Source organism: Giraffa tippelskirchi, chromosome 4 (assembly GCF_054371585.1).
Source record: "Giraffa tippelskirchi isolate mGirTip1 chromosome 4, T2T-mGirTip1v1.2.pri, whole genome shotgun sequence".
Classification (NCBI taxonomy): Eukaryota; Metazoa; Chordata; class Mammalia; order Artiodactyla; family Giraffidae; genus Giraffa; species Giraffa tippelskirchi.
The window spans coordinates 202,396,793-202,534,019 of NC_137278.1; the positions used below are offsets into that span (position 1 = coordinate 202,396,793).

The 137,227-nt window shown below is 50.4% G+C and overlaps 8 protein-coding genes, 1 long non-coding RNA gene and 1 other non-coding gene across 46 annotated transcripts in view; 7 read left to right on the forward strand and 3 right to left on the reverse strand.

The window, feature by feature from the left end:
- The first annotated feature begins 12,211 nt into the window (after nucleotides 1–12,211).
- Nucleotides 12,212–14,354, forward strand: H1-0 (H1.0 linker histone). Its single transcript, XM_081590011.1, has one exon. It carries the CDS (start codon nucleotides 12,486–12,488, stop codon nucleotides 13,068–13,070), a length of 585 nt encoding a protein of 194 aa, XP_081446137.1. The 5' UTR covers nucleotides 12,212–12,485; the 3' UTR covers nucleotides 13,071–14,354.
- Nucleotides 14,355–14,881: 527 nt separating this feature from the next.
- Nucleotides 14,882–21,597, forward strand: GCAT (glycine C-acetyltransferase). The gene is made up of 9 exons (XM_081590008.1): nucleotides 14,882–15,126; nucleotides 16,588–16,718; nucleotides 18,247–18,348; nucleotides 18,820–18,966; nucleotides 19,564–19,718; nucleotides 19,855–19,937; nucleotides 20,113–20,284; nucleotides 20,875–20,996; nucleotides 21,278–21,597. Exons 1-9 carry the CDS (start codon nucleotides 14,931–14,933, stop codon nucleotides 21,427–21,429), a joined length of 1,260 nt encoding a protein of 419 aa, XP_081446134.1. The 5' UTR covers nucleotides 14,882–14,930; the 3' UTR covers nucleotides 21,430–21,597.
- A 4,365-nt stretch (nucleotides 21,598–25,962) lies between these two features.
- GALR3 (galanin receptor 3) lies at nucleotides 25,963–27,943 on the forward strand. Its single transcript, XM_081590010.1, has 2 exons — nucleotides 25,963–26,539; nucleotides 27,144–27,943. Exons 1-2 carry the CDS (start codon nucleotides 26,181–26,183, stop codon nucleotides 27,922–27,924), a joined length of 1,140 nt encoding a protein of 379 aa, XP_081446136.1. The 5' UTR covers nucleotides 25,963–26,180; the 3' UTR covers nucleotides 27,925–27,943.
- Nucleotides 27,944–31,366: 3,423 nt separating this feature from the next.
- On the forward strand, nucleotides 31,367–34,270 carry LOC145545470 (uncharacterized). Its single transcript, XR_014082101.1, has 3 exons — nucleotides 31,367–32,586; nucleotides 33,608–33,705; nucleotides 33,887–34,270. It is a non-coding gene; the product is annotated as an uncharacterized LOC145545470 (long non-coding RNA).
- On the reverse strand, nucleotides 32,296–46,066 carry ANKRD54 (ankyrin repeat domain 54). Of its 6 annotated transcripts, none has more exons than XM_081590020.1 (11): nucleotides 45,647–46,066; nucleotides 43,754–43,801; nucleotides 39,064–39,157; nucleotides 38,323–38,394; nucleotides 37,795–37,842; nucleotides 37,598–37,722; nucleotides 37,337–37,444; nucleotides 36,953–37,023; nucleotides 35,237–35,349; nucleotides 33,870–34,056; nucleotides 32,296–32,594 (listed from the first exon to the last, which is right to left on the reverse strand). In XM_081590020.1, the coding sequence occupies exons 2-11, from the start codon at nucleotides 43,772–43,774 to the stop codon at nucleotides 32,582–32,584; spliced, it is 852 nt and encodes a 283-aa protein (XP_081446146.1). In that variant the 5' UTR covers nucleotides 43,775–43,801; nucleotides 45,647–46,066; the 3' UTR covers nucleotides 32,296–32,581. The 6 variants fall into 6 exon arrangements, with proteins under 6 accessions (XP_081446146.1, XP_081446141.1, XP_081446142.1 ...); XM_081590015.1 differs by having other exon boundaries at nucleotides 39,064–39,162; XM_081590016.1 differs by lacking the exon at nucleotides 35,237–35,349 and having other exon boundaries at nucleotides 39,064–39,162.
- Nucleotides 46,067–53,086: 7,020 nt separating this feature from the next.
- On the forward strand, nucleotides 53,087–73,699 carry EIF3L (eukaryotic translation initiation factor 3 subunit L). Of its 3 annotated transcripts, XM_081590012.1 has the most exons (13): nucleotides 53,087–53,195; nucleotides 55,381–55,429; nucleotides 56,108–56,318; nucleotides 57,539–57,618; nucleotides 59,047–59,108; nucleotides 60,245–60,314; nucleotides 60,512–60,585; nucleotides 63,217–63,388; nucleotides 64,909–65,063; nucleotides 65,791–65,961; nucleotides 67,047–67,544; nucleotides 72,552–72,632; nucleotides 73,484–73,699. In XM_081590012.1, exons 1-13 carry the CDS (start codon nucleotides 53,163–53,165, stop codon nucleotides 73,520–73,522), a joined length of 1,695 nt encoding a protein of 564 aa, XP_081446138.1. In that variant the 5' UTR covers nucleotides 53,087–53,162; the 3' UTR covers nucleotides 73,523–73,699. The 3 variants fall into 3 exon arrangements, with proteins under 3 accessions (XP_081446138.1, XP_081446140.1, XP_081446139.1); XM_081590014.1 differs by lacking the exon at nucleotides 57,539–57,618; XM_081590013.1 differs by lacking the exons at nucleotides 60,245–60,314; nucleotides 60,512–60,585.
- A 9,520-nt stretch (nucleotides 73,700–83,219) lies between these two features.
- On the reverse strand, nucleotides 83,220–83,291 carry TRNAC-GCA (transfer RNA cysteine (anticodon GCA)). Its single transcript has one exon. It is a non-coding gene; the product is annotated as a tRNA-Cys (tRNA).
- A 13,749-nt stretch (nucleotides 83,292–97,040) lies between these two features.
- MICALL1 (MICAL like 1) lies at nucleotides 97,041–124,471 on the forward strand. 22 transcript variants are annotated; one of them, XR_014082102.1, is made up of 17 exons: nucleotides 97,041–97,495; nucleotides 101,719–101,767; nucleotides 102,212–102,353; nucleotides 106,696–106,784; nucleotides 107,868–108,010; nucleotides 109,324–109,769; nucleotides 111,881–111,938; nucleotides 112,613–112,974; nucleotides 114,374–114,789; nucleotides 117,857–117,991; nucleotides 118,543–118,669; nucleotides 118,812–118,902; nucleotides 119,058–119,111; nucleotides 121,296–121,410; nucleotides 121,581–121,627; nucleotides 122,674–122,732; nucleotides 123,754–123,980. XR_014082102.1 is itself a non-coding variant. In XM_081590041.1 (17 exons), exons 5-17 carry the CDS (start codon nucleotides 107,950–107,952, stop codon nucleotides 123,036–123,038), a joined length of 2,082 nt encoding a protein of 693 aa, XP_081446167.1. In that variant the 5' UTR covers nucleotides 97,041–97,495; nucleotides 101,719–101,767; nucleotides 102,212–102,353; nucleotides 106,693–106,784; nucleotides 107,868–107,949; the 3' UTR covers nucleotides 123,039–124,471. The 22 variants fall into 22 exon arrangements, 21 of the variants coding, with proteins under 21 accessions (XP_081446167.1, XP_081446148.1, XP_081446149.1 ...); XM_081590041.1 differs by having other exon boundaries at nucleotides 106,693–106,784; nucleotides 107,868–108,018; nucleotides 109,331–109,769; nucleotides 119,058–119,131; nucleotides 122,949–124,471; XM_081590022.1 differs by having other exon boundaries at nucleotides 106,693–106,784; nucleotides 119,058–119,131; nucleotides 122,674–122,769; nucleotides 122,949–124,471.
- Nucleotides 124,472–125,418: 947 nt separating this feature from the next.
- On the reverse strand, nucleotides 125,419–133,081 carry C4H22orf23 (chromosome 4 C22orf23 homolog). 8 transcript variants are annotated; one of them, XM_081590051.1, is made up of 7 exons: nucleotides 133,014–133,081; nucleotides 132,470–132,581; nucleotides 131,495–131,557; nucleotides 127,989–128,171; nucleotides 126,557–126,688; nucleotides 126,235–126,335; nucleotides 125,419–126,086 (listed from the first exon to the last, which is right to left on the reverse strand). In XM_081590051.1, exons 2-7 carry the CDS (start codon nucleotides 132,570–132,572, stop codon nucleotides 126,015–126,017), a joined length of 654 nt encoding a protein of 217 aa, XP_081446177.1. In that variant the 5' UTR covers nucleotides 132,573–132,581; nucleotides 133,014–133,081; the 3' UTR covers nucleotides 125,419–126,014. The 8 variants fall into 8 exon arrangements, with proteins under 8 accessions (XP_081446177.1, XP_081446175.1, XP_081446176.1 ...); XM_081590049.1 differs by having other exon boundaries at nucleotides 126,235–126,386; XM_081590050.1 differs by having other exon boundaries at nucleotides 132,883–133,018.
- Nucleotides 133,082–133,140: 59 nt separating this feature from the next.
- Nucleotides 133,141–137,227, forward strand: part of POLR2F (RNA polymerase II, I and III subunit F) — an 11,668-nt gene continuing 7,581 nt past the window's right edge. For both annotated transcript variants that reach the window (XM_081590056.1, XM_081590055.1), the window contains exons 1-3: nucleotides 133,141–133,256; nucleotides 133,754–133,823; nucleotides 136,598–136,728. In XM_081590056.1, coding sequence (XP_081446182.1) covers nucleotides 133,237–133,256; nucleotides 133,754–133,823; nucleotides 136,598–136,728 — 221 coding nt within the window. In that variant the 5' untranslated portion in view covers nucleotides 133,141–133,236. The remainder of the gene's footprint in view (nucleotides 133,257–133,753; nucleotides 133,824–136,597; nucleotides 136,729–137,227) is intronic.

Consider the following 137,227-nt stretch of genomic DNA (forward strand, 5'->3'; position numbering starts at 1 on the left):
TACATTAAAGAAAAAATTAAGGAAAGCCATATGGAACTGCCAGTCAGAGCTTTGGATCAGCAGGAGCAAATCCACTGTTTCCACACTGAACTGACACACATCTCAGCCAAAAGTAAAGACACTTAATGCGTCTGTGAGTCCCTGCTGCCTTACTGTAGGTAAACACATCATTTCCGTCCAGGTGATGAAATACCAACAATGATGATAACAGCTAATGCTTAAAGTGTGCTGAGTATGTGTCAGGCACTCTTCTAAGTGATATGGATATAATCATATCATATTATAATATAATAATATTATAGATGTTAGGTAAAATTACATATAATTTACTATAAACATATTACATATGCACATATGCGTGCATGCTCAGTTGCTAAGTCTTGTCTAACTCTTTGCAACACCATGGACTATAGTCCACCAGGCTTCTCTGTCCATGGGATTCTCCAGGCAAGAATACTTGAGTGGGTTACAATTTCTTTCTCCAGGGTATCTTCCCGACCCAGGGATGGAACTGGAGTCTTCTGCATTGGCAGATGGATTCTTTACCACTGAGCTACCTGGGAAGCCCACATACACATATATACACATTCAGTCTTCCTGAAAACTCTATCAGGGAGGTGCCACTATTGTCCTCAGTTTACAGGGGGAGGAAATCGAGACACAGAAGCGTCAGCTTGCCCAGACCTCATACCTGTAAGTGGTAAAGCTGGGATCTGAACCCAGACAACGTGAATCTATGGTGCTTGGACCTCATCATCAGGCTAGACTTTGTGGACTTCTAGTGGGTCAGTGAGGCCTTCCCAATGCTGATTTTATAGGAGAGAGCACATAGGCCCAGAGAGGGTTAGCACACTATTTTAGGTCACACAGCAGATTCGAGTGTTTCTCCCACCCATGTTGCCTCCTCAGGTCTGTTTAAACACTTATAGTGCCCATGGGGAAAGGCCCTGAACCTTTGCAGAGATGCCACAGAGACCTGGAGTTTTTGCCCACCCCCTCCTGGGAGCAGCATTTTGCTCTCCAGCCCAGCCAGCACCAAAGCATGTTTTGAACACTTGCAGGGAGTGATGCCAGCTATGTGCGGGCTCCAGTTGGGCATGGCTCTCACCAGAGAGCAGCTAGACCCAGTATGCAGGACTCCTCACCATCCTGGGCGTCCCAGCCTTGCTTCCAGGTTCCTTTAGCCACTGGAGCTGGTCAGAGTACCAGTTAGGGTATCTGAGAGTATGGTGCATGGAGTAGAAAAACTGTATTCGCCCATCTGTCTAATCACTTTCCAGCTATAACAGGTTGGTGTTTTTTTGTTGTTGGTTTTGTTTTTTGTTTTGTTTTCCATGTGGCACTTGGGGTCTTAGTTCTCCGACCAGGGATCGAACCCCTGCCATGCAAGCGTAGAGTCTTAACCACTGGACGGGCAGGGGAGTCCAGCTATAAGAGATTGTGAATCCAATATTTAAGAATTCTAACATAAGTGAGAATTCTAATATGAGGACCAAATTCTTGGCTTCCATAATTTCTCTGAATTCTTTGATTCTAGAATCTTTGCCCTTCACTCCCAAAAGCTAGGGCCAAGGAAGGCCAATGGTCCTTCCTCTGGGCAGTCAGGGAGTGGCTGCCTGGAAAACATCAAAGTGTTGACAGGCAGCTGGTTTCGGTCTCTCAGAGGGAAAGGGCCACGACCTGCGTACTCTGCCATCTTTTCCTGGAAACTCTGGTTTTGTTTGTGTTGTGTGTTGTTCGCAAGACGCCCTGGTTCCCCTGCCCCAGCCAGGGAACCCACTTTATTTCCTCATCCAGGCGGGCTCTTACTGGAAGGGCCCCAAGGTCCAGCTCAGCTGACCACTTCAATAGCAGAGCATGTGCCCTGAGGTTAAGGAGAACAACTGCTGCTAACGTTGGGTGTTGCTTGTTTTTGAAAAAATAAAATCAAACAGACCCTCTACATGCCCTGGGCTTCCACAGGGCCTGCACTGGGGTGGCAGAAGCAGGGCCTCAGATTTGGGATGGGCTGCTCCCAGCTTCTCCCAGGAGACCCCCGCCTCTGGGGGCTTCCATGACCTTCCAGGCTGCGGCTGCCCATGCAGCACTTGCCGGAAAAGACACAAGCCCCCAGTGTTAGGGCGGATGGACAGGCAAGTTCAGTGAGGAAGTGGTCCCAGAGCGGCGCGCAGGGGTAGATGAGGGCAAAAGATCACAGGCAGAGGGAGAGCTGAGATTAAGGTCTCAGTTTGGTCTCATCCTGGCTGTGGGATGAGGGGTTGAGGAGAAAGGACTGGCTCAGGGGTCTGAAGGGAAACCAGAGCGCAGTAGCAGCACGTGGCATGAACCCCCTAGACAGGTCTGCAAAGGGTTTCCAGCCTGGAAGTGCTGAGGGCTGGGACCTGAAGGACAGGGGAGAACAGGAGCAGGCTGGGGGGTGCTGGGACCAGAGCCACAGTCAGCCCCACCAGGCTGCACATCCTGCCTGTCACTCAGAAGCTGAGTTGAGAATGGGCTGTGGCGCTGGACTCACTGGACCTTGAACATTTTTCCTCCAACTTGTTCTGTGCATTTTCAAACCTACAGACAAGCTGCAAGAAAAGTTCAATAGGGAGACTTTTCTGGGGTATCCAGTGGTTAAGACTTCGCTTTCCAATGCAGGGGATGTGGGTTCGATCCCTGGTCAGGGAACTAAGATCCCCATATGAAAGCTAAAATCCTTGCTGGGACTTCCCTAGTGGTCCAGTGGTTAAGCCTCTGTGCTTCCAATGCAGAGAGCACGAATTCGATCCCTAGTCAGAGCACTGAGATCCCACATGCCACGGGGCATGGCCAAAAAGTAAACAAACAAACAAACAAAAACTAAGATTCTTGTGAGCCATGCTGCGCAGCCAAAAATAAATACATAAAATTTTACCAAAAAGATAGCCCAACTAAACTCCCATGTATCCTTTGCTGAGACTCACCAACTGTCGAGATTCTGCCTCCCTTGCTTTCTCTCTTGTGTTCTCTGTTATAGATGTCAAATCTATAAACCATATCTTTGTCTAAATGCTCAGTGATCTGGGTTGCAGACATCATAACACTCTCTCAGCCCTTCAGCATCCATCTCTTAAGTAAAAAGACATTCACTCACAAGACCACAGTCCAATGATCATATTTAGGAAATGGAACACAGGTGCAATGCTATCTAGAGCCCACATTCAAACTTCCTCAACTGTTTCAATAATGTCTGTTAGAACTTGTTCTCTTTCAGATCCAAGGTCCATCCAGAAGCACGTATGGCATTTAGTTGGGTCTCTCTTGTCTTCTGTAATCTGGGACTTGTCTCTGACTTCGTAGTTTTTCAGGACTTCAATGTTTTTGGAGGATCCAGGCCAGTCATTTTGTAAATGTTCCTTGGTTTGTGTTTGTCTGGTTCTCTTCTCATGATTAGATTCTTGAACAATTCAAGGTCCTTGAGTCCTAGAAGCAAATTGTTATCCAAACATGTTGATCTAATGTCCTCTCCCAAGAGCAAGGGAAGGGTGTGCCTGACTCACTCCCAGCCCCGTTACCATTTGTTAAAGTCTTAAGGAATTCCTTCATGGTTAACACTATGTTTTCACTTCCAAGGCCCTGGGTTCAATCCTTGGTCAGGGAACTAAGGGGACCTAAGATCCTGCAAGCTGTGGAGCCAAAAAAAAAAATCCTAGTTAACCTGAAAGGTGGAAAATCTGACATTGCTACTGTTTAATGCTGCACATCTTATCTTATATATGAGATCAAATGAGCTATTGGTACTTACTTGTCTATAATTTATCTGTTTATAAACTATCTCCCACTGTGGCATGACCGTTTTTCTCCCAAGGACTTGTAACATTATTCTATATGCTTTGGACATTTAATGTTCATCATATTTATTCTGAAGCAGTTTTTTAATACTATTTTTTGCCTTTTCTTCATATGTTTCTGACATTATGAGGGTTCTTTATTACAAAAGTAACGCATGCTTATTGTTTCAAAAATTAAAACAAAATGGAAGTTTAAAAGTAAAAAATAAAGCCTGCCATGACCTAATTCTACTCCTCAGAGAAAACTGGCAATAATAACATGGATGTACACACACATATCCACAGCCCACTTGTCCAGCCTGGAGAATCACCTACTGGTCACAGCTCAGTATGTCTTTTTTTTTTTTAAGTCTTTATTAAATTTGTTACAATACTGCTTCTATTTTATGTTCATTTTGGCCACAAGGCATTTGGGATCTTAGCCCCCCAACCAGGGATTGAACCCACACTCCTTGCATTGGAAGGTGAAGTCTTAACCACTGGGATGCCAGGGAAGACCTGTGGTTGTTTTTTTTAAACCATCTGTCAACCAACCGCATGAATTTATTGGTAAAGAGGCCCAGCGTCTCCCTCTTGAGGTCTCTTCCAGTATAGCCTGAGATTCCCAGAGCTCACTGGATTCTAAGGCCAGTCCCACTTCCATAGCTCCCAAGGTTGCTGGTCCCAAGGTTCATACCAGGAGCTCAGTTCTTGATCCCTGAAATGGGAATGATGCCAGAAGGTAGGGGTGCGGTTTGGGGAGAGCATAGCTTCCCACCCAAGCCACATGTGGTGTCTGCCTTCCCACAGAGTGACTTCCCTCTTCGGGGGCATAGGTGTCTTCTTTGCCAGATGGCCTTAGTCAGGACTGTTTCAATGGGTCAGATGGCCGCTAATCTCAATAACCCGTATAAGAGAGGGCTTGGTGCCCGGAGCACTTTCCTCCAGGGGATCCCAGGGACAGCCACAAATTTGCCCTTCTACTCCCCAGATTGAGAGGGAAAGTTTGTTTTTTTTTTTTTAATATGCATTTGTTTTTACTTATTCATTTCTTTGGCTGTGTCAGGTCCTAGTAGCGGCATGCAGGATCTTTTCAGTTGCAGCATGCAGGATCTTCTACTTGTGGCACCCGAACTCTTATTGGAGCGGGATCTAGTTCCTCAACCAGGGATCAAACCTGGGGCCCCCTGCATTGGGAGCACAGGGTCTTAGCCACTGGACCACCGGGGAAGTCCAAGGGAGGGGAAGCTTTGAGAGCTGGTCAGAGCATGGAGTCAGACCCCTTTGGACAGGTTCCTTCCCCATCTGTCAGAGCAAGTGACAATAACAGAAAAAGGTCCAAATGCACTGTTGTCGTTGTTCAGTCACTAAGTTGTGTCCGACCCTTTGTGACCCCATGGACTGTAGCATGCCCAGGCTTCCCTGTCCTTCACTATCTCCCAGAGTTTCCTCAAACTCATGTCCATTGAGTGAGTGATGCCATCCAACCATCTCACCCTCTGTCACATTACTATCTATCAACAGAGCAGATAGCCCTCAGCACAATGCTGGGCACACAGTAATAGCTCTATAAATGTGAACTATTACTATATACCTGGATGAAGTGCCCTATTTTATAAAAATTAGATCCCCACACATATTTTTCTCAGTCTGCTTTCCTGAATTGGTGTACTACAGACACCTCCCAAGTCTGCACGTACAGCGTCTTCTCCTGTGGAAGAGTCACATGGGTTCCCAAAGGATGGTGCCCATACAGGAGATTAAACTGTTTCTAAGAATCAAAACCCTCAGTCTTTGCCTTGGTGATGTCTTTGTTGCTTTAAATCTTAGGAAATTAGTTAAAGTTTAGTTCAGCTAGATCAGTTAAAGTTTAACAGTGAAGCTATCACCTGCATTTTCATTCCTTTGTCCTGGGAGTGTGTGTTTATCTTTCTGTCCATCATTTGGCTCTCAATTCACATGGGATTTCGGTTATTTTCCTAATTTGGGAGAAGTGGGTGAGAGGTCAGCTTTCAAGGCATGAGGCTGTGAAGGATGAGAAGGGACTAAGAGAGCCACCAGCAAGGGCGGGAATGGGGATGCCCTTGAGGAAGGGTCCTGGTATCAGACTTCCAGCCATCAGCATCTCTGGTTCCACCACCATCCTTGCTTCTGCTCCAGAACTTGGTACTCTTTCTGGTTGCTCCCTCACCTCCAACAGGGAACCCTTTAGGGAGTTCTGTGGACTTGTCCTCCTTAATATTTCTCACATTTGCTAGAAAGTCAACAGCAACGTTATCTGAGAAGTAAGAGACTGGAAACAACCTAAATATCCAACCCAAACAGTAGCATACTAATTTCCTAAGGCTGCTGAAACAAATTGTCTCAAATTTGGTGGCTTGAAACAACAAAAATTTATTACCTTACAGTTTTAGAGGTCAGAAGTCCAAATAGGGTCTCACTGAGCTAAAAGCAAGCTGTCAGCAGGTGTGTGTTCTTTCTGGAGGCTGTAGGGGAAGACCTAGATTCTGCCTTTTCCACCTTCAAGAGGCAGCCCGCATTCCTTGGCTTGTGGGCTCTTTCCATCTTAAAAGCCCACAGTGGTCAGTTCTTTCATGATGCCATCTCTCTGGTTCTTACTCTTCAGCCTCCCTCTTCCTCCACTTAAGGACCTTTGTGATTATACTGGAATCCCCCTGGATAATCCAGGGTAATTTTCCACCTCAAGGTTGGCAAACTTTACTCCATCTGCAAACTTGCCATGTGACAGAACACATGCACAGGTTCCAGGGAAGAGGATGTGGACAGGTCTGGGAGCCATTTATCACAAGTAGCAGGAAGCGAAACTGCAGCTTCTTCCTACAGTGGAACATACCACTTTCTGGGATGGATTCACTGTGAAGCTGCCTCAATGAAAGTTCTCTGCCTTGCCCAAGCCCCTTGTACAGCTGTGAGAGGGATCCTAGCAATGTGGGTCAAACAGTGCATCAGAAAAAATGTATTTCTGGATTTTATGATCTTTGTGATATTTACCAGGTTTTTTAAAAAAAATCTAGGATTTGTTGGGAGTTCTTTTCTCACTCTAATTATAAATTCACTTGTTACCTAATATTCTATTACAATTTTGAATTTTTTTAAAAGGACTCTAAAAATTGTATAAATGGCAGGTCCTACACAACCAGTATGTGCTCTGACCGCTGAGCTACATCTGCTTGCACCCATGGGACGACTCTCAAATATACACTGAGTAAAAGAAACAAGTCACAGAAAAAAATACTCATGATATGATTCCATTTGTCTATGGTCCAAAAACAGGCAAAACTAAGTTGTACAGTAGTGTATGGGGTTAAGTACACATGTGAGGAAACCATAAAGAGAGAAGCATAAGAGAATTACTTACAGAATTCCAGGATAAAAGTCATGGAGACATGATCAAGGAGAGCAATAAACAGGGTTTCCAATGGACTGATGATGTTTCTTATGTTAACTTGAGCAAAAGAAACAGTTGTCTCCATATTGGTTTTAGAACTGAATATACGTTGCATACTCTCTTGCATGGGTGATGTATGTCATGATTTAAATTTTTTATTTTAAAATAACTGGGCTAATTATTTTAAGAAACAAAATTTTAAGCTTAAAATTCTGCAACAGCTTCTGACTGCACTCAGAGCAAAATCTACACCCGTTGCCGTGGCTTAAAGCCCCACGTGCTCCAGCCGGCTCTTGAACCTGAGGACATCTCCCATCACACTCCCCATCCTGCCCCCATCTAACCACACAGCCTCCCCTGGTGCTTGATCTACAAAAGCCCACCTATGACCTCCTTCCCAGGTCCTGGTTCTCAGCCTTATCTGCGCTTGACACAATCACAGTTTGCAATGATATGAGTGCTGCCTCCCCAGTGGCCTCTGAGCCCAGTATGACCAAACCAGGTCTGTTTTGTTCCCACTTGGCCAAAGTAGAAGATCTTTAAATGGGAGAAAAGGAAGGTAGAAGATCTCTTTCCCTGAACTCCAGACTCAGGTTCTTCTATTTACCTGCCTTCTCAGCATTTCTACTCACATCTGGGAGGCATTTCAAACCTAACCCAGCCAGAACTCTGAAACCCTCAGTCTTGCCTGCCTCACTTAATGACAACTCCATCTTTGTTTGTTCAAGCCAAAATCCGCAGTGCCCTCCTGGGACCTGACCACTTTCCGTCCCCTCCATTGCTGCCCTATGGGCCAAATTGCCATGATCTCTCACCTAGATTACTGCAACAGCCTCCCTACCCTGCTTCTGTCCTTGCCCTCTGCAGCCTCTCCACACAGCTGCCACAGGTGACTGATTGGCTACTGCCTGGGTCCCATCATGTCCCTCCTCTGCTCAAAACTCTCCAGTGGTTCCCATCTCCCTCGGAGTAAAAGCCAAAGTCCCTACAATGGTGTCCCAAACTATACGACCTGTGCCTCCTTTGTTTCCCAGACCTTCTTTTTAAAAAACCTCATCTCTCCTTACTGTCCTCCTTAATTCAGCCACCCTGTACACTCCTGCCACAGGGCCTTTGCACTGGCTATTCCCTCTGCTTGAAAGATTCTTCCTCCAAGAATAAAAATGTCTCCCTTTCTCACCTCCTTTGAATCTCCTCACATGTCCGCTTCTTAATGAGTCCTTCTCTGACCACCCTATTTAAAATTGCAAACATTCTTCTCTCAGCACTATTAGCTCCCCCTTACCCTGGTCTATTTTTTTTTTTTATTACTGCACTGGGTCTTTGTTGTGGCACATGGTCTTCTCACATAGTGCAAGGGCTTCTCTTGTTGTGGAGCACCTGCTCTAGTGGCCCCGGGATCAATAGTTTCTGCACCTGGGCTTTGCTGCCCCACAGCATGTGGGACCTTAGTACCCCAACCAGGGAGAGATTGAACTTGTTTCACCCAGATTGGAAGGTGAATTGTTAACCACTGGACCACCTGGGGAGTCCCTCCGCTCTAATTTTTGTCTTTGCAATCATGGCTTTCCGACATACCATACAATGGACTTCTTTGCTTACCTAGCTTCTCCACTAGGAAGCGGTTCCACAAGAGCAGAGATCTCTTGTTCACAGTCCTGTCCCAGAGCCTGGCACATATCAAATGAATACCTTAGTTTTCCAAAGACCAGAATGAGTTCACATCTGGAGTGGGAAAGTCATCGGCTTGAGAGTCTGTCACCCGTCACACTCCTGGTTGACCCAACTTGGACAAATGATTTAGCCATCACAGACCTCCTCTCTGAAAAATGGAGATGTTATGTACAACTTGAATGTACTCAGTAAATTTACGGGCTCATTCACCCAGGCATATTAGTAAAAATAAGACCCCCCACATTCTAGCTCGATTTACCCTTTTCCATACAGGATTTCATTTCACCTTCACACCAACCCCAGAGGTAGGTAGAGCCCCTTTTTGATAAGTGAAAACACCAAGGGCCTTTTTTGACAACTGAAAAACTGCAGGGAGGTCTGGGCCCCTCCCTAAATGAATGGACAGGGGAGGTATGATCCCCTCCCCATGCTTGGGGAGGCCCCGCAGTAACGAGGCTCGGGAGGTCCCGGGGGCGGTTACAGTGCGAGGGTGCCACCAGGGGACTACATTTCCCAGGAGGAATTGCCCGCAGCTCTGCGGCTCCGGAGTTTTTAAAGGGCTCGCGTTAAATGAGGCGGAGGGAGTTCCGCCTTCTGCCGGCCAGTAAAAGACTCGAAGCTTGGTGGAGACCCGAGAGTACCCTGCCAGGGCAGTCTGGCGGGGCCGGGTCGCGGTCTAGAAAACCCCCAGACTCTGCAGTGTCTGCGAGGCGAGGTGAGCCCAAGCCAATCTGGAGGCAGCCTGTTCTCTTCGTGCCCACCTCGGTCTCGGACTCTATGCCCAACTCCGGGGAAACCCCTGCCACCCCCTCCCCCCTTCCTATCCAGTTCTCCCTTACAGGGGGAGGGGCAGAGAATCTTGGCGCCTGCAGGGAGAAAGGCTATTCGCCGGCGGTAAAGCCCCCGAGACCCCGAGGTGACACCTCCCTCCATTTCTGGCTTCAGGACCGGGAGAAAATTTACCGGTTGCTGGGATGGGCGGGGATTCGAGATATGAGAACTACAAAATGAAGTGAAGGCCTGGGGGCGTGGGGAGCTGAGCCTCACAGTGCGCCTCCACGTCCATCCTTCCTAGTCCCGTGACCTTCACCGTAAAATGGGAGTGATGGGGGGAGTGATCGCTTTACCTGCCTCCCCAGGCAGGAGGCGCGAAGGATCAAGAAACGGGTGGAGAGCGCTGTGCAAATAAAATTATTTCATCATGGTGCCATTGAATTCATTCAGGCCTTATTTTTAGACACGCGGGAACCTGGGATGGGGGGATGACATGTCTCTAGGATCGCTGGGTAAAACAACATCTCGGACCTGTGGCTGTCACGTGGATGCCTATTTTCCCATCCAGATCTTAGTGGGAACCGGAAGAACTGTCTTTGACAATAACCAAAGCAAACCCATCAGAATGTTGTGTTTTAAAGCCAGGAGACTTCGGGGTAATTGACAGTATCCAAATAAGAAGGTTGAGCTTTTGAACTAACCTGGCCCTTCCTAGTTTCTCTTCCTCATCTGTGCCACCAAGATAAGCCCCGGAGAAGGTATCCCATACTGATACCGAGTCTCGGGACTCCCCCTCCCCGTTCCCAATCATTTGGATTAATCCAACCCTTGGTGTGTGTGTGTGAGGAGGGGAACCATTAATTTCCCTGTTCTCAGAGACGCCCAAGTCCAGTAGGAGCCTCCCCCCACCCCAATTGCGACCAGTTTCCCCCCTCTTCCCCCATCTAAACTCTCCAACTCTTCCCCGTCTACAACCGGTGTCTGCAAACAGCTCCCGGACCTTACTACCCAGACCTTACTTCATCATTTTGACTAGCTATAAACCTCCACCACCAGGGTATTGTTTAAGCTAAGAGTGACGGCTTCTTCGCTTGGAGAATAAAAGCGGGTTGTTGCAGGAGGGGGCTCAGAGAGGGAGTATTACAGAATCTCAACCTAGGACCCCTGCCAAGAGGGACCCTGGAGGACCCTGCATGTGAGTACAGGACGTCTGTGGCAGACGAGGGGTCCCAGAAACACTGGGACTCTGACCCCTACAGCCCCTCTGAGCTCCCAAGGCTCCCCACAGACGGTGGTGCCCTTGTTTTCCTTACCTGTACCTGCCAAGCAGCAAGGGAAAAGATGCACACATTTTAACAAAGACATCGCATCTTCTCAGCAAAATGGAGGTGGTCCCGGCCGGGGGTCCCTGAACAACTCACACTTTCTAAAGATCACTCAGGACTCAAGCAATATGACCCTCTCCTCGACCTCCCCGCCAGAGCCCCGTTTTCCCAAACTCCCAAAGCTCTCAGGGCTTCTCCTCATCCTAGGGGTCTCCAAGACAGTCTTTAATTAGAGCCTTCCAAGCAGCGCCTTCATTGTGGACCTCCCCGCTCATTGTCTTCAAGGAGCCCTGGGAGGGGGACTAGACCCCCAGGCTGGGTCCTAGGAGTTGGGGCAGCAAGCTCTGTCTCTGACACCCCAAAACTCCTAGGCTGAGGAAGGACTATAAATGAACTCCCAGTTAGATACATGGAGGATGGGGGGGGGCGGCGTGGGGTTGTCTTTGAGGAGAGGAGGAGACCCGGGAGACCCCTCTTCATTCCCTCAGGGACCCAGGCAGCATTCGGGGGTTCGACCTAAGGAGAGAACCTCGATGCAGATGTCGGGGGCGCGCTGGGGGAGCGAACACAAGAGGAGGGGGAAGGGACAAAGTTTGAAAGTGCCCTTCCAACTCTTCCAGGGAAAGTTTACTGAGGGGTCCCAAGGACTGAGAGATGGTAGAGGTGCGGGGGGCCCAGTGGCAGGATGACCCCCGAGAGGTGACCGGACCCCGGGGGAGCGACCCCTCCCCCCTGTCCCAGCTCGGCCCGGCTGGGAGTCGCCCGTCTCGGGGCCGCGTGTGTTAGTTGGGGCCGCTTTCGGGCCGCTCTGCTGGGCTGGGGGGTCCCGCCGCGGGCCGGGAGTGGGGTCTCCGGTAGCCCCAGGGGGGAGCTTTCCTACGGGGGTTTTCAAGCAGCGGGACTCCCAGGCCCCGCAGAGCCAGCCCCCCGCAAAGGGGAAATGTGCCGGCGCGCCAGCGGTCCGCAGCGCTGTTTGGGGCGCGTGGCGGGCGCGGGGGGCGGCGGCCGAGGCAGCTGGACGCTTGGCGGAGGAGCTCAGAGACCCAGGCAGCGGCCCGGAGCGGCGGCGGGGAGCAGGAAGGCCCGGGCCGGGGGGAAAGGTCGGATTTGCTCGGCGGAAGAAACACAGATGGCGGCGGCGCGGCGCCATTCCGGGCCGGGAGCAGGCAGCCAGCAGCCCTGTCCTCACCGCGGTCCGCCCGCCGCCGCTAAATACCCGGATGCGCCGCCCGAGCGCCAGACGCGGAGCTGGGAAAAGGGAGGCAGAAGAGAAGGAGGCGGAGGCAGAGCCGGGCGCCGAAACCGACCGACAGACCGGCGGGGCTGGGCCACGCAGACACGGCCCAGTGAACCCTCCCCGCGACCCGAGCCTGGTCCCCGAGAGCCGGCCTCTGGACTGGCCTGGGAGCCAGAGGCTCCAGAGCAGATCCCGAATCAGGCTTTTCTCGGCTTCCGACGAGGGCTGGCCCTTTGGAAGGTGCCTTCTTCAACAGCAGGACCAGGCAGGCCACCATGACCGAGAACTCCACGTCCACCCCTGCTGCCAAGCCCAAGCGGGCCAAGGCCTCCAAGAAGTCCACAGACCACCCCAAATATTCAGACATGATCGTGGCTGCCATCCAGGCAGAGAAGAACCGCGCTGGTTCCTCGCGCCAGTCCATCCAGAAGTACATCAAGAGCCACTACAAGGTGGGTGAGAACGCGGACTCCCAGATCAAGTTGTCCATCAAGCGCTTGGTCACCACTGGAGTCCTCAAGCAGACCAAAGGGGTGGGTGCCTCGGGATCTTTCCGCCTGGCCAAGAGCGACGAGCCCAAAAGGTCCGTGGCCTTCAAGAAGACGAAGAAGGAAGTCAAGAAGGTGGCCACACCAAAGAAGGCAGCCAAGCCCAAGAAGGCTGCCTCCAAAGCCCCAAGCAAGAAGCCCAAAGCCACCCCAGTCAAGAAGGCCAAGAAGAAGCCGGCTGCCACGCCCAAGAAAACCAAAAAACCGAAGACTGTCAAAGCCAAGCCAGTCAAGGCATCCAAGCCTAAGAAGGCCAAACCAGTGAAGCCCAAAGCCAAGTCCAGTGCCAAGAGGACCGGCAAGAAGAAGTGACAATGAGGCTTTTCTTGTGGACACTCCTGCCTGTCTATTTTCTGTAAATACTTTCTCCTTCTCTTTTGGTCTCATCTGCCATCCTTTGCCCCTTTCCCTTCTGACTTTGTAAAGAGAATTTGTATTCCTCAGAAATTAGGGAATAATTCATTTTTCCTTAACCAACCATGCAAGGACAGCAACAACAAATATCTCTGTAATGATGAGAACGTACTTATATTTTGTTTTATTTGTTACTAATCTGCTTGTGGGTTTGGGAATTTGGGTGGGTTTGTGTGTTTTCTTTAGTTGGGTGGTTGGTTCACTCTGAAGGTAAAAGTTGGTGGGGCTGGGGGGAGGAATGGGTAAGGTAGTTTGTTGGGGCTAGGTGACAGGGAGCCCAGGAACTGTAAGGTTTGTAGGAGCTCCTCTGAGACCATCAAGCTTTAACTTGAGCACTCGTTGTGAGTTTCAGAACCTTGGTGGGGAGGAGAGCGGGATGGCAGCAGCTGGACAGCAAAGGAGGTAGATGGAGGGGGGGGAGACCCTCTCTTGGCTGACTGCCACCTTCCCGTGGTGAGAGTGGGAAGTCCAAACCCAGTTTCCTTCTCACTTCTGTTGGTCTGTCCCTGTGGCCTCTCTATTGTCCTAGGGAACATGAGGGAAGGTTAAAGTGACAGCTGGTCCTAGAAACTGTAGTTTCTTTCAGTCAGCTAGAAACTAGCCACTGTGGAGGTTTCTGTGGATTCAGAAAGTCTCCTGTTAAATGGGAGTAGAAACTTTAGGGAAAGGGTGAGGAGTCAGTCAGCCAAGTGCCTCAGTGTGCCCCTGTTGAAACTTGGGTTTTTCCACTCAATTGTATTGTTTCCTAGGAGGACCTCTTTCCTTTTCCCGCTGATTTTTGGTTTCTCTTGTACAAGAGGTGGCTTTGCAGTCTAGTGGGGCTTCAGCCCTACCACCCACCACTTAAAAACCTCCCGACCTTTTTACTTTTTTTATATGTAGTGGGAGACGGGGGAGGGGGAGGGGGGAGGGGGGAAGGGGGAGGGCGGGGAGTGGACAGTAAGACATACTGCAGTCGACTTTGAATTGCTAAGTAGTTTTACAGAGCTAGGTCTGGTGTGTGTGTGTGTGTGTATGTATGTATATATACATATCTAGGGCTAGTACTTAACGTTTCACACCCGGGAGCTGGGAGAAAAAACCCTGTACAGTCTTTCCTTTTTTTTTAAATAGGTGCGCTTGCGCTCTTCCCACCCCCTTCGCCCCTTTTTATTTTTGAATAAATGTTACTTGTGCCTGGAAGAAGTTGCTGTCTTTGTAATTTTCAAACTTTAAAATAAAATTAAAAAAAAAAGGAAACAATCTGAGCGGTGTGTTTTTCCATACTTCTAAAACTGAAGGAGAATGCGGAGCAATATGGTGGGCGAAACCTGGGAGCGTTTGCACCCAAGAAATGGGGAGAGTTCCAAGAGCTCGACAGAAACCAGGAAACCTTAGGGCCGGAGCGTATGGAACGTGCCCCTGCCTGCTTCTAGGCGCCCACCTCCCGCGTCCAGAAGGCGTCCCTACCTTCCAGGAGATTGATGTGTAGGCAGGGCGTGAGAATGTGGTGGGGGTCTGGTGGGTGCCTTCCAACCCCCGTCGCCTCCTCTCCCCCAACAGGGACAGCTCCAGTCTCAACTTAAAAGTCACTCCACTTTCGTCCTCTGCTGATCCGCCAGGTCCCGCCCTCCTATCCCTGTGTCCGCCTCCCCTGCCCTAGAGCAGAGCCCTTCTCGCTCTGATTGGCTGCTGGGGCCCAGCCCCCGCACGTATCACGCCGCGGCCTCAGGACACAGGGACCTGAGCGGGCAGTCTAGCTCGAACGAGGTGGGCAAAATGTGGTCTGGCCGCGTCCTACATGGTGCGCTCTCCCGGGTCCCCCGCGGCTGCCGGGCGCAGTCGGCGCTGGCTCAGCTGCGTGGCATCCTGGAAGAGGAGCTGGAAAGCATCCGCGGAGCTGGCACCTGGAAGAGCGAGCGTGTCATCACGTCCAGTCAGGGGCCGCACGTCCACGTGGACGGCGCCCCGGGAGGTAACTCTTCCCTTCTGGGAATCGCCAGACCTGGCCCGGGTGTTCGAGGGGCCGTCCTGAGGGTTTCGCTGAAATGGAGATCCTGGATGCAGTGGGCGGGCCGGACACAGGCACACGTAGCCGCTGCTGGACCCTTTCCCATCTGCAAGGCCGACTTGCCTTTTCCCACAGTTAACTGAAACCTAATTAGACCCGTTCCCCTGGAGGAAGATAATTTTCCCTTTGAGCACCTTTTTGATTTAGAGGCCAGGGCTCGATCCGAGATCCAGCCTGTGAGAACGTAAGGAAGAAACAGAGACAGCCAGTTGGCTCCCACCATATGGATTCAAGAAAGGGTGATGGGAAGGCAGCAGCAAGAAATCCCGCGTTTCTAGAGCTGCTACTTTGTTCAGATTTCTGCTAACTGCTGCGCCTGCACTCCTGCAAATCTCAAAACATGGGCATGACTGGTCCCATTTACAAATGAAGAAGCTGATGCTCATAGATTTGTAGTGTCTGCCTAAAAACCCCCAGCTAGCTGCAGGAAGAGCTGGGCTTTTAGTATAGGTCTTCTGGTATATTGGAGCTGGAAGGTCACCTAACTGTCCATAGAGACCAACTTTCTGGCCAAAATCACTGTAAGCAAGAGGCTTGAGGGCTGCTCCACAAGTCATACTGTGAACTGGCCCACCAGGCCTCCCTGGTTTCTATCTCATCTGTGGTCACTGCTCATCTTGTCTGTACCAGGCCCCAGGTGGGTGCTGGTTACCAATAGGCCTCCAAACCTGCCTTCTGCCCATGAAATAGGCCTGGAATACTTGGTGCTGTTGTGCTTATTTGTAAAACAGAGGTGTCTATCCTCCTCCAGGGAACCTTGGAGCAGATCAAACAGTGGGAAATTAGGAGACCCAGGTTCCCATCCTGTTTTGCCTCTCCCAAACTAAGTAAACCTTGCCCTCTTGGAGCCTTAGTTTCCTCCCTGGGTCAGCTGTGTCCACTTTGGGCTTTAAAATGCAAGGGTCAAGGTCTCAGGCCACCCTGCTGGACATACAGTTCTGTACCAGGCAGCAAAGTCAACTGTGTGGAGTTTGGAGACCATCGCAGGGCTCTGTGATGCCTTCTTCTTTTACCTAGGAAAGAGCCAAGGGCCAGATGAGGGGTTACTGGTTGTCTTCAGAGATAGGAGAAGCCAGAGAGGAAGGGCTGTGGGTGAATGTGATCCAAACCTTCTCATTCTCCAAAGTGCTGCTCTGGGAGTCCATTTCTGCCCCTCCCTCTCCTGTAGCTGTTGAATTCGGTGTCTCCTAGGGGCTCCCCGCTCCCCAACCTGGCCTCTGCCCCAGAACAGATAGTACTGTGTGGTTGTTGCCTCTTCAAGGGTGACTCCAGGTTCATTTCCTCTCTTGAGTCCCCAGGGCCTGGCACCTTTACAGGCCCTGATTATCTTGAGCTCCTGTGTTCATCCCCTGTCCTCCATCTCAGGAATCATCAACTTCTGTGCCAACAACTACCTGGGCCTGAGCAGCCACCCTGAGGTCATCCAGGCAGGTCTGCAGACCCTAAAGGAGTTTGGAGCTGGCGTTGCCTCTTCCCGCTTCATCTGTGGCACCCAGGTACACCGAGGGTGTGGCCCGGGCTGGGGCGAGGGAGGATGGGGTGGTCCCCAGTGTTGGGCACTGACCTCAGATGTCTGCTTCTGCAGTCAGCAGGGCTGGTTTAGGCAACTCAGCTCATCCCAGAGCTCTGGGCCCATGCTTAGCCCCAGTGCTGTTCGCTGGAAAAACTGAGTTCAAACTTCTGTTTTGCTGTGAAGCCTTGAGCAAGAAATGTAACCTCTCAGAGCATCCATTTCCCTACCCACAGAACAGAGCTTCTTACCTGTTCCTCTTCAAGAAAGGAAGAATAGAAGGCAGGGATTGAGATAGAGGTTTCTGGAGCTATTCTGCCTGAGTTTGGTTTCTAGTACTACCATTTATTGGTTCTGTTATCATGGGCAAGTGTCTTAACTTGTCTGAGCATCAATGCCTTCATTGGTAAAGTGGGAATAATAACGCTTAATATGATTACCCCAAATTAAAAAAAAAAAGATTACCCCAAATTAAACAGTTAATGGTGGGTTGGCAAAAAAGTTAGTTCAAGTTTTTCCATAACATCTTACAGAAAACCCTGAACGAACTTTCTGGCCAACCCAATACATGTAAAAATGCTTAGAACAAGGCCTGGCACACAGCAGTGCTCAATAAATGTTGCTTATTAATTTTATTTTATAAATGTTAACAAAATGAACTCTTTATACATGAAACTTATAGTGCTTACTATGTATCATGTGCTATTTTAAGAACATTGCAAATTACTCCTTAACGCAGATAATAATCACAAGTTCTAAGTGCTATTCTTGCCCCTGTTCTAGAGATGAGGACACTGAGGCCCCGACAAGTTCATTGACTTGCCCAGAGCACACAGCCTGTTGTGGTGGAACTTGAACCCTTATGGCCTTGCTCAAGAGTCAGTGCTTCTGAGTCCTTGTGATTATTATTACTTGTCCTCTCAGAAAGGTGAAGGTGAAATGAATGGAACTTTTGACTTCCAACCAGAGCAGATTAGACTGGACAGCTTCCAAATCTAACAATTGGAGGCCCAAATGAACCTAGAGTTACTTATGTAATCCTCCTTTTTGCCAACAACAGAAAAAGGGACTTAGGGACTTCTGTCATGATCCAGTGGTTAAGACTCTGTGCTTCCATTGGAGGGGGCACAGATTTGATCTTTGATCCCCATTCAGGGAACTAAGATCCTGCATGCTATGTGGTGTGGCCAAAAAATAAATAAATAAAAGGAAAATAAAGAAAAAACAAAATAGAAAAAAAAAAGGGTACTCAGTTTGATAGAGAAAATATTTTCCTTTGCCATTAGCATCCATAATTCTACCATCAGACCCCCATTGTCAAATGAAAACCCAACCAGGAAGAGGGGCACCTAGTGGGCCCCTAATGCTTCAGATTCCTGTGTTAGCTCTGGGTGAACCCTTGTGGTGCAAAAAGAAGGGGGAGGATCTGTTTGTGGCCCTCTAAGCCTCTGTCCCCAGGACTTGTCCCATGTGGCCCCAAAGGCATTAATATGTGTTTCACTCCCTTACTTCAGAGCATCCACAAGGATCTAGAAGAAAAGATAGCCCGCTTCCACCAACGGGAGGATGCCATCCTCTATCCCAGCTGTTTTGATGCCAACACCGGCCTCTTTGAGGTGTGTGATGCCACGGGTGGGAGTTGGTGAGTCCTGCCAGGCTGTGCAGGGCTTGGGAGTGTGCAGTCTGGAGAACTTGACAGGATGCCAAGGCCATGTCTACAGGCTCCAGTGCCCATTCCTTTGGAGGTCAAGGTTGGGCCAGCATGTCTTCAGGAGGAATCCTGGGGCTTACAAGGAGGCCAGCTTCCAGGGCATTTGGGAGGTGACCTACATCAGCTGGAAGGCTGAGGGTATTAGGGGCCAGGCATTCACCAAACATGTTCTCACCTGCTTTTGCTAGAGCAGGGCTCCTGATTCAGCCCAGTCCTGGAACCCCTGGGGATCAAGATAGAGGCAGAGGGCTCCTTGCCTCCCTGCCCAGAAGAATGCCCTGGTTGGCAGTGAAATATTGATTCAGAGGGAGTCATGAGGGAGGGAGAACCCCTTGGTGGTTGGGTGATGGCTCTACTTCTGACTGCCTTCCACCAGGCCCTGCTGACCCTGGAGGACGCAGTCCTGTCGGACGAGCTGAACCATGCCTCTATCATTGACGGCATCCGTCTGTGCAAGGCCCACAAATACCGCTACCGCCACCTGGATATGGCTGATCTGGAGGCCAAGCTGCAGGAGGCCCAGGTGCGGCAGGGCCTCACACCTCCAGGGCCAACGGCTGGTCTAATCTTCAGCCTCCCCCGCAAACCGCCCCCTACCCCAGTGAAGGAAAAGAGGCTTGCAGAAGCCGTCTCCTCATTCACAGGCAAATAGCCTGAAAGTTTGAAACAGCCAAGACCTGAACCCAGATCCTCAGACCCAACACAACTTAGCAACTAAACAACAACAATCTCAGACCCAAAACTTTATCCCATGGCACAATGCTGTTTTGAGTTCGAGGAAGCACCTTATGTGTGGCAGGCCCCTGCCCAGCATCAGAGTGGGATAAGCTTATGGACAGAACTGACCCCACCCCACTCTGCCCTCTGGAGAGGAGACTGGGAGCATTCTCACTGCCCAGTGCTAAGCATGTCTCCAGACTGCCCTGGAAGAGATGGGGAAGGCCCAGAGAGGCCCAGAGGAGGGAGAGGATGTGCTAACCTCAGCACGAGGGTACATGTGTGCTCACCTTTGTGCTGGGCACTGGGCAGAGTGAGCCTTTAGAGCGCCAGGCAGCACAGAAAGGGAGTGACTTGGTCCAACTCGTGATACCAGCCACTGCCTTTCGTATCTTCCCTGCAGAAGCATCGGCTGCGCCTGGTGGCCACTGATGGGGCCTTTTCCATGGATGGTGACATCGCACCCCTGCAGGAGATCTGCCGCCTTGCCTCTCAATACGGTGCCTTGGTCTTTGTGGACGAAAGCCACGCCACTGGCTTCCTGGGGGCTACAGGACGGTGGGAGCACATGGGCCCTGAGGCCTTGGGTTGGACTCATCAGGGTGGGTGGGAAATCACAAGGCCAGTCCCCACGCCCAACCCATGAGCCTGGGTGCTCAGGTGGCCATGGTGGTAGTGGCAGCTTCCCTTGCAGGGGCACAGATGAGCTGCTGGGCGTGATGGACCAAGTCACCATCATCAACTCCACACTGGGGAAGGCCCTGGGCGGAGCATCAGGTGCCTGCAGGCTTGGGCCCCTGGGTTCCCTTTATCTGCTCACATGGCCATGGAGGGGTCTTGGGGGAGGTGGGAAGGGGTGACCTGGGGCTGCAGGGAAGAAGACAGCATGGACCGTCCTCTCAGGAGGGCCATGGGGTAAGCTCTGGCTCCTTGTTCTCACCCTTGTTCTCAGGGGGCTACACGACTGGGCCTGGGGCCCTGGTGTCCCTGCTACGGCAGCGTGCCCGGCCCTACATCTTCTCCAACAGCCTGCCACCTGCTGCTGTTGGCTGTGCCTCCAAGGCCCTGGACCTGCTCATGGAGAGCAACGCCATCGTCCAGTCTATGGCGGCCAAGACCCTGCGGTGCGGTCCTGGGCAGGGTGGGGGCAGCTGGGGCGAGGGAGCTGGTGAGGGCCTGCCCTGTGTGTCTGCACAGGCCCCAAACTCCCTGCCTTTGCATCCTGCCTCTGCCCACCTCTGTGTCCCCAGTGGGTTGCACTGGGACTTGGCTCTCTTAACCAGGGGCTACCTGCTTGCCCCCTCCCTCTTCTGTCTGTCTGTCTTTTCCTTCCATTTCTTGGTGCATTTCATGTATTTTTATTTTTTGGCCCTACTGCCTGTGGGATCTTAGTTCCCCAACCAAGGATCGAACCCACGCCCCCTGCATTGGAACTATGGAGTATTAATCACTGGACTCCCAGGGAAGTCTCCCTGGTGCATTTCTTTGCAAATGATCCTGCATTCCCTCTTCTTGTACAGTCCTGTCTTTCCGCCTCCCTAATTGGTCTTCCTGTTCCTCTGCCTCTTTCCCCATCTGCCTCTCTGGGTCTGTCTTTGTTGGTCCCTCCTGCAGACTTGGCCACAAGCCTTGGGTCATGTCCGTGCCCATCAGGAGTGGGTGTGATTGCTCCACAGTCCCCCAACTCCCAGTGACACCCAGCTAATGCCCACAGATTCCGCAGTCAGATGGAGGCTGCTGGCTTCACCATCTCAGGAGCCAATCACCCCATCTGCCCTGTGATGCTGGGTGACACTCGGCTGGCCTTAAACATGGCAGATGACATGCTTAAGAGAGGTAAGGAGGTGGGGCTTGAGATGTGGCTGTGGGTCCTAAAAGAAAAGGAGGGAACTCTTAGACTGTGAATATCCCCTATTCCCCCAACCCTACTAACCCTTCTTAGATCAGATGTCTGTCCAAGCTTGAAAACACTAGGCCGTGAGGCAGTCCCAGGTTTGAGAGACCTTTGGCAGCTCCCTTTTCCTCTGTAGCCCCCAGAAAAGTAGGAGCTATCTGTCATGCCCCCAGAACCTGCCTGGCTCTGGAGAGCCCCAGCTTGACCCTCTCTACCCTCGCAGGCATCTTTGTCATCGGATTCAATTACCCTGTGGTCCCCAAGGGCAAGGCCCGGATCCGAGTCCAGATCTCAGCAGTGCACAGCGAGGAGGACATTGACCGCTGCGTGGAGGCCTTCGTGGAGGTGGGGCGACTGCACGGGGCACTGCCTTGAGTTCTGGGTAGTGACAAGCAGAGCCGAGGTCCCCCTCCCAACAGAGTGAAAAGGGGAGTCTTTGACCAGCCCAGGCCAGAGGCTCTGAGCTCTGTCAGTCCTGGCACCAGGCTGGGATGAGGCCTGTGCTTGTGGGTGTGAGGTTAAAGCAACAGTGTGGAAATCGGCTGTGACGTGTTAGTCTGCTTTATTCTCTCGGAGCAGCCCCAGTCCTGCAGCTGGTTGAAGGATCGGGCAGGAGCTGGGGCTTTGAGGGCTGTGATAGCTCTCAGAGTTGACCACCTCTCCCAAATTAAGATGGGACCCAGGCAGGTGGGATGACAGAGGCCGGGGCCACCATTTGGCTCAGTTGGATGCTTTCCTGACGTAGAGAGAAGCTGAGCACCAGCCCTACAGGCCCCTTCCCATGCCACTCGCCACCCTACTCCGCAGCCTCCAGAGTCTAGCCCTGGTGAACCCCTTGTCCTCTGCTCCCCACCCCAAGGATGGCCTACAGCTGCCCAGATAAGAGGCTGGACACCCAAGCCCATGTTTGGGAGAAGCAGAAGATTGCACCCCAGAGGAAAGAATGTCTGTCACTATTGGAGAGGCCGCGAGAGTCTGGAACCCCATATTCTAGCCCCACTTTGTCCCTGCCTTTGTGGCCTTAGGCAGCCCCTTTCCCCATGTGTGCCTCGGTCTTCCCTGCTGTACCAAGACTGACTGTTACACTGGTATCTGGGGGCCTTCCATCTCCATATTCCCAGGGCTCACTGGCCTGGTCAGAGGAACCGCCAGGGGTCGCAGTGAGCTCGGGTTCTGGCTGCTATTTTCCGGCCCCCTCTAGACTTTAGGCCTTGGACAGGCTGTTTTCGCAGCCCCACAGGCAAGGCCCCATCCCCCCTTGCCCCCTGACAATGGCTCACTGCTCCCCTGCTGGAGATGACAGTCCCCTTCCCACAGTCGCAGCCCTTCTCTCTCCATAGCCCTCCCCACTCAGCCTTACGGGCACCTGGTAGGGTAAAGGATGGGTCTGAGTCACACAGCTCCTGCCTCAGCATGGTGTGGCCTTGGGAGCTGACAGTTTGCTGGCGAGAGGGCAGGGAGGATGAAAAAGCCCTTTTTCATTAAACGTGGGGACCACGGCTCTGGTGCCCCACACCCCCAGGCCTCCCTTCAGCCTGGATGTCTAGAGATGGACAGCCTGGGTGAGCTCTGGGTCTTAACACTGGGATTCTAAGAATCCTAGCCTGTGATCCTGGGCAGCTTGAAGCTGGGGGTCCAGGAGTTTGGGGTACCGAGGGATGCAGCCCCAGGGAAGGAGGCTGCTATGGCCACGTCAGGGGCACAAACATGGGACAGGGCATCTAGCACCAGGTGCACCTCAGCAGCAAGTGCCCATCGCCTGGTGCCCAGCCCCTGGCCAGGCCAGCAGCTTTCTGTGTGTGGTCTGCTCTGGCTGGCAGGTCACGGCAGGTAGCCGTGAGCAGTCATGGGATGATGGGTCACAGTTGGTGATGCCAAGATAAGATGGCCGTAGGTGAGGTCCACCCACCAATGGTACAGAGTGCAGGCTTCTTCCACCTACAGTTTCCTGGCACCACCAGCTGCTGACATTGTGTGCCTGGGCACAGCCCAGCACTGTGATGCTGTGGGCCAGCTTGTTGCAGTAGGGCACCAAGTTTTCAGCCAGCTCATGGCTCAGCATGTGACCTGTACTGGCCCAGGTCCACCATGGCACAGGTCTTCTGCAACTGTCCCGAGGGGTCAGAGGAGGTGCCAGCAGGCACAGGGTACACATGCTTGGGCTCAGCACATACTGGTCATTGCCAGAGGCCAAGACAGGCTATAGGGCTGAGGGCCAGCCACAAAGTTGCACTTTTGCAGGGCCCAGATCTCCAGGGACTGCTCTCAAGCGCACCATCTGTCCTCTACATTGGGCGCAGGGTTCAAGGCCACAGCTGCCAGAAGCAGCAGTTGGAACAAGGGGAGGTATGGGTGTCCGGGGCCCGCTGGCACTCAGGCCGTGGCGAGGCACCCGTCCTGCCTGCCTCATAGGTGGTCCCACTCTGGTTGCCGCCATCTTCCTCCCCTCTGCTGTCATATCACAGCTCAGCCTTGCTGCTCCTGGGAGCTCTTTGCCCTAGAACTGCTCTAACCCATCCAGAGCCCAGACTCTGGCAAGGAGGGGCATAGCTGGCTTGGGGCTCCCAAGGGGAGGGAGGGCAGTGTGTCAGGGGCTTTCAGGGGCCAGGCCTGCCACATTTGTGAGTCCAGACTTCTGGGCGTCTCACAGCGCATTCCTTCCATACAAGATGGTTGTGGACCCCCAAGTTCTCAAATCCCACCACTCTAAGTCTAGATCCTACAGTTCTGCTCTTCAGAGATCACAAGATTCTACAATTCTAACTCCTTAATGCAGTTTTTATAGCTCTGAATTCAGGTTTGCAGAATCTAGGGATGATCCCTAATATCTTCAATTCAATGAGTTTCTGCTTCTAAAAGTTGGGGGATGTTCCACATCTGGGATGGGTGGCATCAGGCTTTAGAGGAGCCTGAGCACTGGTGAACATCCCAGGGCCTCAGGAAGCCAGTTCTGAAGAGTCTCTTCCCAGCTCCTCGGACCTTGGTTGCAAGTCCTGGCTTCATCAGCATCCTCTCAGACTGTTTTCTTTCCCCTTGCACAGACTTCTTGACATTCACCCCACCCTCCCAGCTTCTAGAAAGACTACACAACCGCTACCGCCTCTCCTCCCCATTCACTGCAGACTGCCTTCTGTCCCCACTACACTTGTCTAGTACCAACAACCACCTTGTTGTTAACTCCAATGCATCTTGTCCCACTGGCCTCTAACCCTCTGGAAGATGTGGCCATGTGGTCCACTCCTCCTCCAAGAGGAGGTCCAGACCAGAACCCCATGACTGAATCACAAGTCATTCACCAAGACCTGGTAAGCTCTTTGCCTGGAGGAGAGGCTCTTAATGGGTCACTCACTAAATCACTCTCCCTCTAGCCATTCTTTTAACCCCAGGCCATAATAAGCTAATTACAAAATAAATGAGCAGGTCACGTCCCTACTCTAGAATCTTCTGTAGTTCCCCACTGCCCTAAGACTAAAAGTCAGACTCTGGACATGCACATAGACCCTCCAGTCTTCAGGCAGAAGGAAGCCCTGGAATCAGCTTAGGGAAGCTGATGGGTCTTGAAATTCTCAGGGCCAGGAGGAATCCTAGTCTGCAGAAAAAGGGGCTTTTATCTGGTTTCCTAGCATTGGACACTCCATTCAAGACTAGAAGTCCTGGGACTTCCTTGACAGTTCAGTGGTCAAGACTCCACACTTCCAATGCAGGGGGCTCTGGTCGATCCCTGGTTGGGGAACTAAGATCCCACATGCCATGTGGAAAAAAAAAAAAAAAGACTAGGAGTCCTTTCTGAACTTGGGTTGGAGCCCTTCTTGGAGCAGGGAGCAGAGAGGATGTGGAGTGGAGTGAGCAGGCAGGACCACAGGAGGTGAGAGGGCCAGGAATGGACTGGGCCCTGGGCACAGAGGGGTTAACCACAAAGCGAGGAGCGAGATCAATGGGTTACTCGCTGCAGAAAGGCAGAAGCAACGCAGAGAGGCGGAAGAGAGGAGAGCCAGGCAGAAGAGCATGCCACCAGAGGAAAATCAGGGGCTGAGGAGGAGGTGGCTACTTCTTCGGAGGGAGAGGAGAGGCCTTAAAGGAGAAGAGGGAGCAGTGGGAGGCAGAGCTGTACCTGCAGGTAGGCACCAAGGGGCAGCCACTGAGCCAGGAGGCAGCTTCAGCCTGGTCAGTTCACCCAGGGAGAGCAGGAGCCCAGTGCCCTGGTTTGAGGTCTGTGTCACCCATCTGGGCTTGGCGGGGGGGTGGGCTCCTGCATGCTGGGATGGGGGTCTCAAAGATACCACCTTTCTTTCCTCCTCCCTGCTTGGCCCCCTTGCCCGTCATTCGTCCAGCCACCCCAGAGATCCAAGCATGCAGGGAGACCCACAGGTAGCAGCCGTTGGGGGCCATGGGGTGTGACGGGTCAGGTGATCACAGCTCACATAGATGTAACACACACACACACAAACATGCACACATGCAGGTTGTCAGGGGCACCGCCTATTACAGCTCTCAGATGAGTGCTCCAGCCTGGGAGTCGGTACCAGGGTGGCAACAACCTCAGATCTACCACTCAGAGTGTGATACTAGCTTCCCAAGTCCCCTCTCTGAGCCTCAATTTCCTCATGTGCAAAGAGGAGCAGTGACCTATATGGTGCTCCCAGCTGTGCCATGTGGTGCTCTCACTAAGCTGGACTATCCAGTGACTCAGAGATGTCACCCAAGTTTGGTTGAATTTGACTAATATCCAAAATCTTCCCTGTATTTCAGATCCCCATTGAAAAGTGAGGAAAACACACCAGATCCTGGGGTTGGAACTGCCCCTCCCCGCACCCCACATTGCATGTGTCTTTACCTGCATCATTGGTTGAAGGTGTCTATCAACTACCTAATCAGTCCTTCACGCCCTGGGATGTTTCCTAGGAAACTGAGAAACCCACCTTAGACACCAATGAGACTGCCAGGAGCTTGCACAGTGGGTCTCAGGGATAACTTTTGCCTCTGTCTGCCCAACACCCCTATCCCTCACAAGCTTCCATCCCAGGAGACTTGGCCAGGCCTATGGTGGGGGAACTAGACCCCCTGAATTGAGTGATGAGAGCTGAGGAGTCCAGCTTTTGTTCCTCAGGTGCCCTTCTGTTGGGAAGATGGCTGATATCCAGAACATTTCGCTAGACAGCCCGGGGAGTATGGGGGCTGTGGCAGTGCCCGTGGTCTTTGCCCTCATCTTCCTGCTGGGCACGGTGGGCAACGGGCTGGTGCTGGCAGTGCTGCTGCAGCCTGGCCCAAGTGCCTGGCAGGAGCCGGGCAGCACGACGGATCTATTCATCCTCAACCTGGCGGCGGCTGACCTCTGCTTCATCCTGTGCTGCGTGCCTTTCCAAGCCGCCATCTACATGCTGGACGACTGGCTCTTCGGGGCCCTGGTTTGTAAGGCTGTGCACCTGCTCATCTACCTCACCATGTACGCCAGCAGCTTCACCCTGGCGGCTGTCTCAGTGGACAGGTGCGCTGGGCTGGGAAAGCGGCCCAGTCCGGGGGAGGGGAAGGAGGGAATGGGGGACCAAAAAGGGAGGGGGAGGGAGGAAAAGAACAGCTGTCTGGCCCCCACCAACCAGTCTCGGGGCACCTGCAGGGCATACTTGAGGGGGTCATCCTGCCCTCACCCCATCTTCACTGGGAGAATCCAGAGAACACCTCTGTGTTCCAAGTGTCAGCACAGGGCCTTTCACTTAGTCCGTGCTCGGTAAGCATGAAATGAATGGCAAAAGGAACACACGAATGAAATTCATCAGCTATTTTGTTACCGCCCACATCTGGCCCGAGTTGTGGTCAGACCGGGTTTCAGGGCTTGAAACTTGGAGTCAAACTCAGGCTCACTCACTAGTTGACTCGTTGATAATCTTGGGCCGATTGGTCACTTCTCGCTGAGCTCCGACCCAGCCTCGCTAGGTGCCGGGCGCTGCTCCAAGCGCTTTGAGCGCTAACTCCCTTCATTCCCACAACCTCCCTGCGAGCGAGGCCCGGCGCGTGGTCACCGCGGCGGTTCAGACCTGGGCGGTATCCAGGCCGCCCGCCCGCCGCCGCGCTGACGCCGCACCCGCCCGCAGGTACCTGGCCGTGCGGCACCCGCTGCGCTCGCGGGCCCTGCGCACGCCGCGCAACGCCCGCGCCGCCGTGGGCCTGGTCTGGCTGATGGCGGCGCTTTTCTCGGCGCCCTACCTCAGCTACTACGGCACGGTGCGCTACGGCGCGCTCGAGCTCTGCGTGCCCGCCTGGGAGGACGCGCGCCGCCGCGCCCTCGACGTGGCCACCTTCGCCGCCGGCTACCTGCTGCCCGTGGCCGTGGTGAGCCTGGCCTACGGGCGCACGCTGCACTTCCTGTGGGCCGCCGTGGGCCCCGCGGGCGCGGCGGCGGCCGAGGCCCGGCGCAGAGCCACGGGCCGCGCGGGGCGCGTCATGCTGGCGGTGGCGGCGCTCTACGCCCTCTGCTGGGGCCCTCACCACGCGCTCATCCTCTGCTTCTGGTACGGCCGCTTCGCCTTCAGCCCGGCCACCTACGCCTGCCGCCTGGCCTCGCACTGCCTCGCCTACGCCAACTCCTGCCTCAACCCGCTCGTCTACGCGCTCGCCTCCCGCCACTTCCGCGCGCGCCTCCGCCGCCTGTGGCCCTGCGGCCGCCGCCGCCCCCGCGCCCGCTGCCCCCTGGGTGGTGCCCGCCGCGCCCTCCGTCGCGTCCGCCCGGCGTCCCCGGGCCCCGCCGGCTGCTCCGGGAACGCCCGGCCTCGCGGGAGGCTGCCGGCGGGAGGTGACTGGGGCGGGGAGCGGGGTCCGGAGCCTGCAGGTGGCGGAGAGGCGTGCAGGGCCCAACCTGCCAGAGGACCAGAATAAACCTTGTCTGCCTCCGCTCTGCCGGGTGTTGGGTGTCCGTCTGTCTGTCCTTCCTCTTCCCCCAGGGCCAGACCGTACTAGGGGATGGGGCCAAAGCCAGGAGCCCTCTGAGGAGAAGTGGACATTCAGTTCACGGAGTGACACCCCTGGACGGTGAAAATGGTTCCACGAAGCCAAGCGCAGGCCCTCAGGCCAGGCAGCCCCCAGACTGTGTCCATAGCAAGTCTGGCAGGAAGGAGGGTTGTCCCTCTGCCCATTCCTCCAACTCTGTTAGCATCTTGAAAGCCCTGCTTCCTCTACCAAGCCCCTTCTCCTTTCGAAGCTCTGTCCTGAGTAACTTAATAGTGTAGTGGTAGTGTTGATCGCTCAGTCATGTCCCATTCTTTGCAAACCCAAGGACTGTAGTCCAGTCAGGCCTCTCAGCCCTTGGGATTTCCCAAACAAGAATACTGGAGTGGATTGCCCTCCCCTTCTCCAGGGGATCTTCCCAACCCAGGGATTGAAGCTGGGTCTCCTGCATTGCAGGCAGATTCTTTACCATCTGAGCCATCAGGGAAGTCAGAGTAACTTAATACTAACAGATACAAAATAAATATAGCAAATATTTATTAAGCACTTCATATGTATCCCATGGGGCTGCCCCAGTGGCTCAGCTGGTAAAGAATCCTCCTGCAATGTGGGAGACCTGGGTTGTTTCCTTGGTTGGGAAGATCCCCCGGAGAAGGGAACAGCTACTGCGGTGTTACATTCTTCAATCTAATTACAGCTTTGCAAGGTAGATATCATTCGTTCCTCTTTAAAGATGTAGACATCAGGAATCAGAGGAGTTTAGCGATTTGCCACACAGCTAGTGTTTAGGAGAGGCTGGATTCAAACCTACTGCTGTTTATAGCAGAACCGACTTCTCCACCTCTGGGACCTCTGTTCTCAGATTCCATGGTTTCCAGTGTTTTTCTTGGTTCTTCCTGATTCTGCATCAGCTCTCTTCCCCAAACCTATAGCTCCCCATACTCAACTGGCTGCCCTGGAAACCGCAGAGGGCCGCCACCCCCCTGCTATAGCAGAATTCTGTTTAGGTACTCAGGACAGGGGTCCTGATGGGCGTGCCCCAGCCGTCAAGTCCTAGGTCCATTGCCTGACCCCAACCCCTGGGATTATTCCTTCAGCCACTTGAGGCTCCTGGCTCGGGGGAGACATTGAGCTGCACTCAGACCCCAGATGGCCTTCCAGCAGCCCTGATTACCCTGTGGCCCCCTCCCTACCTGGCCCTACACACAGCTGCCATAGTCTGTGGCTGTGGAAACCTCCTAATTAACCAATAGATCAGTCTCGATGGTTGTGGAGCTGCCCACTTCCTCCTTCACCGTAAGCCAATATTGTTTATTAACTTCTGGCTGAGACCTTCCAATTCTCTGTCTCCCTGGCACACACACCCCAGCTGCTGGGCACCCTGGAAAGGCCCTCCTTGACACCGGGCAGCTGCTGAGACCTCCTCACTGCCTGCTACCTGCCACAGACCCAGGGATCAGAGTGGCAGTCAGCGTTGTCAGGGGGAGGCTGAGAGCCGGGTGGGAAGCCAGTGCTGCCAGGGCCCAGCACCAGGGCTGACACCTGGTCCCGGGCTCCCTCTCCCCGGTCTCTGCCAAGATGTCCCCGACTGACTCAGGCTGCAGCAGTGGGAGAGTTTCCTGGAGGGCAGGGGGTGTGATGCTGCTGCTTCTGCAGCCCCCAGAGTGGCCTCTGTCTCCCCATGGCCATCACTCACACCTCCCCTGCCTCATCTGTGCCTCGCACCAACAGGCAAGGGATGTGACCTCCATTTGCAGAAGTGAAAACTGAGGCTTGAGATGAGGTACTTGATCATAGCCAAGTGGCAAAATTGAGGAAGAGCCAGGATCCTAACTGGGCGAGAGGAATGGCTCTCGGGGCAGCCTGGGAAGTATTGGAAAAACATCTAAGAGCATCTGACAAGATTGCTACACACAACAATGGTGAGTGCCTGCAAAGTCGAACTTCGGAACAAAATCCCCCAGGGCGGCTTATGCCGTGGTTGGTCCGGCCACCCAGGTGGGCTGGTGCTCCTCCACAGTCACCTCTGTGGGCACGGACAGGTGACCGACTGGAAACAGGATGGGCAGGAGACAAGCGCCCAGCCAGGGAGTGACAGAGCCAGAGCCTGAACTTGCATGAAACTCCAGGCCTGGGGGAGGGGTCCATCGGTGAAAGCCCTGCATAGTGGCCTGGCAGAGGGACACTCGTACAGCCCAGGCCCTGGCTGGACCCCAAGGCCTCCTGCTTCTGACTCCTGCTTCTGAATGGGTCTCCCTGGCCCATCGGAGCCAGATAAAGAAGCCCAGACACCCCGACTAATGGAGGGCCATACAGCCTGGCCCAGAGTAGGCACATGGCTGACATATGATACATGAAGACAGAAGTGCCAGGGAAGGCAAGGCGTGACCCTTTCTTCCTTCTTTATCCCTCAAACATTTGAGTGACTGCCTTAATCTAGCCCTCGAGAGGAAGTCAGAGATGACGTGAATTTGGCCTGGCCCCTGTCTTCTGGGAGCTCTTAGTCTAGCTGGAGAGCCAAAAACCAAAAGAAGAAAGGATAGCACTGTGTCATGGGCCATAACAGAAAAGTACACAGGGCCCAGAGGAGGAAACGCCTGCCTTCCTTGGCCAGTCCAAGCAGGATACCCAGAGGAGATGACATTTAATATGCATTTTCCTGGGAAAAGGTGGGACAGGCCTGCCAGGCGGAGCAACGGCCAGGGCAGGTACAGGTGGGAGCAGTATGTGGGTTTGTATAGCTGAAGCAGGGTTGGATAGGGTGGGGTGGGGTCTGGGGAGGCGGGGAGGGGGGTGCGGTGAGGTCACATATGCCTCCTAGGTCAGCTGGGGGGCAGGAACTCCATCCTTTCAGGCAGGCAGTGATGCCACTGAAGGTTTTCAGGAAGGGAGAGGCTCAGGGTTGCTGTGTAGAGGCTGGGTTGGAGGTGCCAGGCTGGCAGCAAGGATCCAACCCAGAGGCTGCTCTGTGAGCCCTGGGCCAGGAAAGCTACCACCAAGGGCCTGGCCTGGGGCTGGGAGATTATTTTTGCAAAGATTTGGCAGGAAGATTGATGGCCTGATGCTGGGCTTAGGCTCAGCCCCTGAGGCTCCTGGGTCTGCTTCAGGAGGCTAATGAAATGCGTGAAGAGCAGATGGTTGTAATACTTTGGTGGAGAGAACTGAGTCCTGTAGGACCACAGGCAGGCAATCGGGCTGTCCCAGAGGCTGAATGAGCCCCGGCCTCTGCCCCTAGGGCTCAGGAAAATCCACCTGACCTGAGCCTCCAAGGAGGTCTCGGGCCAGCCTGGGGGTCAGGATGGAGCTCCTCTTATTTGGAAGGAGATTTGAATTATGTATCCCTCTCACCCTCCCGTTTGTACCGATCTCTTAGGGATGATCCTGCAGCATTCAAGTCTGAACACCTACTCAGTAGAGTTCTCCTGCAGAAAAGCAAGACAGAAGCATGGGGGATTGTGGGAGCCCAGAGGAGGGTTCTACCCAGCTTGGAGAGGCAGAGAAGATTTCCGGGAGGAGCTGATGCCCAAGCCAAGCCCTGAAGGGCAAGTCAGGGCAGATGTGGAAGGGAGAGATGGGAGAACTTGTGCACAGGCCACCTGGAGTCCTCCGCCTGGACTCAGGCACAGCACAATAAGCCTAGGGCCTGGGACAGGGTACACGTGAGCCCCAGCAGGAGGTGAGGTGGGTGGGACAGGTCAGGGGAGGCAGCCGCAAAGGATTCTCTAAGTCCTATCTGTAACCAAGACTGTACTTTGTCTTGAGGGCAGGGGGAGCCATGGAAAGGTTTTGAACAAAAGAGTGACCGGATCTGATGCACTCTTGAGGGAACTCTTTCCGGCTGCAAGGCAGACTACATCTGGGGAGGGAGAGCAGAATGAGGCTGAGGGCAGGCAGATCAGTTAGGAGGCTGATGTGAGAACCCAGAGAGATGAAGGCATCCAAGTTGTGGCAGTGCGTAGAGAGACGTGGACGGATGGGACAACCACATACGAGGTACAATTGTTGGGGCTAAATAATGATTAAATGTTATGGGCTGGGGGAGAGCAGTGTCCCAGATAACACCCAGGCTTCTGGCTTAGGCTACTGGGGGTGGCAGTGGGGGGATGTTGAGCTCGGCGGGAACACATTGAGATGAGGGGCCTGGGGGACATGGTGAAGGGTGTTCGTGAGGCAGTAGTGAACCGGGCACCTGCTGTATTTCAGACCTTGTACTTGGCCCTGGAAGGTGTGTCTCATCTGCTTTAGAGTTTGAATTTGGAGAAACGGAGGCTCAGGGAGATTAAGTCACTTGCCCAAGAGCACAGAGGTAGTCCCAGACAGAGCTGGGGTCTAATTCAAGTTGGTCTGATTTCAGTTTCATGGTCTTTAGGGAACAGAAGAGGCAGGTAGGAGTTTTGTTTTTTTTAAGGGGAGGGAAGAATTCGAATGTGCAATGGTGACCCCCACCGCCAGCCCGCCCCATGTAGCAAATGTAGCCAAGGTGAAACTCAGCCCAGGGGAGGGTGGGTGAGGTGAGGAACTTGGCACAACCGTGTAACCAGTCTCTCTCCCTGCCTCCAGCTGACAGGAACATTATCATCTATCAACTTCAAGGTGTGTACCTGGGGACATAAATACCAATTAACCACCCCGAGTTTCCCTATGAATGAACATTAGTCCTCAGCCTGGATGCAGGGCTCATTTGAAAGTTGCTGGCTGGATCCAAGATGGCATGAGGCCAGAGGGACCGGCTGTGGGGGTGGAATTGTCTCTGGCTTAAGAGGACAAGACTGATTTATTGAGGCATCTGCTTGGTGCCACCTTGCTTTAGCAGCTTGGGCTCTGCGTAGGGGTGTGACTGAAGCAGGGGGAAAGGCTGTGAGGAGGGGTTGAGGGGCAAAGGGGTGCCAGCCGGGAGTTCCTGGGGGTGCTCTGGATGGCTGTGGTTCTGAGGAGGGTGCTGGACTGGGCATCTGGTAGGCCCGCCAGGTCAACTCAGAGAGGTGGCGCAGTGCAGGGGTCAAGGCACGGACTGTGAGCCACATCACTGGGTTTGAATCCTGGCTCCTGTACTTTGCAGCTGACCTCTTAGGACTGTGGAACTGAGCTGCCTGAGCTAGGCTGCGATGCAGCAACACCACCACAGGCTGCTTCCTGGCTGCTGCCACCCATATGAGAGGTTTCCAGGGCTCTCCTGGACAGATCCTTGCCTCCATCAAAACCCTAAAACCCCTCACAATCTGAGACTTCCCTGGCAGTCTAGAGGTTAAGATTCCGAGTTTCCATTGCGGGGGCCGAGGTTCAATCCCTGGTTGGGGAACTAAGATCCCATAAGCTGCATGGTGTGGCCAAAAAAAAAAAAGAAAACAAAACCCCAAGAACCTTCACAATCCAACTGAGGAGGCTCGATTCACCTGCCTCTGCCCCCTCTGGGCATGCTGACGGCCAAGGGCATATAATAAACGTGCCATCCTCCCCAGCTTCCAAAGTGGGAGAACGTCACTAGGCTGGCATGGGCCAGTCACAGAGACAAGGGACCATTCTGGGCCCTGGTCTGGGGCTTTGGGCAAGACTCCTTTGCTTCCCTGAGTTTGTTTCCTTAACTGTCAAGTGAACTGATCATATCTCCCTGCAGGTACCGAGGCCTCAGTGTTCACTGGAGAGCCAGCATCAGGGGCTTTGGGCTCATTCCCTACAGCTGGGGGGAGCTGGGGACTTCGTTGGATTATCCAGGTATCTATCAGTCCAGCGTCCTGTCCTCCTGACCCCGGCTTGGGCTCAGCATCTGAAGCAGTTTGGGGATCCGGGGGGAGGGGGTCTCTTCCCCGGAGCTCATGCTGATTGCTCTAGGTAAGGACACATATGACCTTCCGGGTGGAGGTAACAGCCTGCCTCACCTGCTTTCTGTCACCAGGGCAAATCTTCTGACCTCAAGATCTCTGCGGCCTGGTCTCACCTCCCTCTCTGGCCAGCCTCTCACGCTCCTGGGCCCCAGGTTTTCCAGGCTGTCTCCTGGTCCTACAGCCAGCTTGTGTCTGTCCATCTGCCATGCCTGGCTCATGCTGCTCCCAGCTCTCAGAAGGCCTATAATAGTTTGGGCAGCCACCAAAGATCGTCAAAGACCACTCCAGACCCAGCTCAGTCCCAAGACTCCGCCCTCTCTCTTCCCTCAGTGACCAGGTGCAGGCCTTGTACACCAGGCACACTGTGCCATGTGCTCAGCGAGGAAAGGGCCCCCCACTCCCCACATGGGGAAGAGATAATTACTTGGTAAATATATTTACCCAGTAAAGGTCCATGGGTGTCTACTGTGTCTTACAAACACTGGGGACATCAGCACTTTGGGAACCTTGCCAGAGATTCCTGGCTGGGCTGGGTCACATGCTGCTATCTGACCTCAAGCAAGTTACTCTCTCTCTGAGCCTCATTCTTGTGCATCTATAAAATAGTGAGCAAGGGAACTGGCTACCCTTTGACTGCAAACACTAAATCAAAGGGCTTGTGTAATGGGCCTGCTGGCACATAGCAGGAGCTCAATAAATGTTGTGGCCCTCAGTTTTAGGAAACTGCTTCTGAGAAGGCTCTGACTTCAGGCGCGGTGGAAGCATGAGCTTTGGGGATGAGTCCAGGTTCCAGCTAGCTGCCCAGTTGGGTCACTCTGGCAAACCTGCCTTTTCTCACCCATCCAAAGTAGCAGGAAGGCCAGCTATCTCACAGGATGGTTGTGAGGAGAACTCGTGAATATCCTTCTCCAAGCACCACTGTCTGTGTGGCAGGGATTTTGTGTTTTCTTTCCCCATTGTGTTCCCACCTGGAACACTGGTGAGTGTAAAGCGAGTGCCATAGAGGTATTTCCAGTGTGAATGAAATGAGAGGTGTAGAGAAAAGGACCCTACCCAGAAGGTGAAATCAACAGATGTGGACTTTTTTCTTCCTGCCACCACTGCCTTCCCCACTGCTTCCCCCACAAACTTGGTTAATTCCCAGAGCAGCTAGTAAGAGGACTGACTCCTATGTGGGCAACCTGTCAGATTCTCCATCTTACCCCGCCCAGCCCACTCAGGGCCCACTTGTGTGTTTTCTCATCTTTTTAAAAATATTCACTTATTTATTTGGCCATGGCATGTGGGATCACTACTGTGTTATCTGCCTTCCTCTCTCCCCAGTCTCAGGGAGGGTACCTTCCCCAACCCTGGCAACCCGATGGGGCTTGCAGCTTCCCTTCTCCCAGGGCCCAGGAGGCAGCCCCCGGCCTGAATCTCACCTCTCTGCCTCCCCCGAGGTCCTTTCTTCTTTAGGGTCTGGGGAACAGCTAGATCCCATGAGTTCAATTCAGATCTGATCAAGCTGGGATTTGGGAGACAAACTCCCCTCCTCCTGAAAAGCACCCAGGACTTGAGTCTGGCAAGAGGGAAAGTGGGGCAGAGCCAGAGCAGAACGGGGACTGACAATTTGGGGAAAGTCTGTCTTAACTCCTTAGTCAAATGTTTCCTGGGAGACAGCTGGGTCTGGCAGGCCTTCCCTTCAGGCTTCCCTGCTGTGGCAGATCCCTGCCAAGAGGGGGCGCTTACTTTTGCATCTCTGAGCCCCAAGGGGAATGTCGGATTCTGCCAGGGTAGAAGTTGCCTGGTTTGCATTGAGTTTTTGAGCCTTCACTAGCATATTAGTTTCCCTTCACTACTGCAACAAATTACCACAAATCTAGTAGCTTAAAACAACACAAATTTATTCTCTCACAGTTATGGCAGTCAGAATTTGAAACCTGTCTCTCTGAGCCAAAATCAAAGTGTCAGCAGGTTGGTTCCTTCTGGAAGTTCTACAGGAAGAATTCATTTCCTTGCCTTATTATTTTAATTTATGTTTTGGCTGCACTGGGTCTTCACTGCTTCACTGCTATGCTCAGGCTTCAGTAGTTGCAGCACGAAGGCTTAGTTGCCTGGAGGCATGTGGGATTTTCCCAGACCAGGGATCAAACCTGTGTCCCTTGCGTTGGCAGGCGGATTCTTAACCACTGGCCCACCAGGGAAGCTCTCCTTGTCTTTTCCAGCTACTGGAGGCCGCCTGCATTCCTTGCTTTGTGACCCCTGCCTCGCGTTCCTCGTTTCTTGATTTGGTCACCATGTCCCCTACTTCCTCTCTGAGCTCCTGCTTCCTTCTAATAAGGATCCGTGTGATTACATCAGGCTTGCCTGGATAATCCAGGATAATCACCCTGTCTAAAGACCTTAGCTTAATGACATCTGCAAAGTCCCTTTTGTCATATAAGGTGATGTTCACTGGTTCCTGGGATTAGAACGTAGCCATCTTGAGGGCCACTCCTCACCTACTACAACTAGGCTGCAGAAAGGCTACACCCTCCTGGTGTTTCAGTGAACGGGAAAAAAGGGCTGGGGATTTTCTGCTTTGGGTTCAGCTAGGTCCTCCCTAACCTTGTATTTCTAAGGTCTAGGCTTCACCAACCCCCCTGACCCCTTCCAACCAAAGAAACTAGCTGCCATGTCTCTTTGCAAGTCCGGTGACAAGCCTGATCTAAGTGCTGGTGAGAGGTGCAGGGCCAGCCAAGAAGCCCCCTAGGCCAGAGGGTGCCTGCCCTAAGCCTACCTGGCTGGCTGCAACAAGCCCACGGCCGGGAGGGGACTCAGAGGAGGGTCTGGGGCCTGCCGAGGGCACCAGGAAGGCTGTGGGACAAGCAAAGCCTGTGAGGAGAGTGCATGTCAAGTCAGCCAGGGCTGAGGCGTGGCTGTGGGGCCACGGGAGCCAAAGGAAGAAGCTGGGGGCTGTGGTCTCGGCCCAAGGACACGACAGAGACCCCGGCTGGGAGCGGCGCTGAGGTCAGTGAGAGAATGCCCCTGCCTCCCAGCAGCTGGGACGAGGCCTCAGCAGACGGTCCCAGGCACCAGGCCTTTTCTTTGTAACGAGAGGGCAGCGGGCGGGGAGGGGCAGGCAGCAGAGTAGGATGGCGGGGAGCCTCTCTCGCTACCTCTTCTCCATGTTCTGCATCTGCAAGCTGAGGGAGGTGAAGCTGGCCAGCAGGTCAGTCACTTCATCCACCTGCAGAAGGAAACAAAGGCTCTGCGATGGGGTGCCCTGGGTCTCCCCCCACAGCACCACAGGCGTGGAGGCAGGCACTGTCTCTCCTCCCAGGGCCTCTGAGGGCTTCATCCTGGACTATGGAGCAGCTGTCCAAGGGTGAATCCTCGCTGCCCAGAGAGGACAACCCAGGCTGCTTCCAAGGAGGTGGATAGAGGCTCTGAGGCCCACAGAGGACAACCAGCAGCCATGCCTCTCTCTCCAGCCTCAGAGCGGGGACCGGCTGGCCCTGAGGCTCCTGCCAGGCCGGGGTCTGGACCGCGGCTGCACTCACCTGCTCACGGGTGCTCGTCATCTGGAGGCGGGTGCAGAGGTCGTCCAGCCGCTCCCGCTGCTCGTGCCGACCCAGGCGCTCCAGGTACTCCCTCAGCATCTGGATGATCTGAAACCAGAGGGTAGGCTGAGGGTGTGCCGGCAGGCACAGAGCAGCCTGAGGCTGCTGCCCAGGGGCGCGCTGGACCAGGTGTCAGCTAGGGTCCATGTGAACTGTGAAGTCACCTGCTCGGTGCTGCAGGCTCAGGAGTGGGGCGCTCACCTGCTTCACCTCCAGCCGCACGGCCTCCAGGCACTGAGAGTGGCCTTCCTGCAGGATGTTGAGCTTGGACTTAGCCAGGTGCAGGGGTGTGCGGCCTGCTCGGTCCAGGGCATCCACCCGGGCCCCTAGGGGGACAGGCAGCGGTGAGCATGCTGAGTGGGGGGAGGAGGAGGGAGGACGGGAAGGGGAGCACTCACCTCCTCGCAGCAGCGTGGTGATGACGGGGACATGGTTGGTGCAGGCCGCTGAGGAAGGAGAACAGGGACTGAGAGTTCAGGACCACGGGGGGCTTGGCCCTGAGTGCCCGCGGGAGGGAGCAGGACTGTGTCTCTGAGGGTTCGGGTGCCAGATCACGTCCCGAGAGGCATCACTGAGGCAGCAACTGGGGGGATTCAGCAATCAAACCCAACTCCCTCCCTACACAGCTCGGGAAACTGAGGCTGAGAGGCGGGACCCACCTCGCCACAAGCCAAGGGGAGAGCTGGCCGCAGGGCGGGAACCTCCCCTGGCAGAGCTGCTGCTGAGCCAGTTCAGGTTGTGAAATCAGCTCTGCTTGGGGCACAGCCAACCAGTAGTGGACGGGGTCAGTCATGGACACAGCCCAAGGGGAGTGTGGCCCCGGGAACTCGGGCTCTCCCCAGGGGACAGGAGAGCCTGCTGGGGGCCTGCAGGACCCCAGGCTCTCCATCAAAGGAGCCTGTCTTGGCAGCTTGCCAGGCGCTTACCCAGATGCAGTGGCGTGTTCCCCAGCCCATCTCGCTGGTTGGGGTCGGCTCCGTGGTCCAGAAGCAGCTGCACTGGAAACAGGAAAGCCCCAGAGGAGGCGTTGGGGGCTTCTACTGGCAGCATCCTAACCTCCACCCCTACACGGAACACTGAAAGCCAGTTTATCGCCCTGTGCGGTTTCACGCCCTTGCTCACTCATGAGGCTTGTGTGCAGGATGCTGAATGCCATGAACTAAGGCTTCTGGGAGGGTCCTTGAGCCTGTGCGGGTATTACGGAACTGAGATTCTAGGGTGAAAGACAGTTCTCCCAACAGCTGTAGCTGCTACTGAAAGCTCTTAAGGGGCATGAGACAGGATGCCGGGTGCTGAAAAGAGTCTATATTTTAATCCAGGAGGTAGAAACAGCAGTGTATGGACACAGAGACTTCACTGTTTGTAAGTTATACCACATCCTAAAAAGACTTCTGGAAAAAAAAAATTGGGTTTGGGGGTGGGCTGTTCCCCTGCCGACCTTAGCACTGAGTAAATGTTGCCTGAAAGTCTGGAAGGTCCGGTCTGACCTTGGAGTCCATCTCATTCTTTCCCCAGGTGGGCCCCGCCTTAGTCTGGCAGGGCCAGTTCCACGGGCCAGAGGCATGGGAGGGTCCGGCCTTCCCACCTCCAGCACCACCCCACCCCCCCAGCACCTCTGAAGGGAGAATGCTCACCCGGCCCCCCTCCCCCGCCTCCCCAGGACTCACCAATCTGGTCGTTGCCATTGCACGAGGCAAAGTGCAGGGCAGTGCGGCCCTTGTCGTCAGCTGCACAGGGGTCCGCGCCATCCTCCAGGAGCTGCTGCACTGGCACCGCCAAGACAGAGGGGGCGAGCGGGGAGAGTGGCGGCGTTAGCCAAGCTGCTGCCCCGGGGGTGGGCAAGGGTGCTCAGGGCCCCTTCCAGCAAGGTGCCCATAATGAGTGGGAGAGCTGGCCCCTCTGGGATGCGGTCCCCTCGAGGACTGCCAGGATGAGGGACTTGTTCTCCTGAGGGCACAAATGAGCACCACGGGTGCTGGTGCTCAAGTACGTATCTCGGGACAGAACATCACAGAAGGATCTCGGCCCTCAGGGTCAGGAATTCTGGAGTCATGGAAATCCCCAGTATCGATTTTGGTCCTGCCCCTCTACCTGAGTCTAGCTACACATCCATCCAGCTGGGACACAGCTGTGGGCTGACACTTACTTAGCTCCCAGGAGGCGGCCCTTTAGAGTGGACGGAGCCTGGGCTCTGCCGTGCAGACCAAGTCCCAGACTGAAATGAGCAAAAAGGAAAGGAGTTCATTGCCAATAGCATGCAGCAGTGGGAAGAGCTGGGCTGGGAACAGGAGGGCCGAGATTTGTGCCCCTATTCACCAGCAAATGGGAGTAATCTCTGCCCAGCCAACCTCTAGAGCTGACATGATGAGACTAATGGATATGAAAGTACTTTTCTAAAAAGTCTGGACCCACTATAAAATGTGAGGCATTATGTACTGTGTGCCCATGTCCAAACTGAAATGCAGAAATTGCTGCCAAACATCATTTTAGAGCAAGCAGTGAAATGCCCTAGCAATCCCCCAGCGAACCTCTCAAGGACCCAAGTCCTTCCAGACGAAGCCCAGATCATTTCTTGCTCCATGAATCTCTTCCGTCTCCTTAAGGTGAATGAGCCCCTCTGACCCCAGCTCTCTGTAGTGCCCTGTTCATCCTGCTACTCACATTAACATGCTGAGCTCTTTCAGAGTAACTGCCTGTACACCAAGCACCAGCCAGGCATCAGGTGCCTGACTGCCAAGACCCTCAACTACTCAGCATGGTACCATGTCCATGCTACAGACTAGGAGACAGACTCCAACCCAAGCCAACAGGAGGGCTGGGATAGGAACCCAGGTTTCTCCTGCTCAAGAAGTTATACCTCTCCAACTAAACACATGACTTCCCTTTCTTTGGGTTTTTTGTTTGTTTTTAGAAATGGTGTCACTTTATACTCTTCTTCTCCAGCTATACTGTAAGTTTTTGTTTTGTTTCTTAATATCCTGGACTGAGATATGACTTGTCCTGTTACACAAATATGGCCGACTGACTGCATAAATGAATGAATGGTTTGGGAGTGAATGAATGAGAAAAGTTTATAAGAGTGGAGAAGAAGGAAGAGCTTCAGGTCACCTCGGTGTTCATCAGTGCAGTCACCAAAAGAGAGCCAGCATCCCCGAGATAAAGCAAATGGTTCTATTTTTGTGATCTGTACAGCTAACAGTCTTTATGGAAAGCACTTTAGCAACACCTATCAGAAGCCATCAAGATACACGTATCCTTTGATGTAGAAACCCCATTCCTAGGAAATTATCTTAATAGTGAAAAACCAGTGTGCAAACATGTGACTAACTGAATAACTCTTGCTTTGTCTCTTTGAAGGCATCGTGTGCATGCATTACAAACTGTGGTTATAGCTGGGGAATGGAATTACAAGGTAATTTCTGCTCTTTACAAGCTTTACAAAAATTGTACAGGTATGTATTCATTCTATAAATAGGAAAAATGACACTTCTGTTTTGAAAAAAACAAATGGTTATGAAGACTATGGGAAATGTTTATGATACATAAAACATTAAGCAGCCTGTAAAATTGTGTATACAGCACAGTCTGCAAGCTCATCAAGAAAATTCCTCTGCACAGGAAAAAGGACAAGAAGGCTATTCACCAAAATAATAACAAAGATTAGTTCCTTTGCTGACATTAAAAATGTTTTTCTTGCATAGTTTTCTAATTTTTAAAACATTTTAAATGCATATATTATTTTCACATTTAAAATCTTTTCAATGGGCCTTCCATGGCAGTTCAGTGGCTAAGACTTTGAGCTCCCAACATAGGGTACCCAGGTTCGATCCCTGGTCAGGGAACTAGATTTCACATGCTGCAACCAAGAGTTAACATGCTACAACTAAAAGATCCTGCAGCTAAAGATCCCCCATGCTGCAACTAAGACCTGTTTCAGCCAAAAAAAAAAAATCTTTTAAATGATTATGAATTCACAGAAAGGTACTTATAATGATAGCAGGGTAGAAATTTTACATCCATTATAATTGCTAACCTACACCAAAAGACCCAACAAACGTGGAGCAAGAAAACAAAATGCTAACCATACAGTAAAAAGGAGTGAAAAGGCTAAACTATAGCCAGTTTCTCTATCAGAGTCCTGCAAGAGCCTGGTAAATCTAAGAGCCATGAACCACTTAGATTTGAAGATGGGTGTGTCACAGACGCTGAATGGAAAATTACAGCATTTCCACCAAAATAATGAAACCACCATGTGGAAACCTGATTCAAGATAAGTTAGACACTGGCTAATGATTGTGAAAGCTGATAAACATCTTTTACTGTTGTGAAAAGAAAGATAAGCTAGGCATAAACTCACAGGCATAGAGAACAAACCAGTGGTTACCACTGGGAAGAGGGGGGGCAATATAGGGCTGGGGGAGTAACTATTAGGGGCAAACTATTAGGTATAAGGAGAAGGCATTGGCGCCCCACTCCAGTACTCTTGCCTGGAAAATCCCATGGACGGAGGAGCCTGGTAGGCTGCAGTCCATGGGGTCGCTACAAGTCGGACACAACTGAGCGACTTCACTTTCATTTTTCACTTTCATGCACTGGAGAAGGAAATGGCAACCCACTCCAGTATTCTTGCCTGGAGAATCCCAGGGACGGGGGAGCCTGGTGGGCTGCCGTCTATGGGGTCGCACAGAGTCAGACACGACTGAGGTGACTTAGCAGCAGTAGCAGCAGCATTAGGTATAAAACAAGCTACAAGGATATATTATACAACAGGGGGAATATAGCCAATATTTTGTAACAACTATAAATGAAGTATAACCTGTAAAAATTGTGAATCACTATACTGTACACTTGTAACTTATGTAATATTGTACATCAACTACGATTTAAAAGAGAAAGTAAACCTATTACAAAAAAAGATAAACTAGACTTTCTATGGAAGGGAAGTATAATTAAAATATTCTCTGGCCACACACTAGAGGTATTAAAAAGAGAATACATTATTTTTCCTTAAAAAGCCACATAGGTTACTACCCAAATACTCCACAATATTAAAATTCATGGAAAAGAGATGCAATTGGAGAGTGCTGAAAAGCCCTCCAGCTAGGCCTACACACTATGCTCTACCAGGGATAAGGGACCCACTCAAGGCCCAGCTCCCTGAGGGGAACAACCTCCTTTCCATGCCTGCTCTCCTAGCCCACGGCCCTTTATCCACACTTAGATTTTATCTGTTGACCACAGCATCCCACTCTCAAAATAGAATGATGGCCACTTGAGGTAGGCGGAATCACGACACCCAAAGATGCCCATGGCCAAATAGCCATAATTTATGGATAGGCTACCTTACATGGCAAAAGGGACCTTGCAGACAGGATTAAGGTTAGCAACCTCTAGCTAGATTATCCTGGATTTTGCAGGCCCAATCTAACACATGAGTCTTAACATCAGAGAACCTTTTCCCATTGGTAGAACCAGTGTGCAGACTCAGTCTACTATTGCTGACTCTGAAGGTGAAGGGAGAGGACTACAAGCCAAGGAACGTGGGCAGCCTCAGGAGCTGGGAAAGGCAGGGAAACAGATTCTTCCCGGAGCCTCCGGCAAGAAATACAGCCCCGCCGACACTCTTGATTTCAGCCTGGTGAGACCTGAGCTGGACTTCTGATCTTCATAGCTGTATAATGACACACTGGTGCTGTTCTACACAACTATATCTGTGGTAATTTGTTACAGCAGTTACAGAAAACCAATATACCACTTTTCCCTGATTCATAGAATGAATTAAGTCAGTGGATAAAATTAAATCTTTTTTTTCCTACAACTTGTCTTGTACCTTTGATGCTGCTGCTGCCCTGTCAGCTAGTACAGGATGAAAAGCAACAACAACAGAAACAGAGCGGTGGCCTGCTGGGCGCCCCACCCCCGCCTTCCAGATGTTCTGTAACTTAAGTTCGAGAACCGTGAATCCCACTACCCCCAAGCCTCAGGGAGCAGCTGAAGGGCTCTGCAGATGGTGGCTCTCCTGGCGGTTCAACTTGACTATTCATTCCTTTTAGCCAGAAGTTCCCGAAAATTCCTACTCTGTGGCTGGGTGCCAGGGATACAAAAGCTCCCGCCGTGAGGGAGCTCACAGGGTAATAAACACTCTGACACCAGGAAGGACAGGGTGGCAGGGAAGCGTGGGAAGAGTAAGCATCTGAACCAGACTTGGCATCAGTAAGATGACAGCAGTTATACAATAGATACAGTGGTCCCAGGGGTGAGCTGGCAGAATTCAAGCACTGTCTTCCCAGGTACTGGTTACGTCGACCTTTCCTTCCCTGACCAGACCATGGAGCCGGACTCACTCTGCACACTCACCTGTTTCCACATCGTTGGCATTGGCTGAGTCCCTCAGCCTTTTCAGAGCTGTGAAGAGAATAAGAGTGCCAGTTAAAAAAACAAACAAAGAAACCCAGCAATGGCCATGATGAAGCAGAAAGTGATGGCTTCCTGGGAGCTTCCTGGCAGTCCAGTGGTTAAGGACCCATGCACTTCCACTGCTGGGGCATGAGTCTGATCCCTGATTGGGGAACTAAGATCCTGTGTGTCGCACAGCACTGCCAAGTGGAAAAAAAAAAAGAAAACATCTAAAGGGAAAGAGAAGTGCCAGGATACAACCAGGAGAAACCTGAAATGTGACACAGCTCGTGCAAAAACCACATTTTGTAGCAAATCCTCCAAGGCCTTTGCAGCCAGATCTTGGCTCTGCCACTTGCTGACCTTGAACAAGTTAGTTAAGCCCCTGGGCTTCAGGTCTACCATGTACAAAACAAGGTTGAGCTCTGTCCTGACAGTCCTGAGTTGTTGCAAAAATCAAATGAGATGATTTACACAAAGCTCTTTGTGAGCTGGTTACACATCTAATCTTATATTCTCCTTCAAAACAGGCCGCTCCCAAATGACATATTTAAATTTGATAATTCCCACACAGAAACTTTTTTCTCCACAATGACACTACCTCTATATTAGAGGCTAACAGAAAGCAATACTTTTATCATCAGAGAAATGGACAAAAATTACAATTCAGATATATAATGATTCCTTACATTCATACAGCACTTTCAAATTCTCATTTAATCCTCATAACACCACTAAGACATGAGTAGGTCCTAGAGGGAATCTAAAAGTCCCCAGTTTTAAATCTTTCAGGGTGTTGGTTTCCATGGCATCCATAAAATGTAAAAGACAATATGGAAGAAGTGTCAGAGCAGGAGTTCTAAAACCACCACAACCAATTTCTACTGATGTGACTTAGAGCAAGACAATTTCTCCAAGCCTCAGTTTCATCTTCAGTAAAGTGGGAACAGTATCTGGATCTTGATGAGTTATTATGAGGATCAAAAACCATCACAGGGCTTCCCTGGTGGTCTAGTGGTTAAGAATCTGCCTGCCAATACAGGGGACACAGGTTTGATCCCTGGTCCAGGAAGTTCCCACATGCCTCTGAGCAACTAAGCCCATGTGACATAACTACTGAACCTGAGTTCTAGAGCCCAGAAGCCACAACTGCTGAAGCCCATGTGCCTAGAGCCCATGCTCTGTAACAAGAGAAGCCACCCCATGAGAACCCTGTGCACCGCAATAAGGAGTAGCCCCCACTCACTATAACTAGAGAAAGCCTGTGCTCAGCAAAGACGGCCCAGCAGAGCCAAAAATAAATAAATAAATCTTAAAAAGAAAAGAAAATGACCACATTATCACGCAACAGTGTCTGGCACACGTTGAAGGCCGAATATTGACTATATATTACCTACTTTACCTAACTCTTGTCAACATTCCTGTAAAGCATACCATTCCCATTCTACAGGTAAGAAAACTACAACTGAAAGGTTCTGTAGTTTGCCTAAGGCCACCATGAGCTAGAAAAGTCCAACCCAGGTCTGTGCATTTAAAGAAGCTGGTACGACTTGGCTCTGATACGAAAATATTCTCCACTATCCCATGTATTATCTACACCTGGGGCTAAGAATCCGTTTCTACTCAGGAACTATCAAATGTGAAAAGCCTCCGGGACTGTTTCTGAGCAGGAAGGCTACCTTTTTTTTTTTTTTTTTACACTCATGATTCTTAGCAGTCATACGACTACTATTCCTACTGGAAGGGGACTCAAGGGTCACTCCAGGTCCGTAGCGCAGACGTCGGAGGACTCCATCCTGAGCGGGCTGGGGAGATCAGCCGAGGGCCAGCCCCGCCTCCCGCCGCGCTCCTCACCGTGCACCTCCTTGCCAGTGGGCCCCAGTCTGCGGTGGGGCCTGGCTGCGCGCCTCAGCCTGCCCGCGGGGATCTTACAACGCAGCTCATCGCGGGGCTCCGCGTCCTGCTGCCACAGGACGTGCAGGTAGCGCAGCGGGGACTGGGCCCCGCTCGACGCCCGGCCCTGGAGGCCCGCGCCGCCGCCCAGCGCAGACCCAAAGTCGGCGAAGGAGAAGAGGCCCTCGGGACCCGTCAGCGGCTCGGGCGCCACCGCGCACTCCCCGTCGGAGCTCGAGCGGCCGGAGCGCGACTCTTCGTCCGCGCCCCCGGCGGCGGCTGCCATGGCAACGGCTCCGCGCGGGCCTGGCCGCCCGAGGAGCCTCGTGCCTGACGGACCAACGGACCCGCTTCCCTCCGCCCTAAAGGCTCGCTGTCAGCGGACTAGCTGGCGGGCCGGGCCTGCAACCACGGCAACCGGGTGGGGGGGCGGTCTCGGGGAGGGGCGGGGTCGCGAGCGGGCCGTTCAGGACCAATGAAAACCCTTCCAGCCACAATAGACTTGGTTTCCGGCAGCATGACTGATAGATATAAGAACCAATCACAAATTTGAGCTGCCCAATCCCCTCGCCCTACCGGAGCCAATAAAATAGCTGAGTTTAAGACACTTTTTTTCTTATTTCTCCCATCGGATCATGGGAAAGATAACGGGCAGATGCCCTAGCCAATCACATTAAGATGATTTGCAGCCAATCACAAAGGAAAGTGAAGAAGCTGGAGGAAAAGGAGAGGAAGAAAATGTTTAAATCAATGAACGTAAGAAAAAAAAAAACTTCCTGCAAATATACAGTGTTAAGTAGGAAATGAGAATATGTTAAAATGTGGGGCTAGCAACACGAACCATGGAGTAATAGTTTCTAAAGGCGATAGATTCCGTTCTTTCTCTCCGTAACCCTTGAGTTGATCACTAATTTACAAAGAAACGAATTCTGTAATTCAAGCACTTTCCTGTGGCTCAGACGTTAAAGAATATGCCTGCTATGTAGGAGACCCGGGTTCGATCCCTGGATCGGGAAGATCCCCTGGAGAAGGAAATGGCAACCCACTCCAATATTCTTGCCTGGAAAACCCCATGGACAGAGTCTGGCGGGTTCCAGTTCACAGGGTTACGAAGAGTCGGACACGACGGAGCGACTAACACTATTAACGTCATTACACGAGAGTGATCAACATTTGAGTCCGACAGCCAATTACTGAACCAGCAAATTCTCTGTGCAAAGTCCTGGACACAGAATCAGACTGAGTACCCTCACAGAGGCTCACGTCGGATGGGAGATGTCAGAGCCGGAAACAAGGAAGTGTTCCGCAAACAGCTAACGGTGAGCTTAGCAACCCCTCCCAGGTACCCTGCTTTGTAAGAATTTTCACAACCCTGAATTCCACATACACTTCTGTAAAGCGAGCAAGGAGGACCACCGCTACTTCATAGACGAGGGGCTGAAGCCAGAGAGATAACGGACTTATTTACGGCTGCCCAGATCTCTTGAGAGGAAGACTGTCCTGGCAAAAGTTGTTCCTTGTTATTCAGCGCAGTGAAAATGTAATCTTTTTCTGACAGTTGAAAAGCACTTTCAGATTTTGCAGTGTTCTCAGAACACCACTATGAAGTTTGTAATTGTAACATACGGAGAAAAATGTTTATTATTATTATTCTCCTCCTCTGCCCCATGCAGGAGAAGGGCATATGCCAACTTCATTTGTATCTAGAAAGAAACATTGAATGGGTACCATTTACCAAGTGCTTGATATATATAATACCATTTAGTTCTCCTTCACAAGATTATTAGCAGGTAGATATTATTGGAGAAGGCAATGGCACCCCACTCCAGTACTCTTGCCTGGAAAATTCCATGGACGGAGGAGGCTGGTAGGCTACAGTCCATGGGGTCGCTAAGAGTCGGACGCGACTGAGCGACTTCACTTTCACTTTTCCCTTTCATGCATTGGAGAAGGAAATGGCAACCCACTCCAGTATTCTTGCCTGGAGAATCCCAGGGAGGGCGGAGCCTGGTGGGCTGCCGTCTATGGGGTCGCACAGAGTCGGACACGACTGAAGCGACTTAGCAGCAGCAGCAGCAGCAAATATTATTATACTGACTTAGCATATTAGGAAACCGTAGTCTCGAAATGTCATATGAATCAACCAGGGGCACGAGACTAGAAAGTTGGAGAACTGGGATTTGAACACAGAAAATCCTCTCTTTCCATCACACTGCTCTCTTTAATGAAGAGCCTACTGGAAGCCTGCCTCCAGAGAATATAAGTGACTTCTGGGTGTTTATACCTCACTTCTGCCCAGTGTACCCTGAAATAACTTTATTACTCATTCCTCAACTTTTTCCATGTAATAACCTTCAGAATAATCTTCATCCCTCCAGTCTCTCTTTGAAGAATCAAGGTGTACTTGTTGTTTAAAGCACAATTCTCTTCATCTCCTACTAGTGGGTCTGGTCTTCAAGCTATCTGGTCTCCTAAGATGTTTGCATTGTCAGAAATCTTTTAGTTTAAACAGGATCCCTAAACATCTAGAGGTTGCTGTTACTTCTAAATGTTAAGTCAGCTTTGTTGAAGTACATAGCCCAACCCTTTGTGTGTTGCAAGAACCACTTGTTACTTGGGATTGGAAGAATGGGATGTGGGTTGGATGTGGACCCAGTTAGCCTAACCAGCTGGGTTTTAGAGTAGAACTTGGGACTATGAAGTTGTATTCCCTCATAATGCCTGGCTCAGCAACTGGAGCCAGCATATTGTAACTATTTGACTCACTGACTGGTTGAATGAATGTATGCATGAGTAAAGACACTATGTCCCAGTGATTTAAGACCATCAGCTTTGGACCATAAATATGTAGTTTATGGCTCTGAGCAAGTGACTTTCCTTTTCCTATCATCAATTTCCTTAGCCACAAAATAAAAGTAAGCATAGTCCCTATATCATGTGTGTTCATGTTCAGTCACTCAGTCATGTCCAACTCTTTGGGACCCCATGTACTGTAGCCCACCAGGCTCCTCTGCCCGTGAAATTTTCCAGGCAAGAATACTGGAGTGGGTTGCCATTTCCTGTTTCAGTGATCTTTCCAAACCAGTGATCAAAACCAGTAATTATAGAACCTAGTACAAAGTGTGGTACAGTTATTGCTCAAAATATGATGGTTGTTGTTCTTATAAAGAAGCTTAGGATGCAGGCTAGGGCCCGTGCAGGTCAGTTCAGTTCAGCTGCTCAGCTATGTCTGGCTCTTTGTGACCCCATGGACTGTAGCACGCCAGATTTCCCTGTCCACACCAACTTCCAGAGCCTGCTCAAACTCGTGTCCGTTGACTCGGTGATGCCAGTGCAAATCCTATGCAATTGTGGGCATATCACACTGGCATGAACTTGATCTAAGGGTGCTGCAAGCATTCATACGCAAGTCATTATGTTTGGTCAGTTAGCAAATAGAACATGAAGCACTTAATGGGAGACAAAGAAAGTACCTCTAATGTTGCCTTGTGGGAAAAGCTTCTGCTTGGGAATCCAGGGGCTTGTGTTCTAAGACCTACTCTGCCATGACTCACTTCATAATTTGGGGACGAGTGTTTCCTTTCTTTGGGCTTCAGTCTTCACGTCAGAAGTATTGTTCTAGGTCAGATATTGACACTGGCTCAGGCTGGCTTGGCTTTCCCTTGATTCATTCCTTCACCCTGTTGACCTACACAGTGTTTTAGAGCAATCTGAACTGCTTGTCAACATTTAAAAGTTTAGATCTTTCCCATAAAACTTTTTATTTCCAGATTCTTTAAAAAATAAGACAGTATGGCAATATGCGACCAGCTCTCCCACATGGCAATGGTTGGCTGGAGCTGCATAGCAAGTTTCCCCTTTAGATGGGGCATGGTATTCTGGTTTGCCGCAGTCCCCACCACTCCCTGTTACCTCCATGTGAGGCCTAAAGGCAGTTGCCATTTGTCCTCATACCTGTGATGTTGTTTTTCTTAAATGGAGCTAACAGGAAATTAAAATATCACTTGTCTCCATCAAATGTGGAATAATGAAAACTAGTGTGGAGGAAAATTATTTAGTATGTAAAAGCATGACATACAGTGATTATGTGACTTATTAATGCCATTCTAGAGAATTTCTAATAAACCTACATAAGGGACATCTGACTCTGGAGAAATTTAACTTTGACTAACAATTGACTAGGACTCAGTGATTTTTTTTATAACTCTGTAAAGTTAGAGGTTAGCTTGTAGGAAACTGATAAGGCACAGTGATTTTTGTACATCCAGTAAAGAACGTAACACCAGAGTTATGGGTTTGTTACTCTGGAGGGCAAGACACAGATTTAGATCTAATTTAGCAATCATATACTTCTTTCTTTCTATTTTTTGGCTGCACAGGATATTCGTTGTGGCATGCAAGTTTCTCTAGTTGCAGATGTGGGATCTTAGTTCCCTGACCAGGGATTGAACCCATGTCCTCTGCATTGGAAGGTGGATTGTTAACCACTGGACCACCAAGGAAGTCCCTAAGCAATCAAATTTCAGCATTTCTTTGCCCATTCTAGTGCATGTGTGCTCAGTTGTGTCCGACACTTTCTTTGCCCATTAACTATTCTCAAATTCTTTTCAGGCCACGTCTGTCATACTGTTGTTTCCTTCATTAACAAATAAATAAGCTCACTCTTTATTGACATGTGGATTATGTTTTAAATCTCTTAGTGGTATTAATCTTCTATCTATTGTGGAAGTTCCAAAGATTTTTCATTAGTCGTTTGTTGTTAATTTTACTTATAATTTTTAAATGAAATTTACTGAGGTTTAAAGTATATACAAGAAAATTCCCACATTTTAACACAAGGCCAGTGATTTCTGATAAATGTATACACTCAGGTGACTATCACCTCAATCAAGATATGTAGCATGACAAAGAAATATATATATGAGCATGACAATTATATTTTTAACAATTTTAGAATTGCTATTTTAGATTGTAGAAAGAGGGCCACTCCCTTTTCAGAAATGTAGGTAAATATTTATTTGCAGGCAAGAACAATAGTCTTCAATATTCTCCATCAAAGAAGGCTACAATTTAACATACATCGGAAACAGCCTGCTACTTTGTTTTTTTTTTCTACCTAGCAGACTCCTGTACTAGATGATCCCTAAAGATACTTCTACTTCTGATTTATGAAGACTCAGCTACTTGTCTCTCAAGGCCTACATACTACTGCCCCAAAGGGCGGTGAGCAGAGGCTTCTGAGATCATTTCAGGAGAGTGAAAACGAACAAGATAATACATCCAATACAAACAAACTCAAGATTCTTGGGAAGTAGGGCTTGACATGAACAGAACTAAAGAGCCCAGGATGACTATTAAATATAACTAATGGTTTTTCTGCATCAGAATTTCCTGCCTCAAATCCCAAGCAAAAGAAGATCAAGAGAAACAGGCTAGCTTTTCAACTGCTAATCCTCTCAGTTACTCTCTCAGGTAAAATTGTTGCAGGAGCTTTGGTCTGCCCACAGTTTCTTTCCCTTTGAAGTACTGGTTTTCCATTAACAAGGGAGCCTTGCAAAATCAAACACTCTGTGATCAGACATTTCATAGTCTGCAATGGGGGCCCAGCTACTCTCAGGTCAAAGTTGGATTTTTTTTCTAAAAAAATTGTCTTCCTTGGGTCTTAATTGTGGCATGTGTGATCTTCGTTTGGGTGCGTGGATTCTAGTTTAGGGGGCACCTGGGCTCCATAAGTTGTGGCATGTGGGATCTTAGTTCCCATCAGGGATGGAACTCATGTTCCCTGCATTACAAGGCAGATTCTTCACTTTACACGAAGAACAAAGAACAGAAAATAACAAACCAAAAACGAGAGAGGAAAGAGATTTATTTATTTAGAACGAAGGATCACAGCGAAAATTGTGGGAGAAATCTTGCAATTACAATTTGCAATTTGTAATTTTAAAAAGCTAACACAAACATCATGAAATCCAGAAATGAAGCCCTAATTTTCTTAAACACCTCTATTTTTTCTTTTTAAAGGTTTAATTGACTTTGATCACTTCTTTATATAACAATTTTGTATCATTTTCCACAATTTTAATGGAAAGACAATTTAGTTTTTCCTCCAACATGTCAAACCAAAATTTTTTTATTATAATTTAGAAAAGTTCCTTCAGACTTCGCAATTCTTTCTCAGTAATGTCATGAACATTTTGAGAGTTGTCAAAGTTGAGAGCTGTATCAAATTTTTGTCATATACTTACTAAGATTTGGGGAAATTTGAAGTTTTCTAGTTGCCCTGATTACCCTTAAATACTTATTTCACTGAGGACCCGCAGTGATCACAGCGGGTGGTAGGTATACGTTACACACGGAGGGTCAACAGTAACTATTCACAGAAGAGTATCACATAAACATATCCTACTAAGCTCAAACGTTCCCAACAGGATTTCCTCTAGCTGACTCCCAAACGCCACTAGACACAAGGGGAAATGTGATGGGAGGAGAAATCGGAATAGAAAGAGGTTCTAACCGACTGCAATAAAAACATTACTCTTAAAAAATTTTCAAAACCATATGACTATGTGAGCGTGGTGCTGGGTACCCTCCTTAAGAGTCTCGGGGACTCAACGGGCCCTTAAGCTTAAGCACAGTTCCAGATGGTATCACCTTTTGGTAACCGACGACGCAAAGCAAGAACGCGGCACAAGGAGTTGGGGCGAGGAACTGCCGCTGTAATGGCTAAACTAAGGCCCTTCACCCACACGCCGGTTTGCGCTGGTTTGTTTTATAACCCTTTCCCTAACGCTAGGGTTCCACAGGATTCGAACTCATTCATTCAAACGCCCGGTTGTGAACACCCCTCACAGCGTGCAGAGCTGTAGGCGAGAGTGGGTCCTAGGACTTCCTCCTCCCCCGACAGCTGGCTTCATCTTTGCCTGCTCCAACATTAATGTCCAAAGTAGGGGCGCCGGGGGTGGGGGCGCCTTTTCTCAATACCTTCGCGTTGCATTGTACTAAACCTCCATTTTTACCGTCGGTAAGTTTAGACTTTGGAGAGCAGAACATTTGAAGACCTTTTTTTCGCCTCAGGCAAACCTCTAGCACCTAAATCCATATTCGGGCCCTCCATAGCCAAATGACCCATCTCGCGAGAGGAAGGCCGAGGAAGCTGCCAACCATCCTTTGAGAGGTATTACTTCCGGTTTCTCTTACTTTGCCTATTCTTTATTACCCTGAAATACTTCACGTTATTATTTATAAAATTTTGCAAGTACTGTAGAATCGCCTTCCTTGTAGAGCCTCTATCTGAAGAAGGAAGACTAATGGTGTTCACTTGCGCCCTTCCAAACATGACTACCTCAGCTTGCCGGCGGTCCCCGAAAAGCTTCCGGTTTCCCGGCAGCCTCGAGGGAGGTTGGACTTCCGGCGCCCAGACGCAGGCGAGGCCTGCTTTTTCCGCTTTCTCCGGGCTGGGTTCGCGGCTGCCGAAGCCATGTCGTATCCCGCTGATGATTACGAGTCTGAGGTAACTTGTCCTGGACGTGTGCCGGTCTCCGCCACAGGAGCAAGGCTTTTGGGATACTGATCCCCAAGGGCAAATGGTGTCCGCGCCTCTCTGGGAGCTCCCGCGGGCCGCGACCAGCCCCCGCCTGCCTCGCCGCCTGTCGGTACTCATGCTGCTGCCACGCACAGCTCCGGACTCCAGATCAGCCCGGTCTCGGCCCGCCCACCTCGTGTGTCCGGTCCCCTCGTCCTCTCCTTTTCCAAGCCCTGGGGCCGAGGCTGGAGTTAAAGGGTTCTGTGTTTCTGTAACTGAACTCTGATTTCTAATGATTTGGGCTCAGTTCCGTCAAACCCCGCTGATTCCCACAGTCTCTTGTGCTTTGCTTTCCTTATTGCAGCCGTAACGAGGTATTGTCATTGTCTATTTATTCTCCCTTTTCTCACAGGCACGTGAGTCGCTCAAAAGCAGGAACTGTGTCTTATTCGTCTTTGTATCTTTTCAGTTCAGTTGAGTCTCTCAGTCGTGTCCGACTCTTTGCGACCCCATGGACTGCTGCATGCCATGCAGCCCTGTCCATCACCAGCTCCCGGAGCTTGCTCAAACTCACGTCCATGGAGTCCGTGATGCCATCCAACCGTCTCATCCTCTGTCGTCCCCTTCTCCTCCTGTCTTCAGTCTTCCCCAGCATCAGGGTCTCTTCCAATGAGTCAGTTCTTCACATCAGGTGGCCTAAGTATTGGAGTTTCAGCTTCAACATCAGTCCTTCCTATGAATATTCAGGGTTGATTTCATTTAGGATAGACCTGTTTGATCTCCTTGAAGTCCAAGGGACTCTCAAGAGACTTCTCCAACACCACAGTTCTAAAGCATCAATTCTTTGGGGCTCAGCTTTTTTTATAGTCCAACTCTCACATCCATACATGACTACTGGAAAAACCATAGCTTTGACTCGATGGACCTTTGTTGGCAAAGTAACCTCTTTGCTCTTAAATATGCTATCTAGGTTGGTCATAGCTTTTTTTCCAAGGAGAAAGTGTCTTTTAGTTTCATGGCTGCAGTCACCATCTGCAGTAATTTTGGAGCCCCTCAAAATAAAGTCAGCCACTGTTTCCATTGTTTCCCCATCTATTTGCCATGAAGTGATGGGACTGGAGGCCATGATCTTTGTTTTCTGAATGTTGAGTTTGAAGCCAGCTTTTTCCATTCTCCTTTCACTTTCATCAAGAGGCTCTTTAGTTCTCCTTCGCTTTGTGCCATAAGGGTGGTGTCATCTGTGTATCTGAGGTTATTGATATTTCTCCCTGCAATCTTGATCCCAGCTTGTGCTTCATCCATTCCAGCATTTCTCATGATGTACTCTGCATATAAGCTAAATAAGCAGGGTGACAGTATACAGCCTTGATGAACTCTTTTCCCTATTTGGAACCAGTCTGTTGTTCCATGTCCAGTTCTAACTGTTGCTTCTTGACCTGCATACAGATTTCTCAAGAGGCAGGTAAGGTGGTCTGGTATTCCCATCTCTTTCAGAATTTTCCACAGTTTGTTGCAGTCCACAAAGTCAAAGGCTTTGGTGTAGTCAGTAAAGCAGAAGTAGATGTTTTTTTGAATTCTCTTGCTTTTTTGATGAGCCAATGGATGTTGGCAATTTGACCTCTGGTTCCTCTGCCATTTCTAAATCCAGCTTGAACATCTGGAAGTTCATGGTTCACCTACTGTTGAAGCCTGGCTTGGAGAATTTTGAGCATTACTTTACTAGCGTGTGAGATGAGTGCAATTGTAACGTAGTTTGAACATTCTTTGGGATTGGAATGAAAACTGACCTTTTCCAGTCCTGTGGCCACTGCTGTGCTTTCCAAATTTGCTGGCATATTGAGTGCAGCACTTTCACAGCATCATGTTTTAGGATTTGAAATAGCTCAACTGGAATTCCATCACCTGCACTAGCTTTGTTCGTAGTGATGCTTCCTAAGTAAGGCCCACTTGACTTTGCATTCCAGGATGTCTGACTCTAGGTGGGTGATCGTACACTATTGTGGTTATCTGGGTCATGAAGATCTTTTTTGTATGGTTTTTCTGTGTATTCTTGCCACCTCTTCTTGATATTTTCTGCTTCTGTCTTATTCGTCTTTGTGTCTTTAGGAACCTAGAACAAGCATGTTGGATTCACAGACTGGTGACTGTTTGTCTGTGTCTCTTTTGTTAATAGGCTGCTTATGATCCCTATGCTTATCCTGGCGACTATGATATGCACACAGGTGAGTCTATGGGTTTGGCTAGCTGGGTGCTTCTGAGGATTGGCACCTTTTTGAATGTCTTACAGCTGCCTTGATGGGCCCCTGTTTAAAACTAGGTGTTGATGATCCAGGTTTGGAGTCAGTTATTATCTCTCAGGCAAAGGGTGATACAGAGCCTGTTAAACCAGGCTTTTTTCATGGTCCACCTCAAAGTCTCACAAAGGAGGGATGGTTGTCCTGCTGTGGTTTTCCTTGTTTAAACTATTACCTGAAGAACAAAATCTTGTTGTGAAAAATTAAAAGTTTAGTTGCTTGCACTATGTCATATTGATAGAGAATGGCAGTTGGTTATTTATTTAAAAATTACTGAGTGCCTACTACTTACTTCCTCTTAACCACAGTCTCCACCCCCTTCCCGATAACTGTCCCAAGTTCTGAGGGTAGACCTGGGTACAAGACAGATAGGGTTCTTGCTGTCATAGACTTCAGATTCTGGTGGGGGAATCAATAAGCAAATAAATTGCTTTAATAATAAAATGAGTAGTGGAAAATGTTGTGAAGAAAGAGGCCAGTGGGGATTGGGAGTGACATGGAGAGTGTTTAAAAAGGCACTACACCTAGTTTTATAGATGTGAGTTTAGTTTCACAAGTGGCTGTCATACATATGGATTTGAAGTGTTTATCATATCCAATCTCTAGGAGATCCAAAGCAGGATTTGGCTTATGAACGTCAGTATGAACAGCAGACCTATCAAGTGATCCCTGAAGTGATCAAAAACTTCATCCAGTACTTCCATAAAACTGTCTCAGACTTAATTGACCAGAAAGTGTATGAGCTACAGGCCAGTCGTGTCTCCAGTGATGTCATTGACCAGAAGGTGTATGAAATTCAGGACATTTATGAGAACAGGTATGGGCCATTGGCTGAAATGATCTCCTACTGGATGAGACTGGCTGAGTAATGCAGTCTGTAAAAGGGGGTGGTGTTTAATCATTACTCTGTAAAGAGAGTGCCCCAGGGTTTTCTGTGATTCTTTGGGGGCCTCATACATTACTTTGTTGGACTCTATACCCAGAACTTGTACAAGGCCTAAAATAATACCATCAGTGTTAATAATTATAATAGTAATTACATATATGATCAATATAAATTAGACAGTATCATGAGTGCTTGTATTGATTCATCTACTCTTCACAGTAACCTTGTGAAGTAGGTACCATTGTTTTCCTCATTTTACAGGTGAGAAAACAAAGCACAGAAGGAATAAGTCACATAGTGGATGTTCTGAGTTTTGAATCTGCACAGTCTGTCACCAGAGCCTAATTTCTAAATTGTGCTGTAGAACTTCTCAGTGCGTAATAGGGTGAACTGAGCTCTTGAGTGGTTGCTTCTGGGTTTTTTGGTCTTAGTTCTCCCCCCCCCCATCCCTTGTTCATGCCATGTGACTTGTGGGATCTTAGTTCCCTGACCAGGGATCAAACCCAGACCATGGCGGTGAAAGTGCCGAGTCATAACCACTGGACCACCAGGGAATTCCTGATTGCATCCTAGTTTTGAGGGTACTGCCCTTGTGTAAAGGGCTTTAGGAGTGAGACAGGTCAGTCAGAGCTGGATAGTCAGAAAAGACTTCAGGAGGAAATACGGTTGTGAAGCATCTTGGGCAGCAGTGTTCGGGTTGGATGCTCTAGGGCTATTGTGGCATCAAACTGAAACGAATAGCGTTGCTGCCATGTTTGGAGAAGAAGAGCACTCTTGAAAGCGGGAAGGAGGGAAGCTAAGGGAGGTTTGTGGGGGTGTCTGAAAAGTAGTTCTTAAGTCAAGGAACAGTAACAGTGAAATACAACTCCAGAGTTCATGATACAGGGGCAGGAGATGATCTTGAAGAGCTTGGTGGTTGCCTAATTGATGTAAAAGAAATGTTTCACTGTATTAAGAAAGGCTGGGGTGCAGAGTTGGGTTAAGGAAAGTTACACAGTTGGAGGCTCTGGCCCTGGCTCTGGTTCTGTGACTTCTTCCCTTTACTGAGCTTGGGTACTTATCTATAAAATGTGACAGATCTCTAAAACAGATCCTTTCTGTTCAGAGCCTTCCTGTTTTTGACTTCTAGAGTATTTCTGTTTGGTTTTCAGCTGGACCAAGTTGACTGAAAGATTCTTCAAGAATACACCTTGGCCTGAGGCTGAAACCATTGCTCCACAGGTTGGCAACGGTAGGTGTCTTGGGTGCTGGATGGGATCCTATGACTGGAAGTTATTAGAAAGCTTAGAATGGTCTGTGTCTGTTTTGTTCTTCATTTTATTTCCCCAGGGTTTGGTGCATGGTAGATGTAACTTGTTGAATGAAAGCCAAATAAATGAAAAGGGGACAGATTTTTTGTATGTGGTGAATGCTGAAAGTGAGATTTTTGTCTTGACTGATTTCCTTTTCCCTGTGTAATTTTTGGAGCAATTACAGTTGCTCCAGAGTGGGCTTTCTGACCTCCTCACATTTCACTTTCTGATGGAGTCTTTTATATATGGTGTAAAGTAGGAAAAGCCAACTTCATTCTTTTGCATGTGGATACCCAGTTTTTGGAAAGACCTTTTTTTTTTCCATTGAATTGTCTTGACACCCTTTTTGGAAATTGGTAATCATGTAAATGTAGAGGTTTGTTTCTGGACTCTGAACTTGACTCCATGCCTGTACCAATCACACTGTCTTGATGACTGTAGATTTGGACAGTTCTGAAATTGGGAAGTATAAGTCCTCCAACTTTGTTGTTTTTCAAAATTGCTTTGAGTCTTCTGTGTCCCTTGAATTTCCATATTAATTTTAGGATCAGCTTGTCAATTTTAGGATCAGCTTGGGTTTTGATAGAGATTGTGTTGTATCTGAGTATCAGTTTGAGAACCTCAGTTTGCGATTCTAACAGTCCTCTCCAGTGGAGTCACATGGATTGTACTTCATTCCTTGAGCAAGGAGTTGTGACACCATGTGTGACAAGTTGTCTACCATAGCAACTCATTACAGACTCAACATGTACTGAAATTCCAGACTCCCAGAAGGAAAGCAGGTATTCAGTATAAAACATTGTTTGCGCAAACAGTTTAAGGACATCAAACCATCCCCTATCGGGTTGATGGGAACCCTTGTGCAACCTGGGTTCCCAGATGCCGGTCAAGGAGCAGCTTTACTAGCAGGCCTAAGGATAATAGTCTCAGACCTGTATGTGAACTCTGCACAGCATCAGTATCTGAAGAGCTTCCCCACATCTTTCTTTTTCATGGTTGCATCGTATCAATAGGATAAATTCCTTAAAATGGATGTCTTAAGTCAAAGATCCCCTTACGCGTGCAATTTCAATACTTAAATGTCATGTTATCTTCTTTGGAGCCATTATTGTGTCCTGATTAAGCAACTGGATGGCAACAATAACTGCACGGTGAAGGGATATGGGCCTGAATGAGGTTAAGATGAAGCAGAAAGAGTCAAATGGGAAATGGATTTTCTTGTTGCATGTATTCTTGGAGTGTGACTGTTAGACGTTTCATGTTGTTTAATCTCTGAAATCACATTTACCCTGTTACCTTCCACCAAGGGCTAAAACTGACTAGTTGTTCAGTGGATTCCTAAAGCACCCCTCTGCCATCTCTTTCAGATGCTGTCTTCCTGATTTTGTACAAAGAATTATACTACAGGCACATATATGCCAAAGTCAGTGTGAGTATCTAAATGTTGCTGGCAGTTTTTAAACTCTGCCATTTTTGTCCCTGGAACACAATTGCTAGTTTAATTTCTCCACCCCTAATAGTTCTCTTTGACTGGGCTCGGGCAGGTGGTGGTTTCACTGAAGGAGCGTTTACTGTATTAGGCACTTTACCTTCATAATCTCATTTTTCAGAGAGATTAAATACCTTGTCAGACCCAATGGTTAGTAAGCTGTGGAACTAAGTAAGACTCCAAGGCATTGTTCTTTCTAGTCCATCAAAAATACACCGTTCGTCATGTTCCCCAGCTCAGACATCTTCAGTGGTTCTCATTTACCAGCAGCATGAAGTCTAAGAGCTCAAGGGTCAGCAGCCTTCTATGTACAGAGCTAGTTAGTAAGTATTCTGGGCCTCTTTCAGAAACTGTTCACCTCTGTAGCAGCCATGGACAGTGAGTACACATGGCTATGTTCCAGTTGAGCTTTTTATTTACCAAAACAAGTGATGGTGGATTTGCTGAACCCCTGGCTTAATTCTTGTTTGGCCCTAAAAGACCTCTGCGTTTCTGGCCCATTGAAGCCCAGTATAGCATTGTCTGCCTTACTCCCCAACCCTCAAGCACCATACACAGTTTTATCTCTTTGCCTCTGTTAGTCCTGTTTTTCCTGAAACACCTTCTCCTTGCTCCTCTGCTTTGCCAGATGTGCATGCCTGGTCTCTAAAGGTCAGTTAAGGTTTTGGGCATAAAATTTGACCCTTAGGGTTAGATATTCAGGATCGCTTTGAACTGCTGTAGCACTTACTGTCTTCCCTATCACTGGAGTACTCTTTATATGCTAAGAAGGGGAGAGCAGACATCAGTTCTCATGTATGTCTGACCCTTGAACGACACAAGTTGCAACTGTGTGGGTCCACTTACATGCAGATATTTTCAGTAAATATACTACAGAGTTGACTCTGCAGGTAATGGAAAAACCAAGTGTATGGAGGGCCGACTCTGCGTTATACATAGATTTTTGATTGAGGGTTGGCACCCCTGACCCACATGTTTTCAAAGATCAGCTGTGTTTGTTTTCAGTTGTCAGTGGCAGGCCATGAGTAGAGTGCATTAGGTTAAATGTGTCCTCCTGTCTTCTGCTTTCTTTACAGGGAGGACCCTCCTTGGAGCAGAGGTTTGAATCGTATTACAACTACTGCAATCTCTTCAACTACATTCTTAGTGAGTCTGAGGTTATGATGAGACTTAATATTTGTCTTCATCTCTTTTTAACAGGATTTTAATGTGCAGGTGGGAAGAGGGGAAGTCTTGAGATTCATAGTCCTTTTAAGAGAGAAATTAAAAGTTGTGTTCTGCGGCCTTGCTGAATAGGCATAGTCATTGACTTGAGTCTGACTTTTCTGTGGTCTTCTGCACAGATGCTGATGGTCCTGCTCCCCTTGAACTCCCCAACCAGTGGCTCTGGGACATCATCGATGAGTTCATCTACCAGGTAGCTGGTCAGCCTTGGCTGAATTTGAAATATTCAATAACTGGTCCAAACAAGGAACAGCTGTTAACCGTTGTTCGTGTTATTGAAAAGATACAAGGGCACTCTCCGTCCCCCTTCTGATGTCTATGTCAGATGCTTTTTCTGTCCTTTTACACTTAAATAAAACTCTGCTACATAAACACACACAGAAAAAGATATACAATATAAAACATTATGAGAAGTAACTGCATATAACTCACTCCCAGCATAATGAGAAATAACCCTGTCACATTGAACTCCATGTCTTGGTTTTCTGAAGAATTCAGTGAGGTCTGAGAGCTCCATTCTGAACTTGGAAGTCAGGAGAGTTGAGCTCCAGACTTCTAACACTTTCTTGCCTGACTTGAGCGGTGGTCTGATGGGAAGAATACAGGTTTCCCAGGCTTGGGAGTCAGCTAGAAGTGAGGTCTTGCCAGGGCGTGGCCAGCTGGTGGCTCTGTAGCAGTGACATGTTTTTTCAGCTTTCTGAGCCTCACTTGTGTCACCTACAGGTCAGGAAGTTTTTATATCTTGATTGTGGTGGTGGTGATGTGAGTATATTCTGGATCAGACTAAAGCAGGACATTTTTATCAAAGGGGAAATATTACCTAAGAGTGCTGTTACTAAAAAAATGAAGTTGAACTTGGGAAAAAAATTTTTCTTGTGTTTTACTGAGATAGCATAGCTCTTACTGGGTATTTCAGAAAAAATTGGTTAATAAAGCTTTTATTCAAACTCCACGGATCAAAGAGACTCTAAATACAAAGTGCTGACACGTGATTGGAGAGCTGAGGAAACCTTCCTAGGGCCCTTTGAGAAAGAGGCTTCTTGCTCAAGACAGACTTCAGTGCCTTTGGGCAGTGAAGGCCACAAAGCACACAGGCCTTATTTGCCTTCTCTGGCTCCTTGGCTTGTTTTGTTGTTGTTGTTTGTAATTTTATTTATTTGGCTTTACCTGCTGTTAGTTGCAGTTCATGGGATCTTCCCTGTGGCATGCAGACTCTTAGTTGAGGCATGTGAGATCTAGTTCTCTGACCAAGGATCAAATCCAGGCCCCCTGCTTTGGGAGTATGGAGTCTTAGCCACTGGACCACTAGGGAAGTCCATCCTTGGCTCGTTACTTGGCAAATTTTAGAAGGTTGGCCATCCTGTTGGCTCACAGCAAGTCAGAGTCTGTGCTAAGGTTCTTCATCTGACTAAAGATAATCCTAATTCCCTGGGCTTAACTGGTGCTCCGTTAACAGGTTTAAGTGCTCTCACTTCTAACAAAGCCTCCCACTAGGGGCCAGGTGTGAGTCCTCCAGCCAGTCTTTGTGAGAAGTGAGAGTGCTATAAGCCGCTTAAGAAAATGCCAGCTATATGCCTCATGGGGTGAGTGGCTCCTCCCCACCACTCTTTATTGTTTAAAAAAAATTTTTTTATTGTTGTTCCGTTTATCTTTTAAAAAAATTTAAAAAGCAGTGTTTTTTCTTCTCTTTATTCCCCACCACTTTCATTTGTTTGTATTGATACAGTAATATATGAATTTATCATTACTGAGTTTTTAACTGCAGATAAAGTGAAAGTGTCCTCCTGCCTTGCCTTTGCAGAGACATCAATTAGTATCTGCAAAGATAATCAGCATATAAAGACCTGCCTTGTTCTTCTGTGCCATCCACATGATGTACCACTCTCTGGTCTATGTGTTACACATAAGTCTGTTTCTGGAGATGACTAGAAGTAGAGTTGTTGCCTGAAGGATATTTGCTTTTAAATTGTTTTAAATCAGGTTTATAGAGTCATAAATTGCATGCAATAAAATATATCAATTTTAAGAATATAGTTGAGATCTGACAAATAAATACACAACCACAGTCAAGATATAAAACATTTTTGTCACTTCGAATTTTAATAAATAGTAATTACTGCCCTCTCAAAAGGCTGTGTCAAATTATACTACTACTATCAGCATTCAAAAGCAAGTTTTCTGTATTGGATGTTATTGGTCTAATTTTTGTCAATTTGATAGGAAGGAGATGGTAATCATTTTAATTTACTTTTCTCTGAAAAGATTGAGCATTTTCCCTACTAATTGACTAGTCCTGTTCAAAGTAATTATCAGTATTCTTTGCTTGTTTTTCTATTGGATGATCTTCCTCTTTTTGGCTTATGAGAATTCCTTCTGCATTCTGGATACTACTCTTTGTTTATTGTAAATTTGGGAACATTTTCTCCTGCCTTCTTAGAGGGAGATGATATTTTAAAGTTGAAGAGTGATCTTAGGTCATCTAGAACTTAGCTTCTAGGTCACTGGAACCTGTGTTTGGAAACCAGGTTCTGGTGGCCAGCACTGTGATGCCCAGGGACATTAACTTGAGGCTGTGTTTGACTCCAAATTGAATGTTTTCTTTTTCCCACAAACTACGTGTCATTTTAGAGATATTTACTTCACTGTGGAATAAGTAATATAGTAATGAACAAAATTCACAGCTTAATCAAAGATGGCTTTCAGAGAACCAGTAGTGAGTGTGCAGATTGCTGTAGCGGAAGAAGTGGTAGCAGTAGCGTTGTGCGCTTGCACTGTCCCTTTGGGTTTTATGCCCCTGCCGCATCTTTCCCTTCTTCTTCAACAGTTTCAGTCGTTTAGTCAGTACCGCTGTAAGACCGCCAAGAAGTCAGAGGAAGAGATCGACTTCCTTCGCTCCAATCCCAAAATCTGGAATGTTCACAGTGTCCTCAATGTCCTTCACTCCCTAGTGGACAAGTCCAACATCAACCGGCAGCTGGAGGTGTACACAAGCGGAGGTGAGTGCTGAGTGCTGCCAGCCGTCTGGTCCTCAGGCATGGTGGCTGTGGATAGTGCCGAGGAGCCGCTGTCTCTCCGGTGACGGGCTGCTCCTCTGGTGTCTGGGAGTGAATAGGAGCTGAGTGCTGATTCGGAGGCTGCTGGGCTTGGCCATCTGTTGGCCGACAGACTGAACCAGTACTTCTTAAGAGCTGCGTTTGTAAACACTTCTACTGCCTCTCCAGGGCCTTTGTTTAGATAAGCACTTCTCAAACATTTTGGTGTGAGGACCACTTGACACTCTAAAACATGAAGAATCCCAAAGTTTATCTCTATAAGCATTTTGTACCGGTGAGAAGAGTGGTGGTTTTGCAAGCCTCTGTAAGTGTGGCTTTGTAGAAGAGAGCTGGGGTCTTCTGCTTCTTCCCTCAGGTTGTGGCAAAATGCTGCTCTGGTTGACGTAGCTGAAGGGACTCGGGCCTCACACAGGTATTTAATTGGGACAGGGAAGAGAAACTTAACAGCTTTTCCGCGTAGCCCAGCTCTTCTGTTTCTACACCAGAACTTGACCATAGTAGTTTCTATAGGTTAGTTGCAGCCTGTAATCTGAAACCTTATCAGTAAACTTGTACTTTGTTATGTTAAAACTTACTGGTCTCTCCTGCAGCCTGAGTGAATTTTTTTACCTGTGCATGATTTTGTAAAATACTGATTCATTGAGCTAGCAAGATTTTCTGAAAGTTGACACATTTTATCACAGTTTTTTGAAACCACATCTGTTACTTTGATCATCAACCTCATCATATAAGTCCTTATTTGGGGGAGCTATTGTTCATAGTAGCAGATAGAAGTTTTATGAAATTCTGGTTTTTACTTAAAAGTTGATAAGTAAGTTCATTGATATCTTAATAGACATTGATACCTTAACAGGTTCGCTGCACTCATTTTTGAGAAAATATCTGCTAAATACCGATGTCTGAATAGTAATAGTTTGTATATCAGTTATTCTTTCAAGTAAAAATGGGGTTTTGTGAAAAAAGAGTGGCTGGCTGTTTCACTGCAGGTGAGTGGTGATAAAGAATACAGTGATGACAGTAGAGTTCGGTGCCATTGCCTGATTGATGCTAAGTTGTCAGTAGTTTTACCCACATTGTTTTTGCACCATCAGTGCAAATGTCAACTCAGTGAGAAAGTCAAATGGTATCTTAGTGTTATTAGGAAGATAGCTTTGATCTCATGGGCATCCTGAAAGGAGGGGCCTTAGGGAGGAGCTTTTATTGATGAGAGGGGTCCTTTTGTGTTCTCAGGTGTGTGAGGGGACTGGCACCACCACCACACCACCACCAGGTAACTTAACTGGTAAATATAAGATTAGTAAGGCAGGCGTGCTTCTTCTTCCTATTCCTTCAAGGGCAGAGTTACTTCCTTTTGCAGGAAGCTTTAGAGACTGGCAGTAGGTTAAGAGTTTACTGAGTGACATTCAAGGCCTGCCCTTGTTCCCAGCTTCTCCTGAAGTGTACACTGTCTGTCTCTCTCTCAGGTGACCCGGAGAGTGTGGCCGGGGAGTACGGACGGCACTCCCTCTATAAGATGCTCGGCTACTTCAGCCTGGTGGGCCTTCTGCGACTGCACTCCCTGTTGGGGGATTACTACCAGGCCATCAAGGTGCTAGAGAACATAGAACTGAACAAGAAGGTAATTCCCTGTTTCCTCAGGCCCACATTCCCAGGGCCTTAAGAGAAACTCTGATCGGTTAGGACAGATTTCATGGAGAAAAAATGAGGAATCCTCCCCAAGGAACATTGAGACAAGCATTGAGAAAACTGCTGCAGGGAAAACCTGAATCTGGACAGGGTGGCTTTCTCTTTGATGCTTAATAACACCTCAGATATTCAGCACTCCTATTGATACTATTTTCAAACCAGAATGATTAGGCAGATTTTTACCTTTCAGCTTTCACCAAAGAATTAACAAAATACTTTTAAAGTTCTGAGGTGGTAGAGATAATGGTATGTTAGCAGTGGTTGTTTGCCTCTCCATAGAAACATGATACCTTTTTTGTTTGATGTATGTAGCTTATCTGTCTGTTCCTTTATAGGGCTTATTTGGAAAAGCAAGAAAGAGTGTAAAAGTGAGGTGTAGAGGATTTTAGAGTTGAAAGAAATTTTAGGGCTACCTGGTCCAGTCTTTTTCTCTTACAGCCAAGAAAATGGAGTCTTCAGGTCACATAATCAGTTCGTGGTACAATCTACTCGGAGCCTCCAACTCCAGAGCCAGGGCTTCTTCTGGGTAGTTCAGGGCCTCTGCAGGGATCTCTTGGTGCTTCTACTTTGGCTGACACTAGGCTCCGCTGATTTTCACACCCTAGCTGGGATGAATTGGTCTTGAGATTCATGGACACTGCTGCTTCCTCCTTCCACAGAGCATGTATTCCCGTGTGCCCGAGTGCCAGGTTACCACATACTATTATGTCGGTTTTGCATATTTGATGATGCGTCGCTACCAGGATGCCATCCGGGTCTTTGCCAACATTCTCCTCTACATCCAGAGGACCAAGAGCATGTTCCAGAGGACCACGTACAAATATGAGATGGTAAGGAGGCCTTTGACCAGCTGACACACCAGTGCCAACAGTTTTTGGGTAAACGCCTTCCAAAATTTTGCTATTTTGCCTGCTTTTTCAATAGGATGATTTCTTAAGGGCTAGCCTATTCTGAGTTTCTTTTGTTACACATATTACTTTGGATTATTAACACCTTGATGATTAGGACAGTAGTATCTTTTGTTTTACTTTTATCCCCCAGCAGTGCCTAGGGTATTCACTGGGCTGTGGGTACTTAAAATCAGTTAGATGTGGGTACTGCACTCAAGCAGTTTGCCTAGAGGAGGATGGATCCAAAACATGCCTAGAATTGGGATGATGATATGAGTGATTGAAACACGGATACATGTGTTCAGTCACTCAGTCATGTCCGATTCTTTGAGACCCCATGGACTGTAGCCTGCCAGGCTCCTCTGTCCGTGGGATTTTCCAGGCAAGAGTACTGGAGTGGGTTGCCATTTCCTTCTCCAGAGGATCTTCGCGATCCAGGGATCAAACCTGTGTCGGCAGGCAGATTCTTGACGCTGAGCCACCTGGAAAGCCAGAATTGGAGGAGAGGTTTCTAAATAAAGCAAAGGTGTTGAGACTTGGAAGTATGATCATATAGCAGCACAGTAAACCAGTTGGATTGAAAGGCAGAAGAATAACCAGACTGGGGTGTTAGATTTTGGGATAACCTTTACTAGTTAGCCAAAGTATTTAATCTATATTCTACAGGCCTTAAGTACCACCAAAGATTTCTAGATATTATAAGAAACAATTAAAATATTTTTCAAAAAAAAAGATTTCTAGGTGACTTGATCATAATTGGTGTGGGAGGATTGACCTGCCAACGATACATAGGGTGGACTGTGAGGGGGAGACAGGGTACCAGTAAAGAATCCAGGAGACAGCGAGGACCTGGAACTAGACCGGAAGTTCAGTGGAGCTAAAGGGAGGATTGGGAGAGACATTGATAAACTTAGCTGCTGGGTGTAAGACAAAGGGAGGAGTCAGGAGGTCTGAACAGAGAGCTTTTGGGAGGGTACAGGGTTCTTTTCATGGGACCCTACAGCAGTCTCTCCCCCCACCCCCAGATCAACAAGCAGAATGAGCAGATGCACGCACTGCTGGCCATCGCCCTCACCATGTACCCCATGCGTATCGACGAGAGCATTCACCTCCAGCTGCGCGAGAAATACGGGGACAAGATGCTGCGCATGCAGAAAGGTGACCCGCAGGTCTATGAGGAACTTTTCAGCTACTCCTGCCCCAAATTCCTGTCTCCAGTAGTGCCCAACTATGACAACGTGCACCCCAATTACCACAAGGAGCCCTTCTTGCAGCAGCTGAAGGTGTTTTCTGACGAGGTGCAGCAGCAGGCCCAGCTCTCGACCATCCGCAGCTTCCTCAAGCTCTACACCACCATGCCCGTGGCCAAGCTGGCCGGCTTCCTGGACCTCACCGAGCAGGAGTTCCGAATCCAGCTTCTTGTCTTCAAACACAAAATGAAGAACCTGGTGTGGACCAGTGGCATCTCCGCCCTAGATGGAGAGTTTCAGTCAGCCTCCGAGGTTGACTTCTACATCGATAAGGTACAGCTGGCCCCCTGCCACCCCGCCAGGCTAGGTTCTTAGGATGCTCACTGTTCTGTGCATCTGGGACATATCGTCGAACAAAATCAACAAAGATTTCTGTCTTTGTGCTAGTATCCTAGTGTTTAAAAAATAGGTGGTAAACATTATCATAGAGCAAACCATGTAATAGTTTAGATGTTGCTACTTGGTGTGGAGTGGGTCAGGTTGGTGGTGGTAGAAGGCAGAGGTTGCAGTATTAAATAAGATGATCAGGATAGACTTTGTTAGGAAAGTGAACTTGCAGCTGAGACATGAAGGAGGTGCAGAAATCAGCAAGCAGATACCTGGAGGAAGAGCCTTCCAGGCAGAGGGAGCAATTCGAGCAAAAGCCCTGAGGCCCGAGCGAGGCCAGACAGCTGCAGTGTGGTTGGAGTGGCCGGAGAGGAGGCTGTGGTGGGAGGTGGGGTGGGAAAAGAAAGGGGGGTGGCGCTTTGTAGACTGTTGGAAGTACCTTACCGGATGGGAAGCCATTGTCCTGACTTGTACCACCCTAGATCGGTGCTACCTGGTTTTGAACTTCTTTTAAGGGGATTATGCAGGATGTGCTCTTTTCTGTCTGACTTCTTTGGCTCGACATTATATTTGAGAGAAATCACCCTCCAGCATTGTCATATGTAGCAGTAGTGTAGTCATGCTTGTTCTGTGGTGGTCCAACATCCACTGCAATTATTGACTGCAGTGTTTCCATTCTTCTTCTGGTGGACATTTGGGTGGTTTTGGCAGTTGAATGGTACACATATGATTTTATACAGTGGCTGTCAATCGTCCGTTTAAGTTTTTTTTTTAATGATACGTATGTCATTTCTGGAAAGACGCACAAGCAATATAGTGCATACAGAAAGGCAGTTTGAGGAATATTGTTAGTGTTCGTTTTTTAACATTTATTATTTATTTGGCTACGGCAGGTCTTAGTTGCAGGCTGTGGGATCTTCCTTGCGTCATGCAGGATCTTTTGTTGTGGCTCGTGGGCGTCTTTCCAGCTGTGGTGTGGGGCGCTCTGAGCACACAGCCTCAGTAGTTGTGGTACGCAGGCCCAGCTGCCCTGCGGGTGGTGGGATCTTGGTTCCCAGACCAAGAATCAAACCTGTGTGCCCAGCACTGCAAGGCACATTCTTAACTACTGGACACGAGGGTAGTCCCTCCCTGTTAGAGTTTACCTTCAAGTTGAACATTTTAATGTACTTGTGAGGTGTTTTTTTTTTTTCCCCCTAAGTTGTTTTGTTTTCTTAAGTGAGTTTTTCCAGACTTAAAATATGCTGGACTTCTCAGGTTGTTCTGTGCATGAAATATCACCTTCCCCCTGTTTGTTTGCACCATGTACATAATACTCAAAAATGAAGAAACATTCTTTTTCCCCTCCCCTTTTCTTTTTGGGCTTGTGGTATCTCAGTTCTCCAACTAGGGATTGAACCTGGGTCATGACAGTGAAAACCCAGAATCCTAACCACTAGGCAACCAGGAAACTCCCAAGAAAATGTTGTATTCAGACATGTTTGGAGCCCTGATAAAGACTTAAAGAATCTGTTAAAAATTAGAGGATCAGTATCTTTCATCTCTTCTGGAATATTTGTAGCCAGTAAGTCTTAGGTATTGTTTCTGTTCTGTTCTCCTGGAATTCTTTAATCTATGTTAGACCTCTATCCTTCATGTTTCTTAAACCTTTCTTCCATCTTTTTGTCTCCTCTATTCTGGATACTTTTGATTAAAAACATTCGGTACCTTTTCATCTATCTCTCCAGCTCTGTTTCTAGCTTTCTCTTTTAAAAAGAAAAAAAAAAATAATAATGGTGCAGTGTTTCCATATGTGTTTGGTGTTTTGTTTTGTTTTGTTTTTACTACATATGGTTCACTGTCCTTGAAAAAATATTTGTTGGTATTCTTTGAAGCCAAGGATGAACATCTGTTCCTGTGAAGGGAATTTGTTTTTGCTTCCACAAGGTGCCTGGGAATATTCTTGGTCTGGGACCACCGTAGACTGAACTCACCAGACTGAGGTTCCTGGGACCAGGTGGGTGATGAGGCCAGACGGTAGACTGTCAGAAGAATATGTCTCAGAGAGGAGTCTATTTTATGCTTCTTCCCCCACCCTTGGCAGGCTTTGCTTGGTGTCAGGAGTGGGATGGCAGTTCACTTCTGGATCACCTGTAGCTGAGGATGCAGCTCTTTAGGATCTCAGCGTTATAAGGATGGTCTTCTGTTAGACTAGCCTTCTGCTCAGGTTTTCTAGGATCAGCAAATGCCCTCAGTGCAGAAGGGGCTCCTGTGTTTTGCTCGCAGAATGGTTTGTTTTCTCTTAAATGATTCTTCATTCTCTTGTCAGCTCTTCGCTGCTATGAGGCAGTTTTTAAAAAAATATCCTACATTTTTGGTTGTTTTCAGAAAGTATGTTTATCTGTAACATACACACCTCTTAGAAATGCGCAACCCTGAGACAGACACCTCCTAAGAACTAGGCCTCAAGGGTGTGTGTTTATCCGTTGCTGATGACTGCTTTTTGTTTAAATATTCTGTTTTAAAATGTATTTAAGTATAGTTGATTTGCAATGTTTTGATGTTGTGTTAATCTGTGCTATACAGCAAGTTATTCAGTTACACATATGTCTACATTGTTTTTCATATTCTTTTCCATATGGTTTATCACAGAATGTTGAATATAGTTCCCTGTGCTGTCCAGTAGGACCTTGTTTATCCATCCTGGATATAATAGTTTACATCTGCTAATTCCAAACTCTCCATCCGTCCCTCCCATAACCCCCTCTCCCTTGGCAACCACAAGTCTGTTTCCTATATCTGTGAATATAACAACTGCTTTTTAAAAGTAACTCTTAGACCCATGTTCCAACAAAAATAACCAATCAACACAATATACAAAACTTACTTTGAAACTGTCAGATTAAAAAAAAAAAAATGTTCGGAAAACCAATGTGTCGTTTGACCCACTCACCTTTGTGGATATTGTGATACTCATTCTTACAAAAGGCAGAAAATCAGCTATAGCACAGCTGAGGCGGGGCTTAAGGGACAAAAAAGGGAAGAAAGTGTGTTGGTCTAAACGTATTTCTTTTTGCTGGCAGTTTTTAAAGCTAAAATTAGTAACAATCTTCACTTTACTGGGTAAAATTCCATGATTATTAATATATTCACTGTGTTGGGCAGCCATCTCTGCTCTAATTCCACAACATTTCTGTCATCCCAAAAAGAAATCCCTGTCCATTAGCAGCATTCCCAGTTCCCCTGCCCCCACAGCCCCTGGCAGATCAGTAATCTGCTTTCTTTCTGTCTCTCTGGATTGGTCTGTTCTTAATATTGCCTGAAAACTAGAATCATGAAATATGTGGATTTTTGTGTTTAACTTCTTTTATTGAGCATCTTTTCAAGCTTCATCCAGGTTGTAGCAGGTATCAGTGCTTTATTCCTTTTTATGGCTGAATAGTATCTCAGTTTTTGGACACACCACACTTTGTTTATCCATTCATTAGTTCGTGGACAGTTGAGCTGTTTTCACAGTTTGGTCGTTAATGGGTAACACTGCTGTGAATTTTTGTGAAACTGTTCTCTTGGATTTATGCACCTAATTCTAGAATTGCTTGGACAGTTTGGGTAGTTTGCTTTTGGAAACTTACATTGCTAAACCAGATCCTGTCATTTTAGACTTCATGGCTTTTGGGAGGGTTGGTGTTCAGCAGAACTTGGCTATCCCTGCCATAAACAGACTCACCAAAAGTAGAGACGTGTCAGTAGTGAAAGCTTTAAGTTGTGTGGGTTTTGTTTTTTGGTGGCAAACGAAAATGATGCAGTCTCTCGCTCAAAGCACTGGGCTGCATGTTTATTTTAAGCATCAGGTTTTCTTTTATACTTTTACAAAAGCATTAGGTCAGAGATACGACATCTTCAGTTTCTCCTCACCCATATTTACTGTCTCCATAAATCGTTGTTGTCCTTCAGAGTTTCTTAAGTGTCCTTGTGATAACATTGTAACTCGAGTTTGTCTCTGGGCTGTATATTACATTCCTCAGTTTATTTCTTATCTCTTTAAATCCTGCTATCCCCTAGTAACTTAAGCTCATCATCTCCTAAAAAGGCTTTTGGCTATTAGTATCTCTAAAATACCTAGTTTCCATAAGCTATAGTAAAATATGCCAACACTACAACATACCTTAAACCTTTAGCTTCTAACTATTCTTAATTATTCCTAACCCCTAAACTCAGCAAACTTCTTTTGCCATAAACATTCCCCTTACAGGCAGGTTTCAGATAACAATGTTTCCCATGATCTCAGGCTGCAGCCTATGTGCTCATCCTGGAGCATTCTTTGTAAAGACCCTTGAACAAATGTCAATAGTTAACATTATGGATTATAACATTCTTTCCAGGCAGCCCAACCAGAGGAAGGAAAGGGCAAGTCAGAATCACAAGACCTAACTCCTTCATCCCGGGACCGTGCCTGCGGGATGAGGAGAGGGGCTTGGGGCTGTGCCTCCATTTTGTCAGTAATGCCTATCGCGGCTCCCGACACCCAACCATCTCTGGATTGTCTTCTCTCAAGAGTTTTATCAAGTTCATTTTTTTTTTTTTTTCATTCTTGACTTGAAAAAAATCAAGAGATTCAGGAAGTTCTTGGGTCTTAACCTAGATTATGTAGGAATTTACAAGTAAACAGTGCTCAACAAAATATTTTGAGCTAAAAAATCATTTAAAATCTAATTTGCAACTTATAAATAGTATATGAGAATAAAATGCTATGTTTTAAATGTTACTATTGCCAGCAGATTCATGTTCATTAAAAAGACCAGAAAATAAATGAGTTAACATGAAGAAGGTAAAAATCAACGTCTATAAAGAGCAGTTCCTAGCTGTTAATCTCCCCCATAGATAGGGGTTTCTCTGGCACTAAGCACCACTGGTGTCTGCAGAGTCCGTCAGTGACTCCCCCTCACTGCTCCTCTGTGGCTGCTTTTCCCACAGGACATGATCCACATCGCAGACACCAAGGTCGCCCGGCGCTATGGGGATTTTTTCATTCGGCAGATTCACAAATTTGAAGAGGTGAGAGGTGTGGAGAGCGATGTGGGGGCTGGAGACGGGAGTTGGGAGCGGAGTGGGAAGTTTTTAAGTGTTTTATTTCTCATTTCTATTTTCAAGAAAGCCTGAAATGGGCCTTTGAAGTTTCTGAGCTAGACTGGCTGGCTGCTTGGGGTCTGAGGGGTGGGGCTGGGCCTGTAGGAGTTGCTGCGTCAGCCTTCTTTGGAGCATCTCTTCCCAAGATCTCTCTCTGCGGGTGGCCGGCTCTCCCTCCCTGTTATTTCCTAATATGGGTGGATTCGCTGCCTGCTTTTACCCGTCCCTCCCCATCTGGTAGTTAGTTACTCTTCAACTTAGACAGGTCTGGCCAGTCTCTGCAGGCAGAGACCTTGAAGCTCTGTTTTGAGACTTGGTGCATTCCACATCCTGCCCTCAGAGAGGCCTTGTGGATCACTCTGTGCCCATAGCTAGAGCCACAGCGTCCTGGTGCTTTGAGTCCTCCAGCAGAGGTCACTGCTGTGCTGTGGGCCATGCTACTGGACGCTTCCTGCAGGACAGTAACACAGCCCTGGCAAGTCTAGCCACCCTGAGGCCCTTTCCTATCTATAAAATGATTAGAGCAGTATATGGTGTGTGTTCAGTGTGAAAGGCAGATAGAATAAGCTGCATGAACTGTGCGGCACTATGAGTATCAGGTGGAGGACCTAGCACTGTGGTAGTAGATGCTGTGTTAGTAGTGATACTGTGATAGTAGACACTGCGACGTGTCTGCATCAGAGGGGTGGCTCAGGAGTGTGGCCTGGTGATCATGCACACCGTAGGAAAAGGTTTGGTGAAAAAGCCATGATCTGACTTTGCTTTTCTTTCTCTTCCAGCTTAACCGAACCCTGAAAAAGATGGGACAGAGACCCTGAGTGTATTCATACTTGGCAGTACTCAGGAACTTACTCTGATGTCATTGTAGGTGGCGTTCTGTCACCATGAAGCCTTGACCCAGCTCAGCCATTGGCCAGACACCTGAACAGAAGTTTTTTGAGTCAAGGACTGAAATGTTTTAACTAGGTCTTAATAAAGGATCTTCTTTGGAGTCAGATTTGTCTTCTTATTCTTGTTGGGGACAAGAATACTATATGTAATTTCCCATGTGTCATGAGATACTATTTCCTGATGCATTAGTTACTGATGTTTAAATTGAATTACTTAATTCCTGTATTCATAAAGCATTATACAATATACAGGACAGTTTCATATTTAGTATCTTATCTGCATCTCAAAGGAATCCTGTGAACATTAATGACCTGCCAAAATTTGCATGCATATTTGTGCAAGTGCTGGGTTTTGGGAAGGAACTACTGAACACCTACTGCCAGGACTGTGCTGAGGAATCCAGGTACACTGTCTATACTGTACAGCTCGGGTTTGGTAGTAGGGTCCCCATTTTGTTGAAGAGGAAACAGACCTGGGGAGTTAAGTGACTTAATCAAGGTCATGCAGTTATATTGGGTTGAGCAAAAAGTTTGTTTGGGTTTTTCTGTAAGATGGCTGCAAATTCTACTGTCTTCTGCTGCTCAAGTCTTGTGATTCTTCACACTGAAAACTTGTGCAGTGAGCAGCTTTTCCCACCCTCAGTGAGTTTGAAACTACTGCTTGTCTGCCAGAACCATCACAGCCAGTCACTACGAAGCTGTGTCTGCTTTTCACATTCTTTCCCATCCCTCCTGTAAACGACCATATGGGATCTGCCATCTTGAAGACTTCTTTGAGATGGCATCTTCACCTCAAAACCTAGCAGCCCACACTATTATGAGAGCCGATTTCTAATCTATCTTTTCTAACAGTTAAAGCACAGATCATATAGATCTGTGATAATTGAAAACTTCATTGAAGTTGTCTCAGGTAGCTCACCTAACCTACACAACAAAGATCAAGTGTTTCTCGATCTGTAGAAATTTTATATTCAGGGGTAAACCCTCAGAACGGTCTGCACACCATTTATGCATTATCTTCAGAGATGTGGAATCCTGAACTTACTGATGAGGCTCCTCTGTCCATGGGATTCTCCAGGCAAGAATACTAGTGGGTTGCCATGCCCTTCTCCAGGAGATCTTCCCAACCCAGGGATTGAATCCAGGTCTCTCCTGCATTGCAGGCGGATTCTTGACTGTCTGAGCCACCAGGGAAACCCAAGGAAAGTGAGGCTTAATTAAGGAGCTTGCCCAAGACAAAGGTGATAGGTAGTGAAGACTGGTCTTTCATTTCCCAAACTTGTGTTTTTATCTTAGAAAGTCCTACTCTAAGACTGGTAGCAAGAAGAGCTTCCCTGGTGGCTCAGTGGTAGTCTGCCTGCCAATACAGGAGACGCAGGTTTGATCCCTGGTCCAGGAAGATCCCACATGCCACAGACCAACGAAGGCCTTGCCCCACAACTACTGAGCCTGTGCTCTAGAGCCTGGGAACCACAACTGCGGAAGCCCGAGCAAGCTAGAGCTTGTGCTCTGGAACAAGAGGTCACTGCAATGAGAAGCCCTTGCATTGCAACTGGAGAGCAGCCCCTACTCACTGCAGCTAGAGAAAAGCCTGTGCAGCAACGAAGACCCAGCACCACCAACAATAAATAATAGAGCATCATATCCTTTTAAAAAAAATACTGGTAGCAAGAGGTTAAATAACAGTAGCTATACCATCAAGATCTACAGGGTCTATATATCCCCTCCAAAGCAATTTCCTGGAACTTGGGGGGGTGTGGCTGGTGAGGCTCCTCCCTGCCACCCAGCGACAAGGTGGTTGTGAATTCTGAAGCTAGGCTTTGTGCTTCCTTGGTACATGGCTGGTTCCTTTTAAGTTTTCTGGTTATAAGGAGGCTAGAGAACATGAAAGAGCTACTGTTTTGAAGGCATGACACCTGGATTCAAGTCTGAATTGTGTCACTAATTTACTGTATGACCTCTGGGCTGGTAGACTTATCTGAAAATTAAGATCTGCCTGCCCTCTGTTGAGAGGGCATCTGCCGTCTCTCTGTTGAGAGATGAAATGAGGATGATTGGGCCGTGTTGCTCACTGCTGTGCAGTCCACCTGAGGATCCCTAGAGTCTGCAGCTGGGCAGATCTGGGCCTGTTCCATGGCCTCGGTGTTCCATGGCCACTGTCCATGGGACAGCGGTGGCTGGAACTGGTCAACTGGCTTCCTTATCTGGGATGTCACCTGTCACCCTGGGGTGGATACCTGTATGGCTCTTGGGGTGGAAGCTCCTGCTCGCAGGTCAGTTCATCACTGAGCACTGTTCCTTGCTTGCAAATGAGGATGTTGTGTGTTAGTCGCTCAGTCGTGTCTGCCTCTGCAACCCCATGGACTGGGGTTGTAGCCCACCAGGCTCCTCTGTCCATTGATTCTCCAGGCAAGAATACTGGGGTGGGTTGCCATTCCCTTCTCCAGGGAATTTTCCCAACCCAGGGATTAAACCTGAGTCTCCTGCATTGGAGGCAGGTACTTTACCATCTGAGTCACCAGTGAAGTAAATGAGGATAGAATCTGCTTTAATGGGGAGTCAGGAATACATGAGATGCTGTTATTTCCCCCCACACACACTTTTAATTCATAAACTCTTCTGCATCCTTGTTTTCTATTGATATAAATGCTGGTAGTTCATTCGGTAGTTACTGAATGCTGGTCCCCAAAAAGATACGCCCATGTCCTAACCCCTGGAACCTATCAGTGTGATGTTTGGAAAAAGGTCTTCACAGATGTGAGTTAAATATCTCAAGATGACTTATCCTGGATTATCCAAGTGGCCCTAAGTCTAATGACAAGTGTCCTTAGACTCAGAGACACACAGGGAGGAAGGGGGCCACAGAAAGGTAGAGATTAGAGAAAGGCAGCCACAAGCTAAGGGTCACCTGGAGCCAGCAGAAGCTGCAAGAGGGCGAGGAAGCGCTCTCCACTAGAGCTGGTACCTTGATTTTGGATTTTCAGCCTCCACAACTGTGAGAATAAGTTTCTGTTCTAACCACCAACTTTGTGGTAATTTGTTACAGCAGCTCTAGGAGTCTAACAATGCCTGCTGTGTATCAGGCCCGTTGTAGGATTTCATGCACAGAAGATTGGATCCTTTTTCCGACAAGTGAGCCAACCAGGTGTTGCTAGGCATGAAGGAAAGGAAGTGGGTAAAAAAGCAAAACCCTGAAAAAAACAAATAATTACTTTTAATTAAAAAGAAAAAAAACGAAGTCCCTGTCCTCATCTTAAATTCCAATGGGCGGAGGCAGATTATAAACCATGCAGAGTATGTTGGATGGTGACGTATCTTATGGAGAAAAATCAAGGATAGGAGTTACTGTTTTGAACTGGATGGTCATCACCCTGATTGGCAACTTGGGCAGAGACCCAAGGGGCAAGGAGGCAATGTTGCAGATACCTGGAGAAAGTGTTAGGAAGAGAAAACTTGCATGTGCAAAGGCCCTGAGGCCAGAGCATGTTTTGTATGTTGAGAGAATGTAGTGAGAAGGCCAGTTGGAGCAGAGCTAGCAAGCGGGAGGGAGGAAGAGGTTCTGGGTCATATATAGGCCTTGTGGAGACTATTAGGGCTGTGACTGAGTCCGAGCTGGGAGTCCTTTCTCCACCAGGGAAGTTACATGACTTGTCCAAGTTCCAGGAGCTAAAGGGGACCGAGGACAGAATGCAGGTCAGCCCAGTTCGAAAGCCTGTGCTGTTTCTGAGACGCAAGGAAAACCAAAGGCAGGCTCTTTGTTAATATGTAATAAGTCCAAACATTCATAGAGCTCTTGGTAGTTTTCCAAACACTTCATCTGTTAGCTTGCTGGATTCTAACAAGTGGCAGAGCTGGGATCCAGTGCCGGCCAGGCCTCCTTACCACTCCCCTCCCCGGAGCCTGTCCATTCTCTGGTTCCCTGACCTTCTTAAGGAGGGCTCATGCAGTGTCATCTCTCCTGTACCCACCACCCGTCCTGACACTGGGCAATGGTGGCTCACAGGATACAGACCCACCTGGGCGCCCCGGTGTTGTTTTGAATTTCACCACCAGAGGTGCATAGTTCATGTCAGAGTCTCCTGTCTCCATCACTGAAATTATGCCGGGTCAAGGTGTGCCGTGTCAGACCCAGCCCCTTAGCACTCTTCTTCCCAGGAGACAGGCCATTTCAGGAGCCCAAGGTCACACAGAGCCACTGTGTAAGCGCCTGGCTTGGTCCGCTTCCCAGTGTCTTGGCCCATGTCCAGCCTCAGTGCTGGGCAGCCGGCAGGCCTAGTGAGGGGGCAAGCACAGCTGAACTCCGCCTGGTACCATTTGAGGAATGCAGGGCACCAAGCAGCTGCAGTCAGCTCGCAAGACTTTCATTCCAGCTTGTCTGGAGTGGAAGAAGCAGGCTCATAATCCTCCCATGTGTAATGGGAGTGAGGATTTTTTTGTTTGTTTTTAAGTTTAATTGACTGCACCGGGTCTTAGTTGTAGCGCACACAATCTTTCTGCTGTTGTTGTGGGCATGTGGGATCTAGTTCCCCAACCAGGAATTGAACCCTGGCCCCCTGCATTGGGAGCATGGAGTCTTAGCCACTGGACCACCAGGGAAGTCCTTATGGTCCAGTTTTATGGTTTTATTTGCTGGGAATGGGGAGCTCTGCGTGGTGCCAGTTACCAAAACTTCCTGTGCCAGAAACAGAAAGCAGCCCAGCGAAGTGTGCGGGCTCGGGCTTGGTCAGACCTGGGTTTGAATCCCAACTCTACACACTAGCTGTGTAACCATGGGCCAAGTTACTTAGCTTCTCAATGCTTTATTTGCTCATCTATAAAATGGGGGGTAGTAGCACTTCCCTTAATCAAATTATATGAAGTACTTAGCACAGCTCCTGGCCATCATGTGCGATGAACGAATGAAGTCCATTGTTATTAGCTGGCCATGACCTTGGAATTCAGAGTCATAGATTATATGGATAAGCAAGGCTGTTTCCTGGGGGAGCTCAGATTCACAGCCTACTGACTCACCCAAGGGCTTTCTCTACTCCCTATTCCTGGGTGGACCCAAGGCAAGTCTGTGTCGAGACAGGGTAGAGGCCAATTCACAGAGAGGCTGAGGTGCTTGTCTAGAGTAGCCCAGCCGTAGAGGAGCCGGAGCTCATGCAGGGTACTGGCAGGGGAAGGGAAGGAGATGCCCAGTCCTCTGGCTTTTGCAGCTGGGGAGACAGTAGAACCTCCCTTGAGATGGGGGTGGATGGGGCAGCTTGAAACAGGAAGCATGTACAGGTGGGTAGAGAACTGGGTTCAGGCATGAGTTCAAGGACCTGTGAGATATTCAGGTGGACATGCCCAGGGCGTAAGAACTTGGGCAGTGGCCGTGAAAAGGTGGGGCCGGAACCCTGATCATCAGATCCCAAGGCTGAAGCTGGTTCCTCGCTGCACAGATCAACCTCAGGTGGCGCCTTGGCTCCCTGTCCACAGCGTGGACTGGACCACAAGCCTGAGATGGGGCTGCTCTTCCTGGAATGCCCTTGGCATTTGGGTGGATGCTGACCATCTCCTCATCTGCAAAGTCAGTGAGACTGGCTGTTGTCCGAAGGCTGTAGCCCTGCAGTTCTAGAATTCTGGGTAAGACTGTGGGATCTAATGGGCCAAGACCTCCCCTGAATACCGGAGAAAAGGGAGCAGCAATGGGCTTTGCAGTAAAGAGAAATAGTTGGATGAATGAATGAATGATGAATACACGAGGAAGTGAATGAATGAGGCTTATCAAATGAAATAACATGAGTGTGTCAATAAGTGATGGAGTGCTTTAAATCCTTTAAGGTGATGGCACCCCACTCCAGTACTCTTGCCTGGAAAATCCTATGGACGGAGGAGCCTGGAAGGCTGCAGCCCATGGGGTTGCGAAGAATCAGACATGACTGAGCAACTCCACTTTCACTTTTCACTTTCATGCATTGGAGAAGGAAATGGCAGTCCACTCCAGTGTTCTTGCCTGGAGAATCCCAGGGACGGGGGAGCCTGGTAGGCTGCCGTCTATGGGGTCACACGGAGTCGGACATGACTGCAGCGACTTAGCAGAAGGCAGAGGCATGGAATAAATAAATGCTGAATGTATTCACTCTCTTCAGCAAATGGAGAGTGTGGGTGGGCCTGCGTTGTCTCCTCCTCTCTGTGGTCTTTCCTCCCCACCTCCACCTGCCCTGCACACTGGAGAGCGGCTGGCTTGGGCTGTTGCTTGGAGTCAGGAGCCAGGCTTTGGGACGGAGGAAGGGCATCAAGAAGAAGCTGAGAGGGAGGCAGGGGGCAGCCAATTTGAAGATTCTGTCAACTACAAATTGACACTGGCCAAGAGAATTTGCCAGCAACTGAACAACAACAATAAGGACATTTGCCATCTGTCTCTGAGGAGACTGAACCCTCTATTGCTGCAGCTGATGGCTTTCAATACCCCCTGAGGGAGTTCGGGATGGAGTGAGGCATTCTGTGTTCCAGGGAATCTGGTGGGACAGGTCTTTAGATAGTTAGATATTTTCAGAAACTGATTTCATGATCCCAATCTTTGCATCTCTTCATATCTATTGTTGTTGTTCAGTTGCTCAGTCATGTCCAACTCTGTGCAACCCCATGGACTGCAGCACACCAGGCTTCCCTGTTCTTCACCATCTCACGGAGTTTGCTCAAACTCATGCCCATTGAGTTGGTGACACCATCCAACCATCTCATCCTCTGTCGTCCCCTTCTCCTCCTGCCCTCAATCTTTCCCAGCATCAGGGTCTTTTCAAATGAGTCATCTCTGTGCATCAGGTGGCCAAAGTACTAGAGCTTCAGCTTCAGCATCAGTCCTTCCAATGAATTTTCAGGATTGATTTCCTCTAGGATTGACTGGTTTGGTCTCCTTGCTGTCCAAGGGGCTCTCAAGAGTCTTATTCAACACCACAGTTCAAAAGCATCAGTTCTTCAAGGCTCATCCTTCTTCATGGTCCAACTCTCACATCCATACAAGACTACTGAAAAAACCATAGCTTTGACTATATTGACCTTTGTTGGCAAAGTAACGTATCTGCTTTTTAATGTTGTCTAGGTTTTTCATACCTTTTCTTCCAGGGAGTAAGCGTGTTTTAATTTCATGCCTGCAGTCACCGTCTGCAGTGATTTTGGAGCCCAAGATAATAAAGTCTGTCACAGTTTCCATTGTTTCCCCATCTATTTGCCATGAAATGATGGGACCAGATGCCATGATCTTCGTTTTTTGAATGTTGAGTTTTAGGTCAGCCTTTTCACTCTCCTCTTTCACTTTCATCAAGAGGCTCTTTAGTTCCTCTTCGCTTTCTGCCATAAAGGTGGCATCACCTGCATATTTGAGATTATTGATATTTCTCCTGGCAAACTTGATTCCAGCTTGTGCTTCATCCAGCCCAGCATTTCGCATGATATACTCTGCATATAAGTTAAATAATCAGGGTGACAATATACAGCCTCGATGTACTCCTGACCCAATTTGGAACCAGTCCATTGCTCCATGTCCAGGTCTAACTGTTGCTTCTTGACCTGCATACAAGTTTCTCAGGAGGCAGGTAAGGTGGTCTAGTATTTCCATTTCTTTAAGAATTTTCCACAGTTTGTTGTGATCCACACAGAAATCACATTTAGAATCAAACCTCTTACCTGCTAGAGACACTCGGAGGGCACAAACAAAAGCCTTGTGTGCATCAGGACCCAGGGACCCCACAAGACACTGAGCCAGACCTGTGTTTGAGTGTCTCCTGTGGAGGTATGGGTCAGCAGTGGCCTGCTGCGGGGACAGGGGCTCTGGCTGCAGCAGACCTGGGAGGCGCGGTGTGTGACATAAGTCCTCTTGGAGGAGGTTGCCATTAGCCCCACCATAGAGCTGCCGAGCAGACGACCCATAAGCTGCAGAACAATTATACCGAAGAAGCTCTCGTACTGCTGCAAAACTTCTAGGGCCCACGACAGATTTCCCATGCTGAGGATCCAGCAAAGGGACTGAGAACCTCCAGGGAATTTGACTTTAAAGGCCAGTGGGATCTGATTACAGAATTTCCACAGGACTGGGGAAACAAGACTCTTGGAGGACACAAAACAAAACCTTGTGTTCACCAGGACCCAGGAGAAAAAAGCAGGGTTCCCACAAGAGACTGAGCCAGACTTGCCTGTGAGCGTCCCGGAGTCTCTGGCAGAGGCATGGGTCAACAGTGGCCTGCCACAGGGTCAGGGGCACTGAATACAGCAGTCCTGGGAGTCCCAGTGTGCTGGCTTAAGTCCTTTTGAAGGAGGTCACCATTACTGCCATTACCCTTACCATAGTTTGGCCTCAGGCCAAACTACAGGGAGGGAACACAGCCCCACCCATCAACAGAAAATTGGATAAAGATTTACTGAACACAGCCCCGCCCACCAGAGCAAGACTCAGTTTGCCCCACAGTTAGTACCTTCATATCTAGAAAAGCACTAATCCCTTCATGATGATATCAGCTCCTGGTGACTAGCAGAAAACCTCTTGTAAAGTAAGTGCTTGATTGCATTGAACTCCCTCTTTACCAAAATCGTATATACTGACCTTCCCTGACTGTGTCTTTGGAGCAGTCTCTCAGAGCTGTCTGAGGTGCTGTCTCCTGGGATGCAGTCCTCATTTTGCCCCAAATAAACCTTAACTCGCAACTCTCAAGTTGTGCATCTTTTTTGTCAGTTTAGACAGTTATGGCGATTGATGACGTGACCCAGAGTGGACTTCCCTCCTGTGCCTGAACTCCATGAGGAACCAGAGCTTTGATACCAGCAGTGGTGCGCCCATCCGCCTTCTTGGGGAGTACAGATGAATTTGGGTAAGACGGTCCTGGTTCTCGGATCTCTTGTATTGGTTGTGATTGTGGGTTTTATTTGGTAGTGGTGCAGGTTACTTGCCCACTCCCAGTTGAAAGATACGATACTGGGGTGGGGGGGCAATTGAAATAAACTGGGGCATACCCCACTCACTAGACATTGAGTGGGCTCAGCTGAAAGATAGCAGGGCAACAATACCCACTCAGTGGAAAGGTACTGGGTGGGCGGGGCTCGACTGAAATAAATCCAGGAATACCGGGGCTTGGCTGAAAGATACTGAGGTTTTCTGTTGTAGGCGACTGAGTGGTCTTAGCTGAGTGGTTAGGTAAGAGCTGATCTGACACTTTCCCTCAATTCTTTATAGAATTTGTCAGGATAAAAGCGAGGAGATTACATGAGAGCCTTGCTCCAAAGAAAAGGGATGATTCCTCCCAGCCAGTTATGGTTTTCTCAGGTGACTGAGACATTTACAGGAGTGGTGGAGGTAAAGTCCTCATACAGTGCAGTGGTCCCATAGAGAATGCATGCATGCTAAGTTGCTTAAGTCATGTCCGACTCTTTGTGACCCCATGAACTGTAGCCTGCTAGACTCCTCTGTCCATGAGATTTTCCAGGAAAGAATACTGGAGTGGGTTGCCATTTCCTTCTCTACCCATAGGGAAAGTGAAAATGAAGTCGCTCAGTTGTGTCCGACTCTTTGTGACCCCGTGGACTGTAGCCTGCCAGGCTCCTCAGTTCATGGAATTTTCCAGGCAAGAGTACTGGAGTGGGTTGCCATTTCCTTCTCTAGGGGATCTTCCCAACCCAGGGATCGAACCCGGGTCTCCTGCATTGCAGGCAGGCGCTTTACCATCTGAGCCACCAGAGAAGTATGGGTTTCCCATAGAGAAACCCACTCATTAATTAAAATACTTGCTCGTCCGGGGTCACAATAAGTATTGGCCATTCAGTGACCTGAGTAGTCATGGTGGTCTTAGATTGCTGGAAGCAGAATCTGAGACACATAAGAGGAGCTGAAACGACTCTGGGGTGACTCCTGGAGGAGTTAAGCTCACAAACAGCACACAGGCCCATCACACAATTTCACTAGTGATTTTTATCCCTGACAGATTCAGCATAAAATGGGAAACATCTCAAAAACAGAAATGAGGGGTATCAGAAAGCCAACCTGTGACTAACACTCCAGGCAGATTCATGTACAGTATGTACCGAGTTCATATTTGCAAGTACCTAGTTAATTGGGGAAATTATGCTAGAGAAGATCTTACCAAAAGTGTCCAAATTGGAGTTCTTTTGATATTCCAAAATTGATATTTTTGCATGCACCATTAGAAAAAGCCAGGTGTAAGATCAAGCAGACTGAATGGAATGCTTACTTTGGTACCCAGAAGGTTCTAAAAGAGGAAGCGATAGGGTAACTTCTTTGCAGGAAGCCAACAAGAAATTGCTTGAAAGTATATCAGAACCAAAAAAGGCTGCTAGCACTGACTCTGCCAGGTTACAGGTCTAGTGGGACTGGGAAATCACGTTTGACATTTTTGCCATTTGGCTTTTGATTTCTGGGCATCTCTCTGCCTTTTGTTTTATTTGGAATGTGACTTCTGGCTGGTGAGATTCTGGTTTGGTTTGAGTGCGCAGACACCTGGTAAACTGCTCAAGTTAAAATGGGAAGCGCTTCCTCTAAGGTTCCACACCACACCTGGGAATACCTTGCAACAAATTTTTAAATGACTGGTCAACCTATATCCAACCTTTATCCAATGACAAAGGAAAATGGCCTAAAAATATTAGATCTCTATTGCCACAGGATGGGAAAATGAACTGAAGTTCCCTGATGCCCAGGACTTTTCTCCTATAATCAACAGCCTGGGGCTCGGTGGCTCAGAGGGTAAAGCATTTGCCTGCAATGCAGGAGACCCGGATTCGATCCCTGGTTGGAAAGATCCCCTGGAGAAGGAAATGGCAACCCACTCCAGTATTCTTGCCTGGAAAATCCCACGGACGGAGGAGTTTGGTAGGCTACACTCCACGGGGTCGCAAAGAGTTGGACACGACTGAACAACTTCACTTGGGGCTGATCAAACTAAGACCCTCATTTCCCCAGACAGACAATCCCTGCTGGGACTAATCTGCCCTGGTTATCAGGGCCAATTTGAGCACTATCTGGTCTAAATTTTGGAAAAACTTCTCTCTTTAGAATTCTTGCCCTATGGGAATAGCTCCTCTTATGCCTTGGCCTTGAGACCAGAGCTCTCTGAATCACTTATCTAGACTATCTCTAATTCCTGAAACTGAAGGGGAGAAAAAAGGGAAAGAAGCCTTTTTAAAAATTTCTATTCCAACTGTTATTTACAATTAGTGAACTTTATATTGTGAAATCTGATTCATAACTAAGTTAGGGGAAAAAAAGCTATGAGATCTCTTATGTCTATTTGAATACATGTATGTCTCAGTATGTGTCTTTGTCTTTGGATAATAATGCTGATTGCTGAGATTAGTTTGTAAATGAGCTCTAATCTAATTGGCCTAAAGAAAAGTTGTTGTTCAGTTGCCCAGTCCTGTCTGACTCTGCTTTCCTGCCAAGAAGCAATTGTCTTCTAATTTCATGGCTGCAGTCACCATCCGCAGTGATTTTGGAGCCCAAGAAGAGGAACTCGGTCACTGGAAAGAAAAGTAAAGCGCTTACAAATAAAACAATTCTAAATACAAGAGAAATCAACCTAAATGAATTTCAGGTTCACAAGAACTGGGAAATATTCAGTGTTAAATATCTAGTGTTAATGTTTGTGATATAATATAGACAAGTCTAAGAGTTATTAACATTAAGCATAATATTTTCATTATGCCTAGGTTTAATGTAAGTTAAATATTATTATATCTGTTACAAGTTTGTCAGCAAGGAAAGTAACTCAAGTGAAGAAACTTTTAAGGAAAGAAAATGTAAATGAAGCCTTTAGAAAAACTCTATTAAAAATGGTTATACTTTAGGAATGTCTAAAATAGTCTCTCCAGATTTTGGTAACCTGAATCTCTAGTGTTGTGCTAAACGAAGTGATGAAAGCTTATTGAATAGCTAGGTCATTTCCAAATAAAATAAGATTCTGAAACACTGATTACTGAAAACTAATTTCCTCTTAAAGAGAAATGAAAGAGATTTTTGACTATTAATGAAAAATGTTTGGTGCCGTCCTGAGATGTTTTCTTTAAGAAAGCAAAGGTTTTTTTATAAATTATTCCTGGTATTTACGCTCACCAATCTATACAATGCTAATATAAAGGTCAGTTCTTCACTGCTTAAGGAAAGTAGGATGTGTGTTTTCAGTAAAGAAGGTATGAGGAATGGAATTGCATTTTATGAAGGGAAAAGGAAATAGGTCTGACTTACAGGTGGCTGTTTCAGGATGGGAAAACAAAGTAATGGGTACAGAAACTAATAAGTTTTGTGGAAAGTGGACCCTGCAAAAAGAGTTTTGTGCATGGTTAGGACTGACTAAATTTAATATAAATTTAGTTAAGCTTACTTTTAAATGAATTTAAAACTTGAATTTGGCTCTTCTCTCTGTTAAGGGAACACAGTTTCTTCAGATGTTGGACTGCTTTTGATAATAGATTTAAGTTTCTTTACCTCTTAAATGACCTAGTCTGTATTTGCCTTTGAAATCCTTTGTTGTTACTTTGGCTAAGTGAATAATCTATTGTTTCACAGTGACCTATAATCCCACCTGGACAAGGTCAGTTTTCATTGCAATCCCAAAGAAGGGCAATGCCAAAGAATGTTCAAACTACTGCACAATTGCCTGCATTTCACATGCTAGCAAGGCCAACATCCATGGGATCATAGAAAAAGCAAGAGAATTCTAGAAAAACATTTACTTCTGCTTCACTGACTACACTAAAGCCTTCAACTGTGTGAATCACAACAAATTCTTAAAGAGATGGGAACACTAGGCCACCTTACTTGCCTCTTGAGAAATCTGTATGTAGGTCAAGAAGCAACAGTTAGAACTGGACACAGAACAACAGACTGGTTCAGAATTGGGAAAGGAGTATGGCAAGGCTGTATATTGTCACCCTGATTATTTAACTTATATGCAGAATGCATTATGCAAAATGCCAGGCTGGGTGAAGCACAAGCTGGAATCAAGATTGCCGGGAGAAATATCAATAATCTCAGATATGCAGATGACACTACCCTCATGGCAGAAAGCGAAGAGGAACTAAAGAGCCTCTTGATGAAAGTCGAAGAGGAGAATCAAAAAACTGACTTAAAACTCAACATTCAAAATACGAAGATCATGGCATCTGGTCCCATCACTTCATGGCAAATAGATGGGGAAACAATAGAAACTGTGACAGACTTTATTTTCTTGGGCTCCAAAATCACTGCAGATGGTGACTGCAGCTATGAAATTAAAAGACACTTGCTCCTTGGAAGGAAAGTTATGACCAACCTAGACAGCATATTAAAAAGCAGAGACATTAGTTTGCTAACAAAGTCTGTATAGTCAAAGCTATGGTTTTTCCAGTAGTCATGTATGGATGTGAGAGTTGAGCCATAAAGAGGGCTGAGCACCAAAGAATTGATACTTTTGAACTGTGGTGTTGGACAAGACTCTTGAGAGTCCCTTGGACAGCAAGGAGATCAAACCAGTCAGTCCTAGAAGAAATCAATTCTGAAAATTCATTGGAAGGACTGATGCTGAAGCTGAAGCTCCAATACCTTGGCCACCTTATGCAAAGAACTGAATTATTGGAAAAGACCCTAATGCTGGGAAAGATTGAAGGTGGGAGGAGAAGGGGATGACAGGATGAGATGATTGGACTGCATCACTGATTCGATGGATATGAGTTCAAGTAGGCTCCGGGAGTTGGCGATGGACAGGAAAGCCTGGCGTGCTACAGTCCATGGGGTCGCAGAGTCGGACTCGACTGAGTGACTGAACTGAACTGAACTGATTTCTACCCAGGGCTTGGTGGAGTTATCCCCTCCAAGGCTCTGATTGGATGCCCCTAGGAAATTAATTTTAGAAGAGAGTTAGGTCCTGTTCTGTGTACTCATGATATTACTAGATGGGATGCTCTCATCTGGCAAATTAACAACATCTGCTCTGACCCTGGCCACAGATTTAAGTTTTCTCTTAGGATCACTCAGACTCAATCAGAGCAATGAACTAAGTCTCAATCAAATACTGTAACCTGTCATCTATTAAAAGGAAATCATCCACAATTATAGGATGGATCTATATGGTAACACCAGACTATGATCATTTAAGTTTAAAAGCTCCTCTATGTTGGGAATAATTAAATTATACTAAGGACGATCAACCTAGTAACATTAGGAAACTAGGCTAGGTGCCTTATGAACTATGCTTATTATTACTCTTAGAGACAGTGATTGGTATGGAACTGAGTAAGTCAGATGACCAGAGATTCACTGGATTGCATCTAATGGAACTCAATGCATTTGTGATACTAATTTATGGCCTTGGCTTCTACTGGGATGGACAGGAAGGCATAGCCTGGGAGTCCCATAATTCAAGGTTATATACATAACAAATTAGAGGAAACTCTATCCAATCTAACATTTATGTGAGCTTGATGAGTCAAGAGATCTGAATTCTACTGGTGTGACCATTTAGCAGCTATTTTTGTGCCTTCAATAGGATTGGAGGATGTAATTGGCCATACTGAAGTCTTAACAACTTTCACTCAACAAGCTTTAAATGAGAGTAACCAGTCTATTAACTTATTGAACTCTGAGGTCTCTATAATAAGGAAGGTGGTGCTATAAAACCACAAGGCCCTTGACACCCTACGGCATCTCAGGGAGGTACCTGTGCCATAATTCAAACTGAATGCTGTGTTTTCATACCTGATCAGTCCCCTAATATAACACATTTGATAAACCATCTGAAAAATCAGATTTCTGCCTTAATTGACCCATTACCTAGTCTTGATGATCTTTAAAAACAAACAAACAAGCAAACCACTGGTTTGGTTTGGGAGGCTCATAGCTGAAATATTTACTTATAAGTCCACTAATGTTATTAGCTATACTGTTTGTATTTTGCCTGATTTACAAGATTATTGTTTCCTGTTTTATCAAGTGTATGACTGAGCCTCCCATGAAAATAATGATAACTAGACTTGAAGCAGCTGATCAAATGCATAACTTGATATGTGGTCAATGGTACTAGTGTAACTCTAGATATGGGAAGATGGATTGAGAGGGAATACTTTCCTGAACCGTAACTAGAAGATAGGTGTCCAGAGATCTTTGACTATTAAGACCTAGTCCAGTAATAGCACATTGAATAGTCAATCAGCAAAATCTTCTTCAGAATTAGGAATGGGCCTTCCCAGAAACGTGGGACAAAATAGTCATGAAATGCCTCCTAAAGTATGGTCGGATTTATGACCATGAGGGGGCTCTACCAACTACAAATTGGCACTGGCCGAGAGAATTTTCCAGCAACTGAACAACAACAAGAGCATTTGCCATCTGCTTCTGCAGAGACTGAACCTTTTGCTACTGCAGCTGCTGACCTTCAACATCCCCTGAGGGAGTTCAGGGTGGAGTGAGACACTCTGTGCTCCAGGGAATCTGGTGGAACAGGTCTTTGGATGGATATTTTCAGGAACTGATTTCATGATCCCAATCCTTACATCTCTTCTACCTAGAAAAGCATTAAATCCCTTCATGATGACATCAGCAGAATGGTGACTGGCAGAAAACCCCTTGTGAAATAAGCACTTGATTGCATTGAACTCTCCCTTCACCAGAATCTTATATGTTGACCTTGCCCCACTACCTCTTTGGAGCAGTCTCTCAGAGCTATCTGAGGTGCTGTTTCCTGGGATGCAGTGCTCATTTTGCCCCAAATAAAACTTAACTTGCAACTCTGAAGTTGTACTTTCTTTTTAGTCAAGAATCCAAAGTCTGATCAGCAACTTTCCTGATTTTTCCAGAAGGCGGTGGATAAGGAAAGCAGCAAGTCAGCCCGGTTCCTATGGCTTCACATTCCTGTCAAATCTGCAGCCGGAAAAACCCAGCTTTCAGTATTTCCGGCCTTGCCCTTGATTAGGGTACCTCCCTCCTGTCCCCACCCCCCACTCCCATATCTCTCCCTGGGGCTAGTGGACCTAGAGGGTGGACTTCTCCACTCTCTGGTCAGGCAGGGGGGCCAGCTAAAAATGTCCTGACACTGCCCTCTTAGAAGCTGGGAGATTTCAGGCAGGTTGCTTAACTTCTCTGGGCCTCTGCTTCCACATCCATCAACGGAGAGAATAGTTCTCCCCCACCTGCCTCCCTGGGCCCCTCTAAGTCTCAGCATATGGAGCTGTAGGGAATGACACCAGCGTTTGCTGTTACTCTTGTCTGTCCCAGCTCTGTTGTGTTGTGTCATCTGGAGATGAGGTGTGCTCTCGCTAACGTCTACTTACAGGAAAAACAAGTCGCTCAGAGCTTCTGCAGAAAAGTCTCACTTTCTATTTCAGACAGGAAGAGCTGCCTTGCTCACAGTCTGGTGTAGACAGTCAGGTAAGCAGGAGACAGGCCATCCTTTTCTAGTATCTGACAGCCTTGGCAGGGGATCTGACCTTCTGGCTGACTGAAATCTCTCCAGCCTGACAGCCCCTTCCTTGTCACTCGAGCCTCAGAGGCAAGATGACCTTCCAGGGTCAGGAAGTCCCAGAAACCATTTCCCACCCTGCCTGCTTTTCACTAGCAAACCTGGCCGGGTTGATTCTGAGGGGTAGTTGAGAGGGCTCCAGCACCCATGACCTCTACCATAACCCCCAGTCACCCCTAAAGAGCCCAAACCTAAATAGGGACTGGCTTTGCAGACCCAACTATAAGTCAGGCCCTCTGACCTCCCACCCCCTCCTTCCTGCCAAATGTCTGTCCCCAAGCCCCACTGCAGAGCCACAGGAGCCCAACTCTTAGGGCCTAGAACATTCCATTTGCATCCAAGCACCGAAGTTATTAGCCTTCAGGAAGAATCCCAGTACCAGTCCTGTTTATTGCTGTCAGAAGTGAGTTGGAAGAGCTGCTGGGGGCTGTGGACCTGGGGTCCCTGGGAGGGTTCTTGCTCACAAAGCTCACGGGTACATAACAGTGAATGAACGTTCAGTGAAAATTATGTGTGCAGAGGTGAACCTGACACAAGGCAGGCCTCAATCCACCAGTGGCACATCCTTGCGGTGAAAGTTCTTTTTGAAGTCAGAAAGAGCCAGACAGAATCCTGACCACCTTTTGACAGCTGTGTGGCTTTAAGCAGGATTTACCTCTCAGAGTCTTACCCTCATTATAAATGGGGATCACAGAGTTGTGAAGCTCACAGAGTTGTGAGAAATCAAAGAGGGGATGTACATCAACGAGAACCACCCCCCCCACAACACACACACACAATGTCTAGCATAAGGTTAGTGCTCAGTAAAGATTAGCTTTAAATATTCTTAAAGATCTCACAGTCCAATGGGGAGAGACACATATACACAAATAAATGCCACATAATGTGAGCCACTGTTCAAATGCCACTTCTTCCACGCAGCCTTCAGGGATGTACCCTCAACCCCCGGAGAGGAGAGGAGAGGCTCCTTGCGGAAGTACTATAGTGCTTTGTCCATTTCTATATCACCTCCTTTGTCTTGTCTTTCTGTGGTTGTTTATTGTGATTATTTACATTCTGTCTCCCACACTGGCCTGCCAGTCCCTCCAGGGTAGGCCTGTGGAAAGTCCTCTCTGATATTGGCAAGGATATCCCCCTTAGTTTCCATCTAATTCAAGGGTAGGATTCTGTAAGAAGACCTGGAGTTGTGGCTTCTATCTGGGCCTATCAGGGAAGGCTTCACGGAGGAGGTGATATCTAGGTTGGGCCTTGATGGCTATGTAGGATTTGGAAAAGCAGCAACAGGCATTTCAGGGGAAGCCAAAAGGAGAGAGGGACAGTATGGCAGACTGAGACCTCTCAAGCAGCCTGTACCTTGGAGAGTGAGGGTCAGGGGGATAGGGTTTAGCCCCAGTCTCTCCTCTAATGACCTCTACCACCCTAGGTGAACACCTTCCCTCCTTGGCTTCAGTCTCCTGTACCTGGAAGGGCTTTGCTAGATACTGCCTAGGGGTCCTTTCCAGCCTGGATATTTCAGTGGCTTCTTTGACCTGCCTCCCCTCCTGGGACAGATTCAGAAGGCAAAGGATTTCCCAGCTCAGAGAGAACCCTCCCAGTGATGGGCAGTTCTGGTTCTCTCTACTCTGGAAGGTTTAGCTACAGAGTTGCTTCATTTTGGAGTAAGGATGCAAACCTACTTGGGCAATCCCAGACAGATTTTCCAGAATGTGTCTATGTGCGGAACAGAGGGCCAGTGGAGAATGGCTTGGAATAGCTGCCTATCCTAGACATTACTGGGATTCTATGGGACTCGACTCATCCAGGTTGGCTGGGGCGGGGATGCAGGACGCTGTCCTGACGTGCTCAAGGCATGCCTCTGGCCCAGTGAGGATGAGGAGAGCTATGAAGCGGCTGCCACTCCTGTCTCCTGAGCTTCCCACATGCCTCTTGCTGCCCCCAGGCCCTGGCTTCCAAGGTCCCACAATGCTCCTATTGTCCACAGCTCTGCCAGGCTGCCCCCTGGAGAGCAGCTCAGAGCCAAGGGCCTGGGCAGGGCCCTGATGCCTGGGGTACAGCCTGGATGGAAAAGCAGAGTGGTCAGACCCACAGGGATCTTGGAGTCAGAGAAGCTTAGAAAAATGAAATCCTAAAATTGGAAGCTCACAGGTGCCGGGGCTCTGGCCTGCCTAGACTGGAAGGGTGGCCCAGTTCCTAAAGTCCTCCTCCGTCATCTGTTCAGTTTTTCATGATGAAGTTATGCTTGTTCTACCTGACTTACCTGGATTTCTTGTCTTCCAGTGATCTGTGCAGCCCTGGTGCTGTGTACAAATTTCCTCTTGCTCATTTGGAGCTGATTTTGTTTTAAAATTAGAGCCCCATTTGTTTCTAGCACCATTAATTAAACTGCAAAAAATGTTGTGTTGGTATGGGGAAGTTCTTTTGTTTTTTCAAGTGACTGGTTAAGATTATGACCAGAGCAAGAATCTAAAAATTACTCAACAACAAATATCGAATGATTCTACTTACAGGAGGTACCTAGAGGAGTTGAGGGCTTCCCTTGTGGCTCAACTGGTAAAGAATGCACCTGTAATGTGGGAGACCTGGGTTCGATCCCTGGTTTAGGAAGATCCCCTGGAGAAGGGAAAGGCTATCCACTCCAGTATTCTGGCCTGGAGAATTCCATGGACTCTATAGTCCATGGGGGCACAAAGAGTTGGACACGACTGAGTGACTTTCACTTTCATTTTCACTTTCAGAGGATTTGAGGGCTTCCCTGGTGGCTCAGCGGTGAAGAAGTTGCCTGCTAACGCAGGAGATGCAAGTTCAGTTCCTGGATTGGGAAGATCCCTTAGGAAAGGAAATGATAACTTACTCCAGTATTCTTACCTTGGAAATCCCGTGGACAGAAGGAGCCTAGCAGACCTGGTAGTCCATGCCATGGGGTCGCAAAAAGAGTAGGACCCGACTTAGTGGCTGAACAACAACAAAGAGGAGTTGAATACACAGAAAGTAAATACTGGTTGCCAGGGGCTGGGCAGCGGCCTTGGGAGTCAGTACTAAATGAGAACAGAGTTTTGGGGTGATGAAAATATTCTGAATAAAATAATGGTAATGGTTGCACAACTCTGTGAATATACTTAAACTCGCTGAATTGTACAGTTCACAAGAGTGAATTTTACGGTATGCAAATTATATCTCTAAGGTGTCATTTTAAAGCTATGCCTGTTGTTACAAATTCAAACCATAATGACTTGTAAAAAGTGAGTCTACCACACCCCTATCTCACTCCCAGAATGAACCGCTGACAGCATTTGGTTAGATTTTTTTCCTTTCTTCTTGATGTTTTAAAATTCCATATATCTGTACATGTAAATGTTTATATACATAAATATATATGATATATATATTTTATATGGGCTTCCCTGGTGGCTCATGTGGTAAAGAATCCGCCTCCAATGTGGGAGACCTGGGTTCCATCCCTGGGTTGGGAAGATCCCCTGGAGGAGGCCATGGCAACCCATTCCAGTATTCTTGCCTGGAGAATCCTGGTGGACAAGAGGAGGCTGGTGGGCTAAAGTCCATGGGGTCACAAAGAGTAGGACACAACTGAGTGACTAAGCACACAGCACAAGAGGTTCCCCAGAGGCAATGATATTATTCTTTTCCCCTCAGCCGCTCCAGGTCCCCTTCATCTTTCTGAAATTTTCCTTGAGATTTGCATGTGAAAATAAATGTAAGCTGGGGGACTTCCCTGGTGATCCTGGTGGCTAAGATTCTGAGTTCCCAGTGCAGGGGGGCTGAGTTTGATCCCTTGTCAGGGAATTAGATCCCACATGCCGCAACCAAGAGTTCACATGCCACAATTAAAGAGCTCGCATGTCCCCGGGAAGATCCTGAGTGCTGCAACTAAGACCCAGAACAGCCAAATAAACAAATACATGAAATAAATATTTTTTTAAAAAATGTAAACTATAGGTCCTGGTCATGCATTCACTCAGCCATTCCCATCAGTGCTCATTCTACATTAGCTCCCCACCCCTTGGGCTTTTTTTTTCATCCTCCCTTTGCACTCCCTCCTTCACAGCCCTCCTGCAAAGCAGGCTGGAAGGAAGCATGGGAAGTAAAAAGCATTGCACCCTTTCCCAGACTAGTCAGGGTCCTCCTTTAGACGCCTGTTCTTCCTTAGGGCTTCCTTTTTCCTTGCCCCTTATGCTGGACAAAGAGTATTCACTAGTCTGTCTCACTCACCACACCAGTCCTCACTTCCCTGCCTAGATCCTGCCCCGCACTGTTACTGGGAATTTTTAGAAGAATTCAAACTACCTGCAGTGACATCTCTCACTGGCTTGCATTTGACCTGCTTTCTTGGGGGACGGGTATCACTCAGCTCAAATGTCCGCACCACAAGGACGACTTCCCTGGCTGCCCTGACTGTTCCCATGTTTTTCAGTCACATTGTCTTGCTTTATTTTCTTCCAAGCCCCTTTCACCATCTGAAATGATCTTTGCTGATTTACTTGTTCCCTGCCTGCCTGCCCCCACTAGAACGTTAGTTCCATGAGGGCAGGGATCCTGTTTTGTTCACACCCCATCTCCCCTTGAGCTCCCCAGTCAAGGAGCAGGTGCTTGGTCAAAATCTGTAGGATCTATGTTTGAATATAAAAGCATGCACAAGGTCTAGAAGGCTTGGCTTCAAACTGACAACCGTGACTACATCAGAGGAAGGGACTGGGGTTGAGGGAGTCAGTCAAATAGGAGCTCTAGCTTTATTTTGTTTTTAAATTTTTGATAAGGAGAATGTATTTACTTAAGTGATAGTTAAAAAAAAAAAATACACCAGATGAAGGGCCCAAATGCCTCAGTTCTAATCCTGAAATTGTGGCATGATTTGGGCCCGCGACCTGACTTATGTAACTGTCTGTGGCTTCTGACCTCACCTGTAAACACAGCCCCACCTCTCACCCGAATCCTGGCTTGACAGTCTGCACAGCATTTCTACATTCATTATCTCACCCGATTACCCACAACCCCGAGATGCAGGCAAGGCAAAGATTATTATGTCAATTTTATAGGGTAAGAAATTGGGGTTCAGAGGGGTGAGTTGTCTGGGCTGTGGTCATGCAGGCCCTTACTTCCTATCATGGTGAGCTGACTCAGATAATGAGTTTATAAACCATGCAAAGGCTAATTTGGACCCAGATGGGTCCAAATGGCTGGGTGAGCTATTATCATGGCAATGGGATCAAGGTTAGATCTGAAGCTGTCTTCAGGGACCTGAAGGGAGCCCTTTAGGCCAGTGAGGACAGGATATAATCCCTCCTGGGTTTTAATGAAGAATACTGGTGGTCTTTGAAGGCCAAGGTGGGTGCTGGTATCAGAGGCCTGAGCCCAAGTCTCTGATTTAGTGAGAACATCTGGAACCCTCCTTTCTTAGAGTTGCTTTCCCACAGCAACAGGGCCAGAGGTGGCAGGGAAGGGCTAGTGAGGGGCCAAGAGGGCTGGCCAGGCAGCCTGGCTCACGGCGGCCCTTTCCTAGGTAACCTGAGAGTCTGTGTTCTGGGTCAAGATGGTGGCCTTCCAGTCTTGTTACAGATCCAGGGTATGAGGTTCCCCCAGGTGGGCAACCTGGAGTGCCCCACCCTGAGTCATAATTGTATTCTGGGCTGGAACTCGGTGAACCTTTGAGGAGGTGGGATTCCCCAAATCAGCCTCTTTCCGCCATAGTTTACTCCAAGAGGTCCAGGGGACAAGCTGGGTAACAAAATGTTTTCAATCCATTTTACCACATTGTTATCAGGCACCAGGTATCAAGTTAGAATTTATGAGTGATGACTAATGGTGAGGAACCTCTTACTCCTCTCGGCCACCATGTAAGGCAGGAATTACTCCATTTTTAAGATGTGGAAGCCAAGGTTCACGGAGACACAAAATCACACGGCTGAGTGAGCAGGAAAAGCCAGGATTCAAGCCTGAGTGGATATGACTCCCAAGCCCCTGTTCTCTCCATTCTTCCCAGGGCTGATCGCTGACAGCGATGACTAGGGCCCTGCTCCTTCCTTTGGGGAGCAGTGTGACAGACTCATCCTGGCTTCAAAGTGATGTCACCACCACGGCAGCCTAGTGGAAGCTGATTCATCTCTCCTGGAGGTTATTAGAGGCTTCTGGGGAGGGTGGACCCAGGTCTTGATGGGAGAGCAGGAGAATGAGGCTTCAGAGGTTCCAAGGCCAGACACCCAAGGCCCCACCAGACAAGGGTCTGCTTCCCATAGGTCCTTCCCATGGGACCCCAATCCTCCACCACTCCAATCAGAATGCCCCAGTGGGGAGGGGTGAGATCCCTGAGCCTACACAGGGGGCAAGGAAAACTCTGCAGGACCCATTGTGAGGCTCAGTACATCACTGACAGCGGTGATGGGGGGTGGGGGTGGGGGGGATGGAGTCTCCTGCTCAGGCTCTGGGGAGGGGGGGGAGGTGGTAACTACCTCGAAGTCAAGGGTGCTTTGGAGTGGTGAGACACGGTGAAGGAGGCTGGTGGTCATCTGGGGGTGCTTTGGGGTCTGCAGGGGAGCTGACTGATTGATTTGAGGTGGGGGGAATGCCTCCCCCCAAATTTCAGGCCAGGGGAATGTGAGGGATTTGCAGGTTCTTAGGCCAAAGAGTGGGAAGCACTCAGGATGGTAGGAAGAGAGTTCCCAGTGGGCAGCGTGGTGGAGGTGGAAGAAGTCATTGTGGGGAGGGGCTAGTTTGAGGTGGGTGAGGGGTTCAGGGGCCATCTCAGAGCTCTTTAAGCGGGGGTGGTGGTGGGGGGTGTGTGTGTGGAGATCTACGGTGAGGGGGTGGGTGACCGGGATCGCCAAGGAGAGGGGCAGCGGGGTGCTGACCCCGTGTGTGTGTGTGGGGGGTCCGCGTCTGGGGGGCGGAGCCGCCGCTGGGTGGGGCGCCAGGCCACCGCCCCCTCTCAGCTCCCGGGCTGGGACCGAGATCAGCGGGACGCCCGGGGCCGGCCCACAGCGAGGGGAGCGGGCGGCGGTGAGTAGGCGGCGGCGGCGGCCGGCCGGGCCGGGCCACGCGGGCGGCGGCTGCTTGGGCAGGTCCGGGCGGGCAACCGGCAGCCGAGCCAGGACCCTGAGCCGGGAGCCCGAGCGAGGACTCCCAGGCCGCGGCCCCGCCTCCTCCCCGCCTTAGTGCCCGCCGCCCGCGGGTCGCGCCCCGAGCTCCCAGCGGCGCCGGGGCAGAGCCGAGCCGCAGCCGCAGCCGGAAACCGCCCCGAGCCGAGCCTGCGGGTGCAGTCCCCGGGCCCGAGCCCCGTGCGGCTCATGGCGGGGCCGCGGGGCGCGCTGCTGGCCTGGTGCCGCCGCCAGTGCGAGGGCTACCGCGGCGTGGACATCCGCGACCTTAGCAGCTCCTTCCGGGACGGCCTGGCTTTCTGCGCCATCCTGCACCGGCACCGGCCCGACCTGCTGTGAGTGCCGGGAGGGCGGGCGGCTGGGGCGCAGGGCGGCGCGGGCTCGTTGCTGGGGACCCCCCGCCCCCCTCAGTGACGCGAAGCCGGGGCAGTGGCAGACGCTGCCCCTAGAGGCCGAGACGCCCACCCTTCGGCGGGCCCCCGGCCCCTCGCGGGACTCTGAGACCCTCCGATCGAGGGTACCCCTCCCCCACTTGGCCCCTGACCCCGCCCACTGGGACACTGAACCCGCCCCGCGTGCTGGTCCCTCTACCGGTGGCCTGGCCCCGCCCACAGGGCACTGATTTCCGCCAAAGGGACCCCGAAGCCCCCAAGGCATTGACTCTTTGAAAAGGCACCCGCGCCCTCCTCGGGGACCCTGAGCCTTTCTTACACTAAACTCTCAAACAGGAGCTCTGAGCAGCCCCCTACCCGTTCGGCATTGAGGTTCCCGTTCCCTTTGTGTGGCCACCTTGCTTTGATTGCCCTGGGCCATCTCTTCTCCAGGGCACTAGCACAGTGCCTGGCACAGAGGAGTCCCTACGTTAGCAGAGGTCAGATGAATGGATGGAATACCCCTCCCCCCAGTAGGACACAGCCCTGCCTCCCAGATGTGTGCCCCATGACCCTGCTGTCCTCCATGGGGCAGGGAGGCTGAATGAAGACTCCTAGGGTTGGACCTACAGCCCTAAAGGGCTGCTCCAGGGTGTGAAATGGCCCCTTCTTGCCCCTAGCTGCCCAGTTCTCAGGCTCCATGGGAAATTTTATCCAGACCCCCCAGGGCAGTTGACTTGGGGTTTCAGCTCCCTCTACCTGGGGCCCTGGAACCTCTTCCACTCATTCATTCATAGAACACTACATGCTTATCTGGCACCTGCTGTTCCTTGTACTTTGGTCCTTGCCTGTCTTGCTTACAGCCCCTCGGATGGGGCTTCCCTGGCAGGATCTGGAACCTTTTGTGTGTCAGTTCCACCTTCAGACCTGTGCTCCCTAAAGACAGCACTCGGGAGGCTTTGATGAAGGAGAGAAGGAAGGGAAGGATGGCTTCAAGGATTCGATAGTGTAGATGCACTTAGTTTATTCTGTACCATTTTGTACCGTGTCTGTGGGTGGTGGGTCAGGCCCTGGGGTAGGCCCTGGAGGAGAGGGTGTAGGTGCAGAAGTGAACGAGATGGGGTGGAGATGTAGGTGGGCCACTGTCTGCCATGGGGCATGTAACATGGGGTAAGGGGGCTTAGGAGCCAGGGCTTGAAGAATGAAGAAGAAGGGCACCCGGACTGGACCCACAAATTGAAGTGGAGGCCTGCAGGGGTCTTCTATTTTGGCTGGAGGGCAGGTGGTGAGGCAGGGCCAGTGTGTGTGAAAGGACTCAAGTATCAAGCTAAGCTACAACATGGACCTGAGCCTGCCAGCCACAAAGTGCAGGCTGCTTGGTTTGCGGTCAGCTCCTCTGTGTCCTAGGTGTGGGAAAACTAGTAGATCCCATTGGGCATCAGTTTCCTCACCTGTAAAGTGGGCTTGACAATAAGACCTAACCTCCCAGGATTGTTGTAAGGATTAAATAAGATGATGAACATCCAGTTAACATTAGTGATTGTAAGTAGTGTTATTAGGCAGGAAGGGATGACGCAAGTGTCTTATTCCTTCATTTATTTCCAAAAGTGTGTGCAGAGTTATACTCTGTGCTGGGCACTGAACCTGGTAATGGAAATAGCTTCCAATCAACCAAGAGACAAACCCTACACAGTCTCCTATGACCTGTGCGGGTGATAGACGTATAAGCAAGCAGTGCTGAGAACTCCACGTGAGAAGTGCTGTGTCAGAAGGCCAGGCTGGGGCGGCCTGGTCACCTCATCTTCAAGGAGATCACAGGAGCCGGGTCAGGGAAGGGCCTTCCAGGCAAAGAGGATATCGTGAGCAGAGATACAGGCAGCGCTGTTGGAGCCCATAGCACAGGGCGGGGAGAACCAGGACATGTGGCTGGGCCAGAGTGCTTAGGGCCTCCTGCAGGCCAAGGAGGGTGGGTGGGGCCACAGGGAGGGACGTGGCATTGGTGTGGAGCAGAGGGGGGCTTTCCTCTTGAGAAGAGATCCAGAATCAGGTCCGATCGTTCATTTGCAAGGCAGGCCAGCATCTGGGCTGCCAGCCCATTGCACAGGATAAAAACTTGAGGCCAGGTCCTACATGAGGCATAGAGAGGACCTCAGTGATGGTTAGGGGAAGATCTCTGTGAGAATAGGGCTGGGGTAGGGGTGAGGACAAGCACTATCTTCTTAAGTGGTTCAGGCTGCTGGAGCAGTGGGCCCAGGCCTTTGCTGGGGGTGGGCGAGAGGGCTGGCCCATCCCCTCTTTCCCAATTGAGGCGTCTTGAAGCTCTCTTGCGGGCAGGACCATGTGGGTTTCATTTTTGTGCTCCTCATCTCCCCCATGGCCAAATAGAACTTCCCAGGCCTTTGAAATCTCTCAGAAAATAGGCTTCCCAACCCCAGGCATTGATTAGGGACCAAGGTAGGGGAGGGAGAAGAAGCAGAGGAAAAATTATAGCATTGTGGGGACCTTTACAGTTTACATGCTGCTGCCAGCATGTACGCATTCAGTAGACATTTATGGAGCGCGTACTGAGTACCAGGTGGTGTGGAGAGTGTTGGGTGCACGGGGTGAACAAAAATGTGACCCCAGCCTTGTAGGAACACCGCTGGGGAGACTGCAGTCCAGGGCCCAGACAAGTTGCTTTTGTCTCATTTGGTCTCAGAACAGGCTTTTGCTGGGGTGGTGTCACAACCCTAACCCTAACCCTCACCTCGAGGTTTAGAGAGGTTGTGTGTAGCTTGCTCAGGATCACACTCTGAGGCAGTGGCCAGCGAAGCAGGGGGAGGAGTTAGGGACCCAGTTGAGAGGAGGAAGCAGACTGGCCAGAGGTGGGAAATGGGGCTGAAATGCACACACAGCCCCCTCCGCCTCCCCAGTCCACCCGACCCTGGGGCCTTGGGATAGTTTGCAAGCTACCGCCTCCTGTCTCAGCCCAGGGTTCACGGCACCTTGGACTCTGCCTGCCGGTGGGCAGGAGGAGGAGGGCTCTCTTGTGTCTGCAAGGCCTGCCTCTACCCAGCTTGGTCCTTCCCACCAACCTGGGAGGTGGTACGAGGCTTCCCCCAATTTGCAAATGGGAACACAAAGGCTGCAAGGACTGTTGACTCGCCCTAGGTCACAAGGCCTGGCCTGGAAGAGCAGGGCCTGGGACCCAGACTTGGGAGGCCGTGCTGGCCTGCTGCGGCCTCTGGGCCCACGTCTCTCAAGCAGTCAGGCTGCAGTTTTCAGCCATAGAAGGACAAGACCCAGGAGGCTGCTGAGCAAGCAGGCTGGGCCTCCTCCGCTGGTTTCAACCGCTCCAGCAGCTGGAGCAGGCAGGTGGGGAGGGGGGATACCCACAGCCAGGGTCCCCTGGCAGGCCCTGCCACTTCTCACCTGTCCTAGCTAAGAAACTAGGACACCTTTCACTGCTCCCCCAAGGATGGTGCCCCCAGGAGTGGCCCAGCTGGGTCAGCCAGCCGTTTAGTGCTGGCGGCTCTGGAGAATATACCATTTCCAGGCTGGTTCAGACTTGTTCTATTCCTGGCCCCATTAAAACAACATTCCTCTTTGGGCTGGGTTAGGGATTCAGGAAGCTGGGGTGGCTTCTCCAGGTTTGTGACATGCAGTGGAAGGACGAGAAATGCAGATTCCCACAGAGGCTACCTCTCCCCACAGTGGCTTCCTCTCTCTGGACCTCAGTATCCCCATCTGTAAAGTGGGGTGAATACCTGCCAAGTAGAGCTGAAAACAAATCGAAGGCAGGAGCTCAGCCCAATGCCCAGAGTGAGGTCAGCAATCCGTGGCTGTCCCTCTCGTCACCAGCCTTGGACTTGATCTTAGTTTTTACGTTTGCCACTGAGTCAGGACATGGCTTCTTGGGGGATAAACTTGAAGCTGGGACTTTTTCAGCCCCGCCCGTTCTGCATGGGTTTCCAGCCCCTACTTGGAGGCCCCCTGGGAAAATGAGCTCTTCCTCTCCCACCTGGCCACCCCCACTCTTTTAGCCTGTGCTTGTTGCCTCAGTTTCCTCCTCGACAGCCCACGGACGCCTCCCCGAACCCTGCTGAGGCCCAGGCTGGTTGGGATAAGGTCACCTCCACTGGTCACTGTACACCCATGGCCCTGCCCCCTGCTCAGTGCTCCTCCCCCCGACCCCTTGCCTCTTGCAGAGATTTTGATTCACTTTCCAAGGACAATGTCTTCGAGAATAACCGTTTGGTGAGTCCCCCAGACAGATGGAAGCCCACAATGAGGCTGTGTGTTGTGGGTGGGGGTGTGTATATGAGAGGGCAGGGGTCTTGTAGGACAGGAACCGATCGAGTGGCTCCCGGAGCAGCTGTCCTGCCCTGGGGCCCTGGCTGCCCCTCTCCCCACCCCCTGCTCTCCTCTGGCCGGCTTGTGCCTGGAACACCAGTCCTTCCCCACCTCCAGGTCACAGTGTGGGGCCAGAGCTGCGGGGAGCCCAGTCACCCCTGCCCTGGCCCCCTCATCCTTCGGAATGAGGCTGAGCCTATGCAGGGTGGCACCCCCTGACCCTGCCTCCTCTTCCTGCTGTGGCTGCTTCTGTGCCCCACCCCCCCCCAACCTTCTCCCTCCCCTACACCTGCCCCCATCCCCACCCCCCCCAACCTTCCCCCACCCTGACATCTGCCCCCACCCCAGGCCTTTGAAGTGGCCGAGAAGGAGCTGGGCATCCCTGCCCTCCTGGATCCCAATGACATGGTCTCCATGAGTGTCCCCGATTGCCTCAGCATCATGACCTACGTGTCCCAGTATTACAACCACTTCGCCGGCCCCGGCCCAGGTGAGAGGGTGCCCCAGGTGAGAGGGTGCCATCCTTAGGGGCGGGGGCCTAGGGGTGTGTCACCTGTTTTCTGAGCTGCAGATAGGGTGCAGGCAGGCAGCCCATCATTCATTCACTGCATCATTCATCCACTCACTGAAATATTTATGAGTAAAATAAGACTGGGCTGGGCCCCTGGGGATTACAGCTGTAAAGGAGATCACTGCCCTCAAGGAGCTCACAGTCTGGTGGGGGAGACAGACCACAAACATGTGAACTAGTCACTGAGCAAAATAATGGCAGAAGAGGGACTTCCCTGGTAGGCCAGTGGTTAGGACCCCGAGTTTCCACTGCTGGAGGCCTGGGTTTGATCCTGGGTCAGGGAATTAAGATCCTGCAAGCCACGTGGTCTTGGCAAAAAAGTAAAAAACAAAGCAAAACAATAGTGTCAGAGGAGACAAAGCAGGGCAAGTTTATCCGCTGTCTGGGAGTTCACCTCTTTGGCTCCTACCCTCACTTCCTGTTTACAGACACTTCCCTGGGTTTTTTTCTCTCCAGCCAGGCAGTGATCCTGTGGGGCTATTTGGCTTCATCTTCCCCAGCAATGACCTTCAAGGCCTGAGAACTGAGAGGCTGGGGAATTGTGGGAGGTGGGGTAAAGGAATGGGGGTGGGATACAAGGGTAATTCTCTGTCCTGAGTCAGGTGGCTACTGAACCTCCTGCCTAGAGAGTCCCCATGCAGGAATCTCTCCTAGGCCCTAACCTTCTGTAGAGAGGACATGGGCTCAGAGAGGGGAAGCAAGAAACTCAAGGTCACACAGCAGGAAAACCGAATCTGGGTGTCCTGACTCCTGCGCTGTGTCACGGCTGTCACGGGTCCTGTGGGCCCTGCCATGTCATTCCTTCCTCTTGCCTCTGCTCTCCATGTGGACAATCTTATCCCATCTGTTAAAAAAAAAAGTCAGGGTTTTTTTGTTTGTTTGTTTAGTAACACATGCTTATTGTAGAAAATTTAGAACGTAGAAAAAAGCATGACAACTTAAAAATTAAAATACTCTGTTACTCCCCATCTTCCCCATAATGCTAGGGAATAATATTATAATTGAACAAATAACATTATGTATATTTGACTAGAAATCAAAATGAAAGTATTTCTCAACTGCTGAGTCTTTGATGAGAAGCAGCATGGTGCCTTTTACTGTCTGGGTGACAGTGTGTCGCGTGGTCACCTCTTGGTTTAGGGTCTCCTTTGCAGTGAGGACAGAATAGCGCCCAGGGGACTTCTTGGTGATTCCGTGGCTACGACTCTACGCTGCCAATGCAGGGGGCCCGGGTTCAGTCCCTGGGCAGGAAACTAGATCCCACAACTAAGAGTTTGCATGTCAGCAACTAAAGATCCCGAGTACCGCAGCTAAGATCCATGTGTGTATACTCAGTCGCTTTAGTCGTGTCCGGTTCTTTGCAACCCCATGGACTGTAGCCAACCAGGCTCCTCTGTCCATGGAATCCTCCAGACAAGAATATTGGAATGGGTTGCCATTTCCTTCTCCAGGGGGTCTTCCTGATCCAGGGGTCAGACTCTCGTCTCCTGCATTGCAGGTAAATTCTTTACCCACTGAGCCACCTGGGACCTGGCACAGCCAAATAAGTAAATAATAAATTAAAAAAAAAAGAAAAGAACAGTGCCACCCCTCAGGGTTAATGGGAGTAAGTGAGGAAGCTTGAACCTGTGTCTGGCCCTTCTTTATGACCCAAGGTTACTATTATTATTATTATTATTATTATTTTTATCCATTGGTTAGAGTTTAGCTTGCTCACCTAGAATCACAGTTCAGTCTCTTCTTCTGGAGCGTTCCCGGTGGCCGAACCCCAGTCTCCCTCTACTAAGCTCTTCTCTGGAGGGCCACCTCCTGGGACCCTGTGGGGCAGGCGGGCAGGTGGGGAGGATCCTTGGTAATACTACTGATGGTGCCCACTTTGTTCCCGGGTCCTCACCAGGCATCCTGGGGGTGAGGTCATTCAGGTGGCCCAGTTCCCCCGGCTGTGCCTGGGTGAGAGCACCCTGTGGGCCTGTGGGGGTTTCTTGTCACTAAAGGCACAGCTTGTGCTTTCCATGCAACTTGGCCCCTAAATGCAGACCATTTTTATCCCACCTGCTGTTCAACCAGAGGAGGCGCAGGGAGGTGTTCCAGCCCTGGAGGCGAAGCTGGCATTTAGCCTCCCCCAGATGGTCGTGTTCTGTACTCTCTGGGCCAGGGGAGGGACTTCAGGGGTAATTTTGCCCAGGCTTGACTGTCTCTGCACTGGGTACCTTGGGAAGCTGGCCGTGGCTGAGATACCACCATGCCATGCTACCTGTTTATCTCGTGCCAGAGTTCTGTGGGGGCTGGTGACCTTGGGCACATCAGCTGACCCCTGACCTCCAGGAGCTGCTGTGGAATCTGGAACCAGTGTGTGAGGGAAGGAAGCCCGGTGGCTGAGGAAATCAGAGGAGGGGTACCCCCCCCACCCCAGGGTGACAAGGGTGGTGTCCTCAGGATGAAGCCCCGTTTCTTAGCTGGGCCCCTGAGGGCCTCTCTCCACTTAGCTTAAACCACTCACTGCCCTGGGCTGTAGTCATACTGAATTTCTTGTATGATACATCTGAATACATCACATTCCTTTACTGCTGAAGTCTTTCCTCTTGGTGATCCTCTAGTCCCTGTTCCCCGCCTCCCATGCCCTGGCACATTCTTTCCTACTCATCCTCTCATCTCCACATTTTGCCTCCTCCAAGCAGCCTGCCCTGATGTACTCCAGGTGCTCTTGTAGCTCCATGCCCCGTGGTGAACATATAAGACTCTGGTCATAGTATCTCGATTACTCTTCTTTTCCCCTGTAGACCGTCTCTGTCGAGTCCACAGCTGCCTGACTCCAGCATGTGGCACTTATTCATTCATTTAACAAATATTTCTTTTGCTTCTACTGTGTGCCAGGCACCGTGCGAGATGCTAGGGAGAGAGCTGAGAATAACACAGACTCAGAGCTTGCGGTCTAAAGGATGGGCGAGGGAGAGAGAACAAAGTAATGAATGTAATTTCAGATGAGCCGGATAAGGAAACAAAATAAGGTAATGGTATAAAAGGCAATGAGAGGAGGAAGTGGCTATTTTTGGTGAGTAGTCAGGGAGGGCCTCTCTGAGGAGGTGACAGTTGAGCTACACCTTGAATAAGGAGGAGAAGGAGGCCGTGTGAAGATCTGGAGAGGAATATTCCAGGCACGGGGGAAGCAAGGGGCCTGTGTGCTCCAGGGGAGTGAGGGGGAAGGAGGAGGTGAGGACAGTAGGGGGTACAGTGGGGGATAGAGTGGGCCCCAAATTTTTGACCATGACTCATGGTGAGAAATGTGTTTCCCATTATAATCCATGTTCATGTACACATATGTCACTGAAACAAGTTTCAGGAAACGATTCTCCCCTTACAATACAAGATGCCTGCAGATATTTTCTTCTAATTCATCTTTACAATATGCTGGTTACAGTCCACTCAGTTGATTTCAGGGTCCGTTAATGGATTGTGACCCCAGTAAGGAAGTTGGATTTTTTTCTTTTTTTGGTTGACAGCTTGAGGGATCTTAGTTCTGCAACCAGGGATGGATCTTGTGTCCCTTGCAGTGGAAGCACAGAGTCCTAACCACTAAACCACCGGGAAATTCCCTGGATTTTATTTTTAAGAATTATCATAGAGCAGCCTTGACTTTTTTTCTTTTTGTATACAGTTCTCTGAATTTGGGGGGGTTATTTTAATCCCTGGGTACAGAGTAAGTACTCAGTGGAGATTTGCTGAATTAATGTCGGGGCAGCCTTGGAGGAGGCGGGTGGGGTAAGGGCTAGGTTTCTTCTGCGTGGAGGGCACGCAGGCAGGGTTCAGGGCCGCACCTGGCCACGTGGGCAGGGGCAGGGCAGCTCCTCAGGAGCTTCCAGGGAGCCAGCCCACCTTCCTGAAGCTTCAGGCTGGCACCATGTGCTTTCTCTCCTCTCCTTTCCTTCACCTGCTAAACCTGGTGGGAAGGAAGCCACCCGTCCTTTCACATACTGGGCGCCGCTGGTCCTGTGATTGTCCTCATGCTTCACTAATGTTCATACTGCCCTGGGTGGTGGGACTCATCGTCCTGCTCTGTGGAGGCCCGGCGAGATTGGGTGCCTTGCCCTCCGCACTTGGCTTGGCAGTGGAGGCATCCCCTGTGTCTGTCTGAGGTGGAAGCCTGGTCCCACTGCCTCAGGTGGTTCACCCTCAGGTGGTGGCTGGGGAGCCCAAAGCTCAGGCCAGGTTGGGCCTCCAGAGTCTCCAGCTGCCTCAGGGCCCCTTTCCGGTCTCTCAGCAGCCGGTGTCTCATCATCCAGAAAGGGCCTGGCACTGTCCTCCCCACCATCCAAAGCATCTACTCCTGCAGACCCAGGAGACAGGGCTCAGGTAGGCAGTTGCTGGGGGCTGAGGGAGTGGGGGGTGGGTGGGGCGGGGGGGACAGCTGCCTCTGCTGGGTTCAGCTGGTATTCTCAGTCCCTTTCCTGCTGGCTTTGGAAGTAGAGGTTCATATGCCAGGGAAGGGGGCAGGGGCAGGGGCAGGGGACGGCAGACCCGGGAGGGGCACAGAGCATCCAGGGCGCTGACCCTCCATCATGGGACTGGCAAGACTCACACATACAATATAGCAGATTCTCCCCTTGATTCTCATGAGACCGAACTGTCAACCTCCTAGCCTGATTCCGCTTACTCCTCCCAACAACTCTGGGCGGCGGGTATTGTGTGTCCTGATGTACCGAGAAGGAAACTGAAGCCCTGAGAGGTTTGGCCATTTGTCCAAGATCTCTCAGCTGGGAAGTGGGGGTCGCGCTGTCGGTTCCAGATCTCATGGGGTGACCCCAGCCTTTCACATCTGGACAGCACTTCCCAGTATGAAAAGGGCTTTCCCCACCTGCTCCCATCTGCTCCTTGCTGGAGGAGCTCCTGAGGGGCAGGGAGCCTGGCCCAGGGTGGGTGCCCAGTGAACATGCGCGGGGCTGAGACAGGAGGGTTATAGAATTCCATTCGGCAGGTGGGGACCCAGGGTCTAGGGATGGAAGCAGCTTGCTTAAGGTCACGGTGCTTAGAAGCTAAGAAACAGTCTTAAATCTACTTGGCTCTGGTTGGGGAGACAGAGAAGGCAGTCGAGGTGGGCCTTGGAGGACAGTCACCTGTCAGGGAAAGTTCATCTGCAGGGACGGGAGAAAGGTTCATATAGCCGGAAGCCGCCTTCTTGCAGAGAGAGCCCCAGAAACTGGAAGCCAGGATTTTTTTTGTTTCCATCCTGACTCAGTGAGCTTGAGCAAGTCTTTCCCTTTCTGGGCTTCCTCGGGGGTGAAACAGTGACAGTCTCCCATCCTTTGCACCTCCAGGGCTCTGATGGAGCGGTTAGCACCGTGAACACTCGGGGGATGGCCACCATTAGAGCGGGGAAACGGGGAGTGTTCTTGAACCAAAGGGCTGGCAACCCTGACCCCACCCCATTCCCTGCAGGGTGAGGAGTGCTCCCCGGGCAGCCTGTCGAAGCAGGGCTCCCACCGGACCCCTAGCAGCACGTGTGCCGCCTGCCAGCAGCATGTGCATCTGGTGCAGCGTTACCTGGCCGACGGCAAGCTGTACCACCGACACTGCTTCCGGTGAGTGGGTGGCGGAGGGAGCTTCCCTAGATTCAGCACCACGGGGTGCCAGGCCCCTTGCCACGATCTTCGTGTTGGAGCATCTTGCTTATCCCCATTTTACTGGTGAACAAATGAACTAGCAAGGGGAGGACATTGGCTCAGTCCCAGAAACAGAGACCAAAACGGGGCCAGAGCTCTTTGAGACTCAGTACCTGATGATGATCAAGGTGCAGAATATGCTTTAAAAGCCTGGAGAAAAGAAAGCACTTTTTAAAATTTTATTTTACTTTTAGTTTTTTCTTCCTTTTTATTTTGCGTTTGTGTTTTCTAAAAAGAAAGCAGTTAAAAAAAAATTATAGTAACAACTTGCTTTGAATGTGTGGCTCCCGGGGGAAGTGACTGTTTAAAGAAACTTGAGTAAGAGGCAGGGAATATATAAATAGCTTAGAGAATGTATGGAAACGTTTTACATGTTAAAAAAAAAAATCAGTGAAGAAAACTGAATAGTCAATGAAAACCAGTGCATGGGAGTTACAGCATGTATTCAGTTATGGGTGTGTGTGTGTGTGTGTGTGTGTGTGTGTATGCGCGCGCGCACGTGTGTGTGTGTGTATGCGCGCGCGCGCACGTGTGTGTGTGTGTGTGTGTGTATGCGCACGCGCGCACGTGCACGTGCACACACATTCAGGAGTAGTGGCTGGACCTGAAACCCAGGCACCCGATTGCAGAACTGAGGTGTCTTGAGGGCCAAAATCTTGAGAAAAGGAACCATTGCATCGGCACTGTCATGTCTGGCTGTCAGGACAGTGTTTTAAAATCTTTTTATGGTAAACACCAGTAAGGCACCTTTGACACCATGACCAATTGTACATACATCCATGAAATCAAATTTGCATAAATAGATACATAACTGGAACGAGGTTCATGAAACAACTGTGATACACTCTGATACATTGTACTTATTCTGTTTCATAGAATAACAAAACAAACCTGGTTGGTTGCCAACCACTAAATTGATTTCTTGAGCCACTAATGAGTAGTGGCTTGCATACTGGATGGAACCTTGAGGGGGGAACCTTTGCTTCCTCTTGCAGCAGAAACTGAAGGCATGTTTCACAACTTATGGTGTTGCTTTCACATGGTTTTATTGTTCTACTATGATTCTGACAGTTACCATTTTCCTTTTCCGCTGGCAAGTTCTGAGTATTGAGACAGGGTCTGGGCTGGCAGCCAGGAGGAGGGGCAGGTACAGCTTTGGCTGCTGGAGAAGGGGTAGCCAGCACCCTGGGCTGGTTAAGTTGACCTCCTCCCACCCCTCTTCTCCCTGGCAGGTGTCAGCGGTGTTCCAGCACCCTGCTCCCCGGAGCTTACAGGAATGGGCCAGAGGAGGGCACCTTCGTGTGTGCAGAGCACTGTGCCAGACTGGGCCCCAGTTTGCGGTCAGGGGCCAGGCCTGGAACCCCGCCACAGCCAAAGCAACAGCAACTTACAGAAGAAGCCAAGGAGGTGGAGGGGGGCAGCCCCAGCCCTAAGGTGACTGCAGGGACCGAGGCGGACGTGCCCAAGGCCAGCCCCGAGGGCCGACCCCAGGTCCCCATCAAGCCCCGGGTTCCCGGCCGACCACAGGAGCTGGCCAGCCCCCCGGCCAGCCGCCCCACACCCGCCCCCAGGAAGGCCTCTGAGAGCACAGCCCCGACGCCCCCGACGCCCCGGCCCCGCTCCAGTCTGCAGCAGGAGAACTTGGTGGAGCAGGGAGGCGGCAGCGGCCTCGTGAACGGTGAGCAGGGGTCCCGTTGGGGCTAGGCGCTCCCTGGGGTGTGCCTGGTGTTTAAACGTACCTGTGCTGGGGAGTGTCCGTGGGGCCACACTGTCTGTGCCTGTGTGTGGCAGATATGCTGGGGACAGCTGTGGCGCTGAGGTTATTAATTCATGCAGCAAGTTGTTCCCGAGGCTCCTCTGTGCACGCTCTGTTCTCCATGCTGGGGGCATGGGAGGTAGACCCCCCCCCCACTCCGGCCTGGACCGCCCCCTTCTATCTGCCCCAGGTGTGTGTTCTTTTGTGTCTGTCTCGTGAGCTTCAGTTTCGGGGCGTGTTGCGCGTGCACACCACAGGTGCCTGTGTCCCCAGTATGTCTCGGACTCTGTGTGTCCACACTCAGGGGACCTCCCTCCACACCCAGCCTGTGTGTTTGTCTACATCTGGGTGTCTGGCAGGGAGTGCTCAGGGGCTGGGGGTGGGGGAGGCTGTGTCCCGGGTCAGGTGTATCCTGGGGTGCTCCCCAGCCTGACCTCCTGCCCTGCAGTAGAGATCTCTGCCTCGCCGCCCCACCCCGTAAAATCCCGTAAAATCTTCCCACGTGACCTCCCTGGGCTTCATGAGCTCATAGGAACAAGGTTCTTTGCAACCGGAGACGTGCTGGGCAGCTCTTATCTGTAGAGGCCCGGGGGAGGGAGGCTCCCTGGTCTCCTCCCTCTGGGGCTTGTTCTGTTCCACGCTCCTGGAGACTGGTTCTTGAGCTGGGTGCTCTATCCGTTCAGACCTATTTGTGCCTTGGAGGCGCTGCCGGTCTCAAGGGAGAGACAGGCATAGACACAAGGATTTCGGTAGAATGTAAGAAGTCTATTAAGACGGAGGAGCACGGAGAAGGGAATGGCAACCCACTCCAGTGCTCTCGCCTGGGAAATCCCATGGGCAGAGGAGCCTGGCAGGCTACAGTCCATGGTGTCGCAAAGAGTCAGACATGACTTAGTGACTAAACAGCAGCAATTAATAAGAGGTAGTGAGTGGGTGGTAGTATGATCCGATGACAGGAGATTCAGAGCTGAAACTTGAGGGGAGAAAAGGGGATGCACAGAAAGAAGAAGTGGGGGGCAAGGAGGACCCTGGCCCCATCCCCACACTCAGTGGTACTAGGGCCATGGGAGAAAACACAGCTTGACTTGAGAGGTTGCAGGGAAAACTGTCTTCAGGGGATAGTCAGGTTGTTAGCACAGGAATGTGAAGGGAGCATTCAGGATACCCGTGATTTCACTGATGAAGGTTCCAGGGACTAGGAAGGAGTGGGAGACAGGATGTAAGGAATGTCTGGGACTTGGTGGGGATGACAGTGCCCAGTGTCAGTACTACTGTCCCTGGTTGTACTGGAGGTCCTAGTCAGCTGGAAAACCCCAGAAAAAAGAATGAGAAAGAAATAAAACATTATTTTCAGGTAGTATAATTGTCTAATGAGAAAATCGTAAAGGAATTACGCAAGTGTAAGATGAATGTACGCAATACGTATACAGAACTGTATACGTAACACGCACCGTGTAATGCTGTTCCACTTCATGTTATATTTTACCCTTTTGTTTAAGTTTGAGGTTTTTGGTAGATTTTGTTTTTTTTGAGGAAATTGACAAGTTGATTCTAAATTTACATGAAGGAATAAAGAGTCAAAACATTTCTGAAAAAAAAAAAACAGAGGAGCAGAGGCTACTGTGGAATTCACAGAGGACCCTGGGGAGTCAGGGGAGGCTTTCAGGAGGAGGTGACCTCGCACTGAGTTGAGACAGTATTTCCTGTCCACGTTGGGGCACTTGGGTTCCCCCTCCTTAACTGAAATGCACGGGGTGGGGGGGGTGGTCTCCAGGTGTCCTGGCCTTGTGGCTTTGACCTTCTCTTACCTGTTACCTTTGGTGTTTTATCTAATCTCCCCGAGTGCTGGACTGGGGAGGTGCAAGGGTGCAGGGGAGGTTGCCATGGGCACCTGGAGTCCACGACCTGCCAGGTGGGATGGAAGGGCACTCCTAGGTGAGGCAGGCACTGAGGTTGGCTCCCTGACTGCTCCACTCAACCACCTGGCTCACAGCTGCCCATGAAAGCCTGTCTCACTCTCCTTTCCCACCTAGGAAAGCTGCAAGAACCCCCAGTCCCCAAGCCCAGAGGGACCCCCAAGCTGTCAGAGAGGTATGCTGGCTCCGAGGGGCTTTCAGGGCCCTGGCGGGGTGGAGGGGGAAAGGGAGTACCCCCTGGGGGTCTGGGTTGGCAACAAGGCCATGTGACTGACCCGCCAGTGCCTCGTCCCAAGAAGGGGCGGGGCTCCTCTCTGGTGGGCAGGAGCCTGTGGCCACACCCCCTTCCTGTGTGGCTCCCCCGGGACCCTTCTCCTGTGGGCAGCAGGGCCTGGTAGCAGGCTGCCTCGGGGGTCCCTTAATCTCCCCAGCTGCCTCTGGAGTGTGGGAGGCCTAGGCCTCCTAGAGTAGTTTTAAGAATCAGTAGCAGAGTATAGAAAGACCCAGCAAAGCTCCACTGTATGCCAGACTCAGAGCCTCCACCCCCTGGAACCCCACTTCACAGACGAGGAATCTTGATTTCCAGCTCTTCTTTGGGAGCTGTGCTTTCCCTGTATGGTCCATGGGCGGGAGGAGTGGAGAGTGGAGAGAGAGAAAGAGAGGCAGAGGGATGGGAAGAGAGAGCTCCCTCCTTTCCATTTGGGCTTTGGGCCCAGATGGGCCCCACTGGGCTGGGGTGGGAGAGGGGAAGGGTGCCGTGTCTTACCCACCTGCTGTGGGACACACTGTCTGGGGAGAGAAGGACACTGCACCTGCTTATGGTTCTACCTCTTCTTGGCCTCCATCCAGGACGCCAGCCCCCAGAAAAGACCCGCCGTGGATCACACTGGTGCAGGCAGAGCCAAAGAAGAAGCCAGCCCCTCTGCCCCCGAGCAGCAGCCCTGGGCCGACACCGGGCCAGGAAGGCAGGCAGGTGGAGAACGGGGGTGTGGACGAAGCAGCCCCGCAGGGCCCGGAGCCCAAGCCCTACAACCCGTTTGAGGAGGAGGAGGAGGAGGCCCCCGCTGCACCCAGCCCGGCCCCTGGCCCTGCCACGATCCCCCTGGAGTCCACACCTAAGTCGCTGCACCCCTGGTACGGCATCACCCCCACGAGCAGCCCCAAGACGAAGAAGCGCCCTGCCCCCCGAGCACCCAGCATGTCCCCCCTTGGTGAGTGCCGTTCCTGGGAGCTCCCCGGAGAGCTGGGACCCTGGGGTTGGGCACCTGGGTGAGCCCAGGGTCTGGGAAGGGCAGGGGGTGCTGTGGGACCCCCCCTCCAGGTCAGGTGCTGTGTGTGCCCTCAGGTAATCAGAGCAAACCCATGGGGAAGGTAGTGTACTCTGTTTTGCAGGTGAGGAAACTGAGGCACAGAGAGGGTAAGTGATTTGCCCAAAGCCTCACAGCACTTAAGCAGTGGAGGCAGAATTTGCACCCAGGCTCTTGACTCTGCTCTCAACCCTTCATAACCCACCTCGCAGGATGGTTGTGAGAATTTAATGTGTTATCCATTGAAGTGCTTAACACAGAGTCAGGCTTGGGGAAGGCGCGTGACAGAGTTAGCTCCAGTCCTGCCCATCCAGCCCCTGTCCTCCAGTTCCAGGCGCCTAGGGCTCCGACCTGGCTGTGTGACGCGAACGCTAGTGACTCTGAGCAGTTCGTCCCCTGTGTGTGTCCTCAGTCTCCCCAGAAGATGGAGGTGGTGGGCCAGGACCGGGCGCTGTGCCTCTCTCCGCCCGGCCCTCCCGCTCACCATCCTGTAGTCTTCTCAGGCCCAATGCCCAGTCCTCTTCCATCACGGCAGGGCTTCAGCTGCCTCGGAGACCTCAGTGGGAGCCCCTCAGACAGGGGGGCCGAGAGCACACTAGAGATGATAGGAGGCTGGTGCTCAAGTGGTCCAGGTCCCCCCAACCCCTGCTAGGGCCCTGGGACCCTCCGGCTGAGCGTGCCAGGTCGGCTGATTGGAGGTGCTGGGCGGGATGCAGCCAATAGGATGAGCTCTGAGTCAGACACAGCTGGGTCCAATCGCAGCCCTTCTCTGCGGGTCTGTCGTCTCACCTGGAAAGCACAGATGATACTTTGAAGCATGGCGTCTGTCATCCATGAGGCTGAAAGTGGCGCAGGGCAGTGCCTGGCTGGGAGCCGGCCACCACTAGAGCCGCCTGCTCCTCCTCCCCTGTTGTTTTCCCTCCACCTCTGCTCAGCACCAGACCTTTTTGCCTTTTCAATTTGGCTTTGCTTTGGGTCAGATCAGACATGGGAGGGGAAGTGGAGGCTGCAGCCACGCTGGAGGAGGAAGCGAGGGCCATAAGGAAACCAGGGCTACAGACGCGCCACGAGGCGCAGGCCAGAGCCCAGGGTGTGCGGGATGAATTTGAGTGATCTGTCTACCAGTGACCTTGGTCCTGTCCCACCTTTGCTGTCCCTGGAGCTCCTGCCTGCCTACCTGGATGTGGAGGACTTGGGTTTCCTGGGCCACCTGCAGTTCTGTCGAGAGCACAGTGTCAGGTGAGGCCAGAGGGCCTGACTCTGCCCCCTCACTTGGTGCTCATTTGCGGTTTGGTTTGTGCAGCTCTCCACGCCTCCCGCCTGTCCCGCTCGGAGCCACCCTCGGCTACCCCATCGCCAGCCCTCAGCGTGGAGAGCCTGTCGTCAGAGAGCTCCAGCCAGCCCCCCAGTGGGGAGCTTCTGGAACCGCCCATCGTGCCCAAGAGCTCCTCAGAGCCTGCCGTCCATGCCCCTGGCACCCCTGGGACCTCTGCCAGCCTCTCTGCCAACTCCTCCTTGTCCTCTTCTGGGGAGCTGGTGCAGCCCAGTGTGGACCGGATGCCTCAAGCCAGCCCTGGGCTTGCCCCCAATACCAGGGGCAGCCCGGGTCCCCCGCCAGCCAAGCCCTGCAGTGGCACTGCCCCCACCCCCCTTGTGCTGGTTGGAGACAAGAGCCCTGCGCCTTCCCCTGGAACCTCGTCCCCACAGCTCCAGGTGAAGGTGAGTGTCTGCTATCCTGTCTAGTGGACGTGGTCCTGCTCTTGGGGCAGGAATGTCCCGGGCCTTCCATCGTTGCTGGCCCTGACTTGTGGGGTGACCTTGGCTCTGCCCATCTGGCCATTCATCACTCCATGCATTGAGGTACAGCTCCCTCTCAACATCCTTTCATCTGCTGTCCGGGCCGCCTGTCCATCTGTTCACCTGTCCACTTGCCCGACCTTCCATGTCTTGAGGCATCTAGCTCTTATTTACCTGCCGAGCCCATGCACGTGCCCGTTTGAGACTCACGCACCAGCCACCACTCACCCACACATCCTCCATCCGCCGTCCGTTCACTGAAGCCCTATTTGTGCCAGAATCTGGCACAGCAGCATTGAGGCCCTGTCCTTGCCCTCCAGGGGCTCGCTGTCTGCTCAGGGAGACAGGCCTAGACGACTGTCCTTCCACCTGGGGTAGAGCACAGAGGGGAGGGGATGACGCCCTTCTTGGGGTCGTGTTCCTTCTCCAGAGACCTCAGTCTCCCCTCCTATAGAACGGGGCTGATGGTGTTCATTGAGTCGCTCCTGTGTGCATGGGCTGGCCTGGGCTCCCAGGGTGATGGCTGTGGTGGTCCTTGTCCCCAGGTGCTCACAGCCAGGTGGGGGGTGGGGTACCGAGACGACTGTGCCTTGTGTGGAGTTTGTAGTGGGGTGGACTTGTAGAGGAGGGGTCCGCTCTCAACAGGCAGAGGGCCCAGGAAATGGCTTTACTGGGTACTTCTGTTGTGGCCACTGCGGGGGTACAGACTGCCCCTGCTGCCGCACCCTTCCCCAGACCCCCTCCCAGGCCGGCCCCACACTCCGTCCCCTCTGGGGGCTGCAGTGGGCACCCACCCCCGGCAGCTCGTTTTCCAGATGACCTTTGTGACTGGGGGAGCACTTATTTCTCAGGGCCCCGCCAAGAACCAAGGGTCACTGGGGGCAGGACACTCCTCTGGGCACCTAGTTTACCAAGAGGTCTCTCCTTTGCACCACCAGGTTCTTTTTTTAAAAAAAACAATTTATTTATTTGGCTGTGCCAGGTCTTAGCTGCAGCATGTGGGGTCTTTAGTTGTGCCATACAAACTCTTAGTTGCTTCACGTGGGATCAAGCTCTCTGACCAGAGATCACGCCTGGGCCCCACTGCAGAGTCTTAGCCACTGAACCACTAGGGAAGTCCTGAAGCCACCAGGTTCTTTTTAAAAAAATTACTAATTAATTATTTTTGGTTGTATTGGATTTTTGCTGCGCACAGGCTTTCTCTAGTTGCAGGCGCAGGGGCTACTCTTTGTTGCCATTTGCCAGCTTCTCATTGCAGTGGCTTCTCTTGTGGCCAAGCACAGGCTCTAGGCACATGGGCTTCAGGAGTTGCAGCACACAGGCCTGAGAGTGTGGGCTTCAGTAGTTGTGGTGCACAGGCGCAGTTGCTCCGAGGCATGTGAAATCTTCCCGGACCAGGGATCGAACCCGAGTCCCCTGCATTGGTAAACGGATTCTTAACCACTGGACCACCGGGGAAGTCCACCACGAGGTTCTGATCCTGCACTTTCCCTCACTCTGCAGTCCCCTGAGGGCCTGGGGGTGGAGGGTGGCTCCAGGCCGGCTGTAATCCTGATCTGACCAACCTGCCACAGGATAAGTCTGGAGAGGAGCCTGAGCTGTTGGTTTCTGCACCTTTCAAATGTCATTTAACCTTCTCTGGCCTGGGTGGCTGCCCCCAGTCCAACTGTCACAACCTGCTGTGTGACCTGGACAAGGTCCCGCCTTTTCTGTGGGCCTCTGGATGCTCTGAGGGGGTCCCAGGTTCCTTGCTGTGGGGTAGAGGAGAGAGCTGATTTTGAATCCCCCACCACCACCCCCCTACAGGCAGCTGCCCATTTCCTGCCCTGGGGTGTGTGAAAGGCTGGTTTGAAGGAGTTCTGTGGCTGAGAACCCTTGAGGGACTCAGGGCCTTCGGGCTGTCTGACCCTGCTGAGCCCTGCTCCAGGTGTGATTGTGGAGGGTGAGGGCGGAGCCCCAAGGGGGCTTCCTTCTGGGCTGCCGCATCCCTTACGCTCACCCTAGGATTCGGAGGGAATCTGAGACAGTGAGGGCAGCAGACAAGGCCCTTGGGTGGGTGCTGCCCTGTGGGGACCAAACTGTCTCCTGGCCGCACCTGGACTCCTGCGTCAGCTCCTAGAGCAACTTCCAGCCTCAAAGAGCTCCCCCCTCCCACCTGAGCAGCTGGCACAGGTGAGGTGAGAAACTCTCCCCTCCTCCCTCCTCCCCCAGCTCTTGGAAAGCCAGGTCAGCACTCCTGGGAGCACTCCATGGCCTCAGTGACGCCTGTTTCCCATGAGCTGGGGGAAGTGGTGGGAAAATGCTGGCACTGCCCTCGTGGCAGGCAGGGCCTGTTCCCGTGCTGGGCCTGCCTGCTCTGCTGGCCTCAGAGAGGACAGAGATCTCCTGGGGGAGGAGCAGCGTAGAATGGGGGCCTTTCCTGGGTAGGGCAAATGCTGCCTCCCACTATTGAAAGCAGGATCCCGCTTTTGCACTTCCTGGCTGGGCAACCCCTGGCAAGGCACTGAGCCCCGTAATCCCTGCTGGGAAAGGGGTATTTATGAGACCTGTGTGAGCTACTGTTGCTTCGTCCTGCCCTAAACTGCACATCCTGACCACTGCCCCCAGCACCAGAGGGCTGTCGGGCCTGAAACAGACCAAGTCACACTCCAGCTTGGGCCCTTGGGAAGAGTGTGACCTTGGGCCAGTTACTTAATCCCTCAAAACTTGAGTTTCCTCACTTGTAAAGTGGGCAGACACGACCCACTTTGTGGAGTGGTTGTGAGAATTGGACAAGCATGTAGAAGACTATCCAGTGTGGCAACTGCACATGAGAGGCTCTGGGAAGTGGAAGTCTTTGTTGAATGACTGGGTGGCTCAGACTGGATGCTGGGAGATTCTCTACCTGACTCCCACCCGCCCTGCTTACCATGGTCCCACGTGATCAAGCTCCCAGGGTCCTACTGCCCCTTCCTGACTTACATCTTCTGTCGTGTTTCCCTGCCTTTAGTCTTCCTGCAAGGAGAATCCTTTTAACCGGAAGCCATCACCTACAGCATCCCCAAGTGTAAAGAAGGCCACCAAGGGCTCGAAGCCAGCGAGACCGCCTGCCCCAGGACATGGCTTCCCACTCATCAAACGCAAGGTATCTGCTGGGAGCCCCAGACCTGGCTACCTGGGCTCGGGCCCCCTCCCTTGGCTTCCTCAGGCTTCCCGTGGGACCCTGCGACAGGGTGGTCCGTCTGGGCAGCTTCCCTGAGATGTGGGAGAGGGGGTGTGCCTGGGAGGCCCAGCTGGGAGACCTGACTTGCAGCCAGGGGGAATTTTGAGCAGATCAGCTGCTCTGACCAAAAGCACTGGGTGATGCATTTAAATTGTTACTAATAATAGTTCAAGGATCAAAGCGTTCACATGACATACTTCTACTTAAATAGCTTAGAGTGTTCTGGGTTTCTCTCTCCTTTGGGTCACTTTCTCATATTATGATGTCTTTTCTGGAGTGGCAGAGGAGGGGGAGGAAGTTGCCAAGAGAGGCAGAAAGTTGTGTCGCCCTCTGGGCATGCCTGTTGGTGCTAGAACCCAGGGCATGGGGTGTGGGCCAGAGCCTGGGAGGCCAGCACTGGCCAGAGGGAAGCTCCTGGCGGCAGACAAGTGGGAGGGCAGGCTGACTGTAGGTGACTGGGCGCTGTTGGGCAGGTCCAGTCCGACCAGTACATCCCCGAGGAGGATATCCACGGAGAAATAGACACCATCGAGCGCCAGCTGGATGCCCTGGAACACCGTGGGGTCCTGCTGGAGGAGAAGCTGCGTGGCGGAGTGAATGGTGTGAGGGCTGCGGGGGGCTTGGCTGGGGCGGGGGGTGACTCGGGTGGGGGAAGCCTCTTCTCCAGGGTAGGAGCCGCCATGGCTCCTTCGAGGATGGGAACTGTCACCAGCCTTGGCCTCAGTGAACATCTGGCTTGCAGAGGGCCATGAGGATGACATGCTGGTGGACTGGTTCAAGCTCATCCACGAGAAGCATTTGCTGGTTCGGCGGGAGTCTGAGCTCATCTACATGTGAGTTCTGCCTCCCCTCCGTCCCTGCCCAGCTCCCCCTGACCCTGAATCCCACAGAGCTCAGGACTGAGAATCTTCACCTTCTTCCCCCATCAGCTCAGTGCAGGGCAGGCAGCCGGGGCAGAACTAACAGTCACCTTCTTCCCACCTTCCAGCTTCAAGCAGCAGAACCTGGAGCAGCGGCAGGCCGACGTGGAGTACGAGCTCAGGTGCCTTCTCAACAAGCCAGGTGACGGTGGCCACGCCCCATCCCAGGTCACCTGCCCTGGGGCCTGGTGACACGGAGGAGTGGGCTGGAGAAGGACGGACAGGGTGGGGGGGTTGGTCAGTCTCCAGGGCCCCGGGCTGCCTCGATGAGTGAGGGAGAGCATGTGTCTGTCCTGGGGCAGCTCTGGGCTCGTGGCCGTTAGGTCAGAGCATGGCAGGACTCTGCTGGTGCAGGAAGGGCCAGTGGGAGGGCCCCTTGCACGGCGTGGCTCAGAGCGACTCTGGGAGGGAGGGATGGGGGTTGTTGAGGATGGAGGGGGATGGGGGAGGGGCTGGGTGTGGAGCCGCACCGTCCTGTGCGCTGTGGGAACTTGCTGGTGCCCTTAGGATGTGTGTGGCTGCACATCCCGGGCTTGGCGCGCAGTCCAGTGGCTCCATGTGTGACACAGGGACGGAGGTTCCCACCTGGGAGAGTGTTCTCAGGACCAGGAGGTGGGATGTGGAAATGTGCTGTGCCCTTGGAGGGGCTGATGCTTACTATGTGACCGAGTTGGGGTCTCTCCATGACGTGGGGTGAGCACAGCTGTGGCTGAGAGAGACTCCAGGACTGTGGCGTGTCCAGAGGCAGGAGCCAGGGCTTTTGACCACTTCCTCTGGCCCAGGTGGTTAGGAATCGTTGTTTCCCATTGAACAGATGAGGAAATGGAGAGCCAGGGAGGTTGAGTCTTGCCCCTTGGTGGCGGAGCTGGGCTTCTTTCCGAGTCTGTGATTTGGCCGTGTGCCTGCACACACGCAGCCCCTCCTCCTGGCTGGGATGGTGCCCCTGCTTTCCCATTGACTGGGCAGCTTGGGAGGCTGGATGAGACCCAGAGTCAGGAATACCCCCAGGGAAGTCACAGAATGTCCCAGCCCTCCACTTCCCTCTATGAGTCACTCCCAAATCTCCGGAGGCTGGGGCGTGGCCACCACTCTGAGGGAGCCGCAGCGACGCCTTGTGGCCAGAGAGGGGCCCGCACCTCTGTTCTCCAGGCCAGCCTGGCCCTGGGCTTTTATGTTGCTTCTCCAGTCCTGTGTGAGATAGCAGTGCATCCTGGGCTTGTCTTCCTGTCCTGGTTGTCGCCTTTAGAGGGTGATACCGGTTTAAAGGCCCCAGGTGGGCCGGAGATCTGTAAGACACTGTAAGGGCTGTAGCTTGGGGACATGGGGCTGCCCGGAAATAGGCACTGGACCCTTGCTGTGTGACACTGGTCAAGGACAGAGCTTCCCTGAGCCTCAGTTTTCCCCCATGTAGGTTTCAGACATAACTTACCCAGGCCCCAGATTCGAGAAACAGCAGAGTAGGCTTTGAATTGGGGTGATGACTCTGAAACCCACATTGTCCCTGGAACTATGCTGGGCCATTGGTCCAGTTTTGGCAAGGAGGCGGTGTGGGGTTGGGGCATGGCTGAGGGGTCTCAGGATGTTATTTGGAGATGAGGAGGCCTGTAGCGGCAGATGTTGTAGAAGGAAGGTCATATGTGGGGGCATCCGTCCCCCAGAAGTCTGCGGGCTGGGTAGGAGGAATACCAAGGAGCAGGTGTGGTTCTGTGGGATGGCCTGGGTTCTTGAAATCAGGAGACTGGAGCGGGGGGGAGGGTAGCAGGTATCTGAGATATCAGGGACGCTTCTTGGCAGGTCTCCCAACCCCCAGGGCCCCTTCTAGTCCACCCTCCCTCTTGGCACTCGATGGATGTCCGAGTATGCCTCTTGGGTCACATTGCTTCTCCTGTATGTTCTTTCTGGGGTTCCCTGTTATCCCCCTACTCCAGCCAGCCTGCCATTGGAAACTCTCAGCAGGCCCAGCCTGAATCCTGCCTCCCCAAGAAACCACCTAGTGAACACTGGCTGCATGAACATGTGAACATAGACAGGAAACTCTTTGGCCCGTGCTGGTCTCTGTTCTCAGAACCTGTATTGTACTGGTCCTCTCAGAGCCCTCCGGGAGAGTCTCTTTGGTAGGCAGACTGGTATTCTTCGTCTCTTCTGCAACAACCTTCATTTCTCCAAAAACTGTAATCCCCACCCATCTGGGCTCCTCCTTGTCCTCATGGTGTCCAGCATGGGGCTGGTCTGCAGCCACCCTTAGCACTTAGGCGTTGGTTCCTCGTTTCCTGGGCCTCATGTCCCCGGCTTTTCTCCTTGAGCAGAAAAGGACTGGACGGAGGAGGACCGGGGCCGAGAAAAGGTGCTGATGCAAGAGCTCGTGACCCTCATCGAGCAGCGCAATGCCATCGTCAACTGCCTGGACGAGGACCGGCAGAGGTGACGTGGCAGGAGGCGGGCTTCCCGGGGCTTCCTTGGGGATGAGACCTTCACTGCCAACCATCCCAGCTCCCCTTTGCCCAGCCTGTGTGGACCAGAGTCTGGAGGGGCCTGAGAGATTATCTGGCCCTTCCTCCTGTGGGACACTCAGCTTCCCTGTCTCATTTCAGGGAGGAAGAGGAAGATAAGATGTTGGAAGCCATGATCAAGAAGAAAGGTGAGGCCCCTCCTGGAGCTCTGGCCCGCTTGAATTCCTGCAGGGTGCGGGGCAGGTTGAACACAGAGTTGGAAGGGGCACCTACAGGGACAATGTGTGCAAGCCTTTCTTTTGCCAAGAAGGCCATGTGTAGCAAGACAGGCCAACCTATGGCCAGGAAGATGGATGTGGGATGCCGTGGTACCAACAAGGAGGGTGGTGGCGTATGGAGCTGTTTCCCAGGGCATGTCTGCCTTGAGCTGTGCATTCCTCCTTGAGGTCCACAGCTAGTCTAGGAGAGGTCTGTGGGCTCAAACTGCAGTTCCCTCCCACCACCACCCCGGAGAAGATCGTGCCCAGAATCGTTGAGAGAGCACTGGACTGGGAGTCAGGAGGCCTGGGCCTAATCTTGGTTCCCCCAGTGACTCATTTTGTGGCCTTGCGGTTCCGTCTGGGCTCCAGTTAGACTGGATTCCGGTCCCAGCTCTGATGTGTCCCAGCTGGGTGGCTTTGCGCCAGCACTACACCCCTCCGGGCCTCACTCTCCTTGTCTGCAGGATGGGGGTGACAGAGGCACCCAGCTCCTGGGCAGGTGCTGAGGATGACTGAGATAACATATATAAAGCACTTAGCCAGGGCCTGGCACCCACAAAGAGCTCAGTTGGTGGTAATCTGTTTCAGACTCACATTTTCCTTGTCCATAATAAGTGAGGGACTGGGCCAGATGATTTCTGCGGTTTCTTCTAGCTCTGACAGTCAGTGTTTGTGTTGTAAGCCACAGAGCTGTAGGGGAATCGAGGCTTTAGAGATAAAATCTCAGCCATGCTCTAGGGCTCCCCCACGGCCTTCATGAGCGCTCATCTCCCGATCCCTGCCGAAATGCTGGAAACGGGTCGGGTCCTGTCCTAGAGGTGCAGAACTGGAGACGCAGAAGGATGAAGGAACATGTCCACGGTTCCAGGCAACGTGGTGGTGGTGGAGGTGGGCCGAGACTGTTGGCCGCCACTCCCCGGCTGTCATTGCCACCCCCCGGCCCACCCCAATCGACTGCCCTTTCCCTTCTGCAGAGTTCCAGAAGGAGGCTGAGCCTGAGGGCAAAAAGAAGGGCAAGTTCAAGACCATGAAGGTGCTGAAGCTGCTAGGAAACAAGCGTGATACCAAGAGCAAGTGCCCGGGAGACAGGAGCTAACAGCGCGGGCTGCCAACCGGGGATACCACCCCCATTGGCTGCGCTCTGCCCTGGGGGAGGGAGGGGGGGGCATCTGCGTCCCTTCAGGGATCAGTCGAGAGGAAAGATGACTTAGGGGAGGGAGCCTCTGGGTGATGGCCTCTCCCTCCTCAGGGTCCTCTGGCTGGTCTGGGCCAAAGAGTTCTTCTTCCCTCTCCTCTGAGCCCCGAGCCTGGCTCTCCTGACTCCAGATGCTGTGACTGACCCCAGGAGTGAGCAGGGTCTCGTCCCACAAACCCCTGCCCTTGGTCCCGCTTCGCCCCTGTACCACATGCGGAGGGGAGCCTCACCCGTCAGGGTCTGTCCGCCCACGGAGATCCGCTCATGGTGGACCCTCTGGCCTGGGTCTCCTGCCCTCTGGGCAGGCCGGCAAGCCAGGCTCGGCCGCACCGGCCCCTCCCCGCTCTCCACCCCCGTCCTGGGTCTGAGTCCCTGTCTTCCTGTTGGGGCAGGTGGCCCTGCCTCTTTCTCCGCACTCAGGAGCTCTATTTATGAAGTCTCTTAATTAAAGTTGGAGGTAGTTACTGTGTCCTCAAGACCCGAAGGGGCCTGATGGACAGACCCCTCCCTTTGTTCCTCGAAGTCTTAGGAGGTGCTTCCCTCACCTCCCCTCATTCTGCAGGAAGTCTCCCTGCCCGAGACAGGGTGCTGGGTTTGGTGGGGTGCCCGAGAGCTTAGCCCTCTGAGGGAGGACCTCGGGGGAGGTGGGCGGGCCCCAGACCAACAGCAGGCGGGCGTGCTGCCCGTAGGTGCTAACCCTGGCCCTTCACCACACACCGTAGCCCCCGGCCCCTCCTGTAGGCTCTCCCCACCACCCCAGGGCTGGGGTGCAGTGGACCCGCTCCCGGGTGGTCAGCGCAAGCCTGTCTCCTCACACACGTCTATTGTCTGTTCCCTCCTGACTTTGTCGCCTCCAAAGGACTGATGGCCGCTCACCCCCTGGGACGGCTGTGGGAGAGGAACCGATGGGGACCAGCACCTTCGCCCCAGGGGACGTGCCCAGCAGCTCTTGGGTCAAAGCACTGTTGCTATAAGCTATTTCCGGGGTGCCTCTAGGGCCCTTCCCTCAGCACGCCTCTGGGGAAAGATCACACTGTATTAACTTGAGAGGGTTTTCCTCACCGACAATAAACAGAGACCACCTCAGCTGCCAGTGCCTTGCAGCCCTGGTCCACCCTCCCCTTGCCAGGCCTACCTTCTTCCCTGCTTCTCCCGTGCCTTTTGGCCCACATCTCTGCTGGCCCAGGAGGGTGTGGAGGGGCTGTCCACCACCGGGGGCCCTGGCCCTCTCTCCCTGCCCCTGGGCAGGACGCCTTCCTCTGCAGGGACCAGTGCTGCCTCTGACCATCTCCTTCCTGACGGGCCTGTTGACCTGCAGCTGGGGTCACCAGCTCCAGCACCTTTCGGGGGCCAGGCAGGTGATACACGTGAACCCAGGCTGGGTGCGTCCTGCGGGGGCGGCCCCGTCAGGCTGCCTTGGTGTCAGGACACCTGGGTGGTAGGGACTGGGGTGAATTGGGGTGGATACACTGCAACTAGACGGGGAGGTTGTCCCTCACCCAAGTCAACTGTAGCCTGTGGGATGTGGGCCCAGTGGGGCCAGATCTTTGCATTTTTCAAAAGAAACTGGAAATCCAGTGGAGTGTGTGTGTACTTTGTAAAACTGATTTGAATTGAAATCAAGGGTACGTGCTACCATGTCAGAGTGGGCTGACTCAGTCCTGGGTTCTCTGGTTCGCTGCTCCTGGGCCACGTGCTGCAGCCTTCAAGGTAGAGGATGGCCGTCCTCCTCAGGTTGAGCCCTGAGCCCTCAGGTTCTTGAGGGAGTGTGGATGCAGGCTTCCCATGGAATGTTCCAGAGCCCCAGCCCTTGAGCTGGTCCTCTCTGTTTATTTGTGGCTGCAGGACAATGTTTATTCTGCAAACCCCAACTGGGGTCATGTGGCCTGAGAGGATTATATGAATCCCTCCAAGTGGGAGCCTTGGTTGAAATTTCTGAAATACTTTGATTTACGGGGCGGGAAAATGACAGGATACTGGAGAGCGTAAGGCCTGTGGTTGTCAGAGTTGTGGGGACTGCTGCATGCTGTGTGCCAGGCCTGGGACGCAACTCCTGTGGGTGGACATCTCAGCACCCAGGCCTCACAGGCGAGCTGCTGGAGATGAGGCGGGCGGGCTCAGACACATGGGCTGAGGATGGATCTCTGAAGCAGGGCTCCTTCAGTCTGGATGCCTCCCACCTCTTTGGGTTTCTTTCTATGGGTTGTGGGTTTGGTGGTGTAAAGACCGAAAGCTAGCTTTGAGTCCCGAGGAGGCCACTTGCTGGTTAAATGCCTCTGGGCGGAGTCTCTAGGTGAGTCCTGGTTTTCACTAGGGATGGTGAGCCATTGCAGGTGTTTACTGAGGAATCAGCCAGGAGTGACACCGGTGCCTAGCACAGCACCCGCCCATGGGCTGCTCCGGGAGCCCTGGTTCCATTTTTACTGGAAAAAAACAGCTAGAAACCAACTGGGCTTGAAAAATTCTAACTCCTTGAACAAATAAGCCTTATCCCTCTGAAAACAAAATGGTGTGTGTAATGACCTACGGTAAATGTGTTTTATTAGCCAGTTAATCATAGTGGTTAAATATTTGTCCAAGGCTGTAAGAAGTCAAATAAGTAGGTCCTAAGACAGGTAGGAAGAAAGGAATCATATTACTAAGTTCAGAAAATCTAATGTGCGGGACACAGGGACACACAGTGGGCGAGGTGTTGGGAAGAGGGCCCAGTGGACACCCTTAGACACACACCCAAGATGGTTAAGACCTCGACTTGCTTTCACTGTGTCTGTGCGTGTCTCTGTGTGTGTGTGTGTCTGGACTTGATTTCATCGTGTGTGTGTGTGTCTTTCCCCGAGAAAAGACTGGGAAAGGGTGTGTGTGAGTGTCTGGATCTGTGACTGGTCTCAGAGGCTCAGCTGACCCCAGATCCCTGGGCAGAGTCTGGAGGAGAATCAGTTCATTTTCTGAGATGTGGTCCATTTTCTAGGGTGCTGTGTCCAGGGTACCATAGGTGGGGGCAGTGCTATACAACCATTTCCATGGCTGAAGGGAAAGGTGGGTGGGCTGACCTGGGGGTGACCCTGCTCGACAAGGGGGTGGGCTCCCCTGCCCTCCTGGGGGGGTGGGGTGGGTGGTAGATTAAGTAGTGGCAAGAGCCTTCCTAAGTTCCTCACTCCTCTTGTGGTCGATGTCTTCCATTTCCTGTAGTTTCTGCAAAGGGCATTGGGGAAAGCTGGGTGTCAGGGCGGATGTGAGGCTAGAGCGGGACCCCTGAAACGGCCCCAGTGGACCCTCACTTTGGCTCACATCTTGTCCCCCGCACTCACGTCCCATCCACCTTCCCTGGTGCTTCTCCTACCTGGGAGATTTCAGTAAGGATGATCCCGCGGTACTGTCTGCCCTGCCCCAGGGCCTCCATGTCAGCCAGGAATTCTTTCCTCTCCTGAATTTCCTTCACCACTGGACAGGGAGAGGGCGGTCCGTGTACAGGACAACAGGTCCCCCGCGCTCCTGGGAGGGGTGGTGGCGCGGCAGGTTGCCTCTCGGGAACGGGAAGCAGTTCTGTGGTCCGTTTCTCACTCGATGGCCCTCAGGGACTCCCCCCTTCCCCTGCTCCCGGGGCCCTTCCACACACACTCCCCCTTCGCCTCCCCAGCGTAACTGGCCCCTCAGGGGCTCACGTTCTTCAAAGCGGTCCAGCTCAGGGGCTGAGTCCTCCTGTCGCACGGGAGGGGGCTTTCTTTTCCGTTCCTCCGGCTCCTTCCCGGTGGCAAAGATACTCTGGAGTCTTTGCTTCTCTTTCTCCAGATCCCCTGTCGGGCCCAGACGTGGCCTACTTAAGGTGGGCAGGGCACCCCCAATTCCTGGAGCGTGCTCGCTCCAGGGTGCCGGGGAACATGGTAGGGCTTCTGCAAACCCAGCACCTCCTACCCTGGGCTGCTTCTGTGCTGGTCAAGTCACAGTAGGCCGGAAGAGGTAGAAAGAACCCAGAAGAGAGCTTCATTAAAACCCACACACTGGGCTTCCTTGGTGGCTCAGGGGTAAATGTGGTGGTTTAGTTGCTAAGTTGTGTCCAACTCTTGCGACCCCATAGACTGTAGCCTGCCAGGCCCCTCTGTCCATGGGATTTTTCAGGCAAGAATACTGGAGAGGGTTGCCATTTCCTTCTCCAGGGGATCCTCCCGACCCAGGAATTGAACCCCGGTCTCCTGCATTACAGGCAGATTCTTAAATGCAGGAGCCATGGGGTTCGATCCCTGATCTGGGAAGCTCCCACATGCCAGGGAGCAACTAAGCCCGCGCACCACAACTGCTGGGCCTGTGCTTCAGAGCCTGGGAGCCGCCACTCCTGAAGCCCAGGTGTTCCTCAAGAGAAGCCACCACCACGAGAAGCTTGCCTGCTGCTACTAGAGACTAACCGCTGCTTGCCTCAACTACAGAAAAGCCAGCACGAAGACCCAGCACAGCCAAAAATAAATAAATATAATTATTAAAAAAAAATCCACAGACTGGGTGCAGGGCAAGGCTAAGGAAACTCAATGACTGTGCAGTATAGCCCGGATGGGGAGGCTGTGTGGAGGGGCCAAGAGCCACATCAGGTGCCAAGTAGAAAGTGGGGGATGTAATGGCTCTCTGAAACAGGCTGGGGCACAGAGAAACCCAGGGTTCCAGGCACCATATGAATTTGAGAGAGCAACAGCTGTGATACCTGACCTCCAAACATTCATCAGAGGTGGGGGGAAACCAGTCAACTGTTAAAGAGAATTCTGGGAAAATGTATAAAAAGTAACCAGCTAACTGGTTTCCCCTGCACCCTGAATGCCTCCAAGCTAACATGTGCCGAGGTTAGAGAGCATTGGTATAAATGGCCTGAGAATTTGATTAGCTGCCTACTCAGCAGGAAATGGCAACCTACTCCAGTGTTCATGCCTGGAGAATCCCAGGGACGGGGGAGCCTGGTGGGCTGCCGTCTATGAGGTCGTACAGAGTTGGACACAACTGGAGCGACTTAGCAGCAGCAGCAGCAGAACCCTGTGGGCTGTTTGTCTCCCTGCCCGCCTCAACCCCCCTGGGAGGGTAGAAGAGGGGCTGTGGTCGAGGTTCCTTACTCACGGGTGGCTTGAGGCTTGAACTGCTCCCGGCTGTAGGCCCCGTTGGCTTGGCACCTCCTGGCAGGCCGGAGGTGGGACCGGGCTGCCAGGATGGGAGGCAGGTAGATGGCTGAGCTTGGCTGCTTGGAAGGCAAGACCCTCTGGCTGGAAGTTGGGCTGCACTGCAGCGGGAGAGTGTCTCCTCCTGGGGAGGGAAGGGTCAGGGTCAGGGGGCCCACCTATGTGGTCCCTACCTGTTAAAACCAGTCAAACGGTACAGAAGAGTCTTCCCTTCTCCTCTCCACACCTTCCCCTCTGCAATGAGCTGTGGTAACAATTTGGTGGTCTCAACCCCTTCTTTTCGATGCTTACCTAAACATGTTCAAAGATATATGGACATGTTTAAGATTCATTTTTCAAAGATTGGATCACACTGCGTTCTATTCAGTAATAGACTAACAATCTTCCATGGGGTCGCAAAGAGTTGGACACAACTGAGTGACTGAACTGAACTGAACTGAACTAACAATCTACCATGAACATCTTTCCAGATCACTCCATTGATCTATTATTTCTTTATTTTTTTGGCCATGCCACGCGGATCTTAGCTCCCTGACCAGGGATTGAAACTGTGCCCTCGGCAGTGAAAGGTTGGAGTCCTAACCACTGGACTGCCAGGGAATGCCCCCCAACCACTGTTTTGATTTGGCTCCTGTCTGCCTCCCGTACCTCTCCAGCCTTCTCTGTCATCACCCAGCAGGTAGTAGTAAGCATGCACTCTATGAGCCAGGCCCGGGACACTGGGGGTAAAGTGGTCAGACGAAGCCCTGCCCTCACGGTACTTACATCTGGGGTTTAGATGATGATAACAGCGGTGATGTTGACAGTATAGCAATGGTGACGGTACAGGGATGGGCCACAGAGTATATCAGAGCCGGATTTATGGTTATAAATAGGGTAGCCAGGGAAGGCCTCACAAACACAGTGACATTTGAGAAAAGACCCATAAGTGGTAAGAGGCCAGCCAAGGTGATATTTTAGGGAAGAGCATTCTAGACAGAGAGGATGGCTCAAGTGAAGGTCCTGAGGTGGGAAGGTGCCCAGAGCATCTGAGAACAGACAGGAGGGTAGGGTGCCAGGAATGGACAGAGCCAGGGGTGGGGGAGAGTGGGAGTAGAGGTCAGAGGTCAGGGAGGGCAAGAGATGGACTGGGCCTCATAGGCCTCTGGAAAGACTGGCTTTTACTGTGTGTGAGGTGGGAAGCCATCGAGGGTTCTGAGCAGAGGAGTCACCCCTTTAGCTGCCATTGAAAATACAGCGCTGGGAATTTCCTGGTGATTCCTGCTTCCACTGCAGGGACCACAAGTTCAATCCCTAATCTGGGAACTAAGATCCCTCAAGATGCGCAAGCAAAAAGAACAGATAAAAGAAAATACAGAATTAGGGGTCAAGGGCTTCCCAGGTGGAGCTAATGGTAAAGAACTTGCCTGCCAATGCAGGAGACATAAATGATGAGGGTTTGATCCCTGGGTCGGGAAGATCCCCTGGAGGAGAGCGTGGCTACCCACTCCAGTATTCTTGCCTGGAGAATCCCATGGACAGAGGAGCCTGGCAGGCTACAGTCCATGGTGTCACAAAAAGTCAGACATGATTGAAGCGACTGAGCACGCACGCATGGGGGTCAAGGGCAGAGGTAGTCACAGTCAGGATATGGTTTGAAGGTCAAGCAGACAGGACTGCTGGTGGGTTGGATGTGGGGTCTGGGAGAAAGGGGAAGAGGGGACAGGATGACTCTGATGTGTCTGCCTGGACGAACCAGAAGGATGGAGCTGCCATTGTTTCCCACTGCCTTTCCTTTCTCATGCCCTCTATCTAGGGCCAACCATGGTTTTTCTTTTCTCCGAAGAGATGCTATGCTTTCTAGAATGTTCCTCTTACTCTGTCTGCTATTTCTACCTGTCCAATGCCAAATGCCACCTTTTCTTTTGGCTCAATCTCAGCAAATAATTAGAGCCCAAGCAATTTTGGGAGTTCAGGTGAAGGAGAGGAATTTATGGCTTGCAAAAGAATTTAAACTAAGCCTCAAACAAGTAGGACTTGGTTAAGAAGAGAGTAGAGAGGGGAATCTAGGAGAAGAAAGTAGACTCAACACTAATGCTTGGGGGAAATATTTTAAAGAGAGAATGTCTAAGGAGAAAAAAACTGCCAGGAAAACTGGTGACTTGTGTTGACCTAACCACTAATTCAATTAGTTTTTCAATAAATATTGAGCACCTAGGAATCAAGGACTTTCCTGGTGGCTCAGATGGTAAAGCATCTGCCTACAATGTGGGAGACCCAGGTTCAACCCATGGGTCGGGAAGATCTCCTGGAGAAGGAAATGGCAACCCACTCCAGTATTCTTGCCTAGAAAATCCCACGGATGGAGGAGCCTGATAGGCTACAGTCCATGGGGGTCACAAAGAGTCGGACATGACTGAGTGACTTCACTTTCACTAGGAGTCAAAGTACAATGGCGAACAAGGCAGGCTCAATCCTTAGTCTCCCGGTATTTACTTTTAATGGAATTTCTAGCACATTCTCTTTATGGTCATGTTGTAAGGAAGAAAGGGTTAGTTGCTCAGTCGTGTCTGACTCTGCGACCCATGAACTATAGCCTGCCAGGCTCCTCTGTCCATGGATTCTCCAGGCAAGAATACTGGAGTAGGTTGCCATTCCCTTCTCCAGGGGATCTGTAGGGGACATCAAATGATTAGTAGATGACTTGAGTATGGAGACTGAGTTATGTGACTCAGCTGTGTTGTGGCATTAGGCTCTGGCAGGCTGAGTTGTCCTTGTCCACAATGAGGAAGGACATTTGACTTCTGAACTGACCTGATGGAGCCTCCCTCCCCCAGCCAGTGCTGGGCAGTCAGTATTTGTCTCTCTGACTCTCCCATCCTAGTTGAATCTTAGAAAGCAAGGTTGTTTTCAAAATCTTAGAGGGTACCTTGTTACCGTGCCCATGTACATTCAGTTTTTTGTTTTCCTTAAAAATAAGTAATACAGTGTGTGGTCAGAGGTGAAATGTGGAAAGGTTTTGCATAGTTTTCCTAAGTTGGAAGCCTGCCAGCAATCATGTTTCTGCCAGCTAAGCTATGAATGAATAAAACTATGCATAAGACACACACAGGCCTCTCGTCTGGAGAGCTCATATGTTATGTATGTAAGAGGGTGGGAGAGATTGCAGACTTGACAGCGTTCAGACTGTCTGACTGGGCAGGAAGTCTCAAATGGGCTGGTGCCCTGTTGGGAAGGCCAGCTAGAGCTGGACTGCAGGAGAGGCTCATGGGCTGGGACCCATGTCTTGGGAAGAAGCAAAGACCCTGCAAGGTCAACTGCCCAGGAGCAAGGGTCAGAAATACTATTCAAATTTTGTGGTTTTTTGTGTGTTTTAAAATTAGGTCCCCTACTCCTCAACATGGAGAAAGCATTAAAATGTGAACCAGAATTCCTCTCCCCTGGAAGCCTCTGTGGTCAGCCTCTTACGTTTCATGGTGTCCATGATGTGGCGCTGTTGGAAGTCAGTCAGTTTGGATTCCTTCATCATCACTGCAAGACAAAGCACTTCAGTGAGGCTTTCTGGGCTGCAAGCAGATGCCTTCATCTCACCCCACTGAAATTTAATATTGTATCGCCTCCTGCTCCCATTCTGGGCACCTGAGTACTTGGCTTGTGGGATTTGAGTTCCTTGAATAGGGATTGAACCTGGGCCTCCCAGCAGTGAAAATACTGAGTCATAATCACTGGACCATGAGGGAATTCCCTTCCTATTCTACGTTTTTTTCCCTATACCACTCATCACCATCTAAGTTCTATATACCTTATTATTTGTTACTTTCCTATTAGAATATTAGCTCCAAGGGAGCAAGAATTTTTGCTTATTTCTTTTCTTTGCTGCTGTTTTTTCAGCACCTGGGACAATGTCTAAAGCACACAGTAGGCTTTAAAACTTTTTTTGTTGAATGAATGAATGAGTGAATGAACAAGTATTCATTAAGCATGTGCCAGGGGCTGGAGCTCCAAATGTGAGCCAAAACAGGCATCATGCGCTGATGGAGTTCATGAACTGAATGTTAATTCAACGTTAATTCACTGAAACACACTAGGTATCTGATTACAGGTTGCACTAAGCCCAGCGAGGGAAAAGGTATTTGGTAGTGTGCAGGCACATAAGAGTTGGTTCCACTGTGGTGATGATGGGTGGAGAGGAAATAAGTCTTCCCTGGGGAAACTTAAAGTGTGATCTAAGGGGTTCATGGGAGTTAACCACTCTGAAATTCTTAGTTCTTTGACTTTGGGTCACTTTCAAGTTGCAGGACCCGGACCCCTGAACCTTTCTGAACTCCAGACTTCTCATCTGTAAACTGAAAATACAATTCCTAAGCCATAAGTCATGTAGGGGAAAGCTGAGACACAGAGGGTGACTGTGACCACCGCTCTTGCTCCCTTTAATGCACTGACCTCTGAGAAGCTCGCAGGTCCCGGGGGTGTAAATGGTTGGCTTGGGACAGCGCCAGAACCCTGTTCTCTTGGCCACCGTCTCCACCCTCTCCTGGGAAGCCATGGCAGGGCTCTGAAGAGGGAAAAACTCAACGAAACATTCCCTGTCTCCCAGATCCAATCTCTTCTCACACCCGCAACACCACCCAGAGTTTGGGAGCGGGTGCCGGGTCGCAAGAGAATCGTGATGCCGCCTGTCAACATCGCGACAGTGCCCGATCCTCCCACCTCGAACAGACCCACTGGCAGATATACACACGCGAACAGAGCCCTCATCCTGACCTGGCGCCTGGGGCAGGGAAGTCCCCTCGGGAGGAAAGGGGCGTGAGGGTAGCCGTGCCCGTTGTGTGATACGCCCATACGGGAAACCTCACCCTAAAGTAAGACCCCGGCTGGGTGGGCTCTCCCCCAACAGAGAGCGGCGGCTGGGCTCCGGAGATCGTAACCAAGGCTCTGAAGCAGCAGCCGCGCCTGGGCCCTTGCAGAAATACTTTTGAGATCTCACCCACTAGAGCCTGCAGCTAGCGGCTCCGGCTACCATGGTAACGCAGACACACCGTTCCGCGCATGTGCACATTTATCGTCCTGCCTGCCTCCCGGAAGTGATTACCTCTAGGTCACGGCGCAGGCGCAGAGTACGCTTGGCGTCGCGCGAGGAGGAGGTACGCTCTTCGCTGGTCTCCGAGCGGTTCTGCGTCGCGGAACCCAGTGGCTGCTGCGCGGGCGTCATGTCAGACAACGAGGACAAGTGAGTGAGGGAGCGAAGTGACTTTTAGGAAAACTCAGAAGGGGCGGATGAAGCGGGAGCCAGGATCGAAGGAAGTTGAGCCAGGAGTTGAGGGGACTGGGTGTGCTGAGGGGGCCCGCAGAGCCGGAGAAGAGAAAGGCTGGGAACTGGGAGCATAGACCCGGCCAGAGGCTGGGCGCGGAAAAGGCCCCGGCTCGAGGGTCCAAAGAGGATTAGTGAAAAAAGTATCTTTCAGCAAACTTCCACTGAGTCGGGCTCTATGCCAGTACCAAATGTGGAGATGTATTAGGTATAGTCTGTGCTCTTCAGCTGGGGTCTCTTTCTAGAAGAGGCCCATAGTTAAGATGAGGGCTTCAGATGACTGATTTATTGAATGATTCACTGGTTAGGTGGATATTTATTGAGAGCCTCCTACATATCAAATGAGACTCAGATCTCTGCCCACTTTGATTCTAATAAGAGATGCTCTAACTAACTGGCTTCATACACTTGTGCAGTTTTGATGGAGACGACTTTGATGACGTGGAGGAGGATGAAGGGCTTGATGACTTGGAGAATGCCGAGGAGGTCAGTACTGAGCCTTGGGCTCCCCTCTCTGCAGCCCAAGCTGCCAGATAGCCCAGCCAGTGGTGGCCAACTGCGTGCCTCTGCCTCCCATTTGTGGTCAGGGTACTGCCAGTTAGAATGAGGAGAGATCTAGTCCTGTAGGACTCTAGTGGAGGAGTCCTACAGGGTTGTCCCAAATGCTTTTGTCCTCTTGGACCACAGAGCATGGCTTCTGCGTCAGTTAGTTTACTCAGAGTTGAAATAGCCCCTTCATTCATTGTGCAGACATGTGCTGAATGTTTATTATGTACTAGGAGCTCAGCAGGGTGGGGCCAAATAAAGAGCAAGGGGAGAGTGACCTGGGATAAGGCTGGAGAGGTGAGGGCTAAGATCAGGCAAGATTTTGTAGCCTAGGTGTAGTGGGAAGCTGCTGACAAGTTTTGGGGAGCTGGGGAGTGGCATGATCCAGTGAGGAATGAGTTGGGAGAAGCAAGAGTCAGAGAGCCCAATTAGGGTGCTCTCATAGGCCTCCAGGTGACACCTGTAGCTTGCACTTGGGTGCTAGTAGTGTCCATGATAAGAAAACAGATGAGAGAGAGATTTTGGTGGATTGGATGTGGGGCTGAGAAAGTGGGAGGTGACAGGAATGACTCCCGTGTTTCTGGCTTGAGCAGCTTGGTGGATGAGTTTCTGACGTTATAGATAAAATAGGGTTTTCTGTGCCATGTGACTGGTAGAGGAGGAAGTGCTTTGTGTCTCCTGGAGAGAGGGATCCCTCATTTTTTTTAGGTTGGGAAGCTGAAGGCCCTCTTTTGTTTGGGATTTCCTGTCTACCTGGCCCTCTGAGGTTATCTGTTCACTGAGTCAGAAACCTTCTTCTCTGTCCTTCTGATCCCTTTCCATCTGTGTCCTGTCGATTCTGCCTCTTCCATGTAGTTCAGTCCGGTTTCCGTTTTTCCATTCCTAATGCCTCAACCTGGTTTAGATCCTCATTGGTTTTCACCCACATTACTGCAGAAACATGTTACCAGTTTTCCTGCCTTGAGCCTGCTGTTTGCCTTTCTGCTGCCAGAGTCGACTTTTTCTCCTACCCACATGATTGGTTACTATTGGTCTTGGTCAGTGTTCTCTCTGCTTTGGCCTTTACCCTTTACAAAATATTCCCAACAGAGTATCCAGAGTGATCCTTTTAAATCTTCAGTCACTCTCTCTCTCCTCTGCTCAGAACCTGTGTCTGGTTGCTTCTCATCTCATTCCTAATAAAAGCCAAGAACATGCACAAGGTCCTCCATGATCCGACCACCTGCTCCCTCTGTGACCTTATCTTTTCTCGGTGTCCCTGTCATGCCAGGGAAGTTCCAGCTCAGGACCTTTGACTGTGCTGTTCCCTCTTCCTTTTCCCTTAGATACGCACACAACCTGCTCCTCAACCTCCTTCAGGTCTGTGTTAAATGTCACCTCAATGAGGCCTTCCCTGACCATTCTATTTCAAATCACTGCATTTGCCCCTTCCTCCAACATCACCACTCGGACACTCCCTGTTTTTTCTCTCTGTTTTTATACTGCACATTTTACTACTAATTTTATTTATTGTTCATCTCACTGTATTCCTGGGTCGGGAAGATCCGCTGGAAAAGGGATAGGCTACCCACTCCAGTATTCTTGGGCTTCCTTGGTGGCTCAGCTGGTAAAGAATCCACCTGCAATGCAGGAGACCTGCCTGGGTTCGATCCCTGGGTTGGGAAGATCCCTTGGAGAACAGAATGGCTGCCCATTCCAGTATTCTGGCCTGGAGAATTCCACGGACTGTATAGTCCATGGGGGTCACAAGGAGTCGGACACGACTGAGTGACTTTCACTTTCACTGTATTATATGGTAAAGCTCTATGGGAGAAAGAACTTTTATCTGTCTTACTGCTCTGTGTCAAGCACTTCGAATGCTATCTGACGTATAGTAAGCACTCAGTAAATATTTGTTGACTTAATTTTATATTACAGAATTTATTCTCCTGTCTATAACCCTGTCTGCACCTTTTGTGCTAGTCATACCCCACAATTAGGCATCCAGGCTGAATACGTTCTCTCTCTCCTGTGTCGTTGCACATATGCAATTCAGCCTGCCTGGAATGCCCTTTCTTTCCTTCCTTGTTAGCTTGGCAGCTCATATTCATCCTTCTAGACTAGCCCAGGTCTCATCTCTGGACTGTATTCCTAACCCTCAGAATGAGATAGATGTCCCTCACTTTCTTGTGTAGTTTGTGGCACACTGGCACACTTTCATAGCACTTGGTGTTTTGTTTACTCTTGTCTTTTTGCCTGACTGTGAATTCTTTGAGAGCAGAAACTCTTTCCGTCTCAGCACCTTTATCATGTCTGGCACATGACAGATGCTTAATAAGTGATTATTAAATATATACATATGTAAAGATAGGGTGCTTGTTTCTCTTCCTGCTTCGGGTGATGGGTTGTCTGTGCTCAAGGACGTCTTTGTATGGGGCCAACTCTCTCTTCTGGATGAGGTGGCTGGCTTTGGACTCCTGATCACGATTCTTCTTTCACTAGCTGTGAGACTTTGGCCAAGTTAGCTAACTGTCCAAGCCTCGAAAATGAGCATTGTAATCCCCACTTCATAAGGTTTTTGTGAGGATTAAGTGAGGTGTTAATAAGTTACATGGTCACTGGCACGTAGCAAGCAGTAGTGTGGAGGCGCTTACAATCACTATTGTCGTCGTCCTGCCCCTCACCCCCAATAATGCATCCTGAGATTTTTCCCTCTTTTCTGCCTTGGTGTCCAGGAGGGCCAGGAGAACGTTGAGATTCTCCCGTCTGGAGAGCGACCGCAGGCCAACCAGAAACGAATCACCACACCATATATGACCAAGTATGAACGAGCCCGCGTGCTGGGCACCAGGGCCCTTCAGATTGCGTGAGTATGAGCCCCCTCACCATCTTGTCCTTTGATCAGGCCACAAGGAGCCTCCAAGCTGTTGATAATGGCCCAGCCTGACAACAGACCCTTCCCTTTCTCAGAGGCTAAACAAAGGCAGTGCTGTCCCTGTGTGCCAGGCACCGGGCTAGACCCCTGTCCTCGAGGAGTTTGTGGTCCGTTGGAGGACTAGGACATAACAGTAGAAGAGCCACAGTAAGAATACAGAGCGTGATGACTGCCTGTCATGTGGGGAAGCGAAAATAAATGAAATAAGATCAGACCTAGACCCTTGTGGGCTGGTTGGTTGAGGGTGCTGCAGCAGCTCTCACTGGGCTTAAGGTGGTTCTTGACTCAAGTAGACTGGGGCCAGCCCAGGAGAGTGAGAGAGCCCTCCACGTCAAGGCCGTGCTAGGAATGTGGAAGCACAGAGCAGTGGTTGGGGGTGTGGGGGTTTGAAATTAGCAACCCTTCCTTTCTCTCCCAAGTTGGGAACTTG

Bases quoted from the DNA above. Each gene is read 5' to 3' on its own strand.
- H1-0 (XM_081590011.1), top strand. From the start codon at position 12,486: ATGACCGAGAACTCCACGTCCACCCCTGCTGCCAAGCCCAAGCGGGCC.
- GCAT (XM_081590008.1), top strand. From the start codon at position 14,931: ATGTGGTCTGGCCGCGTCCTACATGGTGCGCTCTCCCGGGTCCCCCGC. The intron at 19,938-20,112 runs GTGCCTGCAGGC...CCTTGTTCTCAG, and splicing joins GGCCCTGGGCGGAGCATCAG to GGGGCTACACGACTGGGCCT. The intron at 20,997-21,277 runs GTAAGGAGGTGG...CTACCCTCGCAG, and splicing joins AGATGACATGCTTAAGAGAG to GCATCTTTGTCATCGGATTC.
- GALR3 (XM_081590010.1), top strand. From the start codon at position 26,181: ATGGCTGATATCCAGAACATTTCGCTAGACAGCCCGGGGAGTATGGGG. The intron at 26,540-27,143 runs GTGCGCTGGGCT...ACCCGCCCGCAG, and splicing joins GCGGCTGTCTCAGTGGACAG to GTACCTGGCCGTGCGGCACC.
- ANKRD54 (XM_081590015.1), bottom strand. From the start codon at position 45,971: ATGGCAGCCGCCGCCGGGGGCGCGGACGAAGAGTCGCGCTCCGGCCGC. The intron at 43,802-45,646 runs GTGAGGAGCGCG...TTCTCTTCACAG, and splicing joins CACTGGCAAGGAGGTGCACG to CTCTGAAAAGGCTGAGGGAC. The intron at 37,843-38,322 runs GTAAGCGCCTGG...CTCCTTCCTCAG, and splicing joins GAACACGCCACTGCATCTGG to CGGCCTGCACCAACCATGTC.
- EIF3L (XM_081590012.1), top strand. From the start codon at position 53,163: ATGTCGTATCCCGCTGATGATTACGAGTCTGAG. The intron at 59,109-60,244 runs GTGAGTATCTAA...CTTTCTTTACAG, and splicing joins ACATATATGCCAAAGTCAGT to GGAGGACCCTCCTTGGAGCA. The intron at 60,586-63,216 runs GTAGCTGGTCAG...CTTCTTCAACAG, and splicing joins TCGATGAGTTCATCTACCAG to TTTCAGTCGTTTAGTCAGTA.
- MICALL1 (XM_081590022.1), top strand. From the start codon at position 97,350: ATGGCGGGGCCGCGGGGCGCGCTGCTGGCCTGGTGCCGCCGCCAGTGC. The intron at 119,132-121,295 runs GTGACGGTGGCC...CTCCTTGAGCAG, and splicing joins GTGCCTTCTCAACAAGCCAG to AAAAGGACTGGACGGAGGAG. The intron at 122,770-122,948 runs GCAAGTGCCCGG...CTCCCTCCTCAG, and splicing joins AAACAAGCGTGATACCAAGA to GGTCCTCTGGCTGGTCTGGG.
- C4H22orf23 (XM_081590046.1), bottom strand. From the start codon at position 132,868: ATGGGCGTATCACACAACGGGCACGGCTACCCTCACGCCCCTTTCCTC. The intron at 126,689-127,988 runs GTGAGTAAGGAA...TGGGCCCGACAG, and splicing joins GTTCAAGCCTCAAGCCACCC to GGGATCTGGAGAAAGAGAAG. The intron at 126,087-126,234 runs GTAGGAGAAGCA...TGCCCTTTGCAG, and splicing joins TCCTTACTGAAATCTCCCAG to AAACTACAGGAAATGGAAGA.